This window comes from Netta rufina (assembly GCF_964035555.1).
Source record: "Netta rufina genome assembly, chromosome: 1".
Lineage (NCBI taxonomy): Eukaryota > Metazoa > Chordata > Aves > Anseriformes > Anatidae > Netta > Netta rufina.
The window spans coordinates 89,649,714-89,793,892 of NC_140123.1; the positions used below are offsets into that span (position 1 = coordinate 89,649,714).

General features: G+C 41.8%; 2 protein-coding genes across 3 annotated transcripts; one reads left to right on the plus strand and one right to left on the minus strand.

Annotated features, from left to right (window-relative positions):
- The first annotated feature begins 39,744 nt into the window (after positions 1-39,744).
- ATP6AP2 (ATPase H+ transporting accessory protein 2) lies at positions 39,745-49,970 on the plus strand. The gene is made up of 9 exons (XM_084302155.1): positions 39,745-39,853; positions 41,911-42,041; positions 44,074-44,202; positions 45,331-45,426; positions 45,622-45,759; positions 46,062-46,115; positions 47,041-47,190; positions 47,995-48,111; positions 48,964-49,970. Exons 1-9 carry the CDS (start codon positions 39,796-39,798, stop codon positions 49,156-49,158), a joined length of 1,068 nt encoding a protein of 355 aa, XP_084158281.1. The 5' UTR covers positions 39,745-39,795; the 3' UTR covers positions 49,159-49,970.
- Positions 49,971-61,475: 11,505 nt separating this feature from the next.
- On the minus strand, positions 61,476-98,881 carry MED14 (mediator complex subunit 14). Of its 2 annotated transcripts, XM_084303104.1 has the most exons (31): positions 98,550-98,881; positions 96,870-96,896; positions 90,183-90,288; positions 89,322-89,495; positions 88,433-88,562; positions 86,261-86,389; positions 85,776-85,883; positions 85,106-85,238; positions 84,431-84,581; positions 82,150-82,261; positions 81,047-81,172; positions 80,334-80,412; positions 78,588-78,747; positions 78,018-78,212; positions 77,308-77,442; positions 76,791-76,867; positions 75,194-75,354; positions 74,775-74,921; positions 74,594-74,685; positions 73,387-73,539; positions 72,882-73,151; positions 71,896-72,051; positions 71,256-71,367; positions 70,465-70,596; positions 69,102-69,284; positions 68,190-68,425; positions 67,340-67,519; positions 67,046-67,153; positions 66,459-66,584; positions 65,702-65,891; positions 61,476-62,062 (listed from the first exon to the last, which is right to left on the minus strand). In XM_084303104.1, the coding sequence occupies exons 1-31, from the start codon at positions 98,729-98,731 to the stop codon at positions 61,989-61,991; spliced, it is 4,344 nt and encodes a 1,447-aa protein (XP_084159230.1). In that variant the 5' UTR covers positions 98,732-98,881; the 3' UTR covers positions 61,476-61,988. The 2 variants fall into 2 exon arrangements, with proteins under 2 accessions (XP_084159230.1, XP_084159231.1); XM_084303105.1 differs by lacking the exon at positions 69,102-69,284.
- Positions 98,882-144,179: the final 45,298 nt, after the last annotated feature.

Sequence of the window (144,179 nt, forward strand, 5' to 3'; positions counted from 1 at the left end):
AGCACTTCTACAGCACAATACCAATATTCGCTCATTGCATCTTTAAATAGCATGATTTTTTTGAACCCTCAGATTCAGATCTGTGTACTAATTTTCTGTTTATAGCACCAACTGTTACATTTTAGTCCCTTGTATTTTGTGTTTTTCCAGATCACCTTAAGGAATTTAAAAAATGTTTCCCAGCCTGGCGTAGAAGTGGAATAGTTAATCACATACCATTATGCAACTGATAAAATAAAACTGTGCTTTTCCAGATGTCAAAATCATGTATGTGTTGGTCTAAAGCCTTGTAGTAAAATTCAACCCCACAATCCTTTGAATTCCATACATTCATTTTTATTTAAGATCTGGAGCTCAGGAGTACAGGGCAAAGGAACAGCTTTTGATTTGAGACTTGCAGAGAGAAAATTATATTTTATTAAGTTAGTGAAAATGCTGACTGCAGAGAAATTTTAAATAATTTATTTTTTAAGAAATGAAAGTACTCTTATGTTCTGATATGAAAGAAAAGCTAAAGCTTTGCTGTTTATATTAGGGAGCAGAGGTGAAAAGTGGTAAACTCAGTGAACTGCTAACAGTCAATGCCTTTCTTCTATGATTTGTCCTGGAACTGCCTTCTCAAAAAACACACATCACACACTTTTAACTATTGAAGCTCTATGTCTGAAGAAAAATATGAGGTGGACTGGAAGACCCCACTATGTTGGCAGAGGGGCTGTGGACACCAAAGAAGTAAACAAGGTGACACCAGGCTCTGAACAAGGTGATGGATGTCACGTCCCACGGATTGTAGAAAATTTTGCACTACAGAATAGCAGCAAATTTCTTCTTTTTTTGGAGTTCCCCAAGCTTTTTTTTTTTTTTTTTTTTTTGTGAAAACTCCATGTAAAACCACACTAACGGGCATGTGGTTCTGCATGACTCATAAAAAGCAACAATCTTGCAGTTTGGGGGACCACTGCCCTAGACCAAAGCTGCTAGTATCTGAGACAAGTTCTGCTAAGATATATCCAATATCCCTTTCATGAGAATTCAGCTTCCTTCCTGTATATGTAAGTCCTCTGGCTTCACTTTCCTCCTTTTCCATCTCCCTCTTCTGCTGTAGGTTTTAGCAATACCAGAGAATTCAAACGTGGCTCCTGAAACCCTCTTTTAAATGCATTGGACTGGTGGAGGTAGGAGTCTGGATCATGACACAAATGATAATGTGTGGCCAACTCCCAAAGAGTCTGGTGGCCTGTAGCCCCTCCACAGAAGTGGCACAAGGCACTGGACAGGAAGCACTTTGTCACAGGATCTATCTGAAATGTACAGCACCCAACAGTGCGCCATGGCCAGGCTGTCGGATCCTGCCTTAGAATCTCCCAGAAAAGACAGTGAATCACGCTGTTCTCCTAAATCAACCTCCAGGTCAAAAAAAGAAAATTATTTGATCTGTGGGTTGTCTGCTCAAACAGGCAATTAATTGGCCTGGAGAGAACAATATTGGGTAACCATTCCCAGTGTGTTGGGAACAAGAAAGAAAAAAACATAAAACCAACCAACCAGCTTCCAACTCCTTGTCAAAAGCATGTAGACCTGGTGTCTGCTTTTCACTCTGACTTGGCAGGTATCTGCATCACTCTGCCTTCTACCCCAGCATGGGTCTTTGGAGGTGGTTCAGAGCATGTCTGTGAACACTTTCCAGCACCCATCTGTTCATAAATAGCCTCCTCTGAACTCTTTCTGATATGCATTCGGATCGAGCTAGTCATTCAGATCAAGCTGGGCCATCTCTGGTCTGGAAGTGAGTCAGCTCTGTCTGTTTTGTTCCTTTGCAGCATGCTGCTGTTTAGCTTGGGGACGAGGGGGGAGCCTGGAGACACCACACCTAAGATGAATTAAGCAGTCAAGAGCAGCCTCTGTGCAACCCACAGAACACCCTGTATGCAAATAATAATTCCATTTAGCTTTTCATAACTTCATGACCACATTTGCATACGTTAGCTGTAGACGCTGCTGTTGCATCTACAGAAATGACTTAGCTCTGTTGAGGTAAGAAATAAGAAATGACCAAGCTCTGTTCTGCTGATTGGTGAGGAAGAAGAGAATACTAGCACCAGTTATGGCCTGCTATGATAACTGCTGAGACCAAACCTTCACGGGGATTATATATGCATGGGGATAGTTGTCGATGTACATTACAATTGGTCCTGAGTTTAGAGGTGGCTGGTTGCTGAGCACATGTTGGTTGTCCAGCAGTCTCAGCTACACAGTTTGCCAGTAAACAGTAGAACAGAACTTCCAGGGGAATGGAGGACACGCTGACTGTGAACACCAAGAAGCCAAAGCAATGGTGCAAGTACTATGGTTAGGCCCATTCCCACTACAAGGATCATGGTGGGCCCGCGGCAAGCCCTGCCATCATAGGAGGCCAGCTGCTGTTTCCCAGCAATGGGAGTCTGTGGGATCCCTTTCTGGTTCTACATCCAGGCAGCTGGTGGGACAACTGAGAGGTCCTGCGTGCACTGAGGAAACTTGTATTGCAGGTTGGGCTATGCTGTGGCCCAAGTAGCGTGTGCAAGTCCTTTACTTGGCCGTCAGGGTATTCTGAAAGACTTGGGTAGCCCAACATTTCTGCTCTTGGCACTCTTGTACTGCTGAGGGTGCCCAAGATATCATAGAATAAAAGAATGGTTGAAGTCAGAAGGGACCTCTGGAGATCATCTTCTCCAGTGTCCCTGCAGCAACTTGAGGCCATTCCCTCTAGTCCTCTCACTAGTTACCTGTGAGAAAAGGCCAACCCCCAGCTCCCCACACCTCCCTTCTGGTAGCTGTAAAGAGCAATAATGTCTCCCTGAGCCTCCTCTTCTCCAGACTAAACAACCCCAGTGCCCTCAGCCGCTCCTCACAAGACTTGTGCTCCAGGCCCTTCGGCCCTTAATCATCTTTGTGGTCCTTTGCTGGACTGTCTCCAGTAAGTCCATGTCTCTCATATCACCCTTGGTCAGGGATTTAGAAGATACTGAGTGCATCATTAGGGTATTTTTAACCTGACAGAGTAGCTCCAGCCAGAAAGTATATAATGAACAAAATACTTCAAAAGGCCGTGCGTGCCTTCAGTGCAATGTACTGCTTTCCTCTCTGTTCTTCACACACACAGTTATTCTTATTTAACCAAAACCAAAAGGTAAGGTATTTTAAGCTAACATGTATTTCCAGTAGCAACACTCCTTTGCCATGAAATAATTCTCATTTAAAGTTGTCTAAACTGGCTGTGAAAACTGGACTTGCTAGGGCCCATTCCCACAAGAATGGGTGCAGACCCAGCTAAACCTATTAATTTATACATAACAGGGAAGGACAAGAAAAAGTTTGATTTTGCAGCTTGTGTGGATATTATAAAATCAGAGCTCTTCCATAGCAACATTATGGAATTTCATGCCATGGTAAGTTATATGCAGAGTCTGTGCACGCCAAAATTAGAATATACATATGTAAGGTTTTGAATTCAGCTTTCAGAAGGGACTGCATTTTACAGTGGAGCTTAGGACGTGTTATGTCCAACAGCTGCAATGCACAACTCCAAATTGTGATAAATAAAGGACAGGTAAAGAGCCAAAATATAAAGTTTTTCCCAATGAAGATGTACCATGTCCTTTTCTTCTACCTATATATTATCTGCTCTACACACAACTCGGGAGTCTTGATCGCACCTATTCAGATCATTTCCTGGCTTGCAGCAAAGACAGTTGTGCAGAGCGGCACATCACTCCTCATCTTCTTTTTGACTTGTCTCACAAGAGTTTTCTGCTAATGCTCCAATACTTCTAGGCCTGTCCAACAGCAAAGCAGACAGATGGTGTAAGTGGTAATCTTGCTCAACAGCCCCCGTCTAGAACATAACACCCGGCTACCGGCTAAGTGACTTCCTACTAGTTAATGTGAAGAACTGTCCATGTTCTGAAACCCACTCAGGCGGAGGCATAAAACAACCTGCAAATGGGCTGCAGGGGATGGAAAAGCTGAAGTGAAAAGACCTTGGAGTGAACAGGTGAGACATTTTGTCTGAATCCTGCCAGCCTCTGACATCACTGTACTGATGAGGAATCCTTTTTCAGTACATTTGATCAATGTTAAGAGGGAGAACTGAAGGTTTCTGGATGCAAATACAGCAGATTTTCATAATAAAAGATCATTTATTACCTTCCGTTCTTGTCTTAAATACCTAGAGCAGATGCAGAATATTGTTGATTCATACTAACCACTTAAGCAATAACAGTTGAGTCACAGAGCATTTCCTAGGGATTAATGAGTAGCTGGGAGAGTTGATGGGCTAAAGCAAAGCAGAGGGCCATTAACCCCAGCCAGACATTAATTCCCTGGGAAATGCCCTGTGCTTCAACTCTTATGTGCCATTATGACCTCCATCCCTTCTTTACACCGTTATACAGAGGAAGAAAAGATCTTGAGGAGGGACAATACTAGCTCCTGCAGGAAAAAACTATTCCTCAGCCTCACGGATACCTGCCCATGCCAGGAGAAACTAGCAGCACGTTGCTCAGCTGTGTTCATGTGCTGCAGCTGCCAATCAAAAAACATTTCTGTAGATGTTTGCTGAAGAAGTGCTTATCTGTTCAAAGAGCTTGGATAGCAATGGAGAAAATTCCTCTCTTTCGAAAGATAAGTTTATGGACCACAAGAAATGCAATGGGCAGTTTATGCAGATACATCACTTGAAAATCTAAACTTATTTAAACTTATTTAAATTAAATGTAAAATCAAAACAACATCTCAAGGCCCAAAATTATATCACAATAAAGTAACATGCAGCAATATATTGTTACTGCTGAAGTTCTAGTCAGGTGAACCAAGCGAGTTCCCTGAGACAAGTGTTTGCTGAAGCAGCAAGCCAGGTTTGGAGGCAGTAGCCTCTTTGCACATACAGAGTATTTCATCACTGTATTTTAGTCACCTAGTTCTATTCAGTAAGTTCATTTCAAGTTGAGAAGGCATAGAGAAGTTAGGGAAAAAAGAAAAAAGAAAAAACAACAAAAAAAAAGGAAGACTTGTTCTTCCTCCTCTAACTTATGAGTAAAAATAGGTGTAATGGGTTCCACAATTTCTTGGATATGGCTTAGTTCAGTAATAAACCAATTACTTTTAAACTTAGAAAAACATCTTTTTTTTTTTTTTCCTCATGTGCTTCTTCCATTTAAAGTAGTTCATTTACGTAACAAGGAATATAAGGCTATTTGGAAATTTTGATTGAATTCTATCTTTCATTCAAACACAACCTAACAAAAACAAGAAAAATCTGTAAATAAATTAATCATCCTCCATTTCCCAACTTAGAAACATGACAAAATTAAGATTCTGCTAATGCAATTCTTAATTTATCATCATAATAAATATGCATAGGTAGGTACATTTGTTTAACAAGAAGAAGGACCTTACTGAGTACTATCCCTTGTCATAAATCAACGTGTTTTAAATGTTACCAATCCATGAAAGCTAACTTTCCTTTTAAAAAATAGCTAGCATAACTTGCAACTGCAAAAAGAGATAAAATCAATGATTTGAACCAAGATTTCCTGCTTGCTGGTTTAAATCTTGATTTAAATCATTTCACTGTGGGTGTTAAAGTTGGCTTGCAGCCCTCAAATAATTGTAGGGAGGAAAGGAAATTCTGCTGAGACACATGCTATAAATGTAATATTTGCTGGTGTCTGAGGCTACAGTGACGTCTTTAAATTCAGAAATTCTGGTCTGTAGGCATTGGAAGGCTGGGTAAGTGACCGTGGCTAAGAAAAACCATGGTAATTAGTATTTGAATTTTGTAATGTTGACCTAAAATGGTATGTATAGCTTCCAAACACTGTTTAACAACCAATCTGTTGGCCAGTTACCTGACAAATTTATCTTTCAGTGTGGGACAGATCCTGTGGTCCCAAAGTTTCACAGGCAACAGATGTAACCTCCAAATCATGGTACCAACACACATGAGAATCACTGGATGATTCTCAGCCAGGAGAAGAGAAGAGGAGCAGAACCATACAGCATAAAAGAAAAGTGTGACATCAGGCACAGATAGCTAGAGAAACCTGCAAAATGGCAGTTCATAAAGCATATACAGAGAGACTGAAATACAGAGACTGAAAACTGGCACTGGTGAAGTAAGGTGGTGCAATCTGTGCCTTCCCATTTTCTTCAGTTCCTAGTGAATTGATTGCATAGACCTCTGCTTGCTCCTCTGCTGGTTCTGTCAGCAGTCTCCAAATCCACACAGACAGCAGCACGCCTACAGCTTCTGTATACAGCTCAAAAATAGCTTCTCAATTCATCCAGCTGCTTGAGTGCTCAGCCTGAATGCTTTGGACAGCTGACGCTACATCTGCATTTGTCTGCCTTTTGAAGGCATCACAACTGATTGTGGTTCACAAATGAATCTTGGTTAGTGGTTTAAAAAAGCCAAATGTTGCCTTTTCTAGCCAGTATGGGTACTTTCATATCCCATTCAAGAATGGCTGGTATCCATTTAACTTAAGCCAGCAATCACTTACATTAAAACATGTTTTGCTCTGAAACATTTTAAAAGCAATTTGAAAGTTCATCTACACTTACTTACAAGTAGTAAAAGACCAGTTGTGATTTACAGTAATGTCAGTCTTGTGATGGTGATAGGCTATGCCACTGCACAATGCTTCCTCTTGCTTCCAGTTTTTCATTTATTTTTATTTTTATTTTTTATTTTTAATACAAGAAACCTGCAAAACAGTACATAGAGTGTTGGTATTCAGATGTAGCTTGTTCTGGCATAGATGTTCACTTAGGGGACAATAAAAGACGCCACCTCATTTTATATTATTTAGATATAACTACATCCACAACCATATCTGTACAGATATGATGACACTAGTGAAGAGTCACCCTCACAACTGACACAGTTACTTGTTCAACTTTTCTGTACCAACAAGGGCAAAGAATGACCACATCCATGGTAATATTAATTTAACCTAAGTTAAATCGATCATTTCAGGGTAAGGTGAGAGAAAGATTTGGGCAACTTTGAGCAAAGATCTCACAAAGCAACCTTTACCTCCTCCAACAGTCTCACGATCAGCTACGAACAAACCTAGTTGCGTATGATGCTACAAGTGTAGTTTGTGAGCAAGCAGTCAATAACAGCCAGGGAATACAATGCCTCTCAGAGATCATTCCATCTCAAAAAAATAAATCTGATTTTCTCAGAATGAGATAGCAATTTTACTGTGGCTCGAACAGGCCTGCCAGGTATACAGCAGCATTTCTACTGCTCTCTTCACCATAGAAGAAAAGAGAAACTCTGTCAGCTTTGCCACCATATTGAAGCTCTGACAACTGCAGTACAGAACTGCTACCTTTTTTTGTGTGTGTAAAGAACTGAAATAATTGTTGATATTAAGTTTAAGCTTAATCAAGAAAATATGTTTCTTTCTAAATCTTTCTTTCTAAAGATTCTGCAGTGCTTGTGGACATTTTGTCTGCCCCACAAAGCCATTCTCTGATGTAACTAAATATTATCCATTTTACTAAACCATACTCTGATGCAACTAAATACTCAGTTTTACAAATGGGTGTGCTGTGATACAGGAAGGGACTCAATCACATGGTTACTGCTGCTGGATGCCCTACAAAACACTTCAGTTCTGACACATATTTATAAGCAGTAGGTAAGGCTACCTTTTTATATGCAGAGCTACATTTGCAAAGGGTTTTGGAAATACAGCACTCACTTGACATCTCAGCTGAAGTCACTGGGATTTCTTTAAGGTTAATACACCCCAGAGCATGTCACAGGCAGCAGCCTGTATTCATTGCTCCAGAGCTCCTCAGAAAGGCTGGGCTCTGAAGATCTGGAGGAGGCTCCCTGTGGAGCTTACCTGTGCTGTTCCTTTGCTGCACGGTGAGGTAGGTTTTCCAAGCCTTACAGAAACTTGCTGGGCCAAGTCCTTTACCACCTCCAAGAAACCCTGAAACCAACATTGAGAACCCAGGTGACAGCGCTAACCTTCTGGGTCAGCTCTACACTTTATCTGTTTTTAAATTTCAATCCCTCACTGCCTGTGATGAAGCAGAAGCCAGAGGGTGGATATGCAATGAGCATTTTCAAGAGCCATACTTGTGTGATAGTTTACTCTGTAGTGGCTTAAATACAGGCCAGAATGAATGCTTAAATCAAAGCACAAACATCTTGGCCTCAGGGTAAGAAAAGCATTTTAAACATCACTGGCCTCAAGGTGCAAAAACAAATATTTGCTAAACTTCCAGACTTCAAAGAGTTGGCTTTTCTAAGATAGTTCCTTATTGCTGCTTCCCTGGGAGGCTTTTCCCTTCCTTTGCTTCCCACCCTTCAGGAAGAACACAGGGAAGGACTAAGAACACAGCACAGCTCCAGCTCCCTCTGCTCCTGTGCAACACTCATCTCAGCTCCTCAGCTGCCAGCCAACTCTGAGAAGCAAAAACGAAAGCAGGACGACAGAAACACTGTCCTCTGATGATGGTTCAGAGATGGATTGCATGGCTCTCATGCACTTAGTTCACTACATGGATCTCAGGTAAACACCAATCTCTTTCACATCTGCTGCAGGACCAGGAAGCTTGCTGCTAATATATGTTTTTCTGTGCACCCTCTTACTTGGTGAGAGGGAACGTAAAAAATACCATTAAATGAAGAAGACAATCTCTCTCTCAGCTCCTCGGTCCAGTCAAGACACTGGATAGGATTAGGCGTGACAGAGGGGTTGTGGTTTATTCATTTCTCATTATTTAGCCTTTGCAAATTGTTGTCTTGCTCATCAGTTGAAGTTAACTTCCCTCCACCCCCCTAAGTACTATACAAACCACCTGCTGGGAACTCACCCTGCCCATGCAGTGTCAGGTCTCACTCTTGGCACCTGGGCATGGCTGTGGGCAGAAACTTGGCAGCAGACTGCCCATTAATGCATCATTTGGGCTGGTGGCTGGCAGAAAAGTCAGGGAGAAAAGGAAACCAGTGTCACAGGTGCCTGTTTCCTTCAGCCTCACTGCCCAGGCAGGCAGCCCCTGCACCTTGCTGCTTGCTCCTGCACCTTGCAGCTCCTCCGTTGTGCCAGTTGTTCATGGCCCACAATGCCAACCACACTGAAGAGGTGATTTGAGTTTGAAATAATCAATGCAACAAAAAAGGGTAAATTTTTAACCTAGAATGGTTCCCTGGTCCAGCTGGGCCACCACACACCAAAGCATCCCTCCCACACTGGAAGATATGACATTGATTTTGGGCTGCATCAGGCACCGCAGCAGCGCAGGGAAGTACAAACAGCCCAGCCAAGAGCCCGGCGTTGAACAAAAAATTTGCATGTCTGATACCTGAACTGTACTTCCCGTGGGGCACCGCAGCTTGACAGAGAGACTGAGATTAATGTCATAACAAACTAAGTGTCAATGGGTCCTCTTCCTTCACCAAGTGCGAGCCAAGCAGTTCAGACCCAAAATACCAAAACTTCAAAAGGACTTTTTGAAATGGAACACTTGAAATTGAAATATTTTAGGACATCCTGTCCCACTGAGAAACTCATTTCAGTTCAGCTTTCATCCCGAGTCCAAACAAAAACAGATTTTAAACATCTGAATAAAGTTGAACAAAAAAATCTTTAAGTGAAGTCGGGATTATACTTAATATCAAGTATAAATGATAACAGGGACAAGTAGGGTTTGCACAATATATAATGAACAAGGAGGTTGAAAATCCAAGGATCAAATAGGTATTATCCTTCCACAAATCTTGTGTAAATGTAGCAAAATGGCATAGCAAAATATATTTAAAAATTGCTGTATAATATAATATTGTCATACAGTACACATATAACAATTTATGAATTTCACATCTGGATACACAATATTCACTGCTTTCTCTTCTAATATGGCTGTATAATCGTAGTATTATTTTTGTCATAAACACTCTGAAATATCCCTAGGTAAACACTCCTGAATAACAGAAATGTTGAAGCAATAATTTATTTTCAGGAAAAGTGTAGGTAGAAAGGCTAGGACTTTTAGAGGAAGGTAAAAGGCATTTTGTTCTTTTTATTTTTCAACAGACAAGTAGATTATAGTTTTGTTGCCAGCTGTTGAAAATCTCAAACATTTTATAGGAAAAAAAAATACACACAAAAACAAAACAAAACAAGCAAACAAACAAACAGAACTCTCCACCAAAACCAAAACCAACCAAACAAAAGACTTTCTTCTTTCTGTAACCTATCATGTCATTGTCTTGATCAAAGGTCTATTACTCACAGGTATAGATGTTTTGTAGCGGAAGTATTGGTGCTGTACAAGGACTTCTAATAATAAATCTATATGACTACATAGATGCAGTCACTATGCCACAAACACTGAATACTCAACAACGTATTGGGGAAAAGCCAGCAAAAAAATAAGTTACGGCAGCTGAGAAGAGGCTAAGAAGAACTTCTGGATGAATTACGCATTACAGAAAATAAGGCTGAGGAGAAGACTACAGGAGATCTGCACTTGGACCAGAAGGCAAAATTACAGTAAGTCACTTCTGACGAGTTTGTTTATTCGCTCCTGAAGCCCTATCTCTCTAACTAAGCTACTATAATACTTGCTATTCTTAGCTCTTACCATGAGGCTGGGAGGAAGTCTCTGCTGCTACGATTACATCCTGCCTGCCCCAACCCAGATTTAGTGAACAAGCTACGCCTTTTTCTCTTTGCAAAAAACTTTTCCACAGGCTTCAGTGAGAGATTTAAGGCCAAAAAGAAGGAAGTCAACATGGAGAGAAAGAAAGGTTAAGCAGGACAGAGCTTTGAGGGCACAATATCGGAGTACAGTTTATCCAAAATAAACTAAGTGGCCTTTGAGGAAAAGCACTGTGACTTAGTGAAGGAATGAGCATGAGACAGAACAAAAAATTAGGAAGAAATAAGATCAGAGATTTCACTAAACATAACTTAAAAATTGATTGTATGAGGGCAGGTGAAGCAAGCACTTCCTGAGCAAGAACAGACACACAATAGCATGCTGAAGCTTTGCTGGAAGTGAGCTGTCCCTTTTAACATTATTATTTTTTCTCCTTGGTGTGCCCAGAATAAAAAGTCCTCGGATACATGCACTGCATCTGCTTCCCCTCATTGTGCTCTGATGCAAAGGGAGGATAAACATTAACCAAGCTCGATGCAAATGAGAGGCAAACATTTACCTTAAAAAACCTCTGTGCTTGGGCCTGCGTTTGGAAATCTCTGCATTTACTAGGGTTGTGGGAATGACTCATTTATACGTTAACTACCCCGTGAGTTTGCCACACAGTTTCTTATCTAAAACATGGGTGCCCAGAAAAATGCTTCTTAATAAATAATAATAATAATAATAATAATAATAATAATAATAATAATAATAATAATAATAATAAAGCAGCCTTATCAGAGCCTGTGATAAATAAAGTTAACGGTGTACAGTCCCAGTAATAAATGCTTGCTTATGAAGAAGATGCCACACTTACCTTTCAAACTCTGAATTACGGACCTCTTTGTATTGTTCAGGGAACTCCTGGAAACCCACCCTCACGTGTGAAGGATGATGTAAAGGGCAGAACTTTTCATTTAAATTCTTCTGCACTGGGAGCATAATCCTTGCAAACTTGGAAACTTGAGTGCCTTCAGAGCCTACAGTCAATATCTTAGCACCATTACTGAAATAAACTGCAGACCTTCTCGTGGTCTGCTCCAGGAAAACAATTGTCCCTGCAGCACAGCTCCAGCAGTGCCCACGTTCACCTGCACAGCACCAGGGAGTCAAATGCAGAGTCTGAACCCTGTCCAGGGCACGGGATGAGTATTTTTAGTTGTCTGCTCTGTTCGCAGCAGTGTGTAATTCTCGCTGGAGCTGCATAAAAGGAAGTTGAGGAAAATACACCTCCACGTGTGTCTGAATCTCTCCTCTTCCTCCCTGTGGGTGTCACAAAAGGTTTAAAATAGCTTGTGACATGTCGCATATACATGTATATCTATAGCAGATATTTGAAAGGGACAGATGGAAAGAGGTTAAGGTTTGAAGTACTGTTTATAAGCTTAGGGAAACCACCAGCACCGTGCTTGCTTAGCTTAGGACCAGCCGTCTCTTGAAGCCAGAGGTCAGATTTTTGATTCCACAGTGCCTGCCAATTTTGGTGTTTCAGAAATGAGCATTGTGTTAAGAAATCAGGACGCTGTATCTCCGCGTCTCAAGGGATTTGGCTTTGTTCACTGCTCTGGCAATCGCTAACCGTGTCCTCTGAAGAAAAAAAACCCCTCTTGTACCTGCCTCTATTTTTAGTGTGTGTTTTTGAAGGAAGAACTCCATCTGTAATCTTTTCATCTAAATGATCCTCGAAGACAATCTCCGGGGCAGACACACACTGGCATATGAAAATGAACATCGTGCTCTGAACATCGCGTCTCTGCTCCATGGGCTGATGCTGCGAATCACAGCTCATGATTCAAGAAAGGAAACCTTGTCCTCTGACACTCAGCTCTAATCCCCTCTTTCCTGTGTCAGGCCACTGAAAGTCTAACTCCTAAGGAATATTGTCCATTTGCTGATGTAAAAGGCCCCTTGTATGAATAAAAGAAGCATTTTCTATGCTGCCCTGCAACAGGAAGTAGACTTCGCATGGCAAGGTGATGTATTATGAGAACCAGCACAATCCCCCAAATTCCTTCATGAGATTGAAATAAATTTTGTTTTGTTTGTAACTGCGTTTGCTATTTTTGTTAAACTGCCCTCTCTCAGGTCCTATCCCAAGTAGAAATCCTGTCAAGAAGGATTATTTTTGGCCAATTCTCCTTCAAAGAGTCACAATCAATAATTTCTCTTATAGAAGACAACCTTCGGGAGCACTGTAAAGGATGTTATTGGTAGTTCCTATGGACATTTCACTTTCTCTAAAGGCAACAAATGAAATATTAAAAAACTAGGTAGCATTTCAACGAGTCACTCACCACGAAGTCTGCCTCAAAACACACAGAGTAATCAAAACCAGAGCAACACGAGGGACCCTAGCTTTATAAAAATAATCTTTCCTCCTATACCATCCATTTCATAAAAGGCCTTCAAAATCCACAAGAGTAAAATTGTTTCTCACTTAGAGAGAAGAAAAAAATAAAAAAGAACAAGAAAAGTCTGCAGGCTTTTTAAAGGAAGTAACGTGGCAAATTGTAGCCTTGCGTAATACCATTTAAGTAAGCCAAGTTAACTACATACAGCCTACAGGTTTGTGGGGTGGGAGTTTGGTAGGCTCTAGAAATTCAGAAACATTATAATCTCCTTACTGTCACCTGTAAGTGGGATATCACTCCGTGTTTTTTCAGCACTAAGTGGCTTATCAGTACAGATGCTCAAAGAATAGCTTTGGATTTTGTTACATGCTTTGAAAACCTTCACTTTTTAACAATGCTTGCTGTTTATTAGCGTCAGCACCATATATATATATGCACGTGTGTATGTATTTGTAGGGAAAGCATAAACTGAAAGACCTTAATATCTCTCCTGCCAACACCTGCCTATAAATTTACTATGAACCTTGTGAAGATTTGGGTAGGTCTGTGATCTGTCAGGTACTAGAAGTAATAGTTGGGGTTGTTTATCTCTGCAGCTGGAAGTAGATACAAAAGGAAATGCTGGCAACGTTGGTTCTCAATATTTAAGCCATGCATGAGACACGTTAGGACATACATGAGACATGAGATAGTTCAGATACTCCTCTGTTTTTTCTAAGCCATGTTACTGATTTTCCCTCTCCCTGTTCCCTTTTCATCCTGGATGCCCAGTGCAAGTATCTCTGCATATGAGCTCTGTATTGTCCATGCTGCACTGAGCTCATCTGTAATAAAAATGCAGGCAGAAAAGCAAAGAGTTATCTAAAGAAGGAAAAGGGAGGCCAACTTCCAGTTGGATTCTGTCCTGTGAAGCACATCAGCAGCAAGTGCTGCAGAGTTGGTGCTGCGCTGTGCTCATCAACTAGAACAGGACTTTATACACTACAGACAGCAGACAGCCTAACTAGGGCTATGGCTAGCTACAATTTCACTATAGTGAGCATTACATATACATATATATGTAATATATATGTGTATATATAATATATATATATATATATATATATACAGAGAAAGAGAATATATATATTCTGCAGTCCCATAGTTTTGAAAATCATTCTCATGTAACTGTGCTCTGGCACGTCCATTTATTTTTAAATTGTGTTTCTACCCTTTCCATTGCAGAGGTAACCTAAAAATCTTAATCTGAATGCAAACTGATACAAGCATCACTGTCAGCATCAAGAGGGAAACACTGACATCAGTCTGAAAGGCCTGACCCACCCTGCTCCTCTCCCTGGGGTCTCTAGGACTGTGTCTACACAGCCCTTGGTGGCTGTCCCTCAGTGCAGCCATGAGTTCTCCTCAACTCTTGCTCTCCCTGTGCATGGCTGTTCCCCAGACAAACCTCAGAAGATGTGTGGAGTGCCTGCAGGCATCCCAAGGGCAGCCTGCTCAGGTGTGTCCACCAGGGCTCCAGCCCTCCAAGTACACCTGCAGGTACGGTGCTGCAGGGCATGCTCCCCTCCCAGCAGTGGCTATACTTCCAGCTTCACTGTCAGGGCTATCAGATTAATCTGACCACACCAGCCCATAGTGGCTCCCTTTCAAGGGGGATATTCCTGCCTTGAGGTTAGTGCAGCAGCTCTCTGCTCCCCAGAGAGCAAGGGGGACGATTTTCTAAAGATAGCTATGAGCTTTCCACTTTCCCAGAGCATGTGAGGAACATGTGGAAAACACTGATGAGACAAAATCTGAAAGTCAGGGAGATAACTGCTAAAAACAGATACACATTCTCCCTTTTCATAGCACGCTCAGAGCAAAAGAGACCATGTGGCTCTTCAGATGGGTGCAGAGAATGACTTCCCATCCTCTCCACTGTTCCCGAAGGAGCAAAAGAAAAGCTTTCCTCCTACCACCAACTGGCAAATAAATCATTTTTCTGGATTCCAATGTCAGCTGGTGGAATTGGGAAACAGTTTTTTGCCTAGGACACTTGGCTGCAGAACTTACATCCCTTTTATGACCGAGCATGAAAATGCCTGTTAATGTTCAAAGCAAAACCAACCAGCAGCAGATTCTTGACATCAGCTCCTCACTGACAAGCTGTGGACCAAAAATTATTCATGGAAATCATTCTATCAGGACGTTTTCAATAGAAACACTTTTCATACTTGACTTGAACAGAAGCAGATCTCATTCTTTCTATCTATCTAACTAAAAAGGCCAAGAATATACCAATCATACCAAGATCATGGGAACAAGATTGGTATGTGTTTTGTTTGTTTGTTTGTTTGTTTAAATAAACTTATCACTAGTAAGGATGTGGAAATGAAATGTCTTATTGTCACAAACATCAGAACATCAAGAAGGAAATGCAAAATTAACATATGGCAAATATTGTAGTACATCTTCCCAATCTGGTTTGAATGAGCTTGGAGATGATACCAAATAATCTGTGTCACCAAGTATCTGTTCATATGTTCAAAGAGTAAAGACAGAAAGCAATCTTGATTATGCATTCTTTGCTGATACCACACTAACTGATCAGTCATGGCAAAAACTCATTCATAATCAGATATCTAAATTGGTCTCAAGTCGCTGCATGCCATAGAGATGGGCATGGCTCTAAAGGCACGCAGACCTTACCGCATACCTAACATTATACACATCCTTAGCTTTAAGCTTGGCAATAATTCCCTTAAAATTGAGTATTTCTGTGAATATTTGCCAGGTTGGATCCTAACTCTGAGCTGGTCTTCACAAAGACACTCAGGAAAATTAATCCAAATTAACTAAAGGCTTAATTTAAAGCAGATTAGTTAAAGTGCATTTAACCCTGTAAAGACTTTAAAATTAAAGTAGTCTTAATTCCATTTTGTATAAAGCTTAATCCATTTTCAATTTATACTTTAAGTTACTTTGGATTAATTAAGTTGAATGTCCTATGTAAATGAGTCTGAGGCCCTGATTCAGAGCTGTGCTCAAGCACAGGTATAAATCCATCCCCATTCAGATCAGCACATCCTCAAAGTCAGCTGTTTTCAATGAAATGCATACAGGTACTTAAGTATTTTCCAGAATCACACTCTTAACTATTTTACATTCTGAAACCACTTGAGAATCATAGTTCGATGGCAAGGAAAAATCATAGCCCGAAGGGCTGAAAGCCAGATAAATGTATCTCCTGTACTGTCTTCCAGATGATACCAATTTCAGTGTGTGTAAAATAAATCTTAGATAATTTTTTTCTGTAGGAAATTTCTGATTGGCACAGAATTAAAAACCAGTTCTTCAGGCTGGAATTATTTTTTTCCTGGGAAGAGGAGAAGAAGATTAGCCCTTCATTTTCTGGGAAGACTTCCTTATGGAGTGTTGTTCTCTCATACCAAACTGGTAAATCACACTCTTCATTCCTAAAGAAAAACAAAACAAAACAAAACAAAACAAAACAAACAAACAAACCAACCAACCAACCAAACAAAAACAATAATTCAACAACTGTATTTCTCTAGGATTTTACATCCTGTATTTTTCATCTTTTCTTTCAAAACTCCCTTCTATGGAAGTGTACTGATAGTGTTTGAACCTGGATTATTATCTCACTGGATATGCAGCAAGAAAGTGAGAAAGAAAAAGCAACAAGATTTATAACTAGGTCTCAGTAGCTACTTTACTTCATTTGTAAGTTTAAATATTTGATGTTAGTTACATATATGCTTAACTACTTAATTGAAGAGAAGTAAAACTGTTATTATTGAATAATACAGTAGTGTTATTGCTAACAGTGTAACATCAAAGGCATATTAAATGGCAAGTTGTCTGCTGGCTACCTAAAGTGAACTATGAAAAAAAAAAAAATCTACCTCCAGAAATATTCACCAACTATGCCATACATGGAGCCAGAAATGTTATTTACAGAGCCACGGAGCCCAGGCAGATATCCCAAGTCGGAGTGGCTTGGAGAACTCAGCTCACACATGATACAGCTTAGCTCTGGATCCATCCAACTTAATGTCCAAGTACAAATTCCTTCAGCTCCCGCTGGCACTTGAATGGTTGTACTCACATGGTGCAGCAGAGCACAGCATAGCAACCTCCAAGATACCAGACCTGAGGTGATGCACCTATACGGTCTGCTGTATCCTAACACAGAGAACCAGTACAGTTGTGTTTTCATGGCACTGAGCCCAAGCAGATACTCACCTTTCAGCAAGCCAGTGCAGCTTCTGCATACAAGCTGGCACAGGTACAGCTGGCTCATGCTTTTTCACCTGATCTTCCCCTACTAGAATGGGTAAAAACAAATTGAATATGTCTGCACCACCACCTAACCACAGCCTACCTGACGCAATGAAGCCCTTTGTCACCTGGCAGTGGTGTAATGGACACAGAAAAAACAAGATTTGACGGCTCTGTACATCAGATTTGCCAAGTGCCTATATTTTGGCTATTTTTCCCCAAAGAGGAGTGTTCAAAGAGAAGACGTTCATCTTTTTCTAACTCATGCGGTGAAAAAGGGAGAATTTATGTTATGTAGGTTCTTCAAATATGCTTATCACTATGCTATGTGCACTCTGTCCAGAAAGAGGATGAGGAGGAATTGCAAAGAAATCCAAGAGCAATGACTACCACCTTGCTCAGCAACTACCTAATTCCTGCTGCCAGGAACAACTGCTTGGCCCTCCATTCTTTTGCTGCCTTTCCTTACATTATTGTTCTACAGTCTGGTGAAGTTACTACTGACATCTTTGCCACTTTAATAGGCAAAGAGAAAATAGATTCACAAGAAGAAATGCATTGTTGCCTTCAACAATACTTTGCAGAACGGTTGCTTTGTGAACATAGCAGTTGGTGCCATAATGTGGAGGGAGCATTGATTGCGAATGGGTATTCTTTTTAATTTCACTACCATCATTTCCAGAATTTCCATGTTTCTCTTTTAGTTGAAGTGATGTGTCTGCCACTCAGGGCTAAAAGAGCTTTTCAGATGGGTTTGAAGGTTGTTAGCCACCATCACACACCAGCCACTCTCCTTGTGTTCTCTACATTCACGCACCCAGTGGTCTCTCTGCTCTTTCTGGTATTTCCTCTTGAACCAAGAACCTTTACTATTTTTCAGTTTGCAGATGTGGTCTGGATGAGGACCAGTGCATAGCTGAGGTGTGAACAGTAAAATAAGCACCCCTGTCACAGGAAAGCAACTTCTCCCATGCACACATTAGGCTGGCAGCATTTAACTGGCACTTAGATAATAAGGACATCTACTTCACTGCAAAACACAGTCGGGACTTGCAGCCATGAAATGGACTTGATAGCCTTTAAATGCTGTTTTATGGTGCTGGCTTACAGAGATGGCTTGGAGCCGACATGGCAGCTCATTAACACTCAGTTAACACTTCTCTATATAGCACAGCATTGACTTTTACATTTTCTTATTTCCAGGGGAGCAATGTGCGTGGAATTAAAGGGAGGCATAATAGTTTAAGACACACAAAATATTATGAACAAATCAGTTATAAAAACATTGAAATAAATAATTTAAAAAATATTATGTCCTGAAATTACTATTTGTGAATATAGAGTCCAGGAGAAGCATTACTTTTACCTTGCCAAGTTTCCCAATGCAGGTGATTTCTGAGAGTCCCAGCTTCAGCTGCCGGGGACAGATATCTACAAAGGAGTAGTTTGTTATCTGAACCATGCGTCTAAATCAACTTCTGTGTTCAGTCTTATAACAGCATCTGTTTTATTTAAACAAATGAACAAACAAAAACCTATAACTCCCTTTTCACTTTTAGGCTGCAAAGTAGGGGGAGAGTGCAACCCACTTTCTTTGATGCTGCACTCTTTGGCTCTGAAAGCCAGAATGGTGTCTTCTTGCAAATAAAGCAGTAAAAGAGGAAGTGAAAATGTCAGGCTGCATTTGATTGCCAGAAAACAGACTGTTCTCCATAATAAGAGAGCAATCCCCAGGTGAAATGGGGATCTTTCCATTTACTGGTCATCTCAGACCTCAGACGACATGGTGAGAGCATGCAGGAGATTAATAGGCAGGTTAGCTTCCAGCCCTCCCCACCGCAACATCTGCCTGTGTTAACGAGCAGCCTCGCACACAGCAGGTAGAAATCCTGCTTCGGCTGCTCCCCAGCAGCACAAACCCAGCATTTAACAAAGGATCAGCAAGCAACAACGTGCAAAGTTAGCTGAGGAGGAGGAGTGCATGTCAAAGGTGGCCAGCAGAAACACCAACAGCCTAACCAGCTCCCCAGGGGATCCCCCTCTCCCTGCCTCACCTACATTTGTTGACAGCCTCTCCTGGGGTGCACAGCAGAAGCAGTCTGCTTCTTCCTGGAAAGGTAGGCTTGGGTGTGCTGCACATCAGGATGCCCCACAGAGCTACCAAGCTAACCTTAAGGGAGGGGCAGGAGGGCTGCATCAGTGCAAAGCTCCACCTGGACCAGGCAGCCCCACCAAAACCCTTTTGGGTGCCTCTGCGTGGCCCCACATTGTGCCAAGCTGGCAAACCCAGCCAGTGCATTTGCAAAGGCGGCCTTTACGCCAGAAACATTGCATGCACAGATTGGGTCATTAAGCAGATTTCAGCTGGATGTTTGTGGATGAATTCTGGCTGCTGGCATGCGAAAGATGGCAGGCAGCAATTGAAGAAGCGGCTTCTGGCCTCTGAAGGGGGCTCGTCTCACAAAGAAGACGCAGTCCTAGCTGTAGAAGCTAAAGGGAACTGAACTTTCTGTTGGAAATGTGAGTACCAACGGAGATGGAAAAGCAGTAGAAGCATCAGCGAGAGATAATGTATACAGACGGAAATCCCTTTTTGGTGAAAATGCCCATGAGGAGTGCCTCCATGTAATGCAACAAATTCTCTGGTGAGAGGGCAGATGGGACAAAGGCGAACCTGATGCAAGCTGGGTTTTTGCTTTTATTTGCAAATGAAGCAACTATACGGTAAGACTTTTAACAAGCTCTGCTATTCTTTTTTCCTTTCTCCTCAGATAGCCCTCAAGACATTTAACTGCAGGCATCTTTGCTATTGATCACTCAGTGCTGGGTATCCTGAAGATTGTATTTGTTGGTATTTCCTAAACTGTAATTCGCCACAATACTACAACTGGTTTTATTTTTTTTCCGATGTAAAATACCCCAGGTCAGAAATACAAAATATTTAAGAACTCATAAGTTGACCAAATGTTACTGCTTGTTACAGTAAAACCAAAAAGTACCTCTGTGCAACAGGAAAGTTCTCCCCATTAAATACTCTGTCCCTGCTGTGGATGCAAAAATGCACTGGATTTGTTATATAAACTGAGTGTGAACTCTTTGACATGGGGGGAAAAACAAAACAAAACAAAACAAAACAAAAGCAATGTTTTATAGCCAGCCTCATTTTGAAAAATGGCTAAACCATTTTATCTGAAACTTCATTATCCCTATCTCCCTTCCCCCCAGGTAGACACAACAACATTATAATTATCTCAGGGTGTGCAGAAAGCAAAACTGCAACCCCATCATTTAAAGTTTGGCAAAGGGTCTGAAAAAGAGTTACAGTGGGAAGTGTCAGGTGTCCTGTCTGAATTTAAGAAGAGATTGGACTGTGCACTTAGTCACATGGTCTGAACTTTTGGGTAGACCTGTGCGGTGTCAAGAGTTGGACTTGATGATCCTTAAGGGTCCCTTCCAACTCAGGATATTCTATGATTCTATGATTCTATGAACTCAAGAGGAAGAGCTACGACATGCTTCACCTGTAATGTCTTCACTATTGGGGTCTTGGATATTATAGTGGTGGCTGCTACTAAACACATCAGATTAATATCCTTACATTAGTCTCTTTTGGTGATATTGGGAAAATGCCTGTAAGCTAAAAAGTGCTCAACACATGGGAGGATCAGATTTTATATAAGTGAACTAATTTTTCTGGGGCTTTGGCGCATATATAAGAAGCAGAATATAGGACAAAACCAGCAAAGTAATATGAAAACATGTGATGGTGGTTTATTGAAAGACTTACAGCTGAAAAACATGAATGCCACCTTTTTGTCTCTCTACACATGATGTACCAGCCCTTCTCCTAAAGCTCTTTGAAGGCAGACAATCCAGAAGTAACAGCTGAATTCTCAAATCAAAATGCCAATGAGCTGGAATATTCCCCTCAAAAGAGATGCTGGTGGCTTTATTGAAATGACTCTCCAAGAAATGGCTGGCTCCCAGAGCTTAGTGGGGGAGCCAGCCGTCTCCTGGAACTGAGTTGGCATAAATGAGCAGTAATCCAAGGCAGCGTCCATGCCAGGCCTCTTGTCATCGTCTGACCGCGCTGCTGGCATGTTGAGTCTCAGGACCCTTGGCTGAAGGATCCCAGGCTGCCTGTCAGCCAGAGGCTTCGTTCTTTCTTATCCAGGACAAGGAATCAGCAGGAGCTCAACCAGGATTTTCAGAAAGGTACTTGGTGTGGCACAGTGAAAGGGAGGCTGAGCCTGAGGGAAGGGCCTACAAGGCAGCGCTGCCAACTAGAGCTGCTTGAAACAAAGCTCTTGTGATAGCATCTCCTCTGCTGGGAATGAGCAGGAGCACCAGCCAAGCCTGCGTTCCAGGAGACTGCAGGGCTATTCGAGACATCAGATATGCTGAATGGAAGATCATCATGCTCTTGCCAGCCTGCCTGATGTAGGTGAGCTGCTGTATTTACAGATGCCTTGATCTGTAAATAAATAACTATGAGTAACTGCAAAGGCACCACCACATTTACCTAGGATAAATAAACTAAAAACAAATGTATCTTGCACACAAACTGTTGGGCTTCTCTAGCAAGCAGTAGTGTGACCAAAGACCTTACAGAATAAAACGAAACGGAGCACTAGAAGAATCATATGCTTGTTTCACTATACAGTATGCATTACACAAACTTTGCATCCAAATTGAGCAATAAATCTACATTGCTTTCCACCATGCAAATTGCCAAGTTACTCATCAACAATAGATTTAGTTTCAGAGAAAGTTGCCTATATGTGGTGGAATTATTTGCAAAATCAGATGAAGTGTTGGTGATCATATTCTCACCATATGATAAAAGAATATTTCACTGAGCCTCAGGACACAGAGTAACAGCAAGGTTCCTCCTGTGATCTTGTTCAGGGAAAGGTCAGCTAGCTACAGAAATTATATTTACTTTTGGAGCATTCAACTACATAAGCTACCAGCTGGGAAAAAAGTGTTGAGTGACTCAGAGGAGGAAGCTTCTACACCCCCAACATGAATTGAAGTTATGAAGGGTTAACAATGAGAAACGCTGGAAGATTGTTCAATCGGCTTATCTGTGCCCACTGTTCCAAAAAGAAAGCCCAAATATTCCCAAAGTAGGGAGGATTCTCCAAAGCATTTAAAGCCATTCTCTGTTTCACAGATGAAAAGGTGCATACACATCCATGTTACCATGGAGAAAACTACATCTATGCTCTCTCCTACTTGTGGATTTCAGGCTTTGAACTTTAGATTAACACGGGGAATTTTTTTAGCTTCACCTAACCCTTCCCCACAATACAGATGGTCCTGAAAATGAAAAGTAAAACCATTTACTAAGGGACCCAAAGGGTTAGATCCAAGCCCCAAACTTTACACTAAAACTTTCAAACCTTTGGCATATTTAAACCTATTACTGCATTTTGCACGATGGCTATTTTTCTAATGTACTGTATCAAATTCTGAAGCCTGACCTTTTAGGACAGATTCTGATGCCCTTCAGAATGAGTAGCATATTTTTCCCATGAAGATCCCCAAAGTAAAGAATTTGTATGAAGAGAGACAAGAATGTGATGCTTTCTAGCATTCGAAAGCTGGATTCTGATCCATATTTTATAGGTTAGGTCTAGCCCACAATCCAACTCATTTGGCAACACTTTTTCTTCTAATTGAGATACATAGTTCAGCACGAATGAAATAATTCCATATTTAAAGAGGACACTAAAAAGCCTTTTTCCAACAGATATCTAAAATTCCTTTTATAGTAGTAAAAGCCTGATTATAGGATGACGTCATTGCTTGGACTAACTTAATTCTAGCATCAGATGAATAAAACTAATGAAGGAGAGAAGTGTAGTAGTATTTTTAGCTGAAATTAATACTTTTAGCATTGTATATTAAAACAGGTAGTGTTCTTCTAATATTTACTTTGATATGCGCTTTGTTTCCATATAGTGCCAGTGCCAGGACATCGATTAATTAGTAAAATGAAAAGAAAGACTTCTAATGATATATTAATGTTTAAATATATATATAAATATATATATCATTGCTTCATTGTTTGTTACACTGCTCTCTTCAGTCTTAAGTTTTGATATTGGAAACTATTCATTGGAACTTCTCCAATGAATGTACTGCTCAGGACGCTGCTGATGCTAATCAGATTGCTATCCTTTAGGGGTTTCACAAAAATGGGAACACTTCAAGTACAAAAACAGTACAGAAAAGAGACTAAGTAAAATGGTACCTTCTTACTCATGCATCAAAACAGCATGGCAAGCGAGCCTCAGAGCTAAAGCACTGACTGTGATTTCCCAACTGCTCCCAAGGGATGTCACAGAGTGCACCATGGATGCCTCCCCGCCCCACCAACCATGGAAGCCAGGGCTCATACAGGAGTTGGGGAGGGAGGTGAGATTCCCCTCCACACATAGTAGTCAAGACGTTGCCAGGGTGCTCATCCAGATCCAGAGTTTAGGGCTCATTCTTGGATCCTGTGGTTTAGATGCTGCCCGTATCTCTCCACTTTATAGATGAGAACAGCTGCTCACCAACCCACCCCCAGCCCACTAGAAAAAACTCCAATCTGAGAAAACGAGCTAAATTCTATTCTGAGTCCTGCTTTATCAATAACATTTTCTGTTAATAACATTGGAGCAGGAAAGTTCTCATGGGTCATTGAATCTGAGCTTCTTTATCATAAAAACTACATCACAAAATCTGTTTTATAGAATTATCGAGCATGGTCTTATAATAAGCTAAATTGTTTGTCGCCACCACTCTTCCTGGGACACTTGTCCAGAACCCATTTCTATTTTCTATCTTTAATTTATATAGCCCTGGAGATTTTTACTACAAGCAATGATAAGCAAGCCAAAAAGAGCTTAGTTTAATTCTTGAAACCAGCATGAGCAAAGAAGGAAAGTCATTAGGAGAACGTATCTCTAGGCAAGTAAGAAAAGTAAGAATTCATAGGTATAAGAGAAAATAAGCATCATCTGTTCTCATATTGATCACTGACAGGTGTTAATTGAATGTTCTGGACCTACATCAACTTTTATCTGGTTTGGTTTTATCACCAGGAATATGGTCCTACTCTTTAGGATGGGGGGAAGTTAAACCACCAGCTCTTTTCTCAGTACCTAGCCAAGAACAGGCACTTCAGATTTATGGGGACCAAAGAACTCAGCGATGTTTATGAGGGCCATTGTAGAAAATTTTAGATATAATCCAGCCTAGAAAATGTTCTGATTGCAAATATTTATTGTTTTCAACAGAAAGGGACACGTGTTTTCATAGATGAGAACTGTAACTTTTCTAATTCTAGTTGCACGCCAGAAAAATCATATAAAATCTTGACTTTAGATTTAATTTCTGACTTTACAAATGACTCAGTCTGTGTTCTCACACCAGCCTCTTATCCTCTTTCTGTCTCCATTTCCTCATCTTTAAAATATGGGTAATAATACTCCTGCATCCCTCGAGTGTTTCTTAAGCTTAATTAACTCAATGCTTACGAAGTGCTTTCTGATCCAGAGATGAAAGCTCTACACGTATCCAAAGGATACTATTCTAGACCATTTGTAAATAAATAAAACTGTACTCTCTAGGTCTTATTTTTAATACAGAATTGGAATGACCCAGCCTCAAGCGATCTTCTCTCATGGAAAAGGCATTGGGAGGCAGGTCCGTGGCCAACATTTTCTCCCAGGTCAGTAGTTCTCCCCTGCCTGGGAAATGTGAGAACGTGGCTGCAGGCCAGCCTTCTTCTGCACCGAGGGAGGGAGCCGGAGCACCAGGCCTCTGGCCAGCACTTGCCAACCAAAGCTGCGCTTTTCTCATAGAAAGCGAACGGGAAAATGCATGCCTAAGCCAAGGGGCTGTGCTCAGCCGAGAGCTCTGCAGCTGTCCTGCTAGGAAACGAACGTGACGCAGGGGCAGCGAGCTGTACGAGAGCTCAGGGGCCCCTCGTACCTTGAAGGAAGGGGAAGTGGAGGTCAACAGCTCCGGCCAGTCTTGCGCTTCCCCAGGGCTACAGCTCTGCAAATCAGACTGCTTGAGGGAGGACGCAATTTTCGGAGCCGACACTCCGCTACAAGGCCAAAGATGGGAAGCCCAGTAGTGGGACCAAGGTTTTTCAACTAGGTTACAGTGTCTGCTGTTTTCAGTGGGCAAAGCGGCTCACACGGCGTTGAGTCACCCTGCCTCAGTGTCTCGGTCTCCCCCGTGCAAAATGGGAGACAATAGCAAACAAGCATCACGGGGACTGCGAGATGCTCGGATGCTAGAGGAAGGGAGGCCATATGTGTTGTTACTAAAAAAAGTGACAGCTTGGAGTAGGGCTATTTTGGGACAACAGCGCTGTGATAGCTTTCCATGCAACTGCCTCCACCACCAAAGGAATGAAACGTGTACAGGTTTAAGAAAAATGTGAGTACACACATGCACACGCTGCTGTATGCTATGCTTCTCAGGCCAATGATTTGTTTTTTAGATTGCTCAGGTGATAGATGGTATGCATAAATTCTGGCAGTTACTGAGCTGCATTTTTAAACAGCACAGATTATGCTGTGAGATAGCGTTGGGTAGCCCAAGAGTTACAGCATTATGGGCTGGTAGCCTTGAGGGTGAGATAAAAAGAAGACATGGGTTTGGTGGCTATCTGGGGTACCTGGTGTAGCCTCACTGGCCACACAGCCAGGGAGGGCAAGGTGAACACCAGCACCATGCCATGTACAGGATCAGAGCAGAGTGGTGAAGAAACAGTGGTAGTGACAACATTGCCTCATTTTCATCATTTTCTAGCTAAGGCTCTGAACACTTCAGCACCACATGTGCCTTGTGGTTGCTCGTGCCCTTCTGCAGGTCTAAGTTTTTGTATCTACCCCTGAGCGGTGAAAGATAAAAGCTTTGAAATATATACCTACGAAATAAAGAGCATCTGGGGCACAAATATAGCTGTTTGCCATAAAGGTACATACAATCTTATTTTTCCTTGTCATGCACATCCACGCCCCAGACCATGCCATAATCCAAGTAGCAGGGAGAAAAGAAGCCACTGGACAGGATCACTTGAACTTGTACTCAGATTTTCAGCAACTGGAGGTGAGAGCAGGACATGAGGGATGCTGAATATACCTCTAGCACTCAAGTAACTCATCACCTAGGGACTGTTCAGGCATTTATTGAGATATAGACCTGGGAATTGGGCTTGTGGTAAACATAGTGGTTCAAGCCTGATTTCATCAAGCAGCCCAGAGTTTCACCTTATAAAATGGTCTTTGATATCTAGCAATATGCTTGTATTCATACATATATCCCTATTCTACATTTCTTGTTTAAATTGGAAATGTTACAGTAATGTTCACGGCCTTTTAAGTCTGTGAACAGACACTGAAATTAAAGGATTGTGACAAATTAAGCCCACTTTTCCAAATATCAAAAATATCTGTGTGTTTTAAACTGCTTTATGTCTTCCAATTTATTTGCTCTTATTTATGGGTAGTTCCCATGCTTCTGCACTAGCAAATACAGTGTATATGCATATGCAAGATGAATTATTGGACTGAATTACTACAATCACCATGATTTTCACCTAGGGCTCAACTCCAATAGATGCTCAGCACCACAGCCTGATGCAAAAAGACACTGAAACATGCACAAGCAGGACTGAGAGGAGGCTCTGGAGCTGATTCACCTCTGAGGGGACTGTGGCCCATGGAGGAACCACATCAGCGCAGCAGAGTAAGAAATGAGGAGCAGCAAAAGGGAAAAAACACGTGTTGATCCTGTCTCCTGCGCTGCCTGTTGTCCCACCAAAAGGATGGAAAATAACATGCAGCGAGGGCACTGGAGGCTGGGGATGGAGAGGAGAGCTTTCACAGACACAAGTGGTGCTTCCCCTATGTGTTTGTTTTTTGTATTTCTAAATACCAGGATCGAGGACTGGAAGTTTATATTCAATGTAATAAACTAAATTCCGTGAAATTCCCCAACTTGAGACTGTTTTTCTGTCCACGACACTTGGATAACAAAAGAATCAACAGAAACCTTTGCTCCAAAACTTGAAATAACTACCTCCCTCTCAGTAAAAGCTGAGAAAAAAGGAGAAACCTTCCCTTCTGCTATCTTCATGCTCTCACCATGTTTACCCCAGATACAAACAGGCCTGTACTTTATGGATTGGACAATACCCAACAACTATGGGAATTAAAAAGATAATAACGTGCTAAAACACTGACTGCCAGAGTTAGACAGACACCAGGGACAAGAAGAAATGTTTTTTTCCTATCCAGCTGCTTTGAATTCAGCTGAAATGCAGCGTCTTTCTGAGAATCCCACCAAAAATGGCTTGTATCAAGCGAGCTCATCCCACTGCTGTCTGCTCGCCCAGGGCTCGGCCAGCTGGGGGCATGGATGAGGTGATGTGCACCTTCTGAGGAGGGGGACACATCATTTCCCACACCAATAAATGTCAAGCACAGGAGAATGGGTGGGATGAGAGGGAGCCTGTGATGATTTTTGGATGCTGCTGGCCCTCACACAGGCTTTCATCATGGGGTGCTCGAGCTTGCAAGACCTGGATGGGGTCCCTGCAGGGCTGGAGCCAGAAAAGCACAGAGAGCGCGGAGTTTCGCCCCCTCTCCAGCTTCATTTCCCTTAGAGGAAATTAAGCTCCCCGTGGCCACACTGACCAGCCCAAAGGTGATGAGAAGTCAGAGAATGAGCCCTGATCATCGTCTAGCACGAGGTTGGGTAGACCTTGCAGCTTTCTACTTTTTTGATCCTATACAGAGGAGTGCTGCAAATGCTAATGTTAAGGTAAACCTCTATTTTTAACCACAGCCCCTACAATTTTTCCCCCCAATTTTCCCCATTTCTCCCCGCCAGGTTCAGACTTTTGTGTTTTGTTGGACAGAAGGTGGAAAGGCCTGGGAGCTTTGCAGAGAACCCCTGTGGATGGTTTACAGGCAAACTCTTGCTAATTTACAGAGGGCACTCAATGTGTAAGTGTGGTTGCCTTTTCAGTTGATTCACATAGCTCCATATAGAACAAAGACTGGGATTAGCACTTCAGGGGTGTGTAAATAATAATCAGCAAGGCTGTGGTATGCAGATACTATTTATCTCAATAACTCCCCTTTTATTTACGATGACCTGAATACACCTACATCAGCTGCACACATCAGCTGATGTGCAGTCTTCAGGTAGATTGGCTCTCAGGGCACAAAACTTACAGCATAACCAAGAAGACATCAGACTTTAATTCATCTTCTCCAAATCACAGCAACACAAGCTCATTAATGTAATAAAAGCTTTTTTTTTTTTTTTTTTTTTTTTTTCTTCTAATATGGCCTCTTTGCTAGGCATGCTGAGTCTAGTATACCCTTGTCCTCTAAAACTTTACTGGCTTATTTGTTTTGTGCAAAGTAGCACAACACAGCTGCTCTTTATGGACTGAAACTTTTACCTGGCACTGAAATGATCCTTGGCTTCATTTTATAAAGCTGTGGAAAACCTCAACCTGTGATTATTTTGTTAGCTTTAAAAATGGCTTTTGTTTTCACATGCCTTTAGTACTCTCTAATTGTGCTAGGGAGTTAGCTGCATAATTTCCCTGTGTTGATTTGGAAACTATTCTTTCTGCCATAAGATCCATGTGTGTGCTTGTAGCATGGAAAGTTCCAGTTTGTGATTCAAAAGCTGCCATTCAATTAGATATGGACATTTCGACTTCAGCCTGGCAAAAACACTACAGCGATTTCCCAACATCACAGATGCTTTATCTGCACACAAACCCTCCAGATGCTCGTGCTGTCACATACATACCATTGAAGGCTGTCCAGCAATGCTCCAAGATCCTAAGAGCATTTACAAAATCAAGCTCTACTGCACTCACCAGCAGAGAAATCACACTGAAATATGATGAGAGCGAGGACATTGCAGTGAAAGCAATGACCACAATGGGCAGTCACCAGCAGGAGCTGAGCACCTCTGGACCTCCAAAGGTCCCCGTTGTTTTGTTCTTCAGTCTGGCAACCAACGCATCATTAGGTTTTAAAGAAAGGCAAGGGTAGGTTCAAGGCATGTAGGGCCTGACTCAAAGCCCTCTGCAATCAGAAAGAAAATACCACTGCTGTGTGGGGTAGCGGTGTTGATCTGTGATGGAAGTGCCTTTGAGAAAACATCAAGTAAAAGGAAATAAGTGGAGATAAAATGAGATAACAGTATATTGCAAAATTTTATCTGGGAAACTGTTTTCTAAGATTTTATTTTTGATACCAATTCACACCAGTTTTAATTTTGCTTGTAGCCCTTTCTACTTCTTTGAAATTTTGCTGCTTATGCCCATGACCTATAACTTAAAGAATGAAGCACAGTTATGCTCAGGTGCAAGGAGTATCTATCACAGACATGCCCAAAGCTTTGTACAAATCTCATTCCATATTTCTTTGGTCCTTAAGAGAAAGACCATAGCCTCACACTCATAAGTAAAGAGGAGAAAAGTGCTCACCAAGTGCTTTTGCCTTGGTGAGCGAGATAAAAGAAGAAAAAATGTTGCCTTAATCTACCCATGGAGAACAAACTGTCTCTACTGGGTCTTCTCTGCAGGGAAAGATACCATCACCAAGGGGAATTCCACTGTGGCAGCAGAAATAATCCCCAAACTATCCCCACTGAGGCTGCCCTTCCATTAAAGTTGTCCTCCAGTGGAGAAAGGGAGCTGCCCCTTGCCCCACTCAATAGAGTGAAAAAAAAAATTATTTTTCCACTCATCATCTTATGAGTTCTGCTTCTGGCAGGGGAAAGGGCTCAGTAGCATTCTCCAGGCTGTCAGTAAAGGAGGGTGGGGTCTGCTGTGAAAAAGAAGGGATGAGCAACCCAAATCAGTCAAATCACTAAAGAGCAGTATTTGGAGGAGTTTGGGGAATTGTGAGGGGTTTGGCTCAAAATTCCTTTCAATGCAATGTGTTGAGAGAAACAGTATTTGATGGAAACACCAATTCAGCAAAGCATTAAGCGGATACTTAAAGTGAAGTATAATCTTAAAATTAACTGAAGGCAAGTAAAATCTACGAACCTCACAAGAGTCCTTTTGCCTATTTCTTTGCATGGATTGATTCCTTACCTGAGCCAAGAAACTACTATACTGAATCCGTTCCCATTTTTCTCTTCTAGGTATGGGCCAGAATATTTTTTTTTTCTTTCCCAGAAAAACATCATGAGTAAAAAAATAAATCTTCCCCACCCTCCTGCTTATGGACATGATGTTGTGGGGTTATACCATGGATTTAAACAGATGCTCATAATTACACAAGTGTTTTCTTGAATCAGAATTCAGAACAGAAGTTGGAAATAGCAGTGAACACTGACTATAACCTACTGAAGTCCCTGAAGTTGACCTGGCACTACCATGGCTGAATTTGGCCTGGCATGTGACTCTGTCAGTCATTTGTTTTAAAAGCACAAGATTACAGAACACCAAAAGGACAGAATTAGTATACCTAGATATATCCTCATCTCAGAGCACTCTGTTCAGGTTCTGCAGTAATAATTTAAGTTTGATAAAATCTCTCAGATTTATCTATACCATCCCATATTCTTTAGAGACACAGGGAAAAAAATATATTCCAAAGCAAGGTTAACACATTTTGGATCTGAAAAATGTGTAGTTCCCAGGACAGTAGCTATGCATGCAGATATGAAGTAGAATTGAGATGAATGCTAACCTCACCAATCTCAAGTGAGCCCAAGGGTGGCAAACCTTTTCCTCGCTGCGTGTCTAAGAGACCCTTCTAGCCCCAGTAACACTCACCTCACCTAAAAATAAAGCAAAAGGAATCCCACAACATGAAATTAAGTCACAGGTCAAAGCCAGCCATCAGCCAGTATTTCCCTTCCCTGACCTAGACAAGCTTTGTGGAGCACGGACCTTAACTTCTTGTCTGTAACTGTAAAGCCTAATGCACATATACATCACGTTGCAAAAACTGCAGTTGCCATAGAGGAACACTACAGATTGTGAAGTGGCCCACCCTTTTATCTTTGTAAGTACTGTTTGGTTCACAGCCTTGTTTGCAGAATGTAATGTGCAAAGACTTTCTGCAGATTTAAAAGCAAACAAACAAACAAAAAAAAAACACAACACAATTTAACTAACAGAGGGAGTTCAGAATGAGAGGCAAGAATTGTTCCATTCTTCCTGATGTAATTCCTTTATTTGCTTTTTTTTACAAAATTGGAAAAATAATGCTCACCCTTCCCTTCTACTTCATGAGTCTGCTATGAAGCCCATACATACAGTACCCTGAATATGCAAAAGAGTATTTAGCTGTGATACCTGAATTTGTATTCAGGAACTGGAAAAGTGTGTTACTTTAAACTCCATCTAGTTTGATTGGAAAATTGTTTGCTTCAGAAAAATCATGTCTAGCACTTCAAAAAAATGTATTGTGTGATAACTTTGTTTTAGTCCCATCTTTTATTGGTTTGTTAAGCCATTTCATTCAGTGTTAATGATGCAAACCATCTTGTTTAATGCTTTGATGCTGCCTAACATATTATTGCTTTGGTCTGCAGAATAAGGCACTTCTAATACCCCTCTTTTCAAAACCATTATCGTTATTTAATTTTTATTACACAAGTTTTAAAAAAAAAAAAACGCTGCCTCAGAACAAGTAATTTATATATTAACTAATACCACAACAGCTTTTAAAAATGACTGCAGTGTTCCACAGCATTGGCCCCAGACATCACAGCAGGGCATCACAGCAAGACTTGTTTAAGCGTTTGGGACAAGTACGCGGTACAATGTCCCCCCTTAACAGCCAGGGTACAGTGCAACACGGTGTCCCAGCAGCATCACCACACTGGAATGCCGAATTCATTTACACGGGAATGTTCCAGCCAGAAGCTTTTCAATGAAAGAGACAGCGTAGCTTTGGGGGCAATCCTAACTTGAACAAAGTTCCTCGTTCAGTGTCAAGAAGGTGAAGTTTCTGATTCTTACAGGCCTGTTGACAGTAAAAACACAGGCTGGAGCAAGCAGCAGTGGCAAGCATCACTGCTTGAGGGAAAGACTGCAAGATTTTCTTAATGACTAAGACTAATTTTCTAGTGGGGCATCTGTGGGACCGCCATGAGATCCCAGCAACACTTCTGAAAACAGAATCACCAGTAAATTGAGCCCCACAACTGTTCTTAGAGGTAAGACCAAGCCCTTACAACCTTACATGAGAGAAAGGAATGGGAATAGGTTAAAAATCCATAATTCTGGCACAGTAGCTCAGAGGCACACCAGAGGTATTTCACTTCATGTACTCAGACTGTAGCTCCCAAACCACCCCTTACACCACCACTGCTACCCATACATTTACTTCAACTACAAATTTCCTCTTACTTCAGTAGTCCTCCAACTTCAGCAGGTAATTATGAAACCTCTTTGGCACCAAAACTGCTGTGACGTGCTGCGAACCCATTTATTCCCTTCAGGCAGGTATCTATGCCTCAGCATAGACCCATAGCCTCAGCCCAGGTTTAACATTGCTGCTGATGTTTCTGTCTTGGTCCTAACGGACAGAGCGGCTCTTTGAGCTTCATGTATGTTTTGAGTGGTTTATAAGGAGGTAAATATTCTTACATCCTCCACGCGCAGGCAGTATAGAGATCCAAAGGATAAAAAAGCGCTGAATTCTGCAAATCTACCTCAGACATACTCAGCTATATGATTAATATACATAAAACAGTAAATAGTGCCTGTATAGAAGGGTCATTAAAAAGCAGCTGTCTATCAGAAAGACCCTCATTTTCATAGGTCTTACTACGTTTATTTTTTTAAGAAATAGAATAAGCAAAATTCTATTAATCAATCTAAAGCATCTTTTACCCAACCACAAAGTAGGTGTTTTTTTTTTTTTTAATCACTTTCCCCCACTATTCCGGATTACACCTGTTCCAGTAACAAAATTATTTACCTCAAGGCTCTGTTTCTTTCTGCATAATTCCTCACTTCTGTTGTGCCTTTATATGAAAAACATTTTTGCTTGACATTTCATAAAGGCTTATCTTTGTTTCGAGACACTAAAAGGTAAACTTCATTCAAGCTAGTTGAGATTATCCATCTCATCCCAAATCTACACTGGCTGGGAGCAATCTTTCACAGAGCTGATCAGGCAAAGCCCTCCCTTTTCCATTTCCAAGACTGCATCCTTAGCCACAACTCAGAGCTCCTTTGACCAGTTTGCTTCTTTCATGTTCTGATAAGTTGTGTTTTTTTTTCTTTCTTTCCTTCTTTATTTTTATTTTTTAAACACAGAGGATCCCAGCGGTGATTATTCTGAATCTGACAACAGCTCTCCAGGCACCCAGGCTGGAAAGAGAAGGAAATCAGCTGAACAACACTATAATCATTGGGAGTCCACTGGGGAAAGTACCCAAAGCAAGTACCAAAACTTACTCACAGAATAATTGTTAAATGAGACAAAGATATTGCAAGCTAGAGAGGTCTTCCCATGGCTTGCAGATGAATTGCTGAATCCTTATCTATTTTCCCAAAGGTGTATGTAACTATGCTGTGGTTTCACATTTCATGAGGTAAGATGCAATGGGATGCAACGTCCCAGGAGATGCAATGTCTCATACTGTATATTATCAAAACCATTTTCACTGTCTTCCTTAAGTTCTCTGTTTGTACTTACAGATGCTAACCATCATACTGCTATCCTGCAGCTCTCGAGCATGCTACCTCCTCCCACAAGTATCAGCAGAAAACAAGACCCAGGGTGCAGCACAACTGTGCGTGAATGGCACTGACCCAATTTTCACAAACATTAAGTCGCTACTAAAGAAAGCGTGAGAAACATTAATGAAAACAGCACATTTGTCAGTAAATGTCTCATTTGGAAGCCTGATTTAAAGGGCACAAAGATGAAAAAGCTGTCCGCGGTTACATAGTTGTTTAATTCAGGTCGGAGCCCATGCTGATGCTGATACAGCCCCATTTTCAGCCTGTGCTTCCTGCCCGCCTGCTTGCAGCAATGCTGACGTTTGTACGGCCACATCACTGCCTAGCTCTGAGCTGATCCCACTGAGAAGTGACCCACCCCAGAGGAAGAAAAGCTCTCTTGGCTTGAGCTCCAGTGCAGACGAGACAGCACAAATAAGGGAAGGGAACATGGAATTATTCTGGCAACAGCAGCAACCGAGAGATGCAATGCAGCCTGAGCTAATTGAATGCCATTGGGTCACCAAAATGGGAGGACGTCCCTTCCCCCATGCCCACCCATGCACGCCTGCCTCTTCCCCTGCCCTAGCTTTGATGCTCATCTCGCCTCTCAACAAGTCATTTCAGCTTCCTGAAGTTTAAGAAAACCAGCTCTGCAAAAATGAATAGTTTTCTGCTGAGCTAAGAGCCGGGTTAAAATAACCACGCAGCGAACCAAGAGGAGATCCACAGCCAATGCAGCACAGAGTGGGGAATAACCTAACTTGTGGGAGAAGAGAATCAGCCCTTTCAGAAGCAAAAAGCTGTAAGATTAGTGCTGCAGTACCATGCAACGTCACACCAAACAGTTGCAATGACTGCTAAAGCACCTGGACCCTTCACATCAGCAGGAGCTTCTATTGACCTCAGGATGGAGACAACATAAAAGCTTAATGAAGACAAAACATATTTTAAGTCTTAACTACACTTTTGTTAACTATTTTAGTAGAAACAGCAAGCTAAATTGTTTATCTGCTGTTAGCGATTTCTCCCCTGGGTGAACTGCAATTAAATCTCTCCAGGGATAAGGCGGAGAGTATCCAATTTAACTCTCTCTATCTCACCAAATCCTCAACCTCCTCAAACTGGAAGAAGAGATGTGTCTACAGCCCAAGTCCCAGAAAGGCTGAGTGGTCACAACAGGATATTAGGTTTGTGGAGCTGCAAAACTGTCTTGCTGATTACCACAAGAGGTCAGAGCACAGAGGCCTTGTTAATCAGAAATATAAAAGGCCACGTTTGCCCCTTTCAGTTGGGAAAGTGATAAAGGCAGATTTCAGAGGCCAGCTCTTAAACCTGCTATGAAGAAAGCGTAAATTTGCTTAACCTTTCACCAAAAGGGAGCCAACATACCCTGCATTGCTGTCATGAGTGTGTATGAGTACCACTCATATGCAGGTACCGGTGCTGCCTCGCTAACCTGCAGACAGCCACTGCCCAGCTCACACACCCGCACATAGGAGCCCAGGATGGGTTTTGATATTATATTGGGGCGTTGTGCCAGAGAAGGGATGATGCTCCTGGTACACTGTGCATTTGGGACAAGATGGCCTTTTTACCTGTTACTAAAACGTGTAACACTCAAACAAGTGGGACAGAATAACTTAAATTCTCGGCTGACCTGGAAGAAAACAGTGAACACTGATTTCACTCCAGTTCTCACCAAATTCTTTTATTCCCTTGTTCTGACTCAGTTTCTGTCATCCACTTCAGTGATGCTCTTAGCCACTGCTTACCAGCATGGCTGGGTAGTGGGACAGGACTGGGACCCTCAAGAGGCTGCGTTTCATTTAAATTCTGGTTTAAGTACGAGAATACAAATCCAGAGAGGCTGCAGCTGTATTTCTGACCACAAGATGGTGCCAGAAGTGCTCGCTACGTACAGAAGCTTACTGACTACCTACCAAAGGCAGCTGACAAATCACTTTGCTCAAGTCTTTACTGCTTAAATTATTAAGAAAATATGAATGAAAATGTAACAAATATAAAATTAAATTTAAATTAATTTAAATATCTTTAAAAACACACTCTCCCCCTACCCTTAATGACCTTAAAATAGCACATTAAAATGTGTTTTGATTAAGCTTGTGACTTTGAAACTACTGAATGCATCTCTTCTGTGTTGATTACAGATCACCATCTTCCTCAGACCTAAGTGAAAATGATAGCCTTACCAGATTTCAGGGTTGTGTACAGGAACAACATGTTTGTAAAATACATTTATTGAAATCCACCACAATCACTGGAGGCAGAGAGATCACTCAGGGGAGTGGGGGAGATGGGGACGAAATGAGTGCACGGTGGCATGCTGACCTCCACTGAGCCCTCAGGTGCTAGCAAAGTAATAAACAGGGTTGTGGAGAGAATTGTTATGAAAAGAATCACACGCACACAAAATACAGCTATCTTTATATGAAGAACAGCTAGGATCTAGCAAAAAAGAACCCTAAAATGATGTTCTCATGCATATTTTGAGGCTTTAACTGTAGCTTAACCCCACAGAAACCTGGCAATTGTCTTTAAACTGACAAAGTCATCTACTGGTTGACAGAAGAGAAAGGCACTTCTCCTTCCTTTCACAAACAGTTAGAGAAGACATCTCCACTTTTTAGTGAGGGCAGAACTTACATTTTGCTTATGATTTCAGTCTTCATGAAATCAGCTGATTTAAATTCTGATGCAGCCTAAGCCTTAACTCAGTAACAAAGGGCATTTTTGTTTGTTTGTTTGTTTTTGTTTTGTTTTTAAGCCCTTTAGAAATTGAGCTGCCTTTGATTTCATCTTGGTGTCCCCACTTGCAGGAACACTGTTTCTGCTTACGGAGACAGAACCTGCAAACAGGGACAGGACAGAAGAAACCACAAAGCCATTCGATGGCAGGGGCTGGCAACCCTTCACGTGAGACCCATCACTCGCAAGCCGTGTGAATGGCCTGCCAAACTAGGCACATGTGCTTCCAAACAATCACCTTCCCTCCTGATGTCTCAGCATGTCAGCAGCCCCATAAAGGGGCTTTCAGACTTGTCCCAACCCCTCAGGACACAGGCCAGAGGACGTACAACCATCCTGTGTTAAGCACATATTCCACCAGCATGCCAAGATCGGAAAGCACCACAGAAGATGGTGTTTTATCATCTCAGTTTTATTTTAAAAGCTTATGCTTAGGTTCTGTGCATAAATTTTCTGCAGCACCATAAAGCCTGGTACCAAAGTTCTTCTGGACCTGGTCGGTCTAAATGTTACCCGGAACTAGGGAATTCATGCTCTCCTGCAGAATACGACTGGCCTGGTGTCCGCCACAGTTATGGAAATATTCTTCAGTTACCACATGATTTTGGAAATGATGGTTGAGACGATTGCTTCTGCTAGCAACTACACTAGCTTTAGTAGTGATACATGAAACCAAACGATAAGGCATTAGTCCAGTCCAAATGGCTGGCTCTTTGACTTAGTCCTTTTCTCATATTCCCTCTTCTACCATCATTTCATCTTCAACGCTGTTAGACTAGACAGGGCTCTAGGCAAAGGCAGCATCTAAACACCACATGAGCAATTCCTGCTGCAGCCATTTTTGCACAGCAGACTACTAAAAGAGCCAGTGAATCCTGATATTCTGCCTACAGCTGGCACTTTGATTTTGTGACTGCTACTAGCAGTATATGGCTTAATAAAAATTATTTCTGACCTAATGTGCATGTAGTCTCATATTTTTTTACTTGCCCTGAGCAGGAGCTCAAAATGAAATCAGTTTAATAGAATAATTTTACTGCGTGTAGATTTTGTCACAAACGTTGCTTACAGGATTACAAAATTCACTCTTTTCGAAGCACAGCTGGGATCTAAATTAAGCCTAGAGAAAATAGCTAGAACTCTGCCAGCCTCTAAAGTGATCGTATTATTCTCTTATACCAGGGCTTCACTGCAATGCAGATACCCAGTGGGCACTAAAAAGCAGCGCACAGAGTTAGTGAGAGCTGACTGTTTCATAATGAAATGTATTGCTTCTATTTGTTATTTTTTGCAAAGAAGATACCAAGATGAGAAGAAGAACGTGTAAGATAGAAGAAAGATTTTTTTTCACAAACCATCTTTCTATTGCGACTTCAAGAAGAAAAGTAATTCAAAGCAGAAAAGGAATGGAAGAATATCCAAATGCCATACTCTGATTTCTGTTCTATTTCTATTTCTATTAAGACTTAAAAAAATAAATATTTCTGTAAATATGAAAAAAGTAAGTTGAAACTCTTCATAGCATGGCTTCCATAATTAATGCTTTATGGAAAACAATCTCAAGATAATCCGAACAAAATCTGAAATGACTGCTAACATGCCTAGATTTGAAATGCAGAGATAGTAGCGGATATGAGAAATAACTTCATTAAAGCAGTCTTGTTTACCCTGTCCCCTTCTTTAACACTTCACATTTTAAAGAAATCCTTGATTTCGACAAAGGAAGAAACTTCTTCCCTTACATTCTTCTTTCTGCTCTGCACTTTCCACTACATCTCCATCTAAGGATGTCATCACATACCCCTAACGCCCTCCAGCAGTTTCACAACCTTGCTGCTTTGAGGCACTGTCCTGCCCCTATTTCTATCAACATTTTGGGCGTATATCCAGTCCGATCGGGGGCTGGACTGAGGGTGACTGTGCAGCTCACAGGAGCTCGCAAATACCACAAATGAGGTAGCACACTTAACCTTCAACTGCAACCCGTGGACATACACGTTGTGCGAGCATCGTTAGCTTACAGGATAGTTTTTAACATGTATTTCTGTTTTTCTAAGTGAAGAGAATGGGCCAAGGTCACTGAAAAAGCAGTTATTCAATTTCCTTGTTTAATGATTGTCATCGTTATGCTTTCTTAACCCTGCTGAGAAGGCAGGAGAGACCACAAGCAGTTTGGTCACACTTTTACTGTGGTATCCACAAACTCTTTGCATTTGCTCTACAGAAGCTGCTGTGTGGTGCTGGTTTCGTGATGCGCCAAGCAGAGCATTAATTACGTGGGTGTTAATTGGAAGTGCCCGTGACTCGCACAGCGTGGTTTATGAAGGTTATGGCGATTTAAGGGGAGGCTGGCCGTGGTGCTGAGGGACACGGTTGAGTGGTGGCAGTGGTGTCAGGGGGTGGTTGGACTCCACGCCCCTGGAGCCCCCCTCCAGCCCTAATGGCTGCGTGACCCCCCCATCACTAACGGCTCCCTGCGCACACCCACTGCCCCTCACAGCGCCTCATGGAGCCTGTGATTGGTTGGTTTGCCTGTCAATCAGAGCTTTTCCCTCCCCTCCGCACGGCCGTGCTGAGGGGGCGGTGGGAGGGGCGAGGCCTTGACCTCTCGCGCTTCGATTGGACAAGTTGGCTGTCAATCGGTCCCACTAGGCTCCGCCTCCTTGTCAATTTACCGGTAGGGGGAACTGCCGCAGAGCTCCCCCCGCGATCTGATTGGCCCAGAGGAAACGCCACTCAAACCACGGCCCCGCCCCCCAGCGCGGCAGCGCCTCACCTGACAGGCCGGGCCGGTGAGTGGGCGGGGCTGTCCCCTCGGTCCCGCCCCGCCGCCGGGAACGCCGCTCTCTCATTGGCCGCGGCGGCTGCCCGTCAGCGCTCGGCAGCGGGGGGCCGGGCGTCTTCCCGGCTGGGCCTGGCAGTGCGGCGGCGGCCGGCGGCGGGGGTGCCATGGGGCGGCGGGGCGCTGTGCCCGCGGCGGTGCTGCTGGCCGCGGCCTGCTTGGCCGGTGAGAGGGCAGGGACAGAGAGGGAGTGAGGTGGGCGGCCGTTAGTGGCTGTTAACGGCCGTAACGGTCGGTCGCGCGCCTCAACGGCCAGGCCGCAGCGGTTGGGAAGGGGCGCGCGGGGGGGGTGGAGGGGGGCGAGCGGCGGCTCAGCCTGGGCTGTGGGGGCGTCGTGTGGGGTCGGGGGTTGGCTGGGGAAGGAGGGGACCCCAAAGACCACCTGGTTCCGCCCCCCTGCCATGGGCAGGGACACCTCCCCCCAGCCCAGGCTGCCCACAGCCCCATCCAGCCTGGCCTTGAGCACCTCCAGGGATGGGGCACCCACAGCTTCTCTGGGCAGCCTGTGCCAGGGCCTCACCAGCCTCCAATTACATAATTTCTTCCAAATATCTATCCTAAATCCATCTTCTTTTAGTTTAAACCATTCCCCCATGTCCTATCACTATCTGATTGAGCGAAACTGTAAATTGTCCATTTCTTCTTAAGCAAACTGTCATGGAAACCTGCATGTTTTTCAAGATACGGTTTGCTATGCCATCACGCTTGATAGCAGGCCACCCAGAGAACCTATATCAATTTAAAACAAAAGCGTTTTTGAACCAGCTCCGTATGCATCTGTTGATTTGGCCTCCTGTCTGCCTTTTGCCACCCTTCCCTGACCTGCTTCATAGCACTTTGTTCCTTTAGCATGTTTATTGTAACATAGCTCAGGTTTACTGTCAACATTGGTATGCATGATCATGACCCAGGTTTAAAGTGACATCTTCAAGGTCGAATTGGTTAAACTAATGTCAAGAAAAATTATAATTGTGCTTCACATCAGTTACTACTGATGCTTGCTTTTTTTATGTGTGTATGTGTTGGGCCTTTAGGTTTACAGATCCCCTGGAGAAGTACTTTCTATAGCTGCTCAGGCTGGTAACTAATTTCCAGTGGTCATGAGAGTAGCTGCTTATATTTTCTTTAAAAGTTTACCACAAATGTGTAAGTTTGAAGCACGTAATCAGACTGATGGTGTAATTGGAACTGAAGCTTAGGTGGCCTGCGAATATTTGTTGCTTTCTTCCTTGTTTTTTTTAAGCATTGTATCAGATGATTTTTATGGTAGAAGCATATTTCTGAAACTCTGCGTTGTGTGTGTGACTGCTTACATACAGATTTGCACCAAATATGTTTTAGAATTGATTTAGATAAGCTGTTAGGTGTTTGTGTACACACAGTCTTGCTGTTCTGCCTAAGTGACGTTAAATAGGCAGCTAGACTGAAATAACTCTCTCTCTCATTTCTATGTAGTCCTCTCTGACTTTATTACAGCATAAATGTCATCGTACTACACCCTACAAGTATATGTAGTCAGCTTTGTTGTTGAATGTAACAGGGAAGAGAGGAAAGAGGGATCCCAGGTAAGTGAAAAGCCAGCAAGAGGAGTACAGCGAGTGGTGGCTTTGCACAGTCAGCCGAGGCCCAGTGCTGCATCAAGCGAGAAGTCTTGTGACCTCCCGTGCTGGAGGAGGCAGGGCAGAGACACCGGAGCTGTTCTGCAGGAGCCAGACTGTTCCTGGCAGCGCTCTGTTTAAACCAGCGCTGATGAGCTCAACCGATCCTGGCTGCTCTGGGCTCAGTGTTCAGGCTGTTTACCACACAAATAGAGGGGTTATGCTGTGCAGATCTGGAAGGAAACAGAGCCGTGTTGGTGCATGGCTGCTGCTGAGCTGGGTGTTTGGATTCTGCCTGGCTCTGCTGAGGGTTGGCTTTGCCAGGCCTCCGTTGTCACACAGCTTGTGGCTTGCTAGTGAGTAGGTAGAAGCCTGCTGTGCTGTTGGCTTTAGTCATCATCCAGTTTTTGTCACTGTGGATTTGTCCATTCTTAGTCTTTGCTGTATAGATACCTTGCGTTCTGTTACAGAGCACTAAAGCCAATGTTACTCGTTACATATTCGGCATAAAGTGGTAGGTATGAGCAAGACAAGAATGAATGAAAGCTCTGGTATGCTTTGCTTCTGTGAGGAGAGAGAGAGACTGTAAGAAATGTGACAGCTTGCTTGTTTGTCTGTTTTCAGGTGTACACAGTGATGAATTTAGTATCTTACGGACACCTCAGTCAGTTGTTTTTCGAGATGGAAGTTGGCCAATTCCTGGCGATCGGATCCCAGATGTGGCTGCATTATCCATGGGTTTTTCTGTTGAAGAGGTATGTTTGGTGTCTTGATTTTTGAAACAACTCGAAAACTACAGACTTGCTGGGTTAACATGCAAATCTTCCTATCATGTGCTGGAATATATAAAATATCATCCTGTCTTGAGGCATGGATGACTTGTCAGAGCGTGGTGTCCAAGCCCGGAGCTGTACAAGTCATATGAGCAGAAGGAGGCTGTGCTAGCTGGCTAGTTTGAATCATCAGCTATAGAAGGAAGCAAGCCTGCAGAGTCTGTAGCAGTCATGGTCATCAGTTGTTCGGAGGCCCAGCTACGTGCTGTTTCCCACCCCCTGTAGTCTTGTAGTGAGAACTTGTGCAGTCCTCTCCAAATTCTTGTGAGCTATCCAGAGGGATCTTTTCTTGGGTATTCTGAAAATGATGAGAAATGTCTTGGCTAAGCAGGCGTTTTCTCAGGTCAGCAAGTTTGTCTGCTAAGCATAGTTAATTAGAACAAGTGAAAAGGTTGCTTAGGAAGTAATCAAAGCACTTGAAAACCTAATTTGTTTCCCAGATTAGTTTTTTGGACAAACATAGCTTTAGTGATACTTGAAGTGGGGCAGACAAGTAAAAGTTCATGGACAGATTCCACGTTGCTTACTGATTTTTTTTTTTTTTTTTTTTTTTTTTTTGCTGGGCTGCAGAAAGAACAAGTGACTACTGAAGTAGCCTATGAAAGTTTTTAATGGCAAGGTGTCTTAGCAGTGTCTGTGTGCAGCCAGATGCTGAAAACTGCAAGCTGGGATATCCTCAGAGTGCTGGCGGGGGAGTTCAGTTCCCATTTCTTCCGTACAGCAACTGGGCAAGAGGTCTGATAACGCTGGTTTGAATGCAGGTCTGTTTAGCCTGTATTTTGGGACTTGTTTAACATAGCACAGTGTCAATTAATTATGCTTGTAATCGTGAAACTAGTAAAATAAATTTCTACGCCTAGTGTTCACAATAACTATATTTGTATTATTAAGAAAAAAAAAAAAAAAAAACACACAAAACAGAGATCACAAGGTAGGCACCTTCCGACACTGCTGTTGAGAATACTGTGGGTCCAAAACACTCGTTTTGCAGTTTACATCAAGGCTGTCGTCTAGGAAACTAATCTGACAGCACAGTAGGATACACTGTAAAGATTTTTAAATATGTACTGCATTAGATTGGCAAAAATAGTCATTAGGTAGTCTTCCCCTTGTTGAGGGAAGGTCAAACTGAACCAAGTTTTCGTCCCTGTTGATGTTATGAAAAGTTTTTTCTTTTGTTTAAAGTGACACAGTTCATAATGTCAGTGACATTTTACATCCAAAATCCAAATGATTTGGTTTCATAAAACTTTAAAAAAAAAAGGCAGTTCCATCTTTTACACAAATGGAGAAATGTGTTTTAATTCATGACAAACAGTTGAGTTTGTATTTGTGTGCCTGAGTAAACCAGCCATGTACCATTAACTGTGCTCTTGCCAGTATGTAACTGTAGTTAGTTACTAAGGAATCCTTTTATGTCTCTATGGAAGTTTGTGGGTTTTTAGGTTGGTGATGGTCTATTAGTACTGCTAACACCCCTCCTCCCATTTCTTTGTGGTACTGACTTATCAAGATGCTAGTGTTTTGATGTTTCTAAATATGTTTGTGCTGTTTTGTGGAAGTTTGTTTTGTTTTGTTTTAATTTTTTTTGTTTTGTTTAAAAAAAAAAAAAGCTTTGCTTAACGAATACAGACTGTACGTTTACTTTTCTATGGGAAATAACTCCTGAAGTATCCAATATGTATAATGTTCTCTCAATGCAGACTTTGTTGTGAAATTGCTGGTAGCTTGTAGAGTAGCAGTTTCTTCATGGTTAACTTCAGACAGCATTACTCAAGATGGAAGCATTCTAGTCATACTTATTTCCTCATGAAATTTCCAATAGGATGTCCTGTACGGAGTTACTGACAAGATAAGTTGTTTTGCTGTAATGGTCAGGGAGGATTCCCCTCTCTCTGTCCTCCTGTGTAATACAAGTGGTTGTTTTGTTTTGTCTTCTACTATTTTGTAACAGGACCTTCCCTGGCCTGGGCTTGCAGTGGGTGATCTGTTCCACAGACCACGAGCTACTGTGTTAGTAACGGTGAAGGGAGTAGACAAGCTGACTTTGCCTGTGAAAGGAATTTCTTACCCTATTGAGAATGTGAGTATCCGCATCTGGAGCAGTCTTTCCACTTCTGTGACTCTTTTGATCTAATTAGAAGTGCCAGGCTTTCTACTGTAGTCCTTGAAGTTCTCATAATTCTTAACTTTGCTTGAAGTTCACGTATCCCCCTAGAATGATGGATCAGGCTGTGTCGGTAAATAATCCAGTCTGACTGCTGTACAAGGTCAGAGGCCTTTGAAGTTGATGTAGGCTCTCCTGCGCTGAGTTTGTTTGACAAAAGCACGACAGAACCCTTACATATAGGGTAGGAGTCTTCAGTCATATTCATGCTTGTAACTTGTAAAAGTTCAGAGGTGTACTTAATGCCTATTTATTTCCCATTAAAATAAATTAAGATTCCTAGTCTTCAGCTTTTTCGCTGCTGTGGCTTCAAATGAGCTGCTTCAAATGTATACTGGTTCTCCAGTATTCAAGAATAATTTCAAATGATTATTGCCAAGTTCATGTTTGGGGCCACTGGGTACTAATTATCCTAACCTACAGACTTAGCAATATCTATTAGAAAAAAGATGTTTGTGCTCTTTAACTAATGAATGGAAATGTCATTCTGCTTCTTTCTGGATAAAACCTAGAAATAAGTGTTTAGAAAAACTTAAGAGTTTTATTCGCATACCTGTAATGGCTCTAATGCCATGCTAGGACTTCTTTTGCTCTCAGTAATTTGCATGTGGTTCATTTCTTTGGTATTTCTGCAATTGGTCTTTCTACCGATATATTTTCATTCCACAGCTTTCTGTGGTTCATAACTTTCAATTTATGGTAACGTGGGTTCAGCCTTTTGTATTGCTTTTATATTTGTTGGTCTGGCTTCCTTGGGAAATGAGACTATACTTTCAGCTTAAGTTAGCCTCGTAATGACACAATCATGGCCTCTTGGAGTTCTTAAAAATTTGTGGTGTTCACCATATTTGCAAGTAGTCTGTTAACAGTTGTGCAATTGTTATTTTGTACCTTGGCTCTGATTGGTATCTCTTTAAGCAGAGTATGAATAATTCCAAAAAGAGTGTCTCCTATTTTTCCAGACTTCCGTAGTTAAGTAGTTTTCTCCTTTGATGTCATTACATCTGGCTTTACCCCAAAATCTAACTAGACTCTGTGTTTCAGGCTGTTCCTTTCAGCCTGGACAGCGTTGCGAATGCTATTCATAATTTGTTCTCTGAGGAGACTCCTGTGGTCTTGCAGCTGGCCCCCAGCGAGGAAGTGAGTATTGCTTCAGTTCTGATTGCAAATGTTCTAAATAGGAAGAACACTTTCCACTTGCATGGTTGGAGCAGAAGCAGTTACATGAAAGTATTTTACATTGGAGTATGATTTGCAAGTATGGTTGATTGTTAATGTGTGATTGGAGCAACTAAAAAACGAATGTCTCTTATTAAACAATGGCTATTCCTGCAGAGAGTGTACATGGTGGGCAAGGCAAACTCTGTATTTGAAGATCTTTCTGTCACGCTGCGCCAACTGCGAAACCGCTTATTCCAGGACAACTCCATTCTCAGCTCCCTTCCTCTCAACTCCCTCAGCAGAAACAACGAGGTAAAGAAAAAAAAAAAACCAAAAACATAACCAATGAGTACTTGTAGGTTATTTTTAATATACTTTTCCACTTTCTTCTTCCTTTGCCTAGAAGAGCATCCTTTTTCTAATTGAATTCTAAAAACTATGGTTTAAGTTCTTCTGTAAGTAACTTTATTAAAAGTAATTGCCTTCTAGTATGTTTTGATGCTGGAGCAGACATAACCTGTTAGAAAATATGGAGGCTTGCAACAAAATAAGGCTTCTCTGACTCTCCTTTCATCATAAGAAACACATCTTTTTCTTTTTGTCTCCTTCCCCAGGTTGACTTGCTTTTTCTGTCAGAACTACAAGTCCTACATGATATTGCAAGCCTGGTAAGATTTTTTTTTATTTTTTTTTTTTTGTGAAACACTTCCTACACCTGAGGTCTCAAACTTCAAAGATACTGTTTAAAGGTAGAGAAGCCATAGCCAGGGTACTTGGCAAACAGTGATATGCGCTCAAGTGTATCATTGTTTGGTTGCATCAGTTTAAATAATGTGTTCTTGAGGTATTTGAATCAGCCTAAGTGTTATGGAAGGAAACGAGAACTTTGGTTCTCTGTAGCTTCTTTTTTGTTGTGTTCTGAGCTACTGTTTCTCCATACCCACGGGAAGTACTCAATGAGGAATTTGCAGGTCTTTCCTTGTTTCCTTACTTGAGAAGTGTAATGGTACTTAAGAACATGTTCTTTGCCTTGTCTACTGTTTTACTTCGAAATATAATTGTTCCATTACTTGAAAAAGACAGTGACTTCTGTAGCATGAATTGTGATGAATAGATGATACTTCATAAGTAAAATACTTTTGTACGTGGGCAACAGTAAGGTGGAAGTTGCAATTCCTGGGCGCTTTTGCAAGGCCCACCTTCAGTGGAGGGAATAGTAGTATCCAGGTATTGTACTTAAGTTTTTTTTCTTCCAACTTTTATTTTTACGGTAAGTATAGAGAGAGGATTCTGACAAGAATAAAAGTATGTTTCTCTTATTAGAGCTCTAGATTACATGTATGCAATCTCATGTTATAAATAGATGCTACATGATGATCGTCTGCTTTCTTCTGTAGCTTAAGGAAAAATAAAAACAAAACAACACACTTGTGGACACCTTTGTAGTTAAGTTGGCCAAAAATCTCTGGTCAGTGTGGAATATGACTGGAAAGTGAAGGCTGGATTAGTCCCAGCATACTGAATTTGTGAAAATGTTTTTCAAGTAACCTGTTTATGAATTAAATTCTTCCTGTCCTCAATTGTGTCCCAAAGCTGTCTCGACACAAGCACTTGGCCAAAGATCACTCTCCAGACCTGTATTCTCTGGAGCTGTCTGGTTTGGAAGAAGTTGGAAAACGGTATGGGGAAGACTCTCAGCAATTCAAGGATGCTTCTCAAATTCTTGTAGACTCCTTGCAAAAGGTATACTTTCTAGCTAAGGAACAGAACTCAGCAATACTAAGGAAAGACTTTTTTTTTGTGTTAACAACATAGGATTTAGCTTTTTGATCATGTTCTGCTGTGAACTGCCACTTAATTAGTGATGGCCTTACTGATGTTTGTTTGTTTGTTTGTTTTAATTGATTTCTACAACACATTTGTTCAGTTATAAAATTGAATATTAGAACTTGTTGCTGTATAGAATCATGCCAACATCATGTCACAGTATCTTAAATGCTTTGGATGAAGGAGTAGGAATGTATTAAAACCTTATATAAGATATGAGCTGATACATCTGTTTTTCCTAAACAAACATCTTGCATTTAAAAACCACCAGCATGTCTCACCAATACTGGCCAGTGAAATGTGGAAATGTTTTTTTATCCAGGGGTACAGTGATTAGTCTCCCCTTGCCATGACGTTGTATAAACCTTTATTTCCAACCATTCAAAAAAGTAATATTTTAGCTGATCTTATATAATCATTAGATAGTATTTATTAAGACCTGACACCAGTTAAGTTTTGAGTTTCAAAAGCATGATGGAAAAGTATAAAAGCATGAATTTACTAAGGCAAGTAACTGTTTACTCTAAGATGTTGTAAACTAGCTGGAAGTTGGCCCTTTCTTGCTGGAACTCAAAAATAGTAGCTTTTATTTTACAACTTTCTACAATCTTCTTAATCCTGAAACTGACATGTTATGGTTTAGTACATCTTGCTTACAAAGCCCTCCTTAATTCCTGGCTACGGTTTAGGCTTTCAATTAAATCACTTTTGCTCTTCCAGTTTGCAGATGAGATGTATAATCTGTATAGTGGGAATGCAGTAGTAGAAGTGGTGGCTGTGAAGACGTTTAATTCTCCCCTCACAAGGAAGACTCGCTCCATTCTCCAGTCTTCACAGGTAGTATACGTACATTTTTCTGTATCTCACCTGTTGACAGCACAAATACATCCAAACTGCATCACTTCTTTACCCAAGCATAACTTTTTAAGGACTAAGGTACTGACTTTGATGTAGGCATGGGTGTGAAGAGGTCAGCTTACCTTTAATGATTTTGAATAAATCATGCAGTAATTTAGTTTAAAGACAGCTTCAAGATGTGGTCTAATCCTGCCCACTGCTCAGAGCAGGATTAATTTAGGAGTTTGATCAGGCTCCGTAGGTCCTTGTCCAGCCAAGTTCTTGAAATGTCTAGAGAGGCTGCAGAACTTGTAGCCTTGGACAACCTGTTCCAAAATCTTACCACTTTGACTGTGAAAATTTCCCTTGTTTCTTGTTAGAATTTGTACTCCTGCACTGTTTTCCCCAGTATAGTAGTGCACGCAAGCCCTGCTTCATGGGGGTTGAGTAGAGAGAAACCTTCTTTGACCTGCTGCAGCTGAGGATGCAGTTTACCTTCCTTGTGGCAGGGGCAGACTGCTGGCTCTGTTCACCCTGTCCAACGGGCCCCCTCTTCGGAGCGGTTCCCCAGCTGGTCAGTGCCCAGCCTGTGCTGTCAGGTGGGGTTATTCTGCCAGGTGCAGGGCGTTGCATTTGTCCTCATTGGATTTCATGAGGCTCTTGTCAGCCCCTTCCTTTGGATTCCATTAATGTCAGTCACTTAATCACTTTTGCATTTTGTGCCCTAGCATCAGAGTTGTCTGGACAAAAATGCATCTCTGATTTAGATGGCTTGGATTTTTGATGTAGTCAGAATGCGTTTTGTATGCAAAATAACTTGTTAAAGTAATGCACTTATTTCCTTCGTTACAGAGTGAATCAGATAATCCGTATAACCTTGCCTATCCGTACAACTACAACTACTCTGTAATCTTCAACATCATTCTGTGGATGATGATAGGTCTTGCTTTAGCTGTGATAGTCATCTCCTACAACCTCTGGAACATGGATCCTGGGTATGACAGCATTATTTACAGGATGACGAATCAGAAGATAAGAATGGATTGAACTAAAGTGTTCCAGCGCAGGGAAATGATGAAGAGTAAGGTCTCCTTTACTTTGTGTGGAAACAAATACTCTTACATGGTTAACTGTGGAATTTTTAAAGGTGTATTTATTTCCAAGCATCTTTTTTTTTTTTCCCTCCTCCTCTTAATCCTATTTTAAAAGTTAGTTGTAGCACTAGATTGGATTTAGAAATTCAAATCTGCTTGTTTAACAATGAAAACACTTCCCCCAAACTGATTGTTATGAAAGTAACATCATTCCATTTTTTTTTTTTAGTCATGTAACATGAGTTTCAGAAATGCCCTGTACTGCCTGTGACCATGTGCAAAACAGACTGAAATTATGACACAGGAAGATTATAAATTGTAGTTAAATTGTTGTGTTGTATATTATGAACCAGTTGTAAATGTTTGATGTAAATATTTATAATGGCTATATGTAACTCAGGAGAGGATAGTCGTTACTCTTTAGTAAAATATTAAATGCTACAAGATCAGGATTCTAGTGGCAGAAATGGCATTTTGATCTCATGATGATGGCTCAGATAGCCAGAAGGGTGCTTTACCAAGAACCGTAACGATTTGGAGATAAATAACACTAGTGTGGCTGGTCTATACAGTGGAGAGCCTGGAAATATGGAAGTAGCACCAGTCTGAGCATCCTGTAGTTAAAGGTTCCTATTATGATGCTTCATGTTCCTTCCATTTGTGTTGATGTTATTAAAAAAATGAACAAACTTCTTTTTGATGATAAGAGTGGACCAACACTTGATTACAGTCCTGCTTCGATCGTTCAATAAAACAAAGAACAGTTCCTGAATGCATGCATTGTTTGTGGCTTCGTGGGTGGGGACACTTCTATTTTGCCTTCCTAGCTCAGCTGAACGGAGCAGCTGCGAGCAGCCTCCTATATCTGAGAGTGGGCCCAAGTCTCTTAACAGCTTAGATTTAACTGTCTTTCAAAAGTAAATGTTGGAGGATCATCTTGTATGCGTTCATTTTCTTAAGCCAAAGAGCGGGTGTAGCTAACGCAAACTGTTAATCTGTGGCTTGAGTCTTTTTTAGAACTCCCCACTTTTCAGAAATTTTCAGTTGCTCTTGTGGTAGATGAAATTCCTCTAGAATACAGTAACGTGAGCTAAATCTACTGCTGCACAGTGAATTAATCTGTCTTGCTTCCTGACATGTCTGATTTGGAGGGGTTGAAGTTGTGCATGTGTTCCTGTCTTGGAGACACTTCACAATGCTTTGTGTCGACGTGCGTAACGCAGTGCAGCTTTGCCAAAGTCTAGAAAATCCTGCTTAGTTTAGTGTTTTTTCTTTTACAATTCAAAATTACCTTCAACAGGCTTTAAGATTAATGTGGATTAAAAATCCTATTAAAAATAGGATAAATAGATGGAAGAGCGCACTGCTGGTTTCTCTGGACAATTTCAACCTGGCAAGAGCATTCTGTAATGTATTTGCAGTGTTTTGATGAGCATCAAATACATCTGGTGAAGTTGTACAACTTTATTATGAAAACAGTGCTCTGTCATCCAGTTTCGATAGTCGTGAACCCTAACGTTTAAAGTGAACTATAATGTGATAGTCTGTATGTTATTTTAAACTTTGACTGCTTTGAGATCACTTAATGTGGAAGACACTATCACAGAACTTCAGTAGAAGCATGATACAGAGTAAGAAAAGGGGGAGTACACCAATAGCAGAATCTTTCCAAATCAAGGATAATTTAATGAAAATGACTTATGTGGCAGGAAGAAGAGTAACTACTGTCAGGTTACTGTCAGATTATGGGAAACATTTTGCACTGAGAAGTTCACACACAAAGGTAAGACAGATGTAAATGCTGTGGGAATATTCAGGAGCTTGTGTTGTTTTCAACTGTCTCGGACATAAAGCAGCTGAAGTAGAGTAAGCTTCTTCATGAGATTCTGCTTGTCCTAAACAACACTAAGGGGTTTGAAATGTTAAAATACTCTAAGAAACAATGACATACTAATTCCATGATATTTCAAGTCACTCTTTGAAATTTCTTGTCCCTGAATTATGATTTTTGTGTCTTTTTATATTAATTTCCATCTTCCTTAAGGAGATGCTCAAGTTCCATTTCTGAGATTTTTGCTTGAACTTCCTGGTCAATTGCAACAGCTTTGCCACAACCTACAGTGATTACAGAATGTGCTGAGATAACCTTATGTACTAAAATCTTGAAATGATGAACTCAGCTGTACCACAGGGCTGCTGTAATTCATTTAAAGTAAATGGGAAGCATTATTGTAACAGGCTGTGAGGACCTCTCAGAGGTTCTTCACGTGGAAGAGGAGTACCCTGGGGGTAAAAGAATATTGCATTGTGGTTCTGATAGGCTAAGTACTGTTGTATCAGAAGTGTTGATCCTTCACCTGCTTTTATTGCTGGTAGGTGGCTCCAATTGCAACTTCCCAGGAGTGTTTCAGGTAGGCTTTTTTTTTTTTTTTTTTTAAAAAAAAAAAAGATACTGTATATCTGTCTGGTACTAGGACTTCACAGAATCACAGAATCACAGAATTTCTAGGTTGGAAGAGACCTCAAGGTCATCGAGTCCAACCTCCAACCTAACGCTAACAGCCCTCCACTAAACCATATCCCTAAGCTCTACATCTAAACTTCTAATACTTCTGCAAGATTAGGCTAGTAGCCCTGCGTGTTCCTTATTCTGAGCAAGGAGGAATGTTGATTGTCTGAAAATTAGTCACGCTAAAGCCTTTTTAGTGAGGATTTACTTCAGTTTGCACTTGATACTGGTTTACATCCATTTAATGCAATCCTAGTTCACTTAATTCAGAAATTCAGAGGTCCTTATCAGATTAATAGTCCACTTCAGGTACTGGTGAAGAGTTTCCCAGGAGCCAGTTGTTTAAAGTGACTGTGTAATTGTGTTTCACATCTGCACGCCAGCTAGCTCGGTAGCTATACTGTATTCAGCCTGAAGTTTGCAATATAGCTCCTTGAAATGAAGGATTTGCTATTGAGATGGCCATCCTGCCATCTCTTCCACTTCACTGCTGCTGCAGGCTCAAACTTTACTTTTTAAAGCAAGTCTTAAGACTACTGCCACTTCCCACCCTGTTTGAAGGACACGTTCAAATTCCCACCTCCCGTGTTAGTAGCACACTTGTTCACTTTCATGGCTGTGGGCCCCTAGTGGGTGCTGGAGATGCTTTTGAGTACTCTCGTGTGCCATTTCTTAAATTTAACAGCTGCTTTTAAAGCCACTGTAAGGCCACTGTGCTTTTAGATCGAGCTTTTATATTATACAGCAGTGCTGATCCTGAGCTACTAATCAAATAAGCAATTAGAATACTGATTCCTGAGCCAGGAATAGCCTTTTTGCATTTAGAATTCAATTAATTAATTAGAATGAAAGTGCTGTCAACACCATTAGATGTGCTATTGATCATTACCTTTAGATTTAATCTCCCCAAGAATACAACCTGTTAAAAGGCTTGTGATGTGGCAGAAATTGTAGGCTTTGCGTACCATGCTACCAGGAGAGCAACGAAACTGGCACGAGAAGTTCTGTGAAGAAAGACAACAGTGAAGCCTGTAATTTTGTTTTTGAAAGGGAAATTATCACTGTTTCACTGTTTGCTCAAGGCATTCTGATGAGGCCAGGGGAGAGTGAGGGATGTGGGGGAAAATATGAACACCCTATCAGGATCCTGCCTGAAGTGGCAAGGGCAGGAGCGTGGTCACACAGCATCCACTGTCAAGCAACTCAAGTGTTGCTTTTGATATTTGGATTGAAAAGAGAAAGTAAAACATACAATAAAGGGCTCTTTTAAGAGTCAGTGTGATGCTTTTTCTAGATAATCCCTCAAAGCCCAAACTTGGCAGCTCAGAGTTATAATTTAGGGTTTGGGTATGCTTCAGCTCTCCAGACTGCTCCATGGTAGACATGGCAACTTTCAAAGTCCTTTCAGCCCCTACCCTGCTGCTGCAGCACACAGGCAAGTAAAGCGCAAACCAGGTCTAAAATACACAAATGCTGTGTTCCAATTTAATAAAAACAAAAGGAACTGGAAGAGAAGAAAACATTGAAACGCACGTGTTGAACAAGCTTTCATCTGACTGCTGGGATTTATAGGTCAGCTACAACGGAGGTGATACATGCAGTGTCACTGGGCTGAGTGCAGAGATTTCAGCAGCAAAGCTTCCCTTCCCTGCAAAGCTAGCATGGATGCTGGCACCGCTGCTGCCAAAAGCCCAGGTGGCCACAGTCCTGTCAGACAGGATTGATTTTCAGAAGTTCAGGTACAAGAGCACACTGGAGCAGGCCAAAACAGGAACAGACATGCAGCGCTCCGACAGTGCTGTGATCCTGAGGGGTTATTTAACAAAATTATTAGGAATGCTGTTCTCAGATAGATGCTGCTTTGTGCTCCTTATTGACCTATGCTTGGAGTGCCTGAGGACAGCTTTTCGCATATAAATCCTATCCTTTAATAGGGACTATGATGTACTTTCAGAGTTAAAAAGGTTCTTCTGTTGTAGAAGAACAGTTTCACAGTAGAGAAATCAAATTTCGTAATGCCACCAATGTCATCCAACATCATCAAAAAGACACAGCTAAGTTCTTGGCATGAATGCACATCATAAAACACCTTAGAATGCTTCGTAAGGGAGACAAAATTAATGGTTGCACCAAATGTTTTTAGAAAGACTGTCAAATTCCACTTTAATTATGCTCCAGTGCATGAATTTACGATGACAAATTTATATGCCCTTAATTTAGCAAGCATATGCTTTATATTAGGCAATGGGGACAGAGTCGGTATGCTAAGATAAATTCACAGTGAGTTAACTGGGATCCTACAGCCGGCACTGTAGGGTCATGGGCTTCTGGAGGACCTAAGTGCTGCCTATCTGCCGCCCTGCCTTGTTTTACTTCCTTGAAATGGTGTGGTCAAAGTGCCCAGGGAATTGACAAAAAGAAAAAAAAAAAAGTCTGTTCCAATACCCGTATAATCAATTACAGCATTTGGAACACAGCAGAGCTAAAAGGGAGTGCTAACTACATCCTACAGCAGGTCATCAATCAAAATCCTGACTAATGTATGAGAGCAGTATGGAAATAAAAAACCCTTTAAGTGATCAGACAGCTCTCAGCTCCTCAGAATCTATTCCTGTCACTCCGCATCCCTGCTGCAAGGGGCGGGGGGGACAAAGGAGGGAAAATATACAAGAACAGCTGTAGCAATTATCTTCAATACCTCAAATATTTCAGCGAGTTGACAGAGCTGGGGAGGCAGCTGGACTCCTGCCACTGCTCGCCACAGCCAAGCTGCCACAGCTGCCTGGCTCTGAAGGGAGCACTTCTCTAAGCTGTGTTTGGGAATGTGCAGCTCTGCCTGACAGAAAGCTTCAGGGAAGTGAGAGCTGGGTTGTAGGAGCGATCCTGGAGAGCAGAGAGGCTCTGCCTGGCATCTCTGAATGCTCTGCGCTTTCCAAGGAAAGCCTGGGGGCACCCAGGTGGTCACAGTAGCTTGGGGTAACCCGAAAGGAAAATGCACCAGAAGGAGTGCAGTCACCTGCACGTCATGAAGAAGTGGAGGAGTGAGGAGGTGGAACAGGCCTCTGTATAAATTGGTCTTAATCTCTTTGTGCATACTTGCATGTACACACACAGGCACACACTGTTACATCAACCTTTACATTGGGAGAAGAGGTTTCATCCCTCTATCGAAAACATTTTTTTTTTTTTAAGTGGAAATACATTCTTTCCATCTTTTAAAGATTTCAAAAACCATATGCACAATATTTTCTAAAAATGAGGCTTTATAAACTCAGAAGGCTAATAGGAATGCATGCACCTAAAAGGGCATCCTGTAAAAGCATTTGCAGGAAAATTGTTCCCATACCACTGACGTTCACAAAGGTGACTCCATCTACTGGAAAATAGCTTATTTTTGGTACTTTGGGAGAAAAGAAAGATCTTCGTACCAGAAAGTAAACAAACAGCAACCTCCTCTCTAGACCATCCAGGCTTATTTCAGTTGTAGTCGTCTGAAACATCAGTTAGAAAATATTTGTTTGAAAGCACCTTACTTCAAGCAACGGTGCTGCTTCAAGGGTCTTTTTCCTTGACAAAACTGTGCTATTCTGCAGTATCTATTGGAATCACTAAATATATGCTTGTGGATTCTTTTCTTCTTTTTTTTTTTTTTTTTTTTTTTTCTTTTTGTAGAGGTTATCGTGCCTGGGGAGGGAGGTGGGGGAGAGATTCTGGCCTTTTGCAATTGAAGTCATTATCACGGGACCAGCTTCCTCATCTTGAATGAGCAGCCTAGATGTAAACATCACAAAACATTTTAGTTCCTCCTCCACTTCCCTTTTTCCCCCCCCTTTTGTCCCAGAGGTTCCTGGGGGTTCATCCACCAGGCAGTCACCTTTATGGTGTTCCTCCTTCCCAGCCCGTGTGTGGCCCTTACATGGCCCAGACCTGGTTCTGAGCAAATCCCAGCACTGCCAAGATGCTGAGTGCTGGCAGGGGTCTCCAAGCCCCAGTCACCATTATTTCCAACACTGTATAAGGGGCAGTAGTTACTATAACCTAAATTAGCCCTTTGGTGGAAGGGAAAAAATATCTAAAAAGCTCAAGTCTTTTAACCATACCTCCCTCCTACTTCCTTCACGAGGCTCCCTGTAGCATACAACACAGCTTTTAGCTAGAAAATAAATAAATTTACATTCCTACCTCCATTTTCTTTCCTGCTCAAGTTCTTCTTCTTCAGTCTCTATTAAAATTCTTTTTTAGTTGTGTTTCTAATTTTCAAAGCCTTGTAACCTCTGCCTTTCTTTCCTTCAAGAAGTTCTTTATAATCAGCATCTCTCATAAGTGCCAGAGCAGCAGAAATAAACAGACAAAAATTCTCTGACAGAACGAAGTATTCCCACAAGAAGTGCCTCATTTTCTTGGTATCAGCTGTCTCATCTGAAACTGTGTTCTCTAGCCAGAAATAAACTCTCCTGAACTCATTCATGGGCTCTTCCCCCAAACTGCCAAAAAATTATGGAGGTTGAAATGATTTTAGAAGCACAGGCTGTGACCCAGAGGAAGGATCTAGGAAAGACCAAGATATAGAGAATGCCTGAAACAGGTTCCCGTGATATTTAACCCAAAAGCTGCCCAGGCTGTGGCCAGATGGATTTGGGGAGCTCTGCATTTTACCACACGCTGCCACAGAAGCTGAGCCTGGGGGCGGCCATTTTGTGGCTTGCTGAAGCCACCACAGCCATGGAGCGGGCTGGGCTGCCGCGCTCACCCAGCCTCCATGTCATGGGCGTTTCATGGCCTCGTGCCCTGAACTGTGCTTGTGTGGCTGAAGGTGGAGCTGCCCAAACGGGCCAGCCCGGCTGCTCCAGCCCTGTGTTGTGCATCAGGCTCCTGTCAGCAACATGTCCCCAGCCTGCACCCCCATGGCTGCTTCTGCCCAGCACACAAGCCACAGAGGTGGCCTCCGCTTGTTGTCTCCAGTGTATTGGTTGAAGCGGAAAATCAATGTTTAAGAAGCCACCATCCTATTTACACAGTCAAGAGAGAAAGATTTCCTGATATTGCTGCGTTATCTTCTATACCGCAGCATTGAAAAAGCACTGTACCACACTGCCCTGCTCCATTAGGTTAAAGGGAGGCGCTCACATTTCTGCTGCCTCCAACACGGAGCCCACAGGAGGACTGTGGTGCTAAGTACAGAGAAAATAACTCAGCTTCCACATCAGAAACATTTATGAAGATAATCTGTGGGGCCTAATCCCTCAGATTAAAGGCTACAGAAGGCCAGATGATGGCAATGGAGCACCGATGGCCAGGACTGAGATGGAGGAAGACCGTGCAAAGGGCAGGCGACCTTCCCCAGCGTGGACAAGGAGGAAAGACCCTCCAACACCAAGCCTTGGTTTGGAAATACCGTGCTGTTTTCATGTTCCATCCAGAGGGATAAGCATGTGTCCCCACTGAGCGAACAGCAGAGCCAAGTAACCAGTAGCTGCAATATATTACATAGATAGAGGGGGAAAATAAATGTTTATTTTTATTTTCCTACTGATCCTCACATCCTAAGTACCCATGAGGTCAGAAGCATTCATATAAATAGAAAGCCTACTGCAAAATTTAGGAAAATATGTGGACAGCAGAGAAAGCCAGGCTGAGGGATATTTTCCTCCACCAAAATCAACACTTCATGCAAAAGAATATTTTCACTATCATTATAAGAATTGCTGTTAAAAAAAAAAAAAAAAAAAAAAAACACAAAAAAACAACACACCAACAAACAACAACAAAGCTTGTTGAAGGTAAAATTAGATTTGTTCTATAAAATCATCTGTGACAACAGCAGAGCAGAGGAGGAGGAAATGCCACATTTGCTAAAAGCTTTATTTTAACTCCCGAGCTATGGAGAACAACAAAGAGCTGTGCGTGGAGGAGGGCTGGAGGAAGCTGTTATCTAGACAATAGCAGAGACTGTCAAAAACAGGCTCTTTTGGAGAGCAGGAAAATGGGATTCTGACAGCTCGGGTTTTGTAAGTGCTTGTCCAAAATTAGAGGTCAGAAAGCACAGAAGTGAACGCTGGTTCGCAACTGAACCGTAGCCAATATTTACCTTTTGTTCTTAGGGTTCCTGCATCAGATTCTGCCCAAAGACCCCGAGGTGCAAGAACGCAATAGAGGCATTACAGGGTGTTAAAATCATGACCCAATTTCTCTGTGCAAAATATTACGGAAGCAGCCAAACTTGGGACAACACTGCAGGGTCCCAAGGGCCAGCAGGTGGGCTCAACCTGTAATAAATTCCAGGATAAAATACTGTGAATGTTTTAAGCATCCTCCCACAGATGAAACTTAAAGAGTGAAAGAAAACACGTTTTCCTTTCAACATGGGTTCAGAATGACATTAGTATTAAAAAGGGAAAAAAAGAAGCGTTGGGCACTGTGGAAGGGTTCCTAGAGTTCCTCTCACGCACAAGGGCAATGCGAGTCAATTCTCCATGGCTGGCCTCCTTGCAACAGCTCGCCTCACAGCACGCTATCGTGAGCTTCATTTAGCCTGCCAGCCCCTGAACCAAGTGAGTCCTGCACGGTTCCACACATGGGGGAACAGGGAAAAGATTTGGGATGGGACCAGGGGCTGTGTGCGCTTACCTTTTTATTTATTTGTCTATGTGACTCAAAGGGGGAGGAAAAACTGGAAAAGCAATGCAATACATACATACATATATATATATATTTCTTTTTATATCTGAATAAATGCAATGAATCTGAGTTTAAAGACAGGAGGCCACCGACAGGCCAGTATTCCCCACTAAACTCAAAGCATAACCTCCCCCCATTTCAGCTTTTTTTTTTTTTTTTTTTTATATCTGTACGAGCAGTCAACCCCTAGGCACCCTCTTTGACCCCTTCTTTGATCTTCCTCTTCCCCCCCCCTTCCTGGGGTCAGCTTCTCAGCAGCAGGACAGGTGCCAGCACAATGAGGGTGGCTGCCCGTTCCTAGCAGGCTGCCAAGGCGTTACCAATGCTCACGGACATCTTGGGCAATGTAGGGCTGTACAGCACTGTGTCATGAAAGAAAAGAGGTCTTGAAATATTCCGGTGAGCCTCACTTCTGTGACTTTCTGAAGTTAAGAGGCCCGAGGGGTGCTGCTCTAACATCACTGCCTGGCCACAGATACTACTGATGCTTCAAGGCCACGTCATCTTAAGTAAAGGAAACAAACCGAATAATCCTCTTTTAGGATGCCCAGGAGCCCACGTGCTGTGTTTGCTCACCAACAGCGTGTTTGAATAACAGGTTGTTTCCTTCAGACTGAAATCTTTCCTTATTTGACCAGCTGCAAGTGGCCTGTGCCATCCTGTACCCAACCTGCAGACAGCAAGAGGTGTATGTGTCTGGGGGGGGGGGAGGCAAAACTTTTGTTTTTTAAGCACCCATCTGCAGCAGGAGATGAATACAGTAGTGGAGAGCATCTCTACATACCTGATTTTAGGCCCAAGGAGCGTGCTTTCAAGTCTCAGACGAACAGAAGATGAATTGACATCTGCAGAAATCAAAGGGAATTGCCACCCCCAGAGGCCCCTTTGCAAATCCCGTTTCTGTGCACAGGGACAAGTGTCTTGAGCTAAGGCAGCTGTCTGCAGCTGTGCTGCTCCGCACAGCCCCCAGCACAATCCTTCCTCGCTCAGCATCTCTTATCTCTCCCAGCAGCAGCCGGACGTTTCCTTTAAAATCTATTACACGGGGTCATTTCCCAAAGACGCTGATTACTGCTCTGGAGGAACGTGCGGGGCTGGGAGTACACAGGCAGGCAGCGCAGCACCGCTTCCTCATCAGGTCGTGACATTCGTGGAGACAAGCTGGAGATCTTAAAAACACTTCCTCAAATAGGAGCACACTGCTTCTGATCTATCCAGCCTATGAACCACCAGCTGCTCTCAGGATGTCTTGGGAAAAGGCCCACATATTTTAAGTCAATGAGATTTAACCTAAGTACACATCTCTCACATTACGACAGGGTTATACAAGTCACAGCTTTGAAACTACAGCCTAGATATTATGTGCTTAACACATTTCAATTCCACATTAATTTCTTGAAATGCATTCCTACCTTAAAAACATTTGAAATTCTGTGAGTACCAGGAAAATTTGGGCAACGAGAACAATAACCACTTGAGCTAAAATAATAGCTGGCATACCACAACTTCTGAAATGACACTGTTGACAGTTTAATCGTACATCTAACCCAAATGGTCCAAATTATTCTCCCAGTAGTCTATTGTACTAGTGATTTTTCCACGTAGATTTTGCTTTAAAATGCCCGCTACCTGGAGTAACTTTCAACTAATAGATGAAACACATGCTTAGAGACAAACTAAAGCTCTTGACAGAAGAACAGCTTCTGGCTTTATGAAGCTTTGTTTTGGCTCAAATACTTGTTATCAGAACTTGTTTCCTGCAGTCTTTGAAAACTCAGTTAAAACGTTTGCAATTTCAGAGGCAAACCACAGGACGCTCAAACACACAAGGACAACAAGTGATTTAAAACTTAATTCAAACAAATCTCACCTTGATTCAGCTCCTTATCTGAGCGTTTGGTTGGCTACCAGAAAACTGAACACATGGAAAATGAAAATTAAAACTACACTTGTAAACAGCCAAGGTTACTTCTCAGAAAGGAACAGAGTTGTTGCTGGCCTGTGGGAAATGCTTCCTTTTTCTAGTAGTCTTTTTCTTTCAGAAATTATTTAGGATAAAGGCTTCAGATGTGGTGCATGGTAACAGAAGTGGTGTATATACAGATATATACACACACGAAAATTCAATAATCTCCCCACAGTCTCAGGTTGGGAATGTCACCTCATACCCACCTGTCACTAGTTTACGTGTATTGCTTTCTCTCCACCCTGTGGGGACTCCCCCACATTCATTTTCAAGTGCTGAAGTTCAGTGGGGCCTTCATCCTCCAGTACACTCAGCTGCCCACGAGCACGAACAACATCAGATATTTCTCTGCGTAGCAGAAAGCTTCCTTTTGGCCTGGGAATGCTCAGACCTCAAACCCAGCCCAAATCTCCAGCAAAATATCCAGTCTTTTTCAGACATTGTTCTATCACCTCTCAGTCTGATGTCATTGGTTTAGCTGAGAAAGACGGAACTACAAAATCTTTCCCTATTGATTAGCAGAAGTAACATTTAAAGATTGCCAGGGTTTTCACCCCAGTGGATAAGCTTTGTGTTTCAGAAACAAACTGTAATCACCTGTTAGACACAACCAAGCTAGAATAGTACTTACTGATAGAGTACCAACACTCAAAACCACAGGTTCAAGGCTGCAGTCTAAATCAGAAACCAATGAAATGATTGTAAATAATGTAAGGGCCTTGACAGACTCATTCAAGAATAAAGAAAGAAGCCTTGTGACGGTTGTCGGGGCAATAGGAGCCTCGAATCCAGCAAGGTAGGCTAGAATACATTCACAAAAGGATTATTAAAATTAGTTTGAAACATCCTTCTGCTTAGTATTTGAGAATACTAATCCATGAAGACAAATGATCAGATGACAGACTAATTCTGAAGGACAGAAATTTTCTCTGATTACAACAGCAGCCTTCTGTCACCGCTCACAAAGTTACCCACAAACAATTCAAAGGGTAAACGTGAGATTATCTCTAAGGTTCACATAAGAGATAGCCATGCAGGTGAGTACAAGAGACCTGGCCAGTAACTTCAGCAGAAAAGGAATAACATTTAAGATTATACAACATCCAGTTTAAGAATATTTTTTTTTAATCCAGTTTATTAAATATTGCTTTTTGGGGACATGTTTACAACAAGCCCAAATAAATTGTTTAAGGATTCAAAGCAGTCATATTAAAATACAGCTTCAATATAAAGTTTGTCACAGTTTTACAGTATTCAAAAATGACAGACCTGCCTTAAAAAAAGACTATTACACCAAAACATAAGAAAAACAAAAAAACAAACAAGTTTGGCATTTTCATACTCTGTATAGTATAAAACAGAATATTAAATCTATTACCAGCAAGCTGATACTTCAATCTATTACCTAGTCTGAAGTGTCTCCCATTAAAACACACTATACAACAGCACTATACAAAAGTCGTGGTGATACTTATTTGATGAAAGTGCATCCCTGAAAGTTTGCCAGTTTATTAGTTAGCTCTTAAAAAAAAGTAAAATTAGAACGTCCTCTTTTAATTGAAGGCTTAATTTCAGAGAGATTATTTTTTTTTGCTGTTTTGTCTCATTTTCAGCCTTCTTTTAAAAGTGTCTATGGACGCCCACCAGGGGGCAGCGTAAGATTAACCATCAAATCCCGAACGGCTGCAAATATTGTGCATTCACCTGGAACAGGGAAAAAAGACATGTTAGCATCACACGCAACAGCAGAGCAACAGGCAGGGCTTAATTCTAATAAGCAGGCGAGGCAGCGCGCTACTCGCGCCCCCTCCACGCTGGGACGTGCCCTCTGCCTGCTGGCACACTTCGCAGTGTGGCACTACTGCTGTCGTAGCCCCCTACAGGGAGGAGGTCCCAATCATTTACAAGTTTAGCTAACACAGTGGTGATACAAGAGGTTCACAGTAACTGGTGGTTGCAACTTGCAGATTCCAGTGACCTCCAGGGAAGGCTGGATTTGAAACGAGTCCAGCTGAAGAAAGTTCAGCTTCCTCCTGTTGGTCACGAAACTGCAAGAAGCCACTGACAGCAGCTCTGAGCTTTTAATAGCTTTGAGTGTCACGAGTCTATGACAGAATTTATCACATACATGGCCCTGCAAACTGTATTTGTATGTATGTTATAAATCAAGAGTGCTACATTTTATCAAGAAAAAAACAAACAAACAAACCCTTTTTCAAATTCCATTTGCATTGATTAAGAACAGAAACTAAACATTTCAGAAGACCCAAGTATGACACAGCTGGAAAATGTTCTTTTGCCCTAAGCTTACTTTTGGAAACACTTTTAATTCCAAGACTGGGCAAAAATCACTTTTTTTTTAAATTAATTGTCTTATTTTATTTTCCCACCCAACTGAATTGCTCTGCTTCTAGCTTTGGCTTCGAAACCGCAAAACAAAACACAGAGCAAGTAAACTTTGCTTGAAACTGTTGAAAACAGAAAAAAAAAAAAAACAGCCATAGCTGTCACGAGTTTCAAATACTGGCATTTTTTTTAGAAAAGACACACACATTCTGAAATAGCTTTAAAAATGGAAACCAACAGAATCAAGAGGGTTTACATAGACCAGCAAGAGGTCAAGCATTATTAGACAGAAGTAACTTTCATCTACTATTCCCAATAACAGCATACAATTAATAGCCCCTATCGTACCCTGCCACCACGGGCTGAATTGTTCCTGCGTATTTTAAGAAGCATCAAGCAGAAGAGACTGCATTTTGTTGCTGAAGAAGCAGCTGTGTGAGCAAAGAGATGAGAGCAGAGCACGCAGGGTTGTATTAATCCTAACTGCCAAACTAGTGACTCCCAGGACTATTTGGGGCAAGTCATTATCATATCAAAGCTACAAATCAGGGCTAGTATCACTGAAAACCAGACATTAGGCAATGCTTAGTGATGAAGCGTTTTAAGAAATATCACACAAGTCCCTTGAGCTCCTCTCTACAGGTCACCTCCTGCGTCAGTAGGGACTTTCCTTACCAGACATCAGTCCACTACATAACGCAGGTTGTAGGCTTAGAGCTCAGGGTTAACCCTGTTATTCCAGGGCATCGATTCCATCTCAGTTCACATAAAACTATTTCCCCAAAATCAAACGTTTTTCTCCCCCATGGAGTCATTGGTAAAGTGATCTCGGAAAGGCAGCGTACTCGCACCGAGCCAGCGCTTTACTGTTAAACACAGCATCACGTGCTTGTCCACAGATCTGAAAATAAAACTCTTCCAAAAGAACTCACTTTTCAGTTACTACCATTTTATTAAGAGGAAAATTAAGCTGAATACAAAATACTTCCTCACAAAGAGAGAAAGGTAAAAAAGATACAGCCAAAATGAGGCAACACTGATTACGGGTTACAATGAAAGTGCCAATAATACCATACGTGCATGGTGGGAAGCCCTGCTCCTTTCTGACTGAAAGAGTTAAAAATTCACTTAACCATGCAGATTGCAATTAGTGCAGCAGAAGAGCTAACACAGGTAGGAAAATCCTGAGCACAGCACAAAAGCATCATAAGAGAGAGGATATGTGTTTTGGGTCTCCCATGTACTGCTGTTGTTAAAGAAGCCTCCCAGCTATCTGCTATAATCTGCTGGCTCCCCCATCACCGTCAATGCCAGAGAAAAGAAGGCATCTTTTCTCTTTTGTCAGATAAAATAATGCAAATTTTGGCAATAAGAACACAGGGAATTGCACGTTCAGTGTCCTCAGGAAAGATCCTACTTTGGTGGGAGAAATCAACAGACTCATCTTTTCTTTCAGAAATTAGAGGAAAGCCTACTCGAAACATCCTCTGCTCAGCTGGGATTCTTCTTTGCCCGGGAGTAAGGTCCTTCTTGAGGCCAGAAATATAAAAGCTCTTTTCATATGCATTTTTTTCCCTGTCTGTTCTCTGCTCCCTGTACTGCAGTCCTGCGTTACTTCCAGACTCGTGTGACAAACAAAGGTTGTCTATCCTAATCTACCTAATGATCACCAGAAGACATCTCACCTAGGATACTCAAGAGCAGCTTTGCCAATTGCTCCCTATGCTGTAGCATTTTGTGGAGGGTTTACCTTAAAACACAATTTAGTGCAATAATACACAGCACAACAAGCAGCTACCCTTCCCCATTAGGGGGACTCAGTGGGGAAGCACCTTCCGAAAGAAACACTCGAAGTTTAGTCAAAGTGTTTTGAAATAAAAGTGCTATTCAACCAACAGTTCGATCCCACACAGAACTCTTACAGGGAACTCAAAGCTATTCTCTCTTATTTACCTACGCTATTACTACATGTTAAACAGAAAACCTTAATTTAAATATCTCATCACAGTTCTCCAAAAATGTATACATATCCATACCAATGTAAGATAAACATTACCCATGTTCTAGCAATCAAAATAAACCGTCAGGCATTGTTAAAATTACCACATAACGAGAATAATAATTATACAGAAGGAGAATTCAACCTCTGGATTCACAATTTCAAGCTATTCACTGGGTTACTGGCAAAAAACTTCCATCTTCAGTGTGCAACTACAGCAGAACTGAAAGATTTTGGCCTTTTGAACCACGTGGGTATTAGGTCCCCAAAGCACTGCTTACAGACAACATACTGCCCAAAGAACCTGCTACTGCCGTTCAGTGTTGTCAGATATTGAAAAAAAAAACTAAAAAGCGTGACAAACGAGAGGGAAAGCAAAGTACGATGCTGCTCACAGCGCACTACCTATAGGCCAATGAACATTCAGAACAATCTATTTAGCTCAAACACTTCACAGCACGTTTGGTGGAGGGGACTGTATGCTCCTCTGCTAGCGTACACACTGACAAAAGGAGCACACAATCACACCACTTACTTTTAAATCATTCACAGCACATGGACAAGTTTTGATAACTATTTTAACATCCCTTTATATTCTACCGTTAAGCTTAATAACTTTATAGTTAACCATGAAAACTGACACTTGACCATAGCATATTTATCGTGATTCATTCTGGGCCCATTTGTAAAAACCTTAGCTCCTACTGTGCAGCAAGAGTCGGGCCAACAGGAGGTGCATCCTATTACTTGGGAGTAATACTCTGACAGCGCTATTCAGCCTGAATCACCAGTGTAACCTTCTGGCATAAAACTCTGCTGCACTGCCAGTACTTGCTATTAAGTTACGTATTGCCTGTCATATCAGGAGTTTGTGATCGCTAAAGAAGCATAATAGGAACCCAAGAAGAATTCAGACTTAAGAGAGATTTAGTTTTACACTGGAGATTTGTCACAGATGTCTGGGTGGAGAGAATATATCTACTGGACATGTACAGTACCTGGTCGTGGTGAATTCAGTTCAGCAAACCTCTTTAGAATATTGCTAACCATCATTGGAGCAGCAACAGAAGAGTTCTGTTGCCTGGGAATGTCAGCCTGTTGAGTTGTACCCGAAGCCATATCATAAATAATTGGGACAATAATACTAACAGCTTCCTGGGGGACTGTCGTTTTCTGTGTTAGCTGGAGCTGTGGGGGAAAAAAACAAACAAACAAACAAGAATTATGTTAAATTGAACAATGCACTTCAACACAACTTCCCATATGGTTAAGCACTCTAGACCTACAGATAGTGTGCAGTTCCACCCCTTCAGTTTTCACACATCAATCCTGTAACAGAGAAATTGTCGCTGAGGAGTAAACTATTTCATTCTCAAGACCACCCTACACTGAGTGCTGCCTTGGAGCTGACACCTACACGTTTGCTCTAACCATCTCCTTCATGCTGTCCTTTCTCAGCACAGCTCATGTACATCACTCCACCAAGGCAGTAAGCGCCTCAAAGAATAAAACAACCAAAAGTTGAGCATACAAAGATACCTGCAACTCAGGGGGAACTGAGCTTTAGGATATATTGTCAGCATCTCTTTGAAAGCACAAACATTAAGAGATGCACGCAGATCTAGGCTTCCAGACATTAGAGCAGTCTTAGCTACTACGATTGCCAGAGACAGCACGTGTATGTTTTGCCCCTCACCAGCGGTGACTTCAAAGACATGCAGCCCACAAAATTTTAAAACAGGTAGCTCTACTTACAAAAAACAACATTTTGGATTTCAGCACAACTGCAGGTGTTCCTGGAGGCGCAATTGGCGGTGCACTAGGAGGAATTGTTAAACAGAACTGCACGTTCCATTTCAGCTGACTTGCCTGATCAGGGAACTGTTCAGAGAGAGCATCACAGAGAAAGAACAGCAAAAGTCTCACGTCAGTGTCATTCATCAAAAGTCTCACGTCAGTGTCAGTCAGTGTCAGGGAAGAGTTAGAAAGTAAAACCTTCCTCTACAGATGTTGCCAGGTTTAGCACAAGTCAGAGCAACTCAAAGAACTGAGCATATGGCAAACAAGAATACAGTGAGAAAGGCTCCAGCCAGGCTACATATGTGCCTATAGCACAGTCACATGCCTGAAGTTTTTCAAAATCATCAGTTTAAAGGGAGAATTTGGGGAATTTCCAGGAGAGCTAATAGTAAAATGAGAACTTCTTCATTAACACTTAGTGACATATATAGAAAGTAATTTATGTGTTTGGAAATGAAGATGTGGCACCTTTTTTTCCTTTTTTTTTTTTTTTTTTAAATACAGTAACTGAAGTTGAGTGAACTACGTAGAAGTTAACTTACCAGCTCAAGTTTCATGATGTGAACGCAGTCCCTGAGGATATGCGTTGGAGCCCCTAGTAATTTTGTGAAGGCTATTAGGGTGTTTGCTTTAAAAGGTGGTCCTGCAACCTAAAGAAAGACACCAATTAGTACTGCCTATTTAGATAACAGCTGCACCATTTAATATGGTAAACAGTATGAACAACTGTTAATTTTTTTTTTCCAGCCCTTAAGGACGTATCCCAGTGAAACTCAGCAGAACTACTCAAAACACCAACACACAGAAATATAAATGTTATTGATTGGAGTACGTACTCTTGTTTCAAAGAACTTTTCCAAAACTTGTAACTCCTCCGATTTCCACTGTCCTGTATTTTCAGGTGTTACTTTTAGTTGCAAGGTCTGGTTGGTTTTGGGATTGAGAGCAACCCTGCACTTCAGTGCCTCTGTCTTAAACATAATTACACCTGGTTCGTTGGAGTTTAGTAACTGTAGCTGTACAAAAAGAAAAATTACGTTCAGTGAGTCGTTCATGAAATTGCCTGAGAACACACATATTCACTCAGAAGATTCTAGTGGTCAATCTGTGGTGCTTCCAAAAAGAAATGTGACATTTCTGTGACTTGTACAAAAATGACAGGTAAACATGCCTTGAGAATGAACCTTATATTTGGCTTCTTTCCCTACTACCAAATGAACGCCAATGAAGCAAAGAAGCACGCATTGTCTGTCTCACTCTAAAGCATCATTCATGACTAGATCAGTTATTGTCAATTGATAACTAATTTCTCAGGCATTCTTGCCAGGCTGAGGCATCCACAGTAACCCTGTGGCTGTTCTGGTTTGCTCACAATTGATGTGCTGAACTCACAGAAGCCAGGGCATCAGAAAATTTGGTCATAGTCCTGTCATTGTATCAGTTACTTCACCTGACCAAATAGGTTTTCCACTTCTTGCATGGAAAAGAAGAACTAAATGTTTTCTCTATATTTAGATGCTTGAGATGGCAAGTTTCAGAAGTATAGCATAATAAGTTCAATAGCAAATCCTTGTTATATTTGAAGCAGTTTGTGTCTGATTTGAAAGACACAGAGTACAGAAGTATTAAAAAGAACAGTTACAAAGTCAGACTTGCAAATCAATATTAGAACAACCTAAACCATACCGTTTCCTGTTGTATGATCCTCTGAAGATGTCTCCTCATAATAACCGATCCAAGGAATCGCTCAAGAGGGGAACAAAGATAGCTGCCAGCTAGTCCTGGCACGAGCCCAGGAGTAGGAGAGGGCAAGAGCAGAATATTCAAGGCACTGTGGGTGAGGATTGTAGGTATGGATGCAGCCCAAGAGCGCTGAGGTAGTTTACGAGGTGGAGGCATGCTCGTTGGCATTGCTTGGGAACCTATTGGTAAGGAAGAAGTACTTGTAGTAAGGAGGGATTTAAGGTGAAACCTAAGACATGTATTCACTCTGTTAGCTTTAACTAGACAAGCAGCAGGCACCCTGGCCAAAACTTAATCTTCCTTATTTAAGAAGTTGGCTGACTAATGATAGGCAGAGCAAAGTCAAAGAATTGGAGCTTTGACCCTCCACCAATGCAGTCTCAATTAAATTTAATCCTACTCCCTTCTCCCCTTTTTTTCTCAACATACCACCAGATACCAGCTTTGTACAACAAACTGAATGAAACCTAAAGATGGCTAGATAAGTCTTGCAAGAGCAGCATTACAGCTCTATAATGTAAAAAGTTACTATCTGCATAGGTAAATACGGCTATCATAGTTTTCATTCCAAAGATTTTTCTCTCAGTAATGGAGCTTTCACAGTTTAAGACTAATCTCTGCAGTTCAAGAAGAAGCATCAGTCCTGTTGAGGTTTATGCTGTATCATTCAACTCATCTTCCAATTTGTTATAAAAGACTTGAACTAGGCTGGAATAAAGGCTTCAACTCCTTAGGTATTTTACTACACAAAGACTGTAAGGACTGTTAGGCTGAGACAAACCTATCAAAAACGATCAAATTAGAAATATTAAACATGAGTGTTTTGCAATTTTTAACAGCAGTAACGTAACCTACTTGTTCCAGCTCGTGGGGAATGAGAGGCATCTGGGACAGGTGAATGAAGGGAAGGGTTGGCTGGTGACATTCCAGGCATCCGTGCTGCTGGTGATGGACCAGAGACCTGGGGAGATCCTGGCCAGTTCCCTGCACGCTGACTGGGTGACATCATGGTGTATGGTGAGCTTGGGTCTATGGTACCTACAGATGTTACAAGACCATCGTCTTTAAAAAAAGATTCAAGGTTTTCTAACCTAGAAGTCTAAAAAAATCACAGAAACATAGAAGGGTTTCGGTTGGAAGGGACCTTAAAGATCATCTAATTCCAACCCTCCTGCCATGGCCAGGGAACACCTCCTGCTACACCAGGTTGCTCATCCAACCTGGCCTTGAACCCTTCTAAAATGCTGATCAAAATCTACTGAGTGTGAAAATGTCTTAGATTCTTTTACATATTACAACTGTATTGATAAAATGTAATGGGGAGAAAAATAAATAAATCAAGATACAAATTCAAAAAGGGTTTCTGGTTTTATTTTTCAAAAGGTAAAACAAAACTGAACATTAAGGCAAATCAGCATGTTTAACATAGCTGAAACAGAACTAAAAAGCTCTTGCATCTAGACTTAGGCTTCTACTGTTCCTTAGTAGTTAAAAGCCTCAGAGACTGTTCTTAATCTATGGTGTGTCTTGTAGTAATCTTTGCAACACTACTTTTGGTTTGGTACTCCATTATAACCACTGATTAGATCAAGCTTCTTAAACAATCTACTATATAGCTCTCTCAGGTTCTCTCAGTAATTATAATGGTGTGCTAAAATTACTACCTGAACTTTCATTGATTGTGATCCGTGGAATGGTTTCCAATGCACTGTGATTACAACAAACATTTGTTTTGGCAGCTTTCAAAAAACTTAATAAATGAAAAGACTGAGAGATGTTGCTTCCACGTATGTATGTCAAATCAGCAAGACTTTGATAATGTTTTCAAGTTGCAAGGATTTGAATTTCTAATCTGTTCCAGTTTTATTTTGAGTAATCTTAGTGAAAATAAAGCAACTATTCTAACAAGAGAGCGCTCATTAGAAGCTGCAGCCATGGTTCAGCTACAAGTCCACATGGAATTTCCCCACATTAGTAACCAGGAAACAGCGACTGATAGACAATTTTTAAAATGTTAGTGAAGACGTCAACATGCCACGCAGTTACTTTTGACTACCGTTAACAGTTACACCCACATGTATAAAAGCAGCTGCTTAAGACAAATACAAAACTCTATTTTTTTCCCCAAATTAATTTAAGCATGCCCAGGAACACTTAATTTCAAGCAGCAAACATGCTCCCCCGTCTCTATATCCAGATATGCCAGTAAGGAACTCACCGTGGGGGCTGGCAAAGTTAGCTGTTTGTCCCATTGTGATTCCAAGGGAGGAAGGGGAAGGTGTTGGACCAAAGGATGCTGGTGATGGTGCTCTCAAAGCTCCACTAGGTGAGCTCGCAGCATGCAAGTTTCCTAATCAAAGATACAACATCACAACACACACATTTCCCATTTTTCTGGTATATTTTTTTCTATCAACTGCTACAGCTCTCTGCTTTTTAGGGAGACAGCAAACGAGATTCACTAGGATTTGTGCTTGCACTCGAAGGCTGTATTTTGCACATGCATGAGGATTGTATTTTCCAAACTGATTCACCACACAAAAGAAGCTTTCCAAGATATTTGTCTTGAAGAATGGCATTTCCCCTTTGCCCAGCCCTTCCCCAAGCTTAAACACTTTCAGCTGTTGTACTATAACAGCTGGGAACAGAAAGCTAAGCTTCGGTGGTAAAAACTTTTTATGAAGAAACAGGTATTTAAAACGAACACGTTTTGACTGAGCAAGCTGTAAGCCTTAAGAATTAAATGGTCCCAAAAGATTTACGCAGCTGAAGATGACACCTTTGCCAAGGGCCTTTTTTTTTTTTTTTTTTTAAAAAAAAAAAAAAAGCTCCAAAATGTACTTTCAAAGCTTGCCTGGCAGGACTTCACTATTTTTCCACATCACAAGGCGCATTACCTTGGCTAACCTGGAGCTGAAACACAGCTCAAGTGACAGAAAGCCACGCACACACAAAAAGCAGCATGTGTGTTGCCAGTACACGATGAGCACACACTCTCAGCCGTCTTACCTGGTGACTGTGTGTGCATCATAGATGGAGAAGGTGTCACTGTGTTGTGATAGGAGGTGGGTGGAGAAGTAAGAGGATACGCTCCTGATGCTCCTGCCTGTTTTGCAAATGGCTGAAAGTGTCAACACAAGACAACAAAAGCCTTTGATCATTTTGAACTCAAAAAGTAAGTATCTGCAAGAGAATACTAAATGAGAGTTTGGTCCCCACCTATGATTTATTCGCCTCACTACACCACCTTGCTCATAGTTCACTATTTTTTCCCAGAGTCTTTCTATAGTTCTTCTGAGACATAACACACCTGTACCTCATTCTTTTTTATCTGCCACATTATAAGGAGATTCCTCCTAACTCTCCGCTCTGTCCCCTCCTCATATCTTTTATCTTAAACAGTCGATTTCCCTCCCTCTGTCCTTTGCTTCTGAAGTAGCAAGTCTCACGTGGCCCTCCACAGCTGCTGTTCACCTGCCGTGGGCTTTTTACACTGGAACAAGAAATGACAAAATAATGTTTTGCCCTAAGGGCAATTCCACCGCACACTTTTGTAGTGTCCCTTTCCATTTTTTATCAACTTTTGGAAGTTAAGTTCTTAAAAACCCACAGTTGTGGAAGACAAACACTTATTTTGTCTGCAGGCTACCTGTTGTTGTGGTTGCTGTGGTGGTTGCTGGGGTTGAAGCTGTGATATCAAAGAATCCATCATGTCACCCCCGATAGGAGAAGGTGGGTTATCGTCTTCATTTACAGATCGTCTTCGTGCATCCTGATTGCTGTCAACAAACATGTTGAGGAACGTCTGTGGATAAATCAGTCTTGTTATCAAACAGTTTCTCTGTTCACATTTTATTATATAAAATGACCACAGTATTTCCTAAGGTTGTTAGCAGTAGTAGAACTAACTACTAGTGGGCATTTAATACACACAGTATGAATAGTTTACAAAATATAGCAATTTATAAATAGTTGTTCAGAGGATATTTAAACTTGATCCCCAATCCCCTTTTTTTCTGTTCAAAAATAAAGGGGCCTTTCATCACCACCAAACAAGAAACCTTGCTCATGGACACAAAACATCTCTAGCTACCTGAGATACCAACATTTTTTGTTAGAAACAAGGAAAAGTCTACAACTGGTCTTTTCCCATTCCTGTACTTGGGCAGTTCTATAGCGGTTCCAGAACAAGTCACCAGTAGCCAAAACCTACTGGGCTCTTGTACCACACCTACAATTGCTCTGTTTGGTTACAAATGCCCAGGCCACTTCCTCCTCCATAGCATTCTCTTATACCCAAAGCAATTTAGTGTTCAGTAGTGATTGAAGAAAAATCAGCAAACTAATCACAAAGCTTCACCTAGTTTTAATAAAAAATCCTCCCTAAAAAAAGCCTCAACATTATTTTTATCACCTGGTTAAGAAAAAAAAATTCTGATATTTGAAGTTAGCTTTCTTAAAGGAAATGTTTTAATTCAAGCTAATTAATAAATTTACATATGAATCAGAAAATTCCTCCTGCATTCAAAATTTTGGAAGGACTACAGCTCTCTACAAAAGCTCTTCACATCAGCTCCATGCTTCAAGTTAGAAGCTCACTTTTACACACATGCCAGAAAACACAGAAATAGTCACCTTTAATCCAGGTGCAGGGTAAAACCCTTCAACTATTTTGCTGTTGTCAAAAAGACTGTATGCTCCGTCACGTATCGCTACCACGCCACGACTCCGGCAGTAGATGTCAATGCAGTACATATTCCTAAAAGCCAGCCTGATATGCGTGGGTGACTGTGGCAGAATTGAGAAACACTGATAGGCAGTGTTGGTGCGTTGAGTCAGACCCAGCATGGGCACAGTTGGAAGTTTGTTGATGGCATTTAACGGAGCCTGAGTGTCAAACAGAACCTGAAAGAGAACAGATAGTGAGATGAGGTAGCTTACCTTTAAGTACAAGTCTGCAAAAATCTGGGTGGGGGAGAATGATAAGGGCAAGAAAGATAGAATGCTCCCCAAGCCACCTTCTGCCAATGAAATTCATAAGCAATCATAATACACACCTAATTTTGAAGACAAGAGTTTCATCAGAACCCAGCTCTTATTTACCCTGCACTTTCCTTGAGAGAAATGTTTAAAACATTACCTGTAACAACAGCACCACATTTGGTGTTTTATTGAACATCTCCTGGAGCTGGTGCAGAATTGTGTTGTGACAGTTGCTGCAACCTGAGTTTGGGCCAACAGTTCCCAGTGAAATGTGGAACTTCTGGAGTATGGAGTTCCACTGAATGCTGATCTACAACATCAAGAACATGAAATGATCTTGGAAACTAGAATAAAGAGGTTATAAACAAGAAAGCTGATTTGCTGTCATTTTCCCCATTTTTCATGAAACTTCAACAGATTCCTAACTCAACTTCCTCAAGTTGTTGAGGTTCTGAAAAGAATGCTGTTAGCTTTGACACAGCTAATGCATTTAGTTAGCTGGATTGTTGTCAACCATAAAACTGGACAATTACTCTGCCAAGTCAATCAAAATGAACCATCTCAACAAAGGTGAGATTAAGGAAAATAAACTCGAGAGATTCACACCACAGATACTGATTAAGAGTTGCTGGACGTAGGCTGATTTTCTCAGCCATATCACACACACATGCTGATACGTAAGGAAGTGACATGCAACATCCAGACTGCTACTCAGTGAGATTAACTGTCACAATCAAATGGATATAGAAGAACCCTTAAAAATTCAGCTTAAAACACGAACAAAAAACCCTTTTAGGATGCAAATTTCAAGTGCATCAACTACTTTGCATCAGTTGCACACAAAAATACATTCTTTGTCTGTAATAAACATTACAGACACCAGTTACACCTCTACCCTGCATTTAATGCAAGGGTATGAGCAAGTACATAGTTGTCAAAGTAATTAATATGCTGTAAATTCGAATACTACAGAATAAGCTAGACTTCTGAACAAGAGAACAGTACTGCTACAAAATACTTAAGGACTGCATAATTTGAAAGCACATTACTACATTTAAAACTAAGTCCTTTCTAATAAGGCAGCATTAAGCATATAACCTATGTTCAGATCAAAAGATTGACATATCCCAGTATAACAGGGAGCAGTGGCAATGCATTTGTTAGAAAAAAAAGTTAAGCCATCTTTCACCAGCCAGGAGCACATTAACTGTCCTTCACACTACGTGAAGTACATTATACAAGTTCTCAAAAATCTCCACAATAATGTAATGCAAGGAAATATTTTGTAGCACAATTCTGAGAACTCTACACCTACCCATTCTGTTTTCAAATATACATTTTCAGTGCACTTAGGAAATACTTACTGAGCTCCCCTTGGTAGTTCCATAACAAAGGATAAGTTTTCGGTAATTGTAGATACGAACTTCTGAGAAAACGTTTAAGTGGTTAGGTATGTCTTTGAAGAGAAGAGGGAAAAAGAGAGTGAGAAAAATTGTAGTAATCTGGCAAACACAATTTTCAAATCAAAGGAGATTGTTTCTGTACCTGGTAAGGATCGTGCAAACTCCAGGACACATTCATAGAGCCGAGCGATACTGTTCCAGTCATTGAGGAACATCTCAACAACTTTGCGACCTCCAACTGGTTCAGATAACTGGTTTTCATACGTCAGGTAAACATGACGGGTTGGTCCTGCAATGTTAGAACAGCAAATACTGATTGAACCAGTAGTTCCTAACCCATAGTTTACAGACTATGACCGAACCGTGATAAGCAACCAGGAAGCATACTTAAATAATAAAAAGTTCATCAACTCAACAGCCAAAAAAAGTCTGATTCAGGTGCACTGTGGCTCATGAGAATTCTTAAGAGCAGACGGTTATCCGTATCGCCACAACAGCAGAACTATACTGGAGCAGACAAAGTAAAACACAAAGGAACAAAATTTACCTGACCTCTCTTACCTTGCTCCCTGGATGAAGTGCTATTAAGCGGACAATTTGCAAACACCAGCTCAGCCACCCACGTGCGATTATTTCTACCTTGTAACCGGAAAGTGCAATCAAGAAGAGATCGGTCCAGAGCCTTCTGCGTTTCCTCATTCACACCTTTACAGGGAGGAATTCTATTCGTGAAGAAAAGAGGTCCTCAGTTGTACACAGTAAAGCCCCCAAACTGCAAAATACTACTTTTTTACAATTTCTGGAAGAATTTCAAGTCTGGACATGAAAGAAAGAACAGACCAATGGCAAGACAGACAGCTGGACTGCACAGATGGTATCTTATTCCTCTTCAAGGACTCTAATATCTATGTTATAAAAGCACTCTGAGTTGAATATGTATAAAAACTGCTCTTAACACCTGTGAACTACAGACTACTAAGGGATCTGATGAATTGTCCTGATCTCCAGATGGAAGTATAAAGCTTTTATCCAGAGGCACCAGGCCCTACCTTTTTTAAGACTGATGCCTTTATACCACCACATATTGCAGCAGCATAAAAGAAGATTATGCTTTAGGAGGTCTATTTTTTTCCTTCTTCATTCTTTGGGATTAACACAGAGACCAATAGCGTTAAACAAATTCAACAACCTACATGATGCAAAGGAATATAAAGTTCGCAGGTGATGCAGTTTGCCAAACCGAAGGAAGCACTCCGTATGCTGGTGGACAGGGCTGCCATTCAGAGGGACCTCGGCTGGCTCAAGGATGAGGTAAAAGAAACCTCATGAAGTTCAAAAAAAACCACCCACAAATTCAGTCCTACACTTGGGAGCAGATAACTTCATGCAACAGCTCAGGGTGGGGACTGACTGGCTGGGTAGCAGTTCTGCAGAAATAGAGCGTGGGGGCCCAAGAGAGGGCCAAGAGGGGGCCCAAGAGAGGCCCACTGCATCCTTGGCTGTATTAGCATCAGCTTAGCCAGACAAATCAAGTGACCGCTCCCCTCTGGTCAGCATTTGAGATGTGTCCCACAAATCCCTTGGAGAATGGAAAATTTGGCTGATCAGCCCTGCTTTGAGCAGAATGTTGGACCAGATGACCTGCACACGTCCCTTTCCATGCTAAATTACTGTAGGATTCTCAGATGTTTCCTCCACAACTTCTTAACCTTGAGTTTGTCTTCTTTAGGATTCCTTGCATTTTCCTCTGCAGTATTAGATACTGGTCATTGTTAAATAACACACGGAGTAAGTAGGCCTCTGACCTACCTAAAATTACAATTACATGTTCCTCAGTCACCACCATACTGCATCTTCCTTAGCACTGCCTGAATGTAAGGACTGAGCACCATCAGAGGCTGTTTTCAGAGCTCCTTAGTTTAGGCTAATGACAGAAACAAATCATAGTTGGCTCTGAATCTACTCTTGCCTTCCTCTTTCTACTACACTGCTTCACACAGGAGTGCAAGGCACACAATAATTGTGTGAAATAAAATGGAACAAACTCTCCCTCCATCCCACCCCCCAACATTTTTAGTGTTACTCTCCAAACAATCCTTTTTATTTCCTCAAGCATATGTAATGTAATGAAAACAGACACATGAGCATATCCTCTTACTTTAATAAACGTATGGCATGGCTGAAGCCATCTCCTTCTACTTGTACTCCTTGGTGAGGAATGTCCATATTAGATAACTACAAATGAAAAAGAAAAACGTTATCCCATACAAAAACAAGTGAAGCTTTTTCAAGCTTCTTTTTCTGTCTCTTTTTTTTTCTCCTTTCTCTAGGGGTGACAGATGTTTCACACCCTCAAGCACTGGAAGGCCAAAAAACGGGCTGTGCAAATCTGGTATAAAGTAGTCTCTCACGCCCTCCCCACAAGGATCTCTTTCATCCTCTCATTTTCCCTTTTCCCTAAACTTCTCAAGTCTTTTGTAGTTAGTGCTTGGTATTACAGAACCAGCTACAGCAGGAATAGAGCAACCCTGTGTAGAACATCAGCCACCCAGGCTTAGCTAGCAAGAGAACTAGGAAGTGAACATGTCCACAAGTTCTCCAGACAGTCACATCTAGACAAGAGAATCAGGAGCAGTGGAGGGAAGGAAGCAAACAAAGTGTTTCTGAATACGTACCTCCATACGAAGCCCTATAAACGGCATATTTGTATCACACATGGCTACTATATGAGCTAGGACTTTATTGAAGGCACACATTTCTCCCGACCGTTTTGGTTTCTTAGGTTCTATGGAACATGTATCACCAGATAACTGGAATTAAAATAAAGACAAATGTACTTGCACGTTTGGAGTAAACATTTTTAAAAGATGTCAGCACCATCTCACTCATTCATGTTCTAAATGAACCATGCCCTGAGCACAAACTCCTAAAATGATTCATTCCACTTCAAAGCTACAGAAATTGAAGTAATTTAATAATCACCTCCTTCCTCAAAATGGTATTTACCCATCACCAAGTCAGGTCAACTTGACCCGAAGTAGCTCTTATCAGCTCCCACAAGTCTTTCAGAGACTACGTGGTCTATATGGCACTAAGCATATCATACAGATACCAGCACTTTGCTTATACTCTAGCTACCTCTGCCCAGCATTCTGCCTTGGCTCTTCAGGCCAGCTGAGAAGGCCTGGCACCAATTAAAAGACAATAATCGTTGCAAAATAGTTTCCCAACACCTCCCCAGGGAAGCTAGCCCAGAGAACCAAGCCTCAATGTAAGTTGTCAGCCACACAAACTTTGAAACAATACTAAAACTGGTACTAATGCTCAGAACATGTCTTTGGTTTCCACACTCTAGTACTAGCCCGAAGGCTTCTGAAGCACATACCTTGCGCTTGACACCACTTTTCATTTGTTTCCCACTTTTTGTGTCTAGTACCAACTCTTCAATGTTTGGTTTGAACTGTTGTAATAAAAGTGCAGTAGCAGGGCTGTCATCTCCTTCAGCATAGCTCACAGAGAGAAAATGGTACTTGTACTCTAGTTCTGTGGGGTTGCCAGAAACGTCAAACATCTCTACAACCTATATTTAAACAAAACAACAAATCAACAAGACCCTCAATTAAGAATATGTCTACATCAGTTCCTATCCTTCCCCCTTTCAAAGAAAATATACTCTTTTTTAAGATATTTATACTCGTGGCTCGGAAAGGGATCCAAGAAGAGAAGGCAGACTAAACTTTCAGGAAGTAAGAAAACAATGCTACAGCCACAGAGTAATAAATATTTATGTCCCTCCTCTCTATGAACCTAACTGCTTAACAAACCCACTGACAGAGTAGGTAGAAAAATGTTAGAGGCAAAAGGATTACAACTATGACTTTGTTCCTAATGTTAGAGTTACCAGTACAAACTGCCTGAGAAAAAAAGATAAAGAGGCATTTTTTCAGTTACTTACAATGTAGTACTGTGGAAGGCGAGTGAGTTTGATAAACAATTTGTGTTTGGAAAGGTTTCCCACTGGATGGCTAGCGTAATTAGCTAGCTGAAGAGTTTCACTGCTTACGGTAGGCAGATGCTTTATAGACTGTTTGCAACGCTGCTGTCCAAGCCAGAACCTTACAATGAAATAAAGGCATTAGTACCCCAAGACTGTTTTTAAATTATTCTAGTACATTGCTGCTCAAAGCATTAGTGTCAAATGAAGACCCAGTCAGATTCCAAGACAACACCTAACATTGCCAAACAAGCTAAACACAGAAAATTACACAGAAAATTTCTTGAGTTTATATTTTCTTATTACTATCTTTATATATGGTCTTCAGCTTAGATAGCTGCTAATTTATGAAGAAAAGCCCTGACATTACTTGCTCAAGGAGTATATAATCATTTTTTACAGATCACAATATAAAATTACAATCTAAAAAAGAAGCGATAAGTTGTAAACCATGCAGATTACAGTCATTTTATGATTTAGCATTTTCAATTATTTTTGGTATAGAAAAGTAGGTCTTTGCTCCTGTACGATGGTACACAATACGCTAAGAAAGTCACCTAGGATGGATTAATGTCACTCTAGATTATATTATAAACAAACTCATTCACCTGAGTAAGTTTGAAAGTGAAGAGCCACAGCAAGACACCAAATTTATTCTGATGTTTGGATTTGAACTTTATTCTGCTCCGATGGATTTTGACCATAGTGGCAAGACTAGAAAGCCCAGCTAGGCTCTAAGGGCCTCAGAAATGCGTGGCTTAATTTCTCAGTGAAAATTCCACTGAGCACAGCAGTAAAAGGTGTGGGTGTTCAACGTCCCTCCATCAGGAGAAGCCATGTTTATTCTCATAGATACATATGAGGTATCTGTCCTAAAAGACATTTCACAGGACTGCCTAGCTTCCTCAAAAACAGCAGCACTACCCAAGCCATTATCCGGAGTACATTATCTATAACAAAGGGAGGTTGATTAGTTTCTCCAGGGTGCCAGTGCTTCATGCGTCATCATGCTTCTTTTAGAAGCAAAATTCCTCAAACAGAGGGTTCACTCTGCAATTAGCTCAGAGTCCTGGGAATTTCCAAAAAGACTGAGCAGGTGGAACTCAATTTTCGTGCAGATGCAACCCGTATTTGTATTAGTTGCTACAGCCTCTTACAGGGGAGCCAAATGTACCTTGTGCCTAAATCTCAGGGCTTTATAAAGGGCAGAGGTTTAAACCAGCAAGGGCTGAGGTGTTAGAAGATAGACAAGATACTCTTTAAATCATTCCAGGCCAATTCCTGGTTTTCCCTCTGTATTGTGAAAAAGGAGATTGTTCTTGCTGAGAAACAAGCAGAATTCAGCTGTAGAAACAGAGTGGAGTAGAGGAGATGGAAAATGAGCATGGAAACAAAATGAGAATCCCAGGAAGCAAGAGATTTGCTACTGAAAAAGTGAGAAGACCTCACACAACATGTGCACACAGCAACACCTGAGGCTACAAGCAACAACACAAACTAAAGGAGGACTACGGAATAATCTTCCAGCAAAACTAGAACTTCCTCCATCCATTTAGAGGAGACAGCAAATACTCAAATTTGCATAGAACAGAGAGGAAGGATATTCCCTACTGTGGCAAAGCACAAAGCCAAGCAAGTATGCTCATCCAAAATACAAACACGGTGATTCATTCTGTGCAAACTAAATTAATTATACAAGTCACTTACTTGAGCTGCTGGAGCCAAGGAATGATACGTTTCATATCATCATTAACAGACTTCTCTATGTCATCCAGCGTCAGTTGATCTGTAAGAATATTAGGTGAGTAAATGATCTTAACAGCTGTTCTTAAAACAGCAAACTTTTGACCTGTTAATGAAAATGTCTCATCTAATTTAACAACCACAATTAAGACACAGAACAAATGACCCATAATGCCTGTAGAACCAAAGCAGTACATTTTTATGCAATTAAAAAAAAGTTAAAAGAATTAACTTTTCTCTCTCTTTTTTTTTTTTTTTTTTTTTTAAGGTAATCTGAAACCTCAAGTTCGACTTGAACCAATATCTCAAAACATTTAAAGTCACATAATGCAATTCTCAGTTAGGCCCATATGAAATGACTGCATCAATTACCAGTAATGCCCAGGGATCACGAGCCATAAAGAACAAGAATTGCAAATGATGCCTAACAATGCTTAAGTCTGTCCTGCTCTTAAAAGATGCTTAACTGAACCATAGATCTTGAACACAAAGATCCATTTTTCCATTCCCCATAAACTCAAAGACCTATCTGATTAGTCAACATGCAGTGTTTATTTGCTTAACTCTTATTTACTCACAGAGCTTCACAGATTTGACAGAACTGTTCACACAAAATAACCTCATAATACAGGGTTGTTGCAAGATAGCAAATACAGCCTGTTTTTTCACCTACTTACCAGCACCATAGAGCATTAGTTGAAACATTCCAGAATGAAGATCGACAAAAACATGCAGACACTCTGATCGACCACATGGTTCCAAAATTGGAATTACAAGAGTTGGAAGAGCTGTCTCAATGAATGCTAAAAAAAAAAAAAAAAAAAAAAAAAGGATGTTAATAATTTGACACAAAAATCAAGCCCATCATATTAAAACTCAGCCCATTATAACACACATACATGTTTGTTTTTAATAGGAACAATCTACTTCCAGCAGTCCTGAATTCAGTATGAGTATTTGCACATTATTACACTCAATATAAAGAGGGAATTGAATACAAGAATTTCTATGAAAACAGTGCTAATAATAAACCAGCCAGAAGAAACAGACTAAATTTGACAAAGATTATAAATCCTTGAATAACTTCTAACTCACTGCTTCAGGATTATAGGTTCAATTTGAATCCCAAATGTTTTGAAAGCAATTAAAGCAAGGTCTTCACCCAAAACCAGTTAAAGAAAGTGGAAGATTTGTTTTCGATTCCAAACAAGTTTCACAATAGACAATGTTTAATCATTCTAGCCAAAATCATAGAATATCCCAAGTTGGAAGGGAACCATAAGGATCATCAAGTCCAACTCCTGGCACTGCACAGGTCTATCCAAAAGTTTAGACCATGTAACTAAGTGCACAGTCCAATCACTCCTTAAATTCAGACAGGCTTGGTGCAGTGACTACGTCCCTGGGGAGCCTGTTCCAGCGTGCAACCACCCTCTCTGTGAAGAACCTCTTCCTGATGTCGAGCCTAAACTTCCCCTGCCTCAGCTTAACACCATTCCAGTGGGTCCTATCACTGGTGTTTACAGAGAATAGGTCACCAAATATAATACTCTATCAACTTTACCTATTATACTACATTAAAGGTAGATATTGTTGAGTATTTCAGTTATCAATGCATAATCATTTAATGCTAGGTCTCATTTTTGAACACACTGTCTTTTATTTTTGTTCATGTATTTTGTTCAAATTAATGAAAACAAGAAACAACAAAAAAAAGGGAAAACATTCCCAGGCATAAAGGGAAATAAACTTGAAATAATGTTCAGGAGAAAATACATACAGTTGTCATTAACATTGTAGCTCTTAAGAATGGCTTTCAGCTCCTGGAGTTTCTGATGAGATCTTGCATGGACACTGTCTATCAGGAGTTTTTCTATTGATAGATGGTCAATCTGTAAAAAAAAGAAAAAAAAAAACAAAAAAAACACGTGAGCAAGTTCAAGTTTGATGCATAAGCTTTATGAACTAGCACACAAGAACAATGCTTAATAAGATAATCATTCTGGAATTAATTTGCTGAGAACTGTGGTGAATCAAATAGTATTCGGGTCACTACAAAACACAACAAACATATGATGTTGCCTGTGAAGCATGCAGCGGGAGGGCTTTTGAGAGTAGAAGAAAATGTAATAGAAAAGTTTTACAAACTATGCTGTTATCACTTGCTGTGCACACCTACTTGTTCTGGATAAAGGCTGGAGTATTCTCCACCTTGGCATTTATAACTAGTCTAAGCTAAGGAAAAATAAACAAAACTCTATTAGAATGTGATTGCCTCTACAAAATCACAGAATGGTTTGGTTGAAAGGACCTTAAAGATCATCTAGTTCCAACCTCCCTCCCCCAGCCATGATCAGGAACGCCACCCACTAAACCAGGTTGCCCAAGGCCCCATCCAACCTGGCCTTGAATACCTCCAGGGCTGGGGCATTCACAGCTTCTCTGGGCAACCTCTCCCAGTGCCTCACAACCACCCTCTGAGTGAAGAATCCTTTTCACATCTAACCTAAAACTCCCCTCTTTTAGTTTAGAGCTGTTACTTACTGCTTTTCCTATCCCTACACTCCCTGACAGAGTCCCTCCCCAGCTTTCCTGTAGGCCCCCTTTAGGTACTGCAAGGCCACTATAAGGTCTCCCCGGAGCCTTCTCTTCTCCAGGCCGAACAACCTCAGCTCTCTCAGGCTCATATCATAGGAGATGTTTTCCAGCTCCAGTCCTCTGATCATTTTTATGGCCCTCCTTCATGGTCCAAATACATATGTAACTATAGCATGAAATATAACATACTAGTTCTAGTTTTGCTAATAGGGTAACAATAGAGTTTAGATGCAGTGACAGAGTGTGAAAATGAGCTACCCTACTGAATCTACAAATTCTCTACAGGCTTCTTGCACTTCCAGCGCTGAAGCTTATGTCACCAGCGTATACTCACTGTAACTGACTTGTGCAACACAAATTGAAGCATTCGCATTCATATCCATTCGCATTAGTTACATTCTTTACAAATTTTGCATAAGCAAAGCCACAGCTTACTACAGACCCTTTCTCTAGTTAACATCACACTGTTTTGAAAACTGTTCAAGGTGAATTAAACCCAAATTTTATTCTAGCACAGGAGATAAATGAAGAAGAGTTTTATACCAGCGCAGAATTACAAAGAATTTTAGTACCTGCCTTCAGGTATACCAGAACAACCTTCACCTAAAAGACAGCTTTCCAAGGCAAGGTCTTAAAATCAAATGTTTATCCATTCACAAGAATATTTCAACTCAGCAGCCAGTCAAGTCCCTGTCTTCACTAACAATTGACTACAGCTTCTACTGCTACAAGAAATTTTCAGTACACTGATGTATAATAACCCACTTAGCCATATGTTTGAGCCAGCTTTGTGTATTATCTTAAACAAACAAATGCAACATGCTATCTACATCATTAAAGCTAAGATCATTATTCAAACAGTAGAGCAGCAGCATTTTTACCATAGCCAATAAAATTTCTAAGCTCTGAGCAAGTAGTTAAAGGGAACCAGCATTAATATTGCTAAATCTCAAATTTACAGCAACTTCATTAGTGATAACTTAAAACCAAGCCTTGAATAACCCTCATAACAAGAAACCCACATTAACTCTTTTGTACATTTCCAAACCATAACGTAAGATTTTCTAAACTCAATAGCACTGCTGGGAAGCCAGCTCAAGCTACATGGGGAAGCTGAGTTTCAGCGGAAGGCTATGCAGCATCTCCAAGACAGGAAAGGGAAGAACTGGCTCCTTACGAAGTATTTCACACCAAGCACTAACCGTAACTGAAACTTTGCTGCTGTTCCCTCCCAGCCCCAGAATTTTGTCATCAAAGGTGGTATAAAAGGCACTGAAAAATAGGTGTAACTTTAAAGAAAGTGAAGACCACTAGTTTGTAACAACAATTTAGTCACAACATAACACACTGTGACCTAGAGTAACACGAGTGTAAATCTTAGTACTGCTAGGAATCAAAGCAGAACAAATGTTTTTAAGTTGCTCATTTATAAAACAGATGCCTATGGCAAAGCAAACTTTTACCTTCATGGCTCTTTCCATCAGCTTGGAATCACATGCTGGCAGTGGAGGTTCATGAGATATTTGTAAGGGTTTTGAAACATCAGTCTCATCAATCTTAATAGTGACCTTGTGAACAGAAGCAGTCCCCGTTTTCCTGCCAAGCACCTGTTGGCTTAAAATAAAAAGAAAAATTAAAACATGTAATTGGAGTAGCACGAAGTATGCTTTCCGATAGCTAACCCTTGATTCTGAGAGTTCTGCACAAAAATAGTATTACCTAAGCTGAACTGAAAAAACATTTTTGTTTAACCTTTTAATGCAGAGAGATTAGTAAACTATACCCTCGTAAGTCTTAGATGGCTGCAAACTCAACGTAGGAATCAGAAGAACCCTTGGATTATGTATTTTATTTTGTCTAGTGTAAGTCAAGCAATAGCTACAGTGAAAGACTAACAAAGAATTGTCCATTTATTTATATATTCACATAAATACAAGCTGATTTTACGACTGCATCCACTGTTCTCATGCACACCCCTCACTTCTTTGCAAGTACAGCAACATGTAGGTACTTAACACGAATCTCAGAGTCCCACATCAAGAAGAAAATACAGTTCTGAAAATTCTGACTCAAGCTTGTAAATGAAAAGGTTCCTATTGTTTCATTTATTGTTAACAGGCCTTTTTAAATCAACTTACTTCCAAACAGAGAGTGAGAGGCACTTTCCTGCATGGTATCGCTCCACTTGCACTAGGTCACCCCAGCGCTCTCGAATCAGCATTAGTGTTTGTGAATGCAAGACTTCCAGCTGAAGCGCTAAGCAGAAGGAGTCTGAGGAATGGAGTTAAGAAAACAGAACACATCCGAAGAGTCTGTAAACTACACAAATCCATTTCTGTATGTGACCTAAACCCATTCATCACAAAAGTCAGACGAGATGCTACCTGAAAACACACTAATGAACTAATCCAGAGATAAACACACACAAACAGAATCCAAGGGTTGTTTTGTTTGTTTTTTACACTACGGAACTACAGTTCTACAGGAAGAATTGTCAGCTCACATGCCTTTAATGCAGCACTGTATTCCATCTCCAGAATCAGCACATGCAAACAGCTGCTGCTTCACTGACTTACTGCACTGCTTGATGTTTCAAGCACCTAACCTTTGTTAAGTGTGTAAAATATTTTTTTTTTTTTTAATACACGGGCAAGTGAGAATAACCATCTCCAAGGCCATCACTTTTTACTCTACTTCCAGACACTTCTCCTTAGCTTAATAGGGCATCCATCTTCCTTGACTTCCAGCTACTAGAAACAGTAAGACTACATCACACAACTTATTCAGAATCAACTTTCAGAAGGATACGCAGACAGCTGTACATGTCCTGAAGTGGCTTTTCATCAGCGAACAGCCGGGACTGGACCAACTGATGGATGAAGTTGATCTGCATGCTGTGAACCAAGGCTCGACCATCTTTCAGGAATTAAAAATAATTCACGAGACATCAGGAAAGCAGGTATTTAAAATAATTAGATTATAAAAAATAAATTAATAAATCATAAAAAGAGAGACAACCGTACAAAGCAATTGCCACACTGGACTTTCTAAGAAAGTAACACAATCCTTGGTTTACTCTGTAAATTTTACTCAGTCTACTGTAATGCCACAGACTACTACTGGTAAGGTATCAAAAACATACAGAGTATGGTGAAAACCAGACATCTATATGCTGCTTCATTATCTCAAGTTGTGATATGCAAGACAGTGTATAAACAAGATCTGCTGTACCAGAGATAAACATCACGTTTAAATTGAAGCGTAAATATTATTATTATTATTATTATTATTACCGCCAGTTTCCTTGTCTTCAACCAAAATTTCCAGCTTGAGAAGGCGCCAGGGGATGTCAGGGTCATCACCCATCACAGTCAAGGTGGCCTCAAACTCCCCCTCAACTCGGAATTTCACACGGCCATTAGCTAAGGAAGAAAAAAATGTTTTATTTTCCTCAGTCTTACAAGATGCCTTATACAGTGGGCAGACAGTGATAAGACAAGGGGTAATGGTTTTAAACTAGAAGAGGGGAAATTTAGATTAGATGTTAAGGAGGGAATTCTTTACTCAGAGGCTGGTACTGGCACAGGCTGCCCAGAGAAGCTGTGGGTGCCCCATCCCTGGAGGTGCTCAAGGCCAGGCTGGATGGGGCTTTGGGCAACCTGGGCTGGTGGGAGGTGTCCCTGGCCATGGCAGGGGGGATGGAACTGGATGTTCTTTCAGATCCCTTCCAACCCAAGCTATTCTGTGATAATATCAGCGTAGTAGCTCCTGGCACTCACATGGATTACTTCCCTGTAATCTTTGCTCTGCTGCGTATGTTTCTGTTCCACTCTGAAGACGTGACAGCTGCTTATGTAACAGGACCAGCACCAATAAGCAGCGTGGACAGAAGTCCCCAACTGTCTTGCACAGCAGTACTTCAGTCAGGATAATTTAGCCTTTGTGCTACTTTAACACAGAGTAACATTGAGTTGACTACTAGTATGTCAAGTTACATAAACAAAATGTCTACCTTAATTTTCCAATTCTTTGCTATCTCAATAACTAATACTTCAAGCAATATCCAAAAGAGGTTCACGAAGAAAAAGTCCAGGCTAGCATTGAAAACACGTTATGTCACTGCAAACCATTTTAACATTAAAATATTTTAACTTCATTTTTATGTAGGGAAGATACACTTTTGCACAATTTATATATATGCACACAAGCAAAGATTAGGTACACTATTTATGCAATTGACACATATGTCCTTACACTTTTGTAAACACTGCTATCAGTTTCAAGAGCTAGGAACAAAGATGGCCAAAATTATGTAAGTAAGGTCATAAAGGGAATGAGTCGCACAGCAGACAATTTGATGCAAATCATTAATATAAACTGTGGGTCAATCTTTTCAATCACCTAGCAAAATATGTCATACATACACCTTTAAAATTATTGAAATTTAGAAAAATTCCTACTGCAATTTTAACCATTGAAACTCAAAGTTGCATATTCTGAAGCATACCAGACATGCTCTTAAAACAAAGTAAGTCCAAACCAGAAACTACTAATCATTGAAATGTTAACTAAACAATCTGAAGACTCAGATGTGTATTTACAATACATTTACACTACAGACAAAAAAAAAGGCTCTATTACTATTTTTCAGAAACAGCTTCAGTCTAGATCTGTGGGGTATGAATTATATGTGCCTAATATTGTGTTAGTGAAAAGTATGGCCTAAGTCCATCCCAGACCTATTTTCTGTCTGCGATTCTGCAATAATCTAGTTTATAGCCACCCTGCCTGTTAAAAAAAAAAAGATAAAACGTCATCGTAATGTCTACCACTACTTAGGCTAAGTGAAAACAGATCTCAAAACAGATCTGTTAATTAAGAGATCTGGAGCTGCAATGAGCCACAGAACAAAATGTGTGCAGAAATACGAACAGATTTCATGCGTGAAGATGAATATCAAAACAGACTAAAAAAAGCAACATTTGAGTAACTTGCTTAAGCTAAAATTCCAAGTTTCTACAAGAAACACCTAACAGTATAATTATATTGCATTTTTAAAGTAACTTAAGGCAAAGCAGTCACACTGTTAGGTTTAACATGGACCAGGAAATGAGCATCTCTATTTGTTACAGTATTGTCTTAGAAAAGGGGAGAACCTTTCATAATACACTTGTTGAAAGAGCAAGGCAGTGTCTACAACCTTTTGCTACCACTTGCAAAAGGTTTCTGTTTGAAAGTAAATATTTCAGCAAGATTCTGAGTGTCCTCATTTTTCAATACGGGAAAAGACATAATTTGACATGCCGAGACAGAATCCCAGTTTTATACATCAAAGATGCCTGATGATTGCCTAACAATCTCACTTCAGTTTTTAGCCTTTTTTTTTTAAACAAAAAACAAAAAAAAAAAAAACAAACAAACAAACAAACAAAAAAACTTCTCGAAGAAGTAATTCCAGTTCTTACCAACTGTAAGATTTGCCAACTGGGGAGGGAGATCTGTAGTCACTAGTCGATGTCGAAGAATCTGGTTTAGCTGATGAAGGGTGGTTTGCTTTTCACTCTTTGTAATTGGGTCAGGAGGGATAATTTTATCCTGTTAAAATAAACACAAAATAATCTACACATCTCAAATACATTTAATACGTTACCAGAAGCAATGACAGAAACTTATTAGAAGTCTGAAAATATGAATACTACAGGCTAATACAGCTGAGGAAAGATGTTTCCAACCTCCTTCCTCCCCCCCAGTTATTTACATTTTACCTGAGGCTGATATCACGGAATAAAACTGCTCAACTTGGATCAGTCAAAACAATTCTTGGCCTTACAACAGGCTAAACTCATTTTTAAATACTAACATTTGAAAGCCATTCCTTATCTGTAGCTACAGGTCTAAGTCACAGATACTGCTGTTTATATTTCTTCACAAATCTTATTTTGTATTTCATCAGTAAGAAAAGGCAGCAGCATTAAAAGAGATCAGTGAGTAGTTCAGTACATTTCCAAATACAATATGCTATAGCCAAAACAGAGAACATCAGATGCCACTAATTTTTACACCACATTTTTCTGGGATGGTGTCTTAGCGTGTACAAATAGATAAACCATGCAAAGAAGAGTTGCTATTATACTCACCCTAGAGCAGAACCAGTTTAAACTGAAAGAATGTTTTATTGGGAAAGGAAACCTTTTTCAAACAGGAAGTGTTCTGTCAGAAACTGACACTACAGAGACTTGGCGTTATGCCTGTATTAAACTAAACTTCCATTTGCACATACCAGAAAATTAGGTTCATTGGCATGCATTTGATTGGGATCCCTCTCACCCCAAAACATACTGTAGCGTTATTTACCCTAATGCAGGTAGGCAGACGTGGGTATGATCCAGTTGTCAGAACATCAATTGCATATGGGATAGCAAAACTAGGTAGCCGAGCATGAACCAACGCATCTCTAGCTAGAGATGCCAGACGATCAGCAGTGTCCACAAACAGAATGGCTTGCTGATCTAAAAAACTTGATATCATCTGTAGAAGACAAGGGGAAGGAAAAAGATTGTCAAAAAAAAAAAAAATCACAAGTCAATGGCTGTTTACATTCAGCTCATCTAGAGCACATAGGACTGAGATGATTCTATCCCTATCTGTTACTTCCTTTCCGTTCAAGTAATCGCATCTGTAAAACAAAGAATGAATGTTCTGGCCATTTCTTACATTCAGATGCTGAGGACACTTTAAATTTGCATGCCGTTTCTGATGCTGCAGAGGATCTGTGAAGCCTCACAGCTCTTTATCTGATTATTCCTACCGGAATGCTACCAAACTTGTTTGTCATCACTCCAGGCTTGGTGTTTGGTTTGCAACATTCTGGGCTGTACTCATATTTAGCCAAGAACAGGATGAAAATGATAAGAATTAACACACTGAGATCGCCATCTTCCCCAGCCTATCGCCTAACCCCCGAGCACTCCTAGAAACTCCGTGCAGACATGTCTTTTTCATTTGCTGCCACTGAGTTTTTGGGAACATGACCTGTTACGAGACAGTATTATACATTTTTTTAATAGGAGGAAACTGGTTGTCACTTAGTATACCTTTGCCTGTGAAATACAAGTTTGGGTTTGTTTTAAACTTCCATAGCAAGGAAAAGTCAGGGTGTACCAAAATCCCATAGCACTATAAATTATTCCATACCAACCTCTGTTACCAACTTACCGCACACTTTTCCACCTTTCCAGCATTATTAGCCCATTTGACTAAGGCTAACAGACGAACAAACAGTTGACGAGTGCGGCTTGCAAACTGTACTATCTCTATTTTTCTGCAAAAACAAGAAACAAACAGACATTAACCAGCATTCAGATAAATAGTAAAGCTGCAATTCAACCCTCTACCAGTTAAAAAAAAAAAAAAAAAAAAAAAAGCTGCAATGATAACTTCTATTGGTGTTAATGTAGGCGTCACCAATAGACTACATGTTTGAACAGAGTATGGGCTTAAAACAGCGAGCTAATTTTTTTTTCCATAAATGCTAACAACGTGCAGAGATTCTAACCAACCAAGACTGGCTGGGGAAACAAAAAAGCATACTCATGTGAATTAATTACTAATTTGAAGAGAAACAATTCCCTAGTGAACTCAACTACATTATCTGTTATACCTTCTATGATTAAGTTTAAAGTAACAAGAGAAAGCAGACAAGAACATTCCTCACCACAACAGGTATTAGCCTCTACCAAACAGAACTTGTATCTCTCCTTCTGATCCTAACCTGTAAAATACATACTCATAACACAGACTGCCAAGCGTTGGTGTAACGAGGTAAACCCTTTTGTGTCCTACATAAAGCACAATCTGATTGTAGCAGGTGACTGTTTAGGCCAGAAGTACCACTAATACCATCTATTAGTGGTTCAGCCTCCTGCATTACGTATTATAAGCCTCATCCAAAAACGTGGGCATCAAGTCAGTAACTTCTCTTCATTGCAGAGCATGTGTTTCAGAATGCCATCCAGCCCGATACTAAATTTTCATATGATAGACAAGCTGCTATGTAAGTATCACTCTAATACTACAGTAACTACAGGAATCAAAGCAAGACGTTAAAAATTTTAAAAGGTTAACAAAAACATAATGGTATTTGGAAGATGCCTACAGTGAAATTTGAGAATGTCAGAAATCTCCCCAAAAGATCCACCGCAGAGGATGCTAAAATCTAGAAGTAGTTACGTCAACCAAACATTTGTGCTGAAAAAGGCACGATAGCAAGAAAAATTCAAACTGATGTTCTGTGGTTGGAAATCAAAGGGTATCAAAAAAAATAAAGAACAGAAAAAAGTGCAGCAATTTAGTAACATTTTTTTTAAGTACAGTATTCCAGTAACTGTTTCATTAATACCACTGTACAAAACTATAGAAGGCTTGTTATTTCAATATGAGACAATCCTATTCCCATAATCATGGCTATCACCCCTAAATCACAACTGCACTTAGAAATCAACATCCATCTACACCTCTACCAAGAACCCAAAGAGTTTTTCCAATATTGCTGTGTTCTTTCATTCTTCATTACAGATACAGAACCTTATGTTGTGCTGCACAAAAAAGAAATTGTTCAAGGAAGATGAAACTTCAGGAAAGAATACATTTACAAGTCCTATAAATGCAAAGCAGAGCACATTAAAAAGCTTTTTAGTGACCATGTTTAAGAAACCCTTAAAAATAATTCATCTTTAATATAACCAAAAATCACAAATGCTTTGTTTCTAACAAAGCCTGTTGCAAGGAGCAGAGCCAAGCAGGTTTGGCAGAGGCCAGCTTGACTGAACAGGGAACCCCTGACCAAACTTAATGCAAATGGGAAGCACAAAGAAGGTGGGAGAGGGCAATACACAAGAACTGTTCAAGCATGCAAGTGTAGGAAAATCAGAACTCAGAAGCAAAACTAACTGCAGAAGAAAGTCAAGAAGGACTTCTAAAGGCACATCAGCAGCAAAAGACTAAGGAAACAAAAATCCAGTGCTCAGCAGAGCAAGATGCAATTGACACGGAAAAAGCCATGGTACTGAGTACATTCTTTGCCTTGGTCTTTACTGCTAAGTTCTGATCTCGGATACTTCACGTCCTTCATCCTAGTGGCATAGTATGGGGGTGTCCTGGTTTCAGTTAGGACAGAGTTAATTTCCCTCCTAGGAGCTGGTAGGGTGCTATGTCTTGGATTAGGACGAGAAGAGTGCTGGTAACACGCTGATGTTTTAATTGTTGCAGGGCAGTGCTTACACCAAGCCAAGGACTTTCCAGCTCCTCGCTCTGTCCTGCCAGCGGGCAGGCTGGGGGTGCAGCAGGAGCTGGGAGGGGACAGCATTAGCTACAGCAGGAGAATACCAAGTTAAGGACCACTTAAGAAAGCCTGAAATACTAAAGTCCATCGGAGCAGGTCTTCATGACTGGAAAAAGACAAACAACATGCCAACCTTCAAGAAGAAGGATTCAGGAACCCATGTGCCAGTCAGCCTAAGCTCAGTTAACAAGAAATATTATGTAGAAAATCTTTCCAGAAGCTACTTCCAGGTAAGCAACAATCACGAAAGTGGTTTGGGAGCTGTCAGCGCAGATCTGCCAAGGACAAGCCATCCCTGAACAACACAACTGCCTTCCACAGGACAGCCAGCTCCACGATCAGGGGGAGAACAGAAGATGTATTTACACTGACTTTTCCACAGCTTTTGACAAAACTGCCCATTAGTATCCTTACAGCCAAGTTGGTAACATACAAATATGTAAGTGCCAGACATAAAAGGCTGACTGGCTGCCAGTTGGATTTCCTCAACGGTGGTTACTACTCATGTTTCTTAAGGGTCAACACTAGGGCCAATACAATTTAACGCTGCCATCAACAACCTGTATGATGTGAAGGAATACACCCTTTGAAAACTTGTGGGTCATGTCAAACTGGACAGAGCAAACAAAGGGACATCAGTTGGACAGAGGAACTGGTTGACATGAATCTGAACTGGGTTCACTTGGCAAGGGTTTGGTAGCAAGGGGGCTGCAGGGGCAGCCTCTGTAAGCATAGCCCAGCATAGTCGCACATCAGATCATAGCCAGCTCCAGCTGGCTCCAAAAGGGACCCGCTGCTGGCCAGAGCCAAGCCAGGGAGCAACACTGGGTAGGCCTCTGGGAGAGCAGAGTTAGGGAAGGGAAAAAACACCATGCAACAGCAGCTGGGGGAGAGGGGTGAGAACTTGTGAGGGAACCAGCCCTGCAGCCCCCAGGTGAGTACAGCAGGAGGGCAGGAGGTGCTCCAGGCAGGCAGCAGCAGCTCCCCTGCGGGCTGTGCAGGGAGAGGCCCCTGGTGGAGCAGGCTGTCCCCCTGCAGCCCATGGGTCCCACATGGAGCAGATCTCCACGCTGCAGCCCCCCATGGGTGGAGGAGCCCCCGTGGAGCAGGTGGATGTGGCCTGGAGGAGGCTGCGGCCCATGGAGAGCCCCTGCAGGAGCAGGCCCCGGGCCAGACCATGGAGAGGAGCCCCCGCAGGAGCAGGGGGTCTGGGGGGAGCTGCTGCCCACCCGTGGGGGACCCGTGCTGGAGCAGTTTGCTCCTGGGGGATGGATGGACCCCGTGGGATGGAGCCGTGTGGGAGCAGTGCTTGAAAAGCTGCTGCCTGTGGGCAGCCCGTGTGGGATCAGCTGGGGAAGGACGGCATCCCGTGGGAGGGACCCCATGGGGAGCAGGGGCAGGGAGGGACCGGCAGAGACCAAGCCTCAGGGACTGACTGCAGCCCTAAGGAGGGCACAGGCGGGGTTGATGGGGGGAAGGTGTCTTTATTTTACTTTTCTTACCACTCTAGTCTGGTAGTGGTAAGCAATAAATTACATTAATCTCCCTGTGTTGAGTCTGTTTTGCCTGTGACAGTAATTGGTGAGTGATCTCCCCGTCTTTATCTCAACCCTTGAGCCCTTTCCATTGTATTTTCTCCCCTTTTTCATTTAAAGAGGGGGAGTGAGAGCACTACTGGGGAAGTCAGCTGCCCAGCAGGGTAAAACCACCACAGAACCTCATGAAGCAAAGGCATGCAAAGTCCTGAATGTGTAACCAAATAAAATCGTGTAACAGCAGAGGCTGGAGACAATGCAGCAGCTGGGCAGATATGCAGAAATGGACCTGAAGGTCCCGGTGGACAGGTGAACAGGCATCAGCAACATGCCCTTGCAACAACAGCAGGCTGTATTACCACAAACCCAGCCTAGCTCAGGGAAAGTGATTATTTGCCTTGAGTCAGCAATTGTCACACTGCACCTGAAGCATTACACCCAGTTTTAACTCCCTAGCCTAGAAGGATTATCACCATACAGAAGTTAGGGGCCAGCACACAGGAGATACAAAGAGCAGCTGAGGAAACTTTCTTTGCTTTTGCTTAAGAGGTTATGGTTAGATACTCCTGCTGTCTTCAAATACCTAAAGGGGTGTTATGGCAAAGATGGACATAGATTCTTCTCAGAAGTGCAAAAGGATAAGGAAAGGCAGCCACAAACTACAACATGGAAGCACTAGTTAGATACTACGAAAGCAAAAACAAACAAACAAAACAAAAACAACACACACACAATGAGTTAGTCAAAGACTGAAGCAGGTTGCCCAGAAAGATTGCAGGAATTCTATCCTTGAAGATACTTAGAACTCAACTGGACACGACCGTGAGCAAATTGAACCAGCTTTGAAACTGTCTTTTACTTCAGGCAGAGATTTGGGCCAGGTATCTGCGAAGCACGTTGCAAAACAAAATTACGTATGCCTATGAAATGAGTGAAAAAGCAGCTATTTTGTCATTATTAAGGAATGAAAAATGAACATTTTATAAAAGACAGGCAATTGTACTGCTGTTGAAGTTATGAATAACCCATTTTTACAACAGCTCTGAACTCTGTTCTCCTTAAAATCTTCTCATGTAGATGATAGCCTTTCCTGCAAATTTGAGAAAGTAACAGACTGGTTCACTAACTACTGCAAAAGAAGAGGGAAAATTCTTGGTTTTAGGAAGTGTTTATGTAGTTGTTGGAAGAATAACAACAGGAATTGTTTGTTGGGAAACACAGGTATAAGGTTCTACCTTCCATTTGCCAACAAAAGAAGACAGGGCCTTGCAAAGGCATTGTAATCCGGGTTCCAGTTAAAAATCTTATACAAGCATTACTGTATTTAGAAAAACATTTTCATGTACATTACACTGTTGGAGGATAAAGGAAAAGAAGATAAAGAATACTGAGCGAAACAGTTCCCATTACCAAGAAGAAAGTCCCTGGATTTTCCCTAGAATTCAACGCTATTTTACACCACATTATGGTTTTTAATCCAATTACTTTCTTGACAGAAAAAGATTTCAAGGGTGATTTATTCCTATCAGTGATAATTATGCTAATAAACGATGTTTTGCAAAGAAAAGCCAATATTATATTAAGATTTATAACTTTCTATCAGTTTTTCTCTTCACAGCTTCTCTTAGCTTGGCACCATAGTAAAGAATTTAGATTTTATGTGAACTTTATTAGAGGATAACAGCATCACATCTTCATCAAAGTATGTATGCCATGTCACTAGGCTAGCTTCAAGAAGCAGTGCTTAAAGCACAGCTACTGCTGCCATTGCAGATCTCAAAGCTCAGAGAAAATTGAATTTGGGTAGTTAAACTACTCCCCTTAAGAGACATCCTACAGAGCTGGAAAGCCATTTCATCAAGAAGAGCTATATAAGTCAAAGTTAACATGGATATGAACATTTAGTTTCAAGATGCTTTCAATGCAGGACATCCTTTGTGACCATTCAAGACAGTCCTAAGAGAACACAAGTAAAAGAAAGTCAGCCCGACATGTTACTTCAACCCTGCGTGCCCCACACAGCAGGGAAGCCCCCAGATGAGTAAGAGGGAGCTCTGGACCCAAGCTGAATGTCATAGCTTCAATAAATATAGTGAAATTTTCAAATACAAGTAGATTTTTTTTCTTTATAAAATATTATGCATAAGAAAAAGGAGGTGCAAGTAATCATCCCAGGTTATGACTTTCTGAAAAATGGATCAATTTCACCACAGGTTATGAGAGTTTTGAGGTAATTGAATTAATGCTCATCCTGTTACACAGAATTCTTTACTGGCATTCTTAGGAATATCGTCGCTGTTATGTGTCTCCGAAGAAAAATAGGTCAATAAGAGTGTTAATACAAATAATAAAGGAAATTAAGTTTATTTAAAAGAATAAATAATGAAATCTCATAAAATTTATTCAGAGAGACAAAAATCAAGCTCTTTAACCTTTGTGGAAGGGGATGGCGGACATTTAAAAAAGGAAAGCCTGTTCTGGTCTCTTACACTTGTACTCTAATAATCTTAATAATGCAAAACCACAAAGAACAGGTGAAGAACATGGCTCTCTTAAATGATATACTTATGATAAGGAAGACAGGTAACACAGAAAAAGGCAGAAAAGTTTTTACCTTGTTTCCATTGTTGAACTGCTACTTCTGATCAAAATGTTTCTTTATCACACTAACTAGAACCTATTTAAGTTCTGCAGCTCCCTTGCACATTAGATTTACTGTCACTTCACTGCCATTAAGAGAGAAATGCCCTTAACAGATTTCACCTACTAACAACAACAGTACATTACTGAACTGTGCAAAAAAAAAAAGAGCCCCAAAACCACCCTCCCCCACAGAAAAAAAGTTAGTATTGCCATTGATGCTGAGGAAAATCTTGAAGCTATGTGGTGACAGCAAGACAATGAAGGCTTATTTTCTTGTATAAAATATAAAATTAGGAGAAAAATAGTCTATTGAAACAATTCTTAACATTCTAAACAAAGCTGTGTATTTTAATAGGCATTACAGACTGTCTTATCATAACTCACCTTTCCATATCAGTCTTTCTTGGTAATCTGTATTTAAAAAAAAAAGGAAAAAAAAACATATTACATATTGTTCCATTCCATGTCATACCACTATAAGAAATCACTAGTAACCTTCAACTAAGTGCATGAAGAACTTACACATACCTACAAAGAGCATAAGAGCATTTCAAAGTTTCTACAGTTGCAAATGTTTCCTAAATACAAGGAAATTGCACGTTTGACATCTCTAGAAAATGGTCTAGTTTAGGCAGTAGGGGGGTGGGGAGCAGGGAGAATCAGGTGTGTGCTGATACCTGCTGGGACCCTGTACCGGTTAAGCTGGAACTGACCAAATGAATCTAAAAGCTTGAAGAACATTAAAATCCAAAGGCTTCTGCTAAACAGAGCCACACGTACAGTACCACTACCTGCGCTTCGCAATTTATGATTCTCAGTAAGCATCCGTGACAAGCATTAATTAATTCATAGTAGCGATCCTAAATCATGTACAGCAGGTGTTAAATTTGGCTGTTTACTGACTCGCCTGAAGTGAGTTTCTCTTTCAGCAGTCTAGACGGGAAGAAGTGCCCATACTGCGGAGCTTTCTCAGCTACCTGTATGCCAGATACTGCTGCAGAGAGAAGACTGTAGCCCTGTAAATCACAGTGTTCTAGAGGTGTTACAGGCACCTCGTTTCACGTAGTTTTCATTCCAGGACTAGGCTGATGCTGGTAAAGGAGCAAGAACTCATTTTGTTGGAAGGAAGAATACTTCCCAGACAAGCTTTTTATTAGCCAAATCCACACTTTACAGGGAAATGCAGCAGAAAACTCTAGCTCATTCCACTTTTGGAGGAGACATCACATAGCTTATAAACTACCTGGCGAATCAAAGTGCTAAAAGCAGTCTCCATGTGTTTCTCAAGCTAATTTACTTTGTACCTTAATTACACTCAAGTCAAAAGAACCAGTTCCACACCAAACAAGCATAGAAGACATCAGAGGCACACGCTCCTACAAGAACGTGCACAGAATCAATTGCTGCCTGCAGATACCATAAGCATACAGGAAAGATACTGAGTAAATTCTGGAAGCTTTCCGTAGCAAACTAAGAGTCCTTGTCCTTTCTAGAGTTTGAACAGTCTTAACCCCAAGCTTGCACGCTTGCCAGGTATTGTGTTGTATAAGGGCTATATGCGTTTGTCCCTATTTTGCTGTGTGTGTCGCATCTTAAAACACACACAAAACCTCACAGGAATCTCTAAAATTAAGCAGGCTAAAAGAGAAAGAGGCTCGCTCGCTGTCTGAACGCTTTCAGGAAAGTTTCCCTTGGCCCAAAAACATTCCTTTGTTTTGCCACTTCAAACACAACAATATTAGCACAACAGACTGCGAAGCAAACGTAAATATTTTCTTTTCCTCCCAAACACCCAAGCAGTGTTTTAAAGAGTGCCTGAGCAACTCCCAGAGCTGCAGCACCTGAAAATGGATTAATTAACGCCTTAGCTGCGTGCATTTCGCGCAGTTTGACATCAGCAGCAACACCACAGCTGTGCTTTTTGGCTGTCCCGGCGCCGTCCCGGTGCAAGGCAGCGCTCCGCGAACCGGGCACCGCCGGGGGTGGCCGAGGAGCCCCGGAGCCCCCCGGAGCCCCCCGGGGCCGGGCCACAACGCGTCGGGGAGGGAGGGGGGGATCACTCACAGGTCTGCCAGCACGGTGAGCTCGGCGTAGGTGCGGTGCAGCAGGAAGTCGATGAGGGTGCTGAGCCGGTAGCCGGGGCTGGCGGCGGCTGTCACGGCGCCGGGGGCCGGCGGGGCCGGTGCTGAGGCGGGGCCCCCGCCGGCCGGCACCAGCTGGTTGCTCTCCAGCTGCACCGGCGCCATGGCGGCGGCGGCAGCAGCAGCGCCTCAAGGCCGGGCAGGAGCGATCTCGGCAGCCCGGGGAGCGAGGAACCGGGAGGAACCGGGGGGCGGCGGAGCCGGGATGGGGGGAGCGGAGCGGGGCGGGCGGCGCTCAGGGCCCGCCGGGCGCAGGGGCCGCCGCCATCTTGGCGGCACGGAACCGGAAGCGAGGGGCCGGGGCGGACCGGAAGGAGAACCGCGGCGGCACGGCCAGCGGCGGCGACGGCGCTCCGGGGGCGACTCCGCAAGGGGGCGTGGCTTTAATTGAAGGGGCGTGGCCTCGTGGAAGGGGGCGTGGCCTCGCGGAGGGGTGTTGATCTCGCAGAAGGGGCGGGGCCTCAGGGAGGGGGTGGGGCCTGCGGGGGGAGGGTGCTTGCGGCCGTTGGCGGTGGCCGTTGCGGGGAGCTCGCGCCGAGCCGTTGGGGCGGGGCTGCCTGAGGGGGAAATGGCGCCGCGCAGAGCCCCCGGGGGGAGGCTGTGTGGGGAGAGGGGCAGCCGGGCTGCTGCGAGTGTCCGTGCGCAGCGCGGGGAGCCTTTCTGAGGCGCCTCGGGGTGTTTTTGGCTTCCCCAGCAACTGTTTTTTTTTTTTTTGTATAAAGAAATATATAAAGAATATATAAAGTATAAAGAAATGATGTGGGGGTGAGGAGGGGAGTGGTGTAAATCCCGGGGGGGTTCGTTAACGGCTCGCTCGAGTGTTAAACCGTAAATTCTTGCCGGGTGACTACAAAGAGTTCCCCAAAGTAGACGTAATATAGGCAATAAATAACCCAAACCTGCAACAGGTAGCAAAATGCTACCACTTCTCCAAGTTTTTTAAAAGAAATTCTACTTGTTTTTTAAAATGCAGACTTTTAAAACATCTCTTCTTGCTTATCTCTTTCCAAGAGAACACTAAGCAATAAAAAACAGTTTTTTTTTTGTTTTTTTGTTTTTTTTTTCCAACGTGAGAAATGTGTAATCAACAGTTAAATAAACATGCATCTGTGCCAGGAGCGAGGAGAGTCAGTTGTGCTCCTGCAGGGAGTGCTCACCGCGCCAGGTTGCGAGCCTGTTGCCGGCTGACGAGGAGCAGCTTCGCCTCTCTGCTGTAACCACTGTGGAATCACAGAATCGTTAATGTTGGAAGAGACCTCCAGGATCACCTGGTCCAACCACCCCCTACCACCAATGTCACCCACTAAACCCTGTCCCCAAGCACCACGTCCAATCTCTCCTTGAACACCCCTCAGGGACAGTGACTCCACCACCTCCTTGGGCAACCCGTCCCAGTGCCTGACTGCTCTTTCTGAGCAGAAATGTCTCCTCATTTCCAACCTGAACCTCCCTGGCACAACTTAAGGCCATTCCCTCTAGTCCTATCACTAGTTACCTGTGAGAAGAGGCTGACCCCTAGCTCCCCACACCTTCCTTTCAGGTAGCTGTAGAGAGCAGTAAGGTCTCCCCTGAGCCTCCTCCAGACTAATCAACCCCAGTTCCCTCAGCCACTCATCGAGGCAGTACGTTGAGCAAAGCAGTCTGGCTCTCCATCCTGTGCATCCACCTGGAGCAGAGTGTGGGTTAGAAAGGGGCTGGTTTGCTACAATGGTGAGCTGTGCCAGCCCCATTACTTGGTGCTGTGCTCTGCAAAAAATAATTCTGTAGACTGCTTTGGTGGAAGTGAGACAGATGTACAATCCTTAGACTGGCAGGTGGGCGCTGCTGGTTGTTTGGGAATTTTTTATTCCTAAAACCGTTAAAATATATTCAGAGCTATGTTTTACTCCTGCTTTACCCCCCAGTACAGGTAAAAGAAATGCCTGCTTTGTGCTGCTAAAATTACAAAGGATGGAATGATGAATACTATCGGGATTATATTGTGAACCAAACAAGTGTGTTTTGCTTGGTGTGTATTGAAAGTTCTTGCAAAGATGTGTTTTCCCAAGTGTATGAAAAGTATTTTTCCCCTCTCTGTGCATGAATAAATGCCATGTACCCATTTTATGGCCAACTAGTTGCATTACTGAAGAAAATGCCAACTTCAACATGCACTGGAATGTGATTAGACTGTATATTATAAGGCCTATAACTTAGAAATACAGGCTGTTTTTTAAATTGTTCTTTCTCCTTCTTCCCATCTCTTCTCTTACAATTTAGTCCAGAATAAAATTCCCATTGATTTTAGTGGTGCAGGCTGAGACTTTTTGATGAGGCAGGTGGAAACTCGTGATGGGGTCTGACTTTGCCCCTGTGAGAGCTGTTCCTATAGCCCTGGTGAATTCTCCAGCTTTGCTGGAGAGAGGCTGAAGGAGGCTGCCTTTTTCCATTTACCTTGGAGAGGAGAAGGTTCAGCAGAGCTGCTGCAGGGATCACGCTGAGCTCTCCTCTCACGTGGCTGCCGAGGAGAGAAGCCCTTGATACTGTTTTGAAGGAATTGAAGCTCAAGGCTTATGCTTGTGGGCAGACAACAATGGTGCTGTTGGGAGACTCTGCAAGATTTGTTGTTTTGACAGTGAGCTGGAGATGAATATTAGGAGCTCAAAAATCGAGTGACTGGCCTACATAGTACTCATGAGAAAAGAAACATACGTACATGTATATGTGGTTTTGCTTTTTGTTGCCTCTCTGAGGTTGGCAGTGCTCACACCCTTTCTGCAACCACTTCTAAGAAGAATGAGCATTGTATCTAAACTTAAAAACCCTGCCTTAAAGAATGTGGAAATAGGTTTCACAACTCTTTTGGGGTGGCAAAGGCAGAACTATAGGAGGGAGAAAGCAGGGGCTGTTGGGGTTACTGTAAAGGTACCAGGATTTTTGGGGCAGAGGAAACTCCACACCATGTTGTGATAAAGACCTGATGAATTGCACAGCTGTTAGGGAGATTGTAGATAACCTCTGTATAATCTACCGTTCTCCCTAAGGTTGATGAATGGAGTTTGGATTTAATCGAGTTCTAAAAAAGGACAACAAAGCTCCTGCAATCTCACAGATACTCAATTTCTTAACATTTAATTGCACGAATGGAAAACGGTATATCTGGTTGTGGACTGCAGCTGTGGGCTGCAGATCAGGCCTGCAGTCATATCTGCAGGTACATAGCAAAGTGTCTTATATATTTCAAGACAGATAGCATTCTCTAGATGCAGTTCTCCAAATAAAAAAATGGACTCCCGATACAATATTTAAGCAGAATAGTCAAGCAGAAGCAATGAAAAGGGACGAAAATTAATCCAAATTGCATTCTTTGGTACAGTAATATGTATCTTGGGAGACTGATTGGGAATTAAAGAATTTTGCAGTTAGCAAGTGTAAGAGGATAACAAGGCATAAAATATAATCTGATTTCATTTGACAGGTGTAGTTTATTTTTCTGTTTATAGTTAATCAACTGCAGTTGGTCTGTTTCTATAGTGCCTTGTTACTGTGATCATGAGAGCTTACTAAAACTTCTGAATCTGCCATTGAATAATTTAAAAGCAGTGAAATTTTAACAGTCCAGTATTGCTGTTGTGCTCTCCTGTTGCTTTTTTTGCTAAGAGAGAGACAGTGCCAATTTGTGGGGAGGAGAAGGATGACTGTGTTCACGTGCTCATGTGCCTTTCTTTGTTAGGTGTGGTTTTCCTCCTGCTGTCACCAGCGTAGCTGGCTTGCCTACAGCCCTTGCCTAGATGCAGCGGAGCCCTGCTGGTTTACGGCCCGACTAAAACGTGCTCAGCCAGATGCCAGCCCGGCCAGCTGCTGCTGTGTACATCGTGTCCTCCGCTGTGTGGTAGATGTCTGTTGCTAGCAGCGTGGTAGTTTACCCTGTTGTAATGACTGTACTGCAGTTGTAACTGCTTAGTCTGGCTTAAAGGAGGTTTGTGCTCAAAGGAGGATGGAGCATTCCTGCTGCCAGGAGTACACCAAGGAATCGGAACACCATGTTCTCCTGCCAACAGTATTATTAATATTCCTTGTGCCTCCAGGCAAACCATTTCCTCTCTCTGTGCCTTGACTTCCCTTCCCTTTACTTCACTTGTGAAATAGCTACAGTAATAATTGCAATTAATATTTACTCAAGCGTGCAGGTAAATATTTTAAATTGGCTCCTCATTGTTACCATAATGGTAAGCCTGACCTCAGATATGGATTTGCTGGTCAACTAAAACCCGTTGCTATTCAGTCACTGTTAGTATCCACAGTCATGGAGCTAACTGTGACAGAGCCAAAAGGAAGGATGGCAGATAGCCTTTGGTTTCCAGAAGAGTTAGACATTTAGTATTCTTTGGAGCTGTGGGATAAATGTGCAGTGGGAGGTATGCAAACCATATTGCACTCAATGGTTGTGAGACAGCCTCCCAGCCATTCTGTGCTTCTATGCTTTGGAGTTTGGACGTTCTGTTTGTCTGTCAAACTTTTTTAATCAGAGAACTGTCTAATCACATGGATGATAATCACACAGTGCTCCTGGACTTGACATTTAAGCATTCTTTTAATAGTAAAAAAAAAAAAAAAAAAAAAAAAAAGCACATGAATATTATATAGTGCAAAGATTTTTTGTTAATCACTCGCTTTATAAAATGTTGTGACATTTCACAATATTATAACCAAATGCCTATACGAATTATGAGTAATAAACGTTTTGTATCTTCCATCCTTTTCAGAAGACATCAGAGAATCGGATATATTGTGGGTGAGTTTACATCTGTAGTGCTGCGTATCATGAACTTAAAATGCTTCAGCCTTGCATTCAATAAAAGCTGAGGTACGTATTTAAATTCTAATGAGATAACGTGCATCATTATACATTAAACACATAACCACTACCCAAAAATATTTAGCCTTTTCCATTTTAGCACTTGCATGAATGTAAGTTTTTTTCTGTTTTGATGGAAGGCCAGTTGAAAAATATTGATAACCTTGTAATCACAAAATAAGGAAGAACAAACAAATTATTTTTATGGCTTATGTTTTTATCATCAGTGATTGCGTTATTCTTTGACAGTTCAGTGCTTCATGACAAATCACTGGTTTGTGACTGTACGAGGCTATTGTACCTACAGCAGATCACACTTTGCAAAAGTGTATTTGTGTGTGTTACAGGAAGGGGGTTCATAGCTGGTTACTGCACAAGTGCTCTGTTTTTTTCCTTTATTGAAAGGGTTACAGAGGGAAGCAAATTTTGAAAAAAAAAAAAAAGTTTTAAAATAATAAGTTATTTCTCTTTTTTTTTTTGATCTGCTTTGTTCGTATGATTAAGTTTGTCAACTATTTATGGAATGGAAGAAAATACATAGTAGCAGCTTGAAAGTTCTCTGGCAGTCATTCACGCTTTGTAAAACAGTGTGCCACTGTGAGATAGAGCATCTCTTGTACAGTGTACAGTAAAGTACCCTACAGTTCTAATTATATGTTGTGAACAACTTAAGAAAAGAAACATTCTCCAAGTCATAAAATAGAATCTTTGATTTTATTTGAATTTACAAAAGTTCCCTTTCTTATAATAACACAAAAATTGATTATTTTTTAAATGCTGAACATAGCCTTATCGGTCTGAGCTGCTTTTTTGGCTTCTTTACTGACAACGTTGATGTACGCTGTAAATCTTATATTGGTTTGGCTCTGTCAGACTGGAACTAAAGCTAGCTCAAGGTCTTGTTATCCTCAAAAGAGTGTATTTTCATTATTATTATAATTCAGTTAATTACAACTCAATTTACTATTTCAACCGTACAAGCTGCATTTTTCTGTGGGTAAAAATGCTTTGTCCACAAGTAATTCTGAAATGGGAGCAAAACAGTAACATCCTTTCTGGACCCCTCATCTTTGAAAAGCTAACAAAGGAGAAAGGACCCCTGATCTAACTCGTGGCAGTGAAACGATGAATTGCACTGTTCAGTCATTGCCTCGAAAAAGTTGACAATATCATCCATAATCTGTGATTCTTCCTTGTCTAACACTTCCTGAGTGTTACTCACAGAGCTTGAAAAAATAAACATACGAAGTAAAAATGCAAAGTGAACACTGACTGCAACATGAAAGTACTTTTGGCAGAAAGAATTTATGTGCAGAAACACCTAAAGAGATGGAAAGACTATTGGGAAGTAGATCTGATTAGTCATACCCAGTGGGAGAAGGACTGCAGCTGTGAGGTATTCTGTCCTAAACTTAGAAATAGACAGCTCGATTGTATTTAACTGCTGCTGGCTAACACATTCAGACAGTGCAAACTCTTGCACTCTTCTAAGACAAGGGTGGGTATCAGAACGTACTTAATTGCAAATGCTTTGTAGATCTGCAGCTGTGGTCAGATAGCGTTTAAATGCTGATCCTCACACTCACTCAAAAGTAAGGACATACTTAGAGAATTATTCCTGAGTTGCCATCCTCCACACTGACTTTGGAGGCGAAAGGAATTGTCTGAATTTTTAGGCTAAGATACTATCCAAAAAGTTCTTGCACAGCTTCTAGAATGGACTTTTTTTTCTTTCCTTTATTTATTTATTTATTTTTTTTTTCCTGAAAGGATAAATTAGCACTTTTATAGAAGTTAGGAGAAACTTACCTGAACTCCACCTCTGTCAAAAAAACTCCAAGATGTCAGCTTTGACAGAAGGGCTGCAAGAATGGGTTTGACCCCAGAGACTGAAGAGCTGATTACATGTTTAGCTGTGAGACTGCAGACCTGGGGGACTGTGAGTGAATTCCAGGTGCTCTTCAATGTGGGGACTGTTAAAATTGAAAGAAAAGCACAGTGAAAAGGCAGAATGTTACATCTGTAGCAGTGCAGGTATACTGGTCCTGTGGAGGATTGCAGTATATTTTGCTTATGGACAAGAGGAACAGGTTGCTCTTGGTAGTCGTTGGAGCACGTAGGAGTCAGTGCCAGTTTTGGAGGCTAATGGAGGTTGAGGGTGGAATCACCTCTGTGAATGGATCCCAGTTCTCCAGGAAGCACAAACTTCTTATACCAAACTAATTATTGCCTACTATGCCAGAGGGATATGTGGCATGTTACGTGGGATTGGGCAGCACATAGCCTAGTAGTTGTTTATGTGGGGCACAGACCACGTGTTGAGGTTTGCATATATCCCACCACACATGCACCTTACAATTTACCTAAGAAGACAAAGGTTCCTGGCCTTGCTGATTGAAAAGATAACCAACAGCCAGTGGCATGTTGTAGTACTGTCCAAGCTTACAAAATGTTAAAAATTGTTACCTTTTCGCATAGCTGAAGAATGCAGAAGATATGGTACAATCTCGCTATATCCCAGCATTTCATTTTAAGCTGAGGTTTAGCCAGGAAGGCTGTAGCCCTTTCTGTCCTTTGTTTGTGTTTTAGAAAATGACCTGAACCTGCAAATGGGTACTTCTTGTGAAAATGCTTTCTCAACAGAAAATACAGCACTGTACGATGGCGCTGTACCACACAAGGAATAGATTATGGGGGGGAATGACTGAGCTGCACCTCCGTACGTCACTCATTAAAATTGTTTCCTTCGGGCTTGAGAGCATGACTGGAAAGAAGAGCAATAGCAAAGCTATCTCTCTCCCTCTAGTGCCTACAAAGCCAGACTTTTCAGTGTGACAGCTCAAAGTAAGACTGAAAGAGATGGAAAAAAATGGTGTTTTTCTGCAGTGTATTTAGGACAAGCAAAAGAACATTCACAGCTAATTTTAAGCAGCCTTCAGAATGCAGTGTAACACCTTATTAACTCACTTGTACTTAATCCATTGCATTCTGGTATTTTTAGAAGCCATCATGCAATTCAGCAGTACTTTCAGACCACATCTTCTTTGTAGTGGCTGACACCGCTCTGTTTCTCATTTTAATATAGAATTAGCTTTGACAATAAGCGTAGCTCACACACAAAGTTATACTGATTTCACTAAATTAATTTAGAAACGACATTGAAAATGCCCACTTTTCCTTCCCTTCCCTTCCCCCTACCATGGTATTTTTAAGTTGGCTGAATGCCTTTTGTTGCAAAGTAGGATGAACTGGTAAAGGCCTACCTTCCACACTTGCCCATGTCTAATCGTTTGCAAAGCAAGGAGAGTTTTGTCTACTTGAACCTCTTGCAATCTGGAAGTGTAGGAGGTTGAAGTCACCTTCACAGATTTAGGGCTCTTTGCCAGAGGGTTAGCTCCCTTGACCAGATTTGTAGTGCAAGTACCCCTGCAAGTACCTGATCACAGCAATTTGAATGGATGCCCTTTGAGTCTTTTGAAGGTAGTGCTTCTTCATTTACTACCATCTATCTTTTTTTTTTTTTTTTGATCATATGGAAATTTGGTACATAGTTGTATCAAGTGTAAACAGTCCTATTTTGTCTGTGCATAGTTTTATCTTGATCCACTATCTCCCAGCCAGGAGACGTACGTTAGCTTTGGGCTGCCTCTAATGGGCTGAAAAGGAAAACAACGTCCTCTAAGCTATGGTTTCTCATTGTTACGTATTATCTAATCGTAGTTCTCTGAAACAGGCCTTTGGAAACATGTTCTCTGCACCAGTACATGAACTGCACTTATCAGACAGTTTGTGTTAAGTCCTCTCAGGAGCAGAGAGAAACCTGCAGGAGTCTTTTTGATGACTTTTTTTTTTTTTTTTTTTCCTTCTGAATCTATAATGCATTTGCTTATAGACGTACAAAAAAAAAATCCTCTCTCTAATGTCTCCTAGAGCAATAGTCAGAGGTACAGTATGTAAAATACCACTATATCAAGATGTAAGAATTTAGAAAAAGGTACAGTAATGCCCCACTGATTTTTTTTTTTTTCTATAGGAAAACAAGAAATGCAAAACAAAAAACAATTCCTCTTCCTTTGGCTTGGTAGAATGTAGATAAAGAGAGAACTAACATTTCTAGGGATGGTTTTGTGCACATAGGAAAGCTGATGGGAAATCAGTGAACATAGGTACTTAAAACATGGTTATTCCACACTTTTCCTTGCATGGATCCCTTCATTCCACAGGAAGAGTGTCCTCTTCCAGGTCAGCTTATCTGTTTCCAAAGGGTGAAAGAAAAGAGACCACATGATGATCTAATGCAGAGTATCTGCTGCAGAATAGCTGATCAGACCCATTTCTCTATGCAAAGAAGTTCTAGTTTAACTGCAGTTAGTGCAATCAGAAAGAAGCGACAGATCTCTGTGCATGAGGCATGTATCAGTCTAAAATGTGACAAGAGCACAAAACTTCCCCCACAAGTGTTATCTCAGCCCTTGCCTGGAGTTGTCCCTTCATTTTACCCTAAAGTTTGTCTGTTAAAGAGGTTCACAATTTATAGTTGTATTACATTGCTAATTTCTTCATAATATTTCATGATATGAGGAATTCATACCTATGCCATGAGTGTGCTGGTAATTGCATACTCAGCTCTTGGAAAGAGGGGCAAAAGGACAAGTGAATGAGTATGCAAATGCTTATCAATTGTAAGTATTTTACATGGCTACTTGAGTATGGGAGAACTTAGATTCTTCACATGCTCTGGACTGTATCTAATTTTGATGGCCAAATGAGCTGATGTGAATACTGCTACTGTACAGCCACACAGATACAGGTAGTGGAAGCGTGTGTGTACACAGTACGTAGCAGCAGGAAGTGCTGAGCTTGACTGGGGCCATTATTCTCTCCTATAATAACGGCCATAAATCACAATTTCAGAAAGTGCAGGGGAAGTAGCAAAGAGCAATGTAGATGGGGGCTGTCGTGTCCCCTCTCCCTCCGTGAGGAAGGAAAGCCTGTCTTCTATCCCAGAACAATTTAATTCAATAGTCTGTTTGGTCCCTCCCTTCAGGGCACCATTTCATTTTCAAACACAGAGCCGGAAGCAACTGACTTCCCAACGGAGAGCATCCTCCACTTGGTCTTTCTTCCGTCTGACTCCAGTCTCATTGTGTCAGAGGCTTTTAAAATGCGGCTGAAGACATGTGATCCATAACTTGTCAAGGCTGATGGGAATGAGAGCTAACTAGGATACTAATTGGGCCACTGAAGAACTCTGGTCCAAGGAGTCTTACAGAAAGGTGCTTTGTATTGAACCTATTGTTAGGGCAAGCTCTTACCTCTTCAATATCTGCAGTTCAGACTGTGTGTCTGCATGCATTCTGAGAGTAAACCGTTACCATGAAAATAGGAAATATATTGTATAAAATATTATAAATAATAAATAAATATTCAGAAATAAAAAAATATTTCTGCTTAACCCATGAAGACAGGCATACATCCTCTGGATGTGTGCATTCCACGTGTGCTCCCATCAGAGCTTGAGCATGAGGGGCTGTGGCAGAGCACATAATTTCTCTCTGTCATATGAGAAGCAGAAATGACAAAAGCATTTCCAGTACGTTGCTAGGAGAATGCTGTGAGATGACACATGTACATTCAGAAATTACTCTTCTGAACAGAGAGAGTTTAGTTTCTGGGATTGCTGGTTCTGTGTTTGTGTCTGTTGATAAAGGAAGGAAGATGTTCTCGTGTTAGGGAAAGGAGGAGGATGGATTCAGCAGGTGAAGGGAGTAGGGAGAAGTCCTCTTTGTTTTGAAAGAATAATGGTCAGTGTGCTCAATACCCAAAAGGTCTTGCTTTTTCTTTGTGTAATCTGTATTTCACAGAATTACAGAGTATACGATTATCTCTTTTGAACTTCTATACTAACCCTATTACTGAGCCTCACACATTCAAATACCTTGTCTTTGACATGATGTGTCTCGAAGAAAGTGTACTGTCTTGGTCTGAAGATACCAAAAGATTCAACAGCCAAAATTTTACCTACAGTTTTATTTCAGAGAGGAATCGCTTTCACATTTTGAGTACCGTGCTGCTGTTAGCTCCACTTTTGCAGTCCTCCAGAACAGGGTAGGTCATAGTTGATAATGCTTTTCAGTGCTTCACATATTTGGCCTAACATCCCTACAGGCAGATTATCCTAGAGGTCTAGACGTGCTGTGCTCGAAGGGGGATTCTGTAACACTCTCATGCTCCAACATCTAGGAGAACATGACAGAAGTATAGAAGGGAAAGAAAGGGAAAAAAAATCATTACTGCATATCCAGAACAGTGAGAAACAGTTCCTCTGTTTCTAGGCATCTAGATTATATTCCCATTAGTGGAGACAAACTGAGCTATTCAGACCGCTTTTTACTGCGAAAAGGGTCAGTCCTCTTTGCTCTTCACACTCCCTCCTACGTGATCCTGACTTACCCTTGGGCTGATGTGCATATTCACTGAGCTGATTCCTCTTATTAACCCAGCAGAAGACTGTCCCCTTTTTAATTCTCTGGATTTATTTTCAGCCAGTTCAGTGAAGGGTTAGGTGAGTGTAAAACATGCTGCAAGGAAGCATCAGTGAGGAACATAGGGGTGCAATTAGGAGAAGGAAGAGGGAAAAAGACAGGAAAAAGCAAGATGAAAGAACAGGGTTGCTTCTTTCTATGACAAAAAGCCTTATTTACTTATTAAGATCAGCCAAATTTACTTTATTTGCATTGTTAGGAAGGTAATTTGATAGAAGCATAGAATGGTTTGGGTTGGAAGGGACCTTAAAGACCACCTGGTTGCAACCCCCCTGCCATGGGCAGGGACACCTCCCACCAGCCCAGGCTGCCCAAAGCCCCATCCAGCCTGGCCTTGAGCACCTCCAGGGATGGGGCACCCACAGCTTCTCTGGGCAGCCTGTGCCAGGGCCTCACCACCCTCTGAGTAAATAATTTCTTCCTTATATCTCATTTAAATCTATCTTTTTTAGTTTAAACACATTGCTCGTTGTCCTTTAAGGGATGGCTAAAAAGGATGTAGCCCAATTTGGATTAGGCAATTTGGGTTAGGCAATGTAAATATGCCTGTTCTTTACTGCAAAGATCACTGTGGATTAAAGATTTAAAATACAGTTAATGTCTACATGCCCAGAAAACCAAAATAATGGTCTCTAGTTCAGATCTCTAAAAGGCAGTCCATGAAGGCCTCAACTACAACCAGAGAGACCATGTAAGTCCAGACAGTAGTGCAACTACAGAAGCACCAGGTAAATCAGCTATGTGAGGTTTTGTCTCAGGCAAGAAGGTTTGTGAAGCTGATGTTACTTGACATTTGCTTAGACTCTGTCTGAGGAGAAAATCAGGAGCAATTTTCCAGCGTACAGCTTGCTTCCACCAGCGGAGTTTTCCCTGCCACTCCCTGCATGCCACCAACTCTTTCCCTAACTTTGTTTTTCTCTTGTTCATTCCACTTCCGCCATTATTTGTAAAAACTACTATCGAAAGTGACCTACATAAATAAATAAATTGAATGAATAAATTATGAGGGAGAGAATGAATGTGTGAGTGTGTGTAGGTGGATGACACAGAGAACCAGGCTGGTGGGAGCAGCAGGAGCTATCAGCTCATTTGCTGTCAGCAGCAGAGCCCCAGGAAGGGTAAGGACATTAAGTACCTGATCATGCAAGGTGCTGAGTGCCTTCATCTTCTGTCAGTTTTGGTGGTAATTGAAAGCATTTCCATACCTTGTCAGGAGAGGCTTCAAGGAAGGAAGAAGAGGGCAGCAGCCTACACCTGTGGTTTTCAGTCTTTTTTTAGCTTGTAGTTCCCTAAGGATTTTCCCCCATTAAGGAATCTCAGCTGAGTGACATAGGTTCACTTTTTTATAAAAAAAAAAACCTTTCATGGAGCCTTTTAAAATAACCAATGGGCCGTCCGTCAGTGGCCAGTGCAGCTGAACTGTTGGCCTTCAGATGAAGCAGCTAAGCAACTCCAGAGAAACTTCTCTCTTGCAAGAGCAAAGCTGGAAGTGACATTTCAGAGTTGATATCAGTTGTGCCCTCTCAGGGACGATCTCTCCGTGGAAGACACCAGCCATTACATTCATCAAATAGCTGAGCCACTGGCCCCTTGCCACACCACCTAACCCTGGGACTTTTGCTGTGCACGATCACGAGGTGAGTGCTGCAGTGCACCCTGCCGATGTGCCACAACTTGCCCCACAGCTGAAACGTGCCTGTTTTTCTGTGCTGTGGAGCCACACATGCCAGCAGCTTTGCCCTTCAGGCCAGGGCATGTACACCTGGAATTCAGCTGTTTGCAGAAAGACAATTGTGTTATTAAATGGATAAATATAGGGAAAAAAAGTGTTTTACTTGTCAGCAGTAAGCATTTAGTAACACTGACACTGCAGCGATCCTCTTTTTTTTTTTTTTTTCTGAAGTATTTCAAGCCTTTGTATGATATTTCCACCGTATAAGGTTATATTAATGTACCTGGTAGACTGAGGAGCATTTTAAAGAATGCTTGGAGATGTGTGTGTACAGCTGTGTATTTTGTATGAGTACAATTTCCTCTCGCCTTCTTCAAGCATGCAGCTCTCCAGCACTTTTCATAGGAGTCTAGGTATCCCTCACAAATGGTAAACAATAGGGCTAGAGCTAACAAAATAGTCTTGATTTTCTCTTCAAAACAAGTGTAGCCTGTTTCTCATCCCTTCTAAAATGTCCAGCTGTTGGCCTGACTTGAACTGTACTCTTTATATCTGTCCCTTGGAGCTGTTGTGGGAGACCCAAATGATACATTGTGCAGCCAACCCTTAGGTAGATTACCCACTCCCTTTGAAAGCACTGGAAAGGAAAACACGATTTTTCAAATTTCCAAAGCATTCATGGCAGCAGCAGAGAAGATAATAGGACATAAAGGATAAAGCATCGTTTGTTGCTGGCTGTGCTTTTGAGAAGATGTGATGTTCTGAATCCATTTTCACTTTAGACTTGGCAATTCCATATGCAGGAGCAGAGAATGATAAAGCATGGGATTCATAAATATGCTTATAACTCCGGTCAAGTCAAAATCCCTCAAAGAGTAAGAAAGGGGCATGGTCTGCCTATCAGTCACAGGTAGTGCAGTCTCTGCAGATTGCTCTACAGTGTTTGTTCTTAATCAAGACTTTATTCATCTGCGTGGCGCTGTTAACATACCAAGCAGGCCTGGCTGTATCTGGCTGTTATTGACAGCCAGTCCAGTGACCGAGTCTAGGGCTTGTTGCAGATGTGTGTGTAAGCTCAAGGTTACCTGTATTAACACAGGAAGCAGAAGGAGAGAATTAAAAGGAAATCTGGGCAGTCACACCACAGCCTCGTTAGCGTAAATCTATGAGACCCCAGAATGTCTTGTAAATGTCACTGCTGAGTGAAATGCCACCAGCTTTCTGTATCCTTTCTTGTCTTGGACATTTTCTGTCATTTTTCACAGCATGATGTCTTGAAACAATGGAAGAAGAAGCAAGTCTTGGCCATAGGGTAAAGTGGGCAGCAGTAAAAATGCTGCTCTCTTAGAGATCATGCATGTTATCTTCTATTTGAACTCTTTCTCAGGTGGCCAACAAAAGAAATAATAAAATATCTACATGACACAGAACCCCACATCCCCTTTTCAGAGAGGACTGAGCCCTACAAGTACTTAAGGCCTCACTGAGAGTCAGTGGGCCAGATCTTACAGAATATTTAGGTCAAAGACCAAGCACATGCTTAGCAGGATTTCTAGAAGGATTTAATTACTTAAGGATCACAGTGATTTAAGAGTAGTTGCCTAACTACATAAGCACTTTTATAAACCTACCAAGTATGCACTTGTATGTGTAGATGTCCAAACATATATACATGTATTTGTATGGCACTTAAAAACTCTGAAAATAAGGCTTACTACCCAGCTCCAGTCCTTTCGGACTGTACAGTTGTGCTAACGTGGCACTGCCTCTCAGCAGGGGCTGGCACAACACGGAGCTAACTCAGACACATGACTTCTCAACCAGAACTGCACTTGTATGCTTTTGAAAATGCTACCTTATCTAGCTAGAACAAAACAAGCGGAGTGAGCAACCCACTCTATCAGTGCCCTCTGCTCCTTCGGGTAAGGATTATCGTCACTTCATTGCACTTCATACAGCCTCGATGGGAAACAAATGAGGTAACTGCTCAGCACTTTTCTCCAAGTATATCATTGCCAGCTTCCTGTGTTTCTCAATTCTTGAATGTAAAAAAAAATAATAAATTAAAACAAAACCAAGGCAATTAAAAGGTGCACTGATAACATTTACTTGCAGGGCTTTGTGAATTTAAATAATTCAAACTGCCTCAGCTACCTTGCCTGATAATCAGAACAGCAATACAGAATAGTACGTGCTTCTTTTCACCTGCACTCTTTCCATCAGTGCTGCAATCCAGTACCCAGAACACCATCCTGAATACAGATTTTCTTTTTCCTGCTATGCTTATTTCCTTTAAGCCATTTTTTCCTTTTTTTTTTTTTTTTTTTTTTTTGGTGTGTGTGTGTGTGTGTGTGCGCGTGGATTGAAAGACTTACCAACACCAGCTAAGATTCACTTAATATGCCTAACATAAGCCAACCAGTATCCTGTCCTGTCACTCCACTCCATAGTCTTTTCTTTGAAGGAATTGTTTATAGCTGCAATTATTTGCATTATCTGCATAAATATGTAGAAAATGCAGTAGTCTGTTAGTCAGGCATTGCTGTAATCTATTTCAAATTTTAACTCGATAAGCCAGTTCTTCAGCTGCCCAGTTGGATATTTGTTTTGTTTCTCCCTTTGTCTCTCCTGAGGTAATATCCCCGGGAAGCAGCAGCACAGCACCACCTTGGGCTGGATGCTGCACTCCCTGTGCATGCAGATCGTGCAGAGGAGTCAAGGGAAATCTGCACCTACTAGGCCTGCAGAGTCAGTCCCAGGTGCCAAATGTTGAGATCAGTACCGTACAGCAAGTCTTTGAATTTTCATTTTTCATTCATTAAAGGACGGTCAGAATGAAAGAAACTCTATTCTCACCCTCCTGAGGCCTGTCACACTCATCCATGTCTGCGCTCACACTGCTGCCTTTAAAGCGAGTACCCTGGGATGTAACAGCACAGTAAGCAGAGAACCATACCATGTTTACCTGGATTGTGGGGTATATTTTTATGGATCCCGCTGCAGAAGGTTCTTTCCTATTCTCTTTAGGTTTTAGTATCTTGCAAAAATATGTCTTCTCCTTCCTCTGTTCATCAGAAATCCCTGACATTAAGCAAAATGTTTCTCTTATTAATCCCCATGGGTACATATTGCTGCAGATTTGCTGCTGAGTGTCCTGGCTCTTCCCAAGATCACCAAAAACACTTATTCTGAACGTGCTTATCTACCTGTAGGAGTACGGTCCTTGGCTACCTTCCTGTGGGCAAGCCTCAGTGCAATAGCCAGTCTGAGGTTACGGGACACTCTCGAGTGCTGGTGGAAAGAGTGCAGGCAAAACTGTCAAAGGTGCCTGGTGAATGCAAAGCAGTCACGTGGGTATCACCTCTTGGGTGCATAAACTAATAATAGCAAAGGAAAAAATGCCTTTACTCACTGGAGAGACTGTGACATGGCACGGCCAACTCACCCACAGTCACCCACATTTCTGCATCTTTGGCTTTCATTTCCCAATCTGCAAACAAACTTTGTTTCATTTCGGTGGGTTATGCCTAAATGTAAAGGGCACCACCTGGGATGATGGGGCCATTATCAATATATACCTGCATGCACTTTATTCGTGGAAATAGCAGTGTCAGCTTCTGGGGACAGTCCTTTCTCTGCCATTGAACAAATGGCTAGGGACAGTCCCCTCGCAAAGTAAGTCTCTTAGGAGTACTCCTTGAACTCTTGAACTTAAAGAGCAGCATTCGCATTCTCTGGCCAAAGTGGTCTCTGGTCTTCAGGGGAGTGTGTAGAAATGCATGTGGGTCAAAAGCAATGGACAAATGTTGTCCTTGCAGTTTGCAGGCAGAAATTTGTTCCTGTAAAAAGAGTGTTTTTGTCGCTCTGAAAATCTGTGCCAGGAATGTAAGAACAGGCAAATATTTGAGATGCAGACTGCTAGAGACAGGAAATCAGGAATATGCTTGCCCTCTTTTTATAAACTTTTCTAGGCATCCAGTTTTGACCATTATTGGCGAAAGGGGTGCTGGGCTAGATAGTGTGTAAGTCTAACTCAGTGAGATATTTATTATTGGATATGCAGTGGCTAATGACTGAAGAAACAACGTGATCAGGAAGTACTTCATTCATGTATTTTTGCATCTCCATTGGCTTTCAGTTGAGATGGTAGGTCTCCGACCCAAATCAGGCCAACAGCTGAGAAATGTTTTTTCAGCACAAGTATTTTTTGTTCCTTTTCCAAGTTGTTTGACCCCACTGAATAGCCTCCATAATCTATTTCACAGTTAAGAAGCAAGAGTAAGCCACATACCGCGGATTATATGCGCCGTTGCAGTTAAAGGGCAGCAGGTGGAAATGAAAGTTGGTTTAGCTACCAGTTAGGGAAAGGTGCTTGTTGTATAAAAAATAGAGGCAACTGATGCAATGTCTCCTTCCTTCTCCAGTCGCTGCACGAATCACCTTCCTTTTCAAATACAGCACTCAGTCCAAGGAAAGCTCCATTCAGTTTCTTAGATCTTGGAGGAGTTTTCAGTTAAAAAGTATTGCAGGATAAGGACATTACTTAGTGTGAAGAGTTGTACACTTTCACTCACCACAGATTTTCCTCTTTTCCAGGCTCATGTGGTGCTCTCTTGCTCTGCCTTGTTACTTTTAGGTGTTTGCATAAGAAATGAAGAATGGTGAGATAGAGGAAACAACTTTTTTTTTTTTTTCTTTGCTTACAGAATGTGAAATAATAAAATACTACTCTTCATGATATCAGTTGCAAAGACATCCCAATTACGCTTGGGAGAGCTTTTTTTTTTTTTTTTGCTCCCCCCTAACATTTGGGCTACACTGACCTCTTCCTGTATCATTTAGAAGTTATGAGGAGAGTAAGTGCTGCTCTGGAAAATTTCAGCTTGTCAGAAATGGTGCTGCGTTGGTACAGGATGGGATTTTCATTGTATTGCCTGTCTTTTCTGTGACTCTCCTCCTGCTCCCAGCCCCATCTATTTCCATATTACAGTCTTGTTACCACGGGCTGGAATACCACAGGAAGAAAATCATCCTAGTATGGATTTATTTCAAGGCACATTTCTCACATGCTCATTTTGTCCTGATCTTCTGTTAACTATCACAAGATAAAATCGGACAGTTTGACATTTTTATTGCGTTTTCCACACAACAGGCTGGATCAACCTGTGTAGGATTCCCATATGTAACTTACCCGGCTAATTCGTGTGGAGAATACCAAATCCATTGTCCTCACTTGGATTGTAGTTTGAATTGGCTACCTCAGTGTAAGAGCAAACCTTGTTTCAAAATGAAGACGTGCTTTTTCCTCATCTGAGGTAGTTTGTCTTCCTGCACAGATGTAATGTAAGGGAACGTATATTTTTTTTCTGTTGTTTCATTTTCTTATTTCCAATTCCATACTTGAAAGGCAGGAGGAGAATGGAAAATAAATGTTCTGAAAAGTCTGATCACTGCTGATACCACACCTGCCACATGGATGAGGAAGAAGGCAGAAATCCTTTTAACGTGAGGTGTTTAGTTCCTATTCAAAGGATCATGCTTAATATTTTAAAACAAAATCCACCTATTTTTGTCTGCATCACGCAAGACCGCACACATCCTGGAAAAATCAATTGAAGGGTTTCAGTGTTACAAAGCATAGGCACTTTTAAATTATTGCTCTTAGCTTAAGGCTACGCTTCTGTGTGACTAGTTAACCTAAATCTGTTAAAACTCGTTTACAGCTCAGAATTCAGCAGCATTAGCAGTTCTGATTGCACTAAATTGTTATTGGAAATGCTAGTACTGAGCCCAACTTCAAAATAACTAAAGCAACTAGCATGTAGCTCTTACTACTGATTATTTAGCCTGAATACAAATTAATGAGGATATAATATTTCGTCTTTATATATATATATATATATTATATATATATATATATATATATATTATATATATATATAATTTGCTTATTTGGAGGCGCCAGAAAGTAACTCGTGGGGAATGAAGTATAAAAACCACTTTTGCCATTGAACAAAACCATTCACAGTTTTACCGGAGGGGGGTTGAACAAGCCCATCAAAATGTCTGCACACAGACTGGCCCTGCAGCACAGGAGCAGCAGCATGCACTGCCACAAGGGAGATGTGTCGAGGTATTTATACCATGCTCATTGCTATGGTAACAGAAAGCCTTATGAAATGTAGACATTACATACAGAAGTGCTTGTGCTTTTCTGCCTCTCTCACACTCGCTCTTTCCTTCCCCCCACCACCGCTGGGGCTTTTATGGATGCTTTTACAGTGAGGAGGCCTGGGGTCAGAGCATGACTTGCACTGATTCCCAAAACCTTGGGATTCCTGTCCAGACCCCCTCTAGATACTGTCCTTCAGCGCTGCATCCTCTGGTCCCTCAGCCATCCACCACTAGCCAGCTTTCCTCAGGCCCCTTGAGTGTGGCTGGGGATTTCATTGTCCCTCAGCAATATCTGCAGGGCATAGACGTGGGGAAAGACCACCCAGACTTAACTCATAGGAAGTCTCCTGCCTCCTCAGGGATGGAGTAAAAAGAGTCATGTCCTCACTCCTGTCCTCTGAGGAAACGCTGCTGTAGCACCATGCTGCTCTCTGTGCTTTAAGATGATGGAGAGGGATGTGTGCATGTGTCCAGCCCACGCAGCAGAGCATGGTATTTAAAATGTGGACCATCACGAATTTCTTGCCTCTTCATACAAAACATTTTCTTGCTAAGCAGATGCATCCCAAAATGGTTCCAGATAAGAACTCTTCTGTCTTCATATCAGACACTATGTAAATTTTAGGAAGGTAATAATCATGCTTTTGGACCTCCAGACCTCACAGGCATGTCACAAGACTTTGTTCATTAATATCACTGTAAAGTACCTGGGAGGTAATTGAATGAAGCCAATATCAATAAAAGTATCCTGAATCTCGTTGCAAAGAAATTAGTCTATTTCTGCTTCTGCCTATAAACAAGGCTCACCCTAAGAGCTGGGTAATTGCTAAGCTTTGGATCTCTTAACCCCTGTCTGTACAATTTGCAAAGGTGGGTTTAAAATGATGCTTCAAGTTAATATGCTGATACTAACTAATTTTCTAAAGAAAAAGGCTGACTGCAGGTCTACAGAAGGAAATATGTGGAAACACTGTGCTTAGTTTTATGGCAGTCTGTTGCACTAGCCAAGAAAAATTCAGGACCAGCTTTCAGGCATTTTGGAGCACTTGGAGTTAGGAATGCTGTGGAAGTAAAGTAAGTCTTGCTTCACAGGGACTTCTCCTCCATGATATAAAATAATTGCTGTGATAGATTTAAAAGAAATAGACCCCACTGCCCTGGGCCTTGGAGAGTTTGCTAATGACAGGGAAATTAAGGCAGGAGATTCTGAAATGGAGAACAAAGATGACTAAAGCCAGTAAACAGGTGCATTATGGTTACAGTATATTGTTGCTTTTAGGAGTTTCTTAGTCTTTTAGTTTAAAAATGGTTGTATTGTTAATGTAGCACTTCTTTTGCTATAGCTACACACTTAAGTAGGCATAATCCAACACCAGAAATTGCTTCCTAGAGATCTAGTATTTTGTACACAGTATGATTTCTAATTGCTTGAATAGTACTGCACTATGGAATAACTTCTTACTCAGTGAGAGTTGTTTCTCAGTGCCTGAGATATAATAACCTCTTGGGAAGTCATGGAGCTGCAAACTATAATGATCTATATAGAGCATTTTTGCTCAGTCTGTACTCTTAAAATGCTCAGCATTCAGAAAAAAAATAATGAATCGGGAGAAGCTGGTAAAGTAAGTTGCAGCAACTGAATGAGATGGCTCTTCAGAATTATATATAGAACCCTTTTTAGACGCCCACAGTCCCTATATTAACAACAGTGATTCAGAAAAACAGCCAGCAGATTCCTGAGCTGAACCGTTGTGCGTAATTTTTGCAGTCCACATTCGAAATGACAAATTGTTTACAAGAACGAAGTGAGCATTGCAAGACACTTTTTCAATAAAGCCTTTTTGCAGTGTAGTCTCTTTATGTGGATAAGAGCTCTCTTCATGTTGCTATTTTTAATATACCGGTTCATTATATGCATATATGCATTTATAAAAACAGTTTTTCCTCTCCGAAAAATATGAAATAATTCACCCATATATTTGCACAGTAATATTCAAAACAAACAAAGCGAGCCTGAAAACAGAAGCAAAATCGTATATCTAATGCCTACAGCAAAGAACGCAGAGGTAAGAAGTTATTGTGCTTAAGCCTACCAGCAAGTCAAGTGCTTGCCACCCAGACACAGAAATCACCTTTCATGTTTTGAAAGATGTGTCCCACACTCACTGAGCAGGACTTCAGGGGCCGAGTGCAGCCCAGGCTCTGCTCATCACTCTTCCAACTCTCCTCACAAGAGAGGGGCCACTTGAAACGTTTTGGTTCGTCAGTCAAACCACAGTAGGCAAATGTTAGCTGAACTCCCTGGAGGGACAAAGCCGTTTGCAGTTTTCACGTCAGTTGAGTTGAGCTAAAGGGGAGGTCTCTCTCTGGTACCATCTGCTCCCCAGGCATGGAGCTACCACGGCTGGGGAAGTGCCTGAAGGCCTCCATGCCAAGGCCCCAGCTGGCATCAGCACCTGGTACGGGGCAGAGGCAATGTTTAGGACACAATCCAAAACAGGAACTGTGGCATTATTTAGAAACTTTTACGTATGTAGACGTTCTTGCTTCTTACCAAGCAGTGAGACAGATCAGAGTCAGGAGTCTCCTGCTGTAATAGACAACGAACCCTAATGGACAGGCCAGGAGCCCCATCGGGGCAGACCCACAGACCCAGTTTTTGGTGCCAGGAGTGGGACTACAGCCACTCTTTGCACAAGGAACTGAAGGGATTTTGTGTCCTTTCTGCTTCCTTCTTCCTCATTCATGGCAGCGTGAGAGGTTGCTGGTTCAGCACGAGCAACAGGAAGGTGGCTGTGCACGTCACATAGCCACTTCAGTGGGCTGGAAACTAAGGCAAGCAAATACATTTTAAATTGTGCCCTGAAATAGTGTTATTGTGGTGTATAGAGGTAGGGTGAGGACTATTTCTTGATAAAGCTCTCACTGCTATTGACCTACCTGTGCAGGAGGGTGATCCCGGACTGCAGAGATCCCAGAGGAGCGATTGCTCGATAACTGCTGCCGTCACCCTGCTGACCCAGGCCGTGAAGCTGTTGTGCAAGAGCAGCCAGCACAAGCCCTCGCTGCCGTATCAGGGCAAAAATTCCCCGGAGGGCCGGCTCCTCACTCAAACAGAGCTTGAAAGCCGCAAAAGAGAGGAACTACCTAACACATAAAACCTCCTTCTCCACCAGAGAAAAGCTTCCAGCATGAGGGTAAGAAAGACAGTAACTTTCCAAAGGAGAATCTGTGTATTCACACAGCATGGCAGATGACCTTCTTAAATGCTCTTGCCCAGGTGAATATTTTGGTTTTGCTCTGAATTATATTCCAGATTCGGTATGGAGCAACACTGACGGTGGCTGTGCATATCATGTAGGCATGTAAATAGACTGCAAGTTGAGAAATAAAGAAAAAAAAAGAAGAAAAAAAAAAAAAAGACACCCTAAGGACTTTTATAGGCAATTAGGGCTACCTGGTCAGGCTGAAGGACTGTAGGTATTTATTCTTTTCCTGGCTCCTCTGCTCTAACAGCAGTGGAACAGTTTTCCTAAATACCAATGTTTAATCCACTGCTATCTTTCTCTGGAGTGGGCTTTTCTAGATGGAAACTAGCAGTAACCCCAGCACTTCACAGCAACAATAAGCCTTTGTTTCCCTTCTAATGCCAGCAAGAGAGGTCTGTCATGGAAGATGAAAGTCACTAGTCGAGAGTAAGGTACATATTCACCAACACTTTATTTGGTGTTTCAGACCAGAGATCAGTTCTGTGCCATCTCGTGAGCTAATATGGAGATTTCATGGGCAATTTCTGAGTCTCCATAGAGCTTAAGGAAAGCCAGAATTCATACAGAAAGAAATCAGAGCATATTTCAAGCACAGCCCCCTGGTTTATGATTTCTCCAGTGCTTTTCAAAAGGTGCTGGTGCTCCCAAAAAGGGCCTGCAGCCCTCCGTTCCCCTTCAGGGCCTTCCTGGCCCTGTATGGGCAGCACGAGGCTTCCTCCCTGGTCCCCTCCTGGCCTGTGCCTGGCCTGTAGAGCTGGTGTTTGACACAGGCAGCACTTGGCCTCTCTGCAGGAATTGCCACCTGGCTGAGCAGCAACAGGGACAGTTTGCCCCAGTATGTGGAGGTGTCTGCTTACGACAGAGGCTTCCACATGACTAGAAAATGCCTCTCTCTAAAACTCCACGTAACCCAGAACCAGGCAAATAAACAGCAGGCAGGAGGTCCTGGTAAGCAAGGTTTGCCTCGTTCAGCACGCATCGGAGGCATCCTGCATCTGTGTGATTTGTGGGAAGGGCTGCCTTTAAACGATGCTCCGACTGCGGCGGCTGGCTAGTGTGGGGCATTGTGTGGGGTTGTGTAACCGCAATGAAAGGCCTTATTGTAATGTGCGCTGCTTATGGCATAGGAAATTGTTGTGAGATTTGCAGGCTAAAGTCTCCTGTTAGCGCTATCCCGGCACTGTGCTAGTTGGGCATAGATTTTGCTCTGTCCCATTAAGGAGCTGTCGGAGGACAACCCAAATGGAAGATGAGTACTTTGGAGAGGAAAGATGAAAAGAGAAGAAAAAAAAAAAAAAAAAAGTGTATGGATTGCAACAGTGGAGGTATACTGGAGATCTCACCATTTTTCACCCTAGCCTTTCCACAACACAGGATTACATCTACTGAGCACAGCAGTTTTATTTCTTCTACTATACATTCTTACCCAGCATTTCTGTATTTAATGGTAAGTGCATGAAGAATACTAATGCATAAATAAATTAGGACAAAACCCCAAAGTTGATAAAGCCTGATGTAGACAGTCTGGAGCATTACAGAAGAAACCAGGGAAATAAACATAAAAGATCAAGACCTGAATTGGACTAAAAATGGTTTAAACCTATGTCTGGACTCCCAAAGTATCTGCAGTTACATTAGATCACATTTCAGATATTTGGAAGCAATACAAAGTTTCCTCTGTTAGCAAATTACTCCCTTAACTGTCCACTACAGAGTTTCTTTCATTTCCCCTCTGAAACATCTGGTAGTAGATGCTGCAGAAACCCGCAGTCAGCAAGATATGCAAGCAGGGACCTAACTTTAGTTCATGAGTCACTGCAGCGGCTCCAGTGGGACAGTTCAGGTGGTTAAAGTTAAGCATGCACTTAAGTACTTTGCTGAAACGGAGCCAGGGAGAGGTTACTGGCTAGGTGGAGAACTGGTCTGCTGCCTAGCAGCGTGTCCTTAGCTGTTTATAAAAGGGATTCTTTCAAAACATCATTAGAGGACGCACCTCTGCCACGAGAGCGGTGATTTCTAAACACTTTCAGTAAGTGGACCGCTGTCAGCCCTCACAGCTGCCCCATTAGGATCACGCTGCTAACTGGAAACACTGTAATAGGGTTTGGGGGAGCAGGGAGCAATGCCTTGCAAGGGGCTTGCTTGCTTGCTTTCCCTCCAGCTTTCATGCTACAAACCCAGAAACAGGTAACAAGTTTGCAGGTTATGTGGGGTTTGTGCTTTGCAGTAGGCATATCTGAGCAGCTTTCACATAGAATACACCACTTGTATTATTGTGCCTACACAGGAGCTGTATGATGCTTCCAGATAACAGTTTTAATAAAATCAGGGAATTATTTGTAACTGAATCATTTCAAAACTCGTTAAGAGTATCTGTGTCACCAGTATTTCCCTTTTTTTTCTGAAAAAAAAAAAAAAGGAAAAAAAAATAAGAAAGAAAACTTTTGCCAAATACAAAGCAAAATACAATTATCTCTATAGTATTTCTCCTTCCACATTTTTTCCCCAACCTGCCAAAATCGTAAGACTGAAAACTATAAGGCCAGCAGCTTTGCTAGAAAATGTCAGGCAGCCAAACATTTTTCGGAAGAACAACGGAGTCTATTTTATCTTGGGCAGCATTGTTTAAAATTGAGTTTCTAAAGTCCCCAGGTTTCCATTTCCAAGCCAAGGTTAGCGGAGAAATTTCCCTTCCAAAGGTAAGATACACAGCAACTGCAAACAGGGATTTAGGGAGGAACGGCCGTCTCAGCAGTCATTTTGAACATTGGTATCTTTTGACGTTTTAATACTGGTGGCAGTGATTCACCTGGAAGAGAGACTTAGCTGGGATTTGTTTATATGTCTTCCAAACACCGAGCATCAATCACCACTCTTTCATGTTTCCGCTTTTCCTCCACAGGAAAAGCTCTCAGGGCTTCTGCCTTCCACTGAATCATCGTGCGGCACAGGTTTTATTATTTACTCCCCATTCATTGTGTTAGGCAAGCTTTTCTCTCCTCCAGCAGCTTCATTCTCTGCTGACTGAGCAGGGCCTGAGCTGCAGGTGTGCTCCCAGGCTCTGGGTGAATGAGGGGGCCTCCATTTCCACCCGCACCACTCAGAGGCCAAGGTCGTGCGCAAGAAGGCAGAAGGCAGCACAACTGGTTGGGAAAATGCCTATGAGTATGAGGAAACGGCATTATTGGAGACTGCAGAAGAAAGCTTTGGGTTGTTGTCTGTAAGAGAAGTTAGCTCAAGGGACTTTTTTTTCATGCAGCATATGGAAATGTTGCTTTGGCCAGATCCTAGGGATGGATAAAGGAGGCATTGCCACACACTGATGCTCTCCTGCTGGTAAGCAAATATCACAGCCTTTATTTGAATACACAGGCATAATAACTCTTTGGCAGATGACTCACAAATACTACCAGGAGTTCCCTTGAAATGAGGAACATTCAAGTATTTCTCCACTTCAGGAATTTTTCTGGCCCAGGAGCCTTCTCCAGTCCGGCCACGCTGTTGAATTGCCCACCTTCCTTTGAACCCGCTGCTTGCAAAACCAGGGTGGCAGCCTGTGCTCCTGGGCTGGGACTGCAAGGCTGGCAGGAGGAAGACAACGCACACCGTGGGAGAGGAGCAGCACTGAAATAACAAAATGGAAATGATCTTCCGTGGCATGGAAGCAGAGCGGTGGAGTCAAAAAGCAAGGCCGTCCTCTCCGCTGGATCATCACCTGCACCATTTAAATGCAGACAGTCATACAGTCCTCGCAGGCACGTTTCCTGTTTATTTCAGCTGGAGGAAGTTAGGTAGCAGAGAATACAAAAGGGCCAGGCAAAGGACCTGCCCCAAATGATGGCTTGTGCAGCTGTCCTCAGAGCAAGGCGAGGCTGACAAAGAAGGCTGCAGAGGAGAGGGAGCTTAGGCCAGTAGAAATTCTTTTTCCTGCTCCCTTTCCCCTACTGTCTGATTTCCCTCCATGTATCTTTCCCCTGACTTTTGTGTCCTGCTTCCAATCTTCTGACTTCAAAAAAGTTGTGGTAGCTCTTTACCTACCTGGTCACTGTTTCCTGCACAACCGAGTAAAGAGCACAGCCTGAGCAGGAGCGCTGAGCATCTTGCTGCAGAGCCACAGGTTGTCTGGGGTGAGCTTTTACAGCCTTGATTTCCTCTCTTCTCCCCTCCCTGCCCCAAGCTTCAGTTCAACGCAGACCAAGCTGTCCACAGCACGGTCCCATGCTGCTGCTGAGAGCTGTCAGTGAGCTTTTTTTCTTCTAGTGGTTGTACATCTGTGGTCCAACAGGCATGTATACTTCATAAAACTTCTTCTATAAAAGCACATGCCTTTACAAGATCCAAAGAGGTTATTTATCACTAGCCTAAATTTTCTCCCATGAAATGTATGCCCGAACTTAGGCATCTGTTTTTGCCCAGATAGACTCATAGCAATCTGCTGGTCCCTAGGGACACGGGGTTATCGCTCCAAACACTTGAAAATGCTTCCACAGGGCAAAGGCTTGTATCCAGACCAATTACTTATCTAATGCAAAATTTTCTGAGGATCACTTCTTCCATTTAGAGAAGAGTCAAAAAAAAAAAAAAAAAGAAAAGAAAAGAAAAAAAGAAACCTCTCAAAAAAAATAATTTTCAGTTGCTCTGTACTAAAGGAATGCAAGAGTACTTGTCGCAGTAGTCACATTAATGCACTCTGTAATTCTGTCTGGAATGGGAAAGGAATATAAACAAATTATTTCATACAGTGTGGTTCTGTCTGTGACAGAGAGGAAGTGAAACTGTTCATTGACACTATTTAACCCTTGGAGGATCAAATATTAGCAGCCCAGCTTAAATGACGGCATTGTTTTGCATGTTTTCTCTTCCCAAGTAGAAGCAGAGGCAAGGGAATACACACTCTTTTCAAGGAGAAACAAGCTTTCGGAGTGTATGCCTACTTCCTTTCAAAAATATTGCAGAATGAGTGCGTGCCTTTTTCTGAAACTAGGTAAGTATGATTTTGTGCCCCCTCATTTAAACTAAACCCCAGCTTAACCCCAAAGTTAAGGAGGACTGTTTAAGAACTTATTCTAAGAATAAATCTAAGTTGAATATATGGCATACTGTTTTATCAAATAATACAAGGGAAATTTAGTAATCTGTGCTGAACTGTGACTCTTCACGCAACTTTCTGAATGAGAGTGTTTATTGCCATCAATATGCTCAGCAGCCCATCACCTGCAGCCCCAGAACAAACGAATCAAAATCAGCAGTCAAAACCTGTGCTGGAAGAAATACAATGTGCAGACACCAAGGCCAAGCACAATAGGTGCCACTTCTTGTACCAGCTGTGCACGAGATGTCCAACCAGTGCACTCTGTTGACAAAATATCCCTGATATGGGATGGGGTATGGCTGAATTGATAAAGTTTTCTGGGTTTCTGCTGTAGCAGAACCACCACCCCTTGGAGGAAACAATTGCTGCCAGTGGAAGCGCTGTATTGCCAGTGTCACTCTGTTTGCACAAGGGGTTTCTTCTGGCAGCAGAGAGTATTTTGCCTCGTTATGCCCCTGGGAGATGTAGGTGCGTTGGCAGTTTCCCATCGCTGGCAAAACGCTGTGACGGAGACCTGGGCATCCACACTGAATAGCGCTGATCCACACAGTGTTATTTCTGAACAATTATTACCTTCAGCATTTACACAGCCCTAAAGGTAGATTACTGTTCAGAATGAAAATTGAGTAGCATCTACCTTTGGCATTTAAGTGAGCCAAATAACAGTTTTCTAAACAAGCAACAACAGCGAAATAGATCTTAAGACTCTAATGTCAAAACAAACTGCATTACAGGTGTCAAGGCTAAGCCATAAAGAAGCAGCTGTGTGGTCAGCATCACACTGAATTCATCTGACAGAGCTGAATTTATGGCAATTTTTCTTCTTCTTTCAAAAGTTTTTTGTTCTTTGTCCTTTGGAGAATGGAACGCAGCTCCTTCTTTCATCATTACCTTTCCCTCCAAGTCTGACGCAATTTTTAGTTACTGCTTTATGATGAGAATGTGTTTATGGTTCTGCAAACATGCAGAAACATTTCCTCACGTTTCCTCATCCCTCAGGTCCCGGGAGAGAAATGATGGGATCCATCTGACCAAGTGTGTGCTCCCGCAAGCCACAGAAGGCTCTCTGGAGTGTCAGCTGGAAAGAAACAGGCCCTTGTAGGGCACAATTCCCTCGTTTAAAAAATAGCTGCCTTTGGAGAAGGCAGCCTTTTTGATTTTTCAAAGTATTTATCACCTTTACGTGTGTGTATCTACATCAGGATGGGGTGAATTGCATCCCGAAAAGGCTTGCTTCCCTCCAGTTGGCTCCAAAGGGAGCCTTGTCAGCTACAGCAGGTGTAGCTGTCTACACCACAGAGGTCTGAAGTTAGAAGAGACCAGTCTTGCCCCAAAATGTCGTCCTACCTCAGCCTCTTCTGTAACACGGCTGCACAGACATGCAGGTTTACCCTGTGCTATAGGCACATAATGCCAGTTGAGCATCCCTGGCTGCCTCTGCCACGAACCCACCTGCAGGTTGGCCTACGCACCGAACTTTAAGCTCTTCAGGTCCACCTCTGCAGCTGGTGGGACTCACCCCGAATGTGAACGCTTCCTTTAGGGCTGCAGGTAATGCTAGCCTTGGACAAGAAAGCTGCTGCATTAGCAGTATGACAACAAACCTGAGCTGTCGGGGATGGCCCTGTTACCGCCCGCCAGGTATCTGCTGGTAACCAACCCCCCCTACACACATAGCCAGGCTCTGCAGTGGTGTGGTGCAACTCCAGGTGTGGTTTGACACGATGGCAGAGCCTGTCCAGCAGCTCGCTGCGGCTGCAGAGGCAGCCCCGCTCCCCCTCTGCAATGCCCCGGTTCCCACCCCTCCGCCTCCTCCTCCCTGACACTGGGGCTCCTCCTTTCTACCAAAGTGGGTCGTGGTTTTCCGAGTGCCCTAAATACCAGTTTTCTGTTAATCCCTCTTTTTTTCTCAAGTACCTGTTGCTTCATCACCACTTTGTCATCCTTAGCATTACAACAGGAGATCTGTTTGATTACTTTGTGTAATCTGAAGTGGTCCTCAGTCTCTGGTCCCTTTTCCTGTCCTGTTATTTTGGTAGCTGGAACCAACGAGGGACCAGCAAAGCAGCTGGTGGGAACATGACACGCAGCAGCACGAACTTAGCTGAGTCAAGCCTGAATCCCCTCCCTAGGACCTCAAATAAGGCTTCAGCAAAAGGGCAGATATGGGCCCAAAGCCCATGCTGAGTCAGAGAGGTCGCCAATGCTGTCATGATCATTTTCACGACCATCACGACTTCTCTGCCCAGGTCCAAAGAGCACTGGCACAGAGCCAGGGACTTGGGTCTTTTTTTGTGTGTTAAATGATTTGGATAGCTCTATTTATCTTGTATCTATGTGATAAAGCCATTCTGAAAGACTTCTAACCAAAGCTGCTGTGGAAGTCACTCGCCAACGCTTGGTTCTCTGGCAGCCTTGAGGAAGCTGCCAGGGTGAGATGCCACCAGATGCTCTCAGTCCTTGTGACAAATATCAGCAATGGTAAGGGAATCCTGAGGTGTCACTTGAAATGAAAGGTTGAACTGAAGGGTGTGCCATTTGACAAGGCGCAGACACCGAAGGAGGTTGTACTGCTCTCCCCTTACCCCCAGTCATCCCACCCAGCCTTGCTGAGTCTGCCAGCACAGCTGGTTCTGGGTTCACATGGCAAGATAGCATCAGGAGACTGACCAGGTTGAAAACAACCTTCTTTTCCCTTTCCCTTTCCCTTTCCCTTTCCCTTTCCCTTTCCCTTTCCCTTTCCCTTTCCCTTTCCCTTTCCCTTTCCCTTTCCCTTTCCCTTTCCCTTTCCCTTTCCCTTTCCCTTTCCCTTTCCCTTTCCCTTTCCCTTTCCCTTTCCCTTTCCTTTTCCCTTTCCCTTCCCCTTCCCCTTCCCCTTCCCCTTCCCCTTCCTCTTCCCCTTCCTCTTCCCCTTTTTCTTCTTTCCCAGGGACAGAGAGAAGTTGCTGGAAGTGAGCAGAACTATTCCATGTGATAGCAGTATCTATCTACTTAAACATTGAACAAGTTGCACGCTAAGGAGAAAGGTAAAAATGACTGTCAGAAAAAGTTTAGAGGTGGTTGTTAAGTGTGCGTCCTATCAAGACAAATTGTTCCTAGAATGTAGTAAATGTTAATTATTTCTGCATGGCAGCTCTAGAAAGGGCGATGTATTTAAGCAGCACTAGAAAATGTGGTCTATCTACCAGCTTCAAACAGTCCCTGCCGACAAGCCTCCTAATTTGGGGCAGTTTGAGATGTCATCCTGCAAAGGAGGTCTGAGCAATAAGCAAAACACATTGGGACCTTAGTTTCAGTTCTGCTTTGTGTTGCTTGCAGCCCAGTCATTTTCTAGTTACAGTCTTTGAACTTTTCACAAGCACTCAGAGTGCTCGATTTCAGGACTGGCTGGTAGGCAGGATGTGTTGCAACTGCCAGGAGAAATTAATTGAAAGAGAAGTGTAAATGAACACCAGTAGCTGCACACGCACACACACAAACACATCAATTTAACTACTTTCATTTAGAAAAGATTGAAACAAATTGGTACAATCTTCTTTATGGACAACATTAGAATGCAGAATGCATTTTGTACCCTGTCAGGTACAAAACCTGAGTGTTTGAACTGCACCATCGCTGATAAAGGGAAGCTGTAGCTGTGACTCTCTACCAGTTATAAGATGCAGTTACAACAAAATAGGTGTAAAAGTAGCTATGAGCTACCCATATTTTTGCAGAAATTACCTCCACATGCATTGCACTGAATTTAGTTGGAGTTGCTGACATTTCTCCTGTAGCAAAGTTATCATTTTGTTTTACTGTGGGGTTTTCATTAATTTGTCTGGGATGTATCTGCATGGATGTCCTAGCTCTAACAAAGCCACTAAAAATCTGTCAGTGATGTCAGGATGACTAGGAGTTCACATTAAATGATTTACCGCAATGCAAAAAGAATTTAATAAATGCATCTCTGTAGCCATTGAATTCTGGCTATTATGTAATTCCTGAAACTTCATGGACATCCGTATTATGTGTACTCAGCACACAGGTTAAAAGGTACACGCAGAAATGTATTGCTGTTTCAAAGAGAACAAAATAGCAAATAGCCTTGAGCAAAATGAAGCACAGGATCATGGAGCCATAGCATGGTTTATGTTGGAAGGGACCTCAAAGACCACCTGGTTCCAACCCCCCTGCCATGGGCAGGGACACCTCCCACCAGCCCAGGCTGCCCAAAGCCCCATCCAGCCTGGCCTTGAGCACCTCCAGGGATGGGGCACCCACAGCTTCTCTGGGCAGTCTGTGCCAGGGCCTCACCACCCCCAGAATATAGAGTTTCTTCCTTATATCTAATTGAAATTTACCCTTTTTTAGTTTAAAACCATTACTCCTTGTCCTATCACTACACTCCCTGACAGAATCCCTCTCCTACTTCACTGCAGGCCCCCTTTAGGTACTGGAAAGCCACTATAAGGTCTCCCCAGAGTCTTCTCTTCTCCAGGCTGAACAACCCCAACTCTCTCCCTATCTTCATAGGAGCCCTCTGATCATCTATGAACATACCTAAATAAAATTTATCTTGATTATAAAGACTGTATTGACTATAAAGACTGTATTGAAACAGGAGTATGTGCTGATGCACATACCAGAAATTTTTCCAGCTCCGTTTTCAGATACTAATAATTATAATTAATTATGAGTTGGAGCAAATGGAGTCAAAGATAAAGGGTTAGAGGCACCTGTCCAAACATAAGTGGTACCATCCACGCCTGCTTCAGAGACCGGCCCATTGGCTGTGCTGAGGCAGAGCAGACACAGGTTTCGTGGGAGTGATTCCTCAGCCTACAGCAGACCAGGATGAACTTACTTCTCCACATTTTACACTCCCAAATGCCCAAAAGGACACCTCCCGATGCTTTATTTGCTTATTCAGTTTGAATAGAGATCAGACATCAATCTTTCCAAGAGGAGAGAAAAATGCGGTTTTCTCAAGTGTGACTGAAAATAGGAAATTACGATGCCAACAGCTGCTCGGTCTGACCTCTGATATAAATGCTGCCATGGGCGTTTGTGAACACATTTAGGAGAAAAGGGGAAAACGGCGCTTGTTAAATTGATTTATCTGTGTTAGCTATGCTGTATGAAAGTGCTGGCAGTCAGATTACCTCTCCTAATGCTGCAGTGAGAGGCCACATCCCCTGCTGTGTTGAACCCAAATCACCAGATTAATCTGGGAGTCCCTGAGGAAAAGTGGGGAAGTTCCAAAAACATCGACAGCTGGTGGAGGGGAAGTTTCAACAAACTCAGTGCTTCCCCAGCACTTAATCCTAGTGCTCAGGAAATGCTTGCAGACTAACATCGGAGCAGATTTTTTATGGGGTTAGTTTATGTCGCTTGGAGGATTCATGTGACTGTCACTGCTGGGTTTTGCTTTCATTTTCAGTAGTACTGAATTTTATGGCCTGATCACACCAACCCTTTCATTTTTTATTCAGTTTCAAGTCTTGCAAGGGGATGGTTTCTAATATGCCTATAGTAAAAAGCAAGTTTACCCCTGAGCTGCATAACAAACTGATGTGACATCTAATACAACCTGTTTTCCATCTCACAACATTTAGTTCCTCAGACTATAAGCAAATACATCATTTGTCTAGAAAGGACTTTCATTTCCTTCTGATGCACATTACCTCAAGAATTATTAAACTCGGGGCTTATTTTGTGAAATGCAATTTCCGCTTCATCCAACAACCCCCAGTGGCTGCTGGCGGGGCTGTGAACAGTAGCAACAGTGCCAGCAGAGCTGCTGGGCTGCGAGGATGCCCATGCACATCCTAAGGTGTGCAGGGAGAAACTTTCTCCTCCTCACTGCTCAGAAGGACATGGCAGGAAGCAGAGGGCTTGGTGCTACCCTCTTTGGAAGTGCAAACAGGACTTCAGCCGCTCCCTGACAACTCCCTGGGAAGTGCACAGTTCACAGTAGCTCTGAGCATCTCTATCCCTCTCCATAAATATTGCCTAAAAATAGAGCTGAAATGTGACTGTTTAAGATATAGCTTCATGGTAAACAAGGAAATCGAACACATAGCCATGCAAAGCTTTGTTTATTTTTTCTGTTGGGGTATGTAAACTGTTAAAATGTATTGACTGTAGTTTATTATTTTGCAGCCAATTCCCAATAAGTTTAAGAAAACCTTCTGCTCTTAGGCTGCTCCAGCTTGCTGCAGATCTCATTGGCTGCTTGCACATCTATGAGCTTTTCTGCAGTAGGCATTTGGATTCATTTAGCTTACAAGGTAAAAATGTCGCAGACATATGCCAAGTAGTATAAACATTTATATTATGATTGCCTAAAATTGTCCATTATAACCTAATTTTCAATTGCCTATGACTGAGGTAAACATTTTCCAGTTTTTAAATTAGATTAAAAGTAGGAGTCCATTTTCAAGGCCAAAAGACCCCACTCAAGAAGCTCAGACGTTTAAAAATACAGAGACACTGCCAGTCTAGATAATGCCAACATATTCTTATTTAAATGTATGTTGCTTAAGCATTTCTACAGATGATCAGGAATCAGCAATTTCAGCCCATTCATAGAGCTGACAGACTTGTCTTTCATAAGTCTTTTGCATGTGCATGGTGGACATGCTCAGAGCCACAGGGAGCATCACACACTGGACCTGCAACAAAGATCTGGGTCTCTCAGGCAGGACGTACACTAGGCCTCGCCTCCAGTACTGTGTGCAATTTGGGGCACCACAGTATAAAAAGGACATTAAACCATTAGAGAGTGTCCAAAGGAGGGCTACAAAGATGGTGAATGTGTATGAGGAGCAGCTGAGGTCCCTGGGTTTGCTCAGCCCCGAGCAGAGCAGGCTGAGGGAAGGCCTCATGGCGGCCTGCAGCTCCCTCACGAGGGGAGCGGAGGGGCAGGCGCTGAGCTCTGCTCTCTGGGGACAGCGACAGGACCCGAGGGGACGGCATGGAGCTGGGACAGGGGAGGGTCAGGCTGGGGGTTAGGGAAAGGGTCTGCACCCAGAGGGGGGTCGGGCACTGGGACAGGCTCCCCAGGGCAGTGGTCACAGCACTGAGCCTGCTGGAGTTCAACAAGTGAAAAACACTCCCAGACATAGGTTTTAATTGTAGGTACTCCTGTGTGGAGACAGAAGTTGGACTCTATGATCCTTGTGGGTCCCTTCCAACTGGGGTTGTTCTGTGATTCTATGAAAACTGTGACTTTTCCAGGCTTGCGTGGCCAAGGGCAACCATAATTCTGACATCTGAAAACCCTTGAGCACCTCAGTTTGCAACCTGAATGATCCTGCAGCTCAGTTTGCAGTGTAGGCATAATGTGATGTGCCTGCAGCCATGCCCATAGATGTTTGCCATTTATACCTAAAGCTTTCCTATGAAGGCTTGGAGAAAGACTGACCAGGAGTGTCTGGCAGGGCAGATTCTTGAAAGCCTGGCAATAAGGGATTTCAAAATCCTAATGATCAGTCTCCCTCCTTTCCCAGCTTCCTCTGGATGCTCACAGCTGTGTCCTTCTCAGCTGCTGCATGGGAGAGAGCAGCCGTGCCAGCAGGAGTGGGAGGAGGGGTGAGACAGAGATGTGCCAGACAGTTGACCCCAGCTATCAAAAAAAAAAAAAAAGCTGCTGCCCTCTCTTGTTTAGAGATGATCAGAGGCTGAACTGGCAAGCTTGCTTTAATGATGACTGCATATCCACTGTAACCTGCCTTCCCACTCGCTCATGACAATTTGTGGAAGTAGCACGTTCCAAGTATGAAGGAAGACTCAAATGCAGCTGAACCTTCTCTGGCACAGCTCTCCATGTCTCCTGTGCAGGACTCCTCCTAAGCCTGTAATTCCTGGGAGCTGGGACACTTTGCCATATGTGGTCTTTAACCCTGGTGGCTGTTCTGCTGTTCCCCATGGTTCACCTGTGCTATGAGAAGCTAAGGAAGTCTCATGGCATGCAGGTAGCTGTTAAGAAGAGCATGCACAAAGTCTTAAGAGTCTATGGAAGAAAGACACCAGGAATCTCATTTTTTTTGCCAAACCACCCCAGCTGTTCACTGCTATCATGCCATTTCCGGCAACCCTGGCTATCGATAGGACTAACTGTCAATGCTGGGAGCAGATCAAATGTGCTGACGCAGAAATACTTTCAGGTGGAAGCTGTCTTCCTTCTCTAGCACCAAAGATTCGCAGACAACCCAGAAAAGATGTAAAGAGGACAAAAAAAACAAGAGTATGGAAAGCCATGTCTATGTGGATTGTAAAAGATCGTGTGAACCTTTAGAAATAAGCAATGTCTCACCCACTCTTTTTTTTTTTTTTTTGTTAATAGGTCCTGAATCCTGTGTCATGCTGCCCTGCCTCCTCTCAGCAAGCCTGTTGTCCCTGGCATGTTTCCCACCTCATGTAGTACCTTTGGCTCCCTCACCACCACTTCCCTTACAGATACCTCCTGGTAGCCTGGACCCTTCCATAATGCAGGGGTTCATTCCCTAAGCCCCTCCATCGGACTCTCGGCTTTGTCTCCTTTCTCCAGCATTCCTGCTGTTTCCCCTCCCGGCATGGGAAGATGACGCACACGCGTTTGTCATGCAGCAGGAATGTCAGTCAGTCTGTGAAGGTAGCCGAGAGGGCAAACTTGGCATTTTTTCCCCTGCAACCGGCTGACCCTTCCCCTCACTGATTTGTCATGCTTTCTTCTGACTCTGAAAAATCCCACTGGAGTATCAGAGTGACTCTATACACCAGTCTGAGATGCCTCTTCCTGGCCTTGCAGAATCTTCTCTGATTTTTGTCTTTATTGGCATGCCTAGAAAATGATCCAGTAACCTAAGCTTAAAATTAAAGCCTTGGTAAGTTATCATCCAAACCCTATGATATGGGCAGCCAACTTTGCTGTATGCTTTAAAATAAATATAAAAAAACATGGTACAGAGTGCAGTAATGTTTACAGATGTCTTTTTACTAAATTTACACCTACAGTTTTTGCGCAGCTGATCTCGCAAACGACAAGCACGGGCATACTAAAAATAAGCTGGAAACTGCACAGAGGAACAAGGATGGAAAAGGTTTTGTTGTTGTTAAGGACTGCATGAAAGAGGGGAGGCGATGAATGCACTGTCTTTCATTGCCTCAGCAGGACAAGAGCTGTGAAGGGGCCTAAGCGTGCTTAGTGCAACAGAAGAGAAAGCGAGAGAGCTGCAGATGACATCCTCCCCAGTACGCAAAAGAGGAACAGAGACTATGAGAAGATGCAACAAAGCAGGGAAAAGGAAACATGGAGACAGTCGGAGAGTCCCTGGAGCAGTGGAGGAGTGGAGAGGAGCGAGACTGGGAACTCTGAATCCTCTGTGCAGCTGCCCTGGTCACAGCTCTGCCTCTCTTCTGCCTAGGGTGGACAGCAGGAAGCTGGGTTATGCTCCCACAACTTCGAGCTGCAAATGCACCTGCCTGGGGAGAGACTGCAGCTAGACCAGGCAGGTAACACATGGGACCATGCAGCATGGATAAATGGGAATTTTACCCAGCTCAAACTGTTAGGACAGGAGACAAGGTATGGGCATGTAGAGTGGTTAGATGTACTCCTGATTATATACCATATGTGTGTGCCTTACTCCGAAGAATGTAGCATTCCTAAAGCATGCTATAATGCGGGAGTCAGAGCAGCTATTATCCCTCATCCTTTCAAACGGGCAGACCTTTTCAGCAAAGTCCCTCCCTCAGCAAGAGGGGCCAGGAGGACATGAAAAACTAAAGGTCCAGGGCAGCTGGAGTGAAGAAAGGGAAACCAAAGAGAGAAAAGGGATCCCCCCAGTGAACCACATGTGGTGGAGGCAGAAGGGGGCAAGGGATGGGCAGCGGGGAGAAAGGGAGATAAAGTTATGATGAATGGCGTGGGAGATGCAATTGTGTTGCTGAAGATTGGAAAAGAAAAGGGCAAATGCAAAAAGAAGCCAGCAGAACTAGAGGAGGGAGAGAACGTGCGAGAAGAATTGGGTGATGGAAAACCTTGGAAGGGAAAGGGGTATTGGGGTTTGCAGCCCTAGCTGTAAGAAAGCTTGATCTCCAGCTCTATGGCTTGCACTTGCATCCAGCGGTTGAAACTTGCTTAGAAGTACAAACCCACGTCTCCCAAGTAGTGATCATTTCTTCTGGGCAATAAAGAAGCTCAGAAGTTGGTAATGCTCACGCTGAGGAATTTGGCACTGGCAGTATTCGTTATCGGGTGCATTTACAAAGGTCCCCATCACCAACAGTACCTGAGCACACAAGGAAGTTGACAGAGTCAGGGCAGCCAGGTACAAACCTCCCCGCAGCATGTCATGTTCATTGCTAACAATTCTGCAGCTCATTTGAGACAGCCTCTACCAACATTACTGTACATTATAGATTTAAAAGAAACTTTTCAACACATACATTTAATTTGTATTCATAACAGGAGATGATGATTTTAAAATATTTGTGAAGAATTACCTAGATCTATGCCAGATTTATATATATATACGAATATATATATATTATTTTTTTACATCAAAAGCATTTATAAAGTAGGGGAGGCTGATGAAAAAAAAGCTGATTTTTAGATTGCAAATACTGTGGTATCATGACAGCTTTTAACTGAGAGTTGTAGCCTGTGTGTTAGCACTTTTATTACAAATCCTTGCTCAGCAGCCGAAGGAGCTAAACCAATTCTTAGGTTCTCTAAAAGATCTTTTTAATTCTCCGCTCTCCCTGTGGGAGACTGGAGGCCAGGTATTCATTCCACTTGAAGAGTAGGTACCTAGAATTTTTGACAGGTAAAGTTCTTTGCAAGCAGACAGATGTAGACTACAATCAAACACACTTGTTAGGAGTTATTTCATTAAATACAGAAATTAAAAGTAGTTGCTTTTTATCCTATGTCACTCAATTTCTCACACATGTTAAAACAGTTATTCTTGAAGAAAAGAGCTTTTTCTTAAAAAAATAAAAATAAATAATAAAAAAAAAACATATTTCCATGCTCACAATGGAGTAAAGAAACATATTACTGATAATATTACTGTAACAAAACCAAGTAACGTGTTTAAGTACACACCTACCAAAATTTAAAATATTCACTCAGTTTATGTATTGGTGGATGAAAAATAATTCTTCTAAAACTCAGTCTATAGCAATCTTTTCCTGTTTTTGTGCAGAGTGTTCTCAGATGTGCTCTGGATTTGGATAGTAAATGCAACAGGCAGCATGATTCTAACTGAAAAGGGAAACCTTCATCTACAAGATTTTAGCCAAAGAGAAGTCACACAATTGCAGGCAATGTCAGAGGAGAGTTGGAAGGACCTCCTAAGAAGCCTGTAGCTTACCTCAGCCAATGTTTCAGTGGTAGGATTCCTACAATGACTTCCAAAGCATCCACCCTCCCTACAGAATTAGGAAGGAAAAAAAAAAAAAGAAAAAAAAAAAAGCAGCAGAAAATAATCATTCTTAATCCTTAATATAAGCATTATTAAACATTTAAATTTCCCTTTTAAATATGTCTGGTTTTGCTTTTGTAGCCAGTGCGTGTTTCCTAATTTTATCTCAGGAGACAGTTGTCTAAATCAATATTTACTGCAATGATTCAGTATAACCACTAAATCAGACATATCTCTAGAATCATAGCATCTTAATATTTTATTTTAAAAGACATCAATTCTAAGAATTGGGATACAAGAAATATAACCCTGAAATTGTCCGCCCTCATTTATGCGCACTGGACAAAGTTCACTGCCACAAATGAGCTTCTGTAAAGCAACACCATCACCTGATTTTTATCATCCCTTTTAATCACATTAGATTAACAGCAGCGTAGAAACCATTCACCACTTGTCATCTAATAATAAGAAGAGGAAAAATACCACCAGTGGTATCCACATGATGTATTCCTTACGCCACCAGCTCTCCATTATCTAGGACAGCCTGGGCCTGAGATACACCATGGATGTGAAAACACAGGGGCAGTGCTGTTGCAGACCCAAGAGTCACTCTGGCATCTCTGTACCGCATTCCAATTTCTGCAAGAGCTTGTTAGCCAAGCCGGCTCCTCACAGATAAGATACAGAAATAAGACCATACCACTGACACAGTCTGCTCACGGCCTGGGTAATCTTCCCACAGGCTACAGAGCAGGAATGATCTTAGCAGTGAGACTCTCAGAAATTTAAATCTGAAGTCTTAGTGATCTTGAGAAGGTATCCTCCTTGTTGACTTGTTCTTTCTTATCTTTCTTTCTTTCTTTCTTTCTTTGCCACCAATCACTCACGGTACCTGCAGGAACAAGATAGCTTCATCACCTCTTTGTTCAAGGGGTTTTGGTGGGTTTCAGATATATCTTAGAGAGGCACAGAACAGAGCAATATCTAATATCCTAGACAAAACAAAACAAAACAAAAAACAGAAGACCCCAACCATCTGGAAGTGTCCCATCTCACAAAATAAAACATCTTAGTGATAATAACTCAGGATTTTCTTTCTTTTAGCTTTTCCTGTGTTAGTGAGAGTTGAGGAGGTTTTAGATCAAATTACTCCTTTTTTTTTTTTGTGTGTGTGTTTGTTTGTTGTTCAGTTCCTTCCTATTGCCCTACATTTTGAGCTTTTACTTTCTAAAACCTCAGAACGTGGTTTTGCCATCTGGAAGTTCCTCACATTAGTGCTTCCATTAATAAAAAGGAAAAACCTGATGCATTTCCTCTTCTGTTTTTGGAGTGAATCCTCCAGGACAGAACACCCTCTTGCTGGTTGCATTAGCAATATCTACCCTTTGCATTTGTCATTTGTTGTAGCCTTTTCTCCTTCATTATCTCATTTCCTATTAGAAATGAACACTTTTTAAATGTTAGATACTGCTTCTATCAGTGTGTGTTACCACTGGCAAAAATACAGCAGGAGTGCAGCTGGTGGAATTGTGCTATTCTGGAGACACATTTAGAGTTTTTAAATCAAACTCTTTGTTTTTCTTTCATCCTTATGCAGAAATAGCTCCTTAATATAATAGGCATTATTTTGAAGAGACACTCAAGCACTAGGTGAGGATTTCCCTTTTGTTATACACTCCTGACTGTCACGTACCGTTTTGCCTTGAAATCTATGTAGGGAGAAAAAAAAAAAGTCATTAAGAACTTGTATCCTGTACAGGAGAAGATTTTACTCAGAGATGTCCATCCTAGTCTTCAGACCATTCTCCAGTCCTACCAAGCATGGAATCAGAAGCTCCTCATAGCCCAAGGCATACCAATTAGATCTAGGCTGCATCTAATCAGATAATGTAAAACTCAACACTTGAAAAGGAGAAGAAATAGCATCTTCAGCAAAATCACTGGTGTCCCTGGATCCTGTCCCTATGTGTCCAGGAATGTAAAATACTTCATCCAGTGCATGATAGCAAGCAAAGAAAACAAAAAAGAAAACCCTTGGGTTTCAGAAAGAATTCATAAAAAATACCTGCAGAGGGAGAAACACCTCCATGCTGGCTGGGAAACGTTTCTCACAAAATAGTCCTTCCGTCCTAATCCTTCCATCCTGTTCTTCAGGAAGACCCTCCTAAAGATGAGCCTGGGAACTATGGACTCACTTATAACTCTGCCCAGTCCCAGAAACCAGAGACCTAACATGAAGATATTTCTGACATTTTGTAATCTCTCTTCCCCACAGTTAACCTCTCCATTTCCTACAGGGGGTAAAATACAAGTCTTTCTTTTTCCCTCAGGAGGTAGAAAACCTGAAATTTCTCTGTCTCATGCATTTTCCTCTCTCCAGCAGTTTGCCCCATACTTCCCAGGTACCAGTCACCTTTATTTTTAAGCAATGATGTAAGTGGTACATAATCAGCTAAACTCTGAGCAATCATTCCCGACTCACATTAATCTTTGACATTATTTGCTTTTATTTCAGTTCTGAAGAATGGCTTTGTATATCAAAGTTTGTCTAAATTTCTCCACTATGACAGCTGGCATTAAAAAAAAAATCCTCTTCCTACAAGCCTCATAGCCACAGAAAAATAGTCTATCATTTTTATCTGATCTTTCTTAATCAATATATCAATGCTAGAAAAGACACAGTACACTTTATAATTATTTTTATTTTATAATTAAGCATGCACAGTATGTAATCACTTAACAATACACTACGTACACATGTATGACAGGGAAGGACTTAGCCTGTGCATTATCCTTTCACATTTTCTCATGTGTGAGCAGCTCTGTAGTTGTAACCCTTCATTATGCAGTTGTAAATATTTATCTTTGTTTCATACTCCTATGAAAATTGACACAACTCATGTTTTGATTATGATAGATTTGTTAACTAAAATTTACCTCTGTTAAACACATCATCCATTTTTACTGTACAAAATAACAGAATTGACAGATTAGATGGTCATCTTACAGTGCTGGTGATATCTACGAAGTCAAAGTTTTCTGTGTACACAGAAGGAATAGTAAGTCAAAGCTACTTAGTATGGTGAGAATATGGGAGGGAATTTTCTGACTGCAATAAATGCTTTCTGACAATCTGCAAGGGTGATTATACACTTTTGTATTTGTTTTAAATAATATTTCCATGTTTATATGCAGGAATTTCTTAAGTGAATACATAGTGCTTACTTATGTAAAAATAATACTTTTTTTCTTTTCTATCTTAAAAAACAGTTGGTTTTAAAATTTTGTGTTCACAGAAGCTGAGTAACACACTGAATGTTTCCTAATTTTTTGCCTCTTAACCCAACAGTAGATTGCAGTTGGAGAAACTTTCTTATGTGTTATATACCAAGAGAAAAAAATGCGCTGCTGCACTTCAGCTCTGTGGGAAATAGTTAAATAGATAATTGTAATATTTACTAACATTAAGCTTTTATAAAAGCTAAAACTTCTACCTTGTATTTTTCTTCAATGAGAAAGAGAAATATGGGATTTAGTAAAAATAACAGGGTTTTCTAGCATGTTCAAAATATAGCATGCTGTGCTCTGCTGCATGAAATTGGAAATGAGAGAATTGCATGAAAATGCATGAAATGAGAGAATCCAAACAATATTCATTGAAAGTAGGCAACTTACTCTCCCTTTATATTTTTTTTACCCAGCCAAAGTGAGAATGAATATCGCCAATCACAAATTTAGATGGTCTTTCATAAACTCTCAAAAGAAAGATGAGAAAGGCAACAAGACATTTTCTGTTCTCTGCTGCTGCTGTTTTCTCTGTATAATATGAAGACAAGATGCAGTCTCTGCATGTGTTCCAAGACAACGTCAAGTGTTACAACAGTAATCCTCAGTGTCTGAGGTACCATTTTTGTTATTGACTGGGAGATTATAGGGTTAGAAAACAATATTGTTTACAGAAAATTAAGAAATAAACTTTAAGATAAGTTTATTATTATTATTATTTATTTATTTATTTTCAATTTCCAATGGTTTTGAATGAATTAGGTATTTCTCCCAGGTAATAAGATGTGCTAATGCGACTTAAAATACTTGATACTGAATTTTGCCATTGAGGAAATGGCTTTCATGGTCGACCTTTGACAGCTGTTAAAAGTAAGTGAACAAAAAAGCATCAGCCACACATAGGAGAAAAAAAAAAAAAAAAAAAAAAAGTAAAATTTTGGTGATTTCTTCACATGTATGAGACTGAGCTAGCATGTCACATAGTAATTCATGTAAGCACCATTGACATCTAAATTTAGCACCCTTAAGACAACTACAAGAGGCTACATCTGAAAAATGTTTGCAATGTGATGAACCCCACATTCCCTAAGTCCAGTTTACATTTTGTAAATTAATTTTAAAACAATTATTTTATATATATATATGTATACGCAATTTCCAAGAACAACTTGGACCCCAAACCTTCAAACTGCACATAAACAATGGTCATCTTGTAATTTCTACTGTCTGATACAATGAATTAAGCCTTTGAAGCAGTAAAACGAGGAATAATGCTTGACTGAAGTCAAACAGTGAGTATCTTCATGTGCAGGACAGATACTCTCTGAGAAGACCAGCCATTTCCTGAACAGCTGACCAAGATTCGAGTCATACAAATGTCCATGAATGTTCAGTGAAGGGCATGTATCGAACAGCTGTTTGCTGTTAGGATGAGTGTTCTCAAGTACTGTGTAGGTAATATTTGGACAGTGTGTCCCATTGTGTAGGATAAGCTAGAGAAACTGTTCTCTGGACATAATTCTTTCTGCTCAGACTCCCAGTATCACTTCTATTTTCTCACCCTATCTTTCTCCCCCATTAGCTGCGGTGGCACCTCGTCTGTGTCTGGTGGAACAGATAAGTGGTTGTCATCAACCCCACTACATGAATTACTCATTATATCTGCTCTCTGAATCCTTCAGAAGCCCTGGACAGTACATTTCTCTTCCTGTGGACTGAGCTGTTTGTAATACACTTGCTGTCCAATTGCTGACTAAGGGAAAAATGAATGCCAGGCTTCCTCCGGGCCCGACCACAGGCACTTGCTTGCTGGCGCACTCCTTGGTCAGCCTGCTTACAGCTGCAAAACTCAGTTTTGTCCAGACATCCGACTTTCTGAGAACCCCAGTTTCACAGCACCGAATGCTCGCAGGGACTGAAAGCTACGCTTATGCTCTCCCTGCAGTCAGTGGAGGGCAATGGTTGTGTGGGGTGGTGCTGGGGGGATGTCCACCTTTCCCCATAGACTGCTGCAGGATGCCAGGCGGCAGCAGGGGATGGGGTGCCTGATTTGTACGTGGTTACAACTGGGTGAGATGTACTCAGCTGAAACGACTATTGTTCAACATGTTACGAGCCTAATTCTCCTTTGAAACATAGAGAGATTTACGAGGGGTTTAGCCCATTACGTAGGGGTTAGATCTGTGCTAAACTGCAATCAGCTGCAGTCTTTCGGCCATATGTTTTTGATGCTTCTAACATTCCTTGAAAAGAGGTTCAAGGAAAACTTTGAAGTCTACTATTCCTCAGTGAAATAAATACTGCTAATGGCATTAACCCATGCACATCAGTCAGACTCTCCACCTGAGAATGATAAGGAATTAGTCTGTCATAATGATGTATAGTCACAAATTAAAATCCCTAAGAACTGCTGGTACTTTATCATTCACCTACTATGAATCTTATTTAGAGGAGGGGGGAAAAAAAGCAACAACAAAACAACAACACAAAACATCGGTGATTTAAGACTTTTCTGTTATTTCAGAAAATAAAGAAGTAACTACTTTGTCTCCCGGAAGTTAAAACTACAAATCTGGGGGCTTGTTTTAATTTGGTTTTGTTTTTTCAGTTACAGATTTTTAGAAAACAAACAAGCAGCCAAGCAAACAACAACAACAACAAACAAAAAAAAACAGAAGTACAGAAGTACCCCTAAAGGTGTATTACTACATGTGCATGTAAAAGTATAAACACAGGAGTAGACAAACAAATAAAGATTATGATCTGAAATCTGACTCTCATTTTACCTTCGGAAATAACCAACAGTGAGTTTAAAAGCAGAAGAAATGCAGAATTCCAGCAGTTAAGATTTCCAAAGGAAAATTAACTTGTTGGTATCAGATTTGTCCATTTGGTCTCAATTTGGAATTGTGAGCAGTGCAGGAGAGAGACGTAGTGACGAATCAATTGGAATTTTAAAGCGTGTTAATATTCAAAAAGGCAATATGCAGAAATAAACTATTCTTTACAACATAAACTCTGGCTCTCTGGCTTTTCACGTGAGGTTATTTCCATACATATACATACCTTCCCAAAATAGAATGTTAAAAAAAAAAAAAAAAAAAAAAAAAGGAAAAGAATTATTGCTCTGAGAAAAAACAGACTGCCTGTGGATGATAAAGGATCTACTTATGTTTTGTTTCAATAGGCCAACTGATACGTCTAGTAAAAACAGACAAGCTTTGATGCATACAAGGCTGTTTTCAGATCTAATAAAAGATACTGCCCCTCCTCGCAGGTTTTGGCT

What these genes read in the sequence shown, in the direction of transcription:
- MED14 (XM_084303104.1), bottom strand. Translation starts at nt 98,731, where the DNA reads ATGGCGCCGGTGCAGCTGGAGAGCAACCAGCTGGTGCCGGCCGGCGGG. An exon ending in TGAAGACAAGGAAACTGGCG is followed by an intron (nt 85,884 to 86,260) that starts GTAATAATAATA and finishes AATTCCTGAAAG; the next exon opens with ATGGTCGAGCCTTGGTTCAC. An exon ending in CACAGCAACCACAACAACAG is followed by an intron (nt 71,368 to 71,895) that starts GTAGCCTGCAGA and finishes TGACACTTTCAG; the next exon opens with CCATTTGCAAAACAGGCAGG.
- ATP6AP2 (XM_084302155.1), top strand. Translation starts at nt 39,796, where the DNA reads ATGGGGCGGCGGGGCGCTGTGCCCGCGGCGGTGCTGCTGGCCGCGGCC. An exon ending in GGCCGCGGCCTGCTTGGCCG is followed by an intron (nt 39,854 to 41,910) that starts GTGAGAGGGCAG and finishes GTCTGTTTTCAG; the next exon opens with GTGTACACAGTGATGAATTT. An exon ending in TTTCTTACCCTATTGAGAAT is followed by an intron (nt 44,203 to 45,330) that starts GTGAGTATCCGC and finishes TCTGTGTTTCAG; the next exon opens with GCTGTTCCTTTCAGCCTGGA.